The sequence below is a fragment of the Diceros bicornis genome, chromosome 7, assembly GCF_020826845.1.
Source record: "Diceros bicornis minor isolate mBicDic1 chromosome 7, mDicBic1.mat.cur, whole genome shotgun sequence".
NCBI lineage: Eukaryota > Metazoa > Chordata > Mammalia > Perissodactyla > Rhinocerotidae > Diceros > Diceros bicornis.
The window spans coordinates 29,308,553-29,447,120 of record NC_080746.1 but is presented as its reverse complement, the minus strand read 5'-3'; the positions used below and the strand labels follow the sequence as shown (position 1 = coordinate 29,447,120).

Genomic DNA, 138,568 nt, shown 5'->3' with positions numbered 1-138,568 from the left:
TGTCACTGCTGTCAAGATTCTCATCTTGAAGCCTAGATCCCATCTTGTCACCCTCTTCCTCGAGAACCTCTACCTCTCATCCGTCTTCCTTTTGTTCTTTTTCATACCAATATCTCTTTACAGCTTCTGAATCTTTACAAGGTAATTTTCACTTTGTTTTCTTACCACTAACTAAGCTCTTTACCCCCACGTATACATTTATCTGGGATTTTATACACGTGGGGATTTTTGTCTCTTTGTATTGTTTGCTTAGGGGAGAAGGTGGGGGGACTATGTGTTTTTAGGCTGTGCTACATTTTAATGAGTGGGTTCCAATCTCTTTGGCAGGAAGGTGGGTTATAGTATCTTGGACAAGCATTGAAAGTTGTTGAGAAGAGTAGATAAGACAGTAGAGTCGGCCTGACAAGAAAAAAAGCTCAGGAACTTTACAGGAGGAGGGTTTTAAGTGAGAAATGGTGAAGGAACGGCAGGCAGAATTAGAGATCTGGTGAGTAGCAGGCTGGAGCTGGTTAGACAATTAAGTGTCACGATCATAGCAACACAAGGATCTATAGTAGAGGCTGTGTAAAAAGTGGGTTTGGGCCATTTCTCTAAGCATAATTAAATCAGCTTGGTTAGGAAAAGCAGTACAAAATACTCTACAATCCTTGGTTTAATTAGAAATTTAGTCAGACGGATATGTTAGCCATTAATATGCAAGTTTAAAATCATATGCATTTATTGATTCTTTCTTGTTATTATTCCTATGGAGCAGTTGGGTGTGATGGAGATATCACTAGATATTGATTAAAAGAGATCTGAGTTTGTGGAATAATTATATTTTCCAATGGTGGCCACATCATTATCTCCCATCTCTCATTCCCTTTCACAGTGTGACCTTGCCAGTCCCCCGTTAAGAGAAGGAGTCTATTTCTCCTCCTTCTTGAATCTGGGCAGGTCCTGTGACTACCTTGACAAAAAAGCAAAAGCAAAAGAAACAAAAAAAATCCCAATAACAACAACAACAACAACAAGGAAACCAGAAGTGATGCTATGCCTGTTCCGTAGTCCTTAAATAGGACTTCCGTTTAAGTCCTTCCATCCTTAAATCCTCCCAGAGAATTTAAGTCCTTCCATAGGACTTAAATAGTCCTTAACTGGCTTGGCAGCTTCCATTTCTTCCTCTTCCAAGGCAGCCACCGTATGAGAAGTGTGACTACCCTGATACTACCAACCTCATGAGAAATCCACACGTCGTGGAGAGGTCCTGGAGGATGAAATGTGATGTGGAGCTGGAAAGACTCCAGGAAGCACTGAGGCAGCAGGCATGTGGGTGAAGAAACCATCTTGTAAGTTGAAGCCTCACCATCTGCCCCAGCTAATGCTTCATGGATCAGAAACAAACCCAAAGGCCAAACACTTCTGGAATTCCTGATCCACAAGGAGGGATACAATGGTGGTTCTAAACCACAAATTTCAGGGTGTTTTGTTACACAGCAATAACAACCAAAATAGGGTTCTTGTTCCATTTGTGTCATTGAGTAATCCAGTGACTGTAGAAGATCTTTATCCACTTCTATGGGAGGTGAACACTGATCCTTGCCTATCTACCTCGTGTACTTGCTGTGATGTTCAAAGAAGATAAATACGTGAAAGTATTGTGGAGGCAGGACATTATTATTGCTCCTTGAAAAATATCCATGTGTCTATAATACTGATTTGTGTGTGCCCGTGTATGTATGTTTTCATTACTTCATGGTAGTTCTTTCTAATTATAATCATAGATATTTGAGATTAGGTCACTGTATTCCATTTGCAGCCTTTATGGTAGCTTTCAATTTAGGTGGATTGTCTTTTATTAAACACACAAATTACCCTATTATGTTATTTTAATAATAACCTTTTAAGTAATTACTAGCATTTTTCCTTCCAAATATATTTTACATTATTGTCCAATATGATTAGAAAGCATCCCTACATTTTTTAAATTACCAAAGTGATTTTCTAATCCTTTGTACAAATCACAAAGCCTTAAAGGAATTCTATGGTTCATTGTTTCTTGACTAAGGTAATTTGAAAGAGGAAATAAAAATCAATTGTACTTCCCTAAATAATAGAAAAGCAAAGGAGAAATCAAAAAAGCAGTAAAATCGTATTGGCTGTTTGTGTTTATTTTTATAGAGCAAGCATATTTTTAATTTACAGTCGGCTGAGAGACTCTTAATCTGCAGAATTGGTTGATAATGTAGTTCAATAATTCTCCAAATTTGAGGCCTTCTAGTTTATGAAGAAAGGGCTTACTTTTCAATGATAATTCCCATGGATAATAACCATATAATGTTGAACAAAGGGTAAATTTCTTCTAGTGATACAATGAAAACATTGACTAAATAAAGTTTCAAAACTGTGCTACTGATTATGGTTTCCTGGAATTGAGCGTTTTAGTCAATTTAATAATTTGGTTAATAAAAATTTTCATAGAGAGGCAGTGTGGTTTCAAGAAAATAGTTCTAGTTTCTATCCTAAGCTCATCTTACTAGTTGTGTGTCTTCAGGCAAAATATACAAGTATCTAAGCCTCAGTTTACTCATCTCTGAACTCATAAAATGGAGATTACGATATCTGTGTGATTAGGGTTGTTATGGTTAATAAGAAATGTACACAAAGTATCTATCATTATGCTTTATGTCTCAGAACTTTAATTGGAATTTGTTGCTTCGATATCTGTCTTGGAAGCAGGACTGGCCATTTTGCTGCTGTGTTGCTGATATCAGCCTTGTCATTTCTATAATCACTGTTATCAGCCTGACTCCCACTAATGTTATTACTCCTTCTGGGCCAGAGGCAGACCCTCTTTTCACCAGAGACTCCTGAAAGGATAACTTCATATTTTAACTTTTTTTATAGTCTCCTTTTTCTAGATAAGCTTTCCTTGAGCTTGGTTAGTGGAAACTTGAATTCTGTGCCAATCCATCCCACACCTGCCCACAATCAGAGTGCCAGAGAGCTCCCAGAGGTTAGGGCAGCCATTGCGGCTTCTTTCTACCCCACCCAACAAACACTCAACACACTTCTTTGAGGCTCTTAATTCTAGCGTCTCTTGTTTGACAGTTCTAAAGTCTATCGGTGCTTGTGAACAGGACTCCTACTGACCTACTTCTCCTCGTGGTGGACTTTCCAGTAGGTGCAATCTCTCTCCTAAAGCCTTCGGGACATCGCGTCTAAAGATTCCACATTGCTTGTGGATGATTTTCTATGTGGCACTTCCTCTTTTAGCACCTGCTGGTCTCTCACTATGAAGTCACCTACTGTATCAAGTCAGAGGTCAGATCTGGGGTAAGGCTGGCCTTGAGAGTATCATATTCCTGTGAAGACTCAGCCTAGGTTTAAGATGTTTCTTCTTTGATTTGCATTTGTAACATGGTTAAAGGAACTAGGACAAGAAGGGGAAAGAAAGAAGAGTGCCCTGAATTTTATTGCATTTAACAAAAAGCATTTCAGCAAGTAGGCCACACATATTTGCATCTTTAGAAAATTAAATCAATACAGTAATCAAACAAAAATCCATGAAGCTATGAAATAGCAGAGCTACAAATCTATGTTGTCTTTAATGAATGCATTTAGTCATCTAGAGATAAAATGTTCATAGGAAAGGCTAAATGAGTTCTTGGTTTTAAGTAGATTTAACCTTAGAAATACCATTTGTATATGCAGCCTCTACTGCTAAAAAGATATGATGGTCAAAAATACAATTTACTTTACCAAAAGATATCAGAACAAAACATTAAGTACCATTTATCAAGAATGCTTAAATATTACCACTAAATGTTTGCTAAGCGTCCTCAAGATGAACTGTATTCTGTTAGGTACCTTGAGACCACTGTAATTTTAGTTAGAGCAGTTCTTGCCCTCAGAAAGCTTAGAAGGAAATAAGGAAGGAAGCAGTATTCATTAGGTATAATGTAAATGTATTGGTTTATTTAATATTAAGTACAAAATTTATTTCTTAGATCATTGAGCAAACTATTTAAAAATTGTGTTACTTCACACTATTTTCTTTATCTTTAAATATGCATCCTAAGTTAAAACGTCATAGACTTATATTTGAAAAGAAATATATGACTTAAAATTTCAAAATTAGAAAGAGGATCAATAATAAAAACTAACCTTTATATGGTGCTCTTAGGGGCCTGACACTATTCAAAGGGTTCGATATTTGTTAACATACTGAATTCTCACAACAATCTTATGAGGAATACACTACTATTATTCCCTTTTTTCAGAGAAAGAAACTGAGTCACTAAGATGTTAAATAGCTTAGTAATAGAGCCTTCTGGCTCCCTACACCACATTTCTAGTGAAGGAAATTAAGAGTGAAAGAGGAATGACTTGTTCAAATGAAACTAATTTCACATTGCAAAATTGATTTTTAAATCTCTCAAATATTCACAACTACAGGACAACTGAAAGTGTAAGAAAACACTAGTTTAAGAAAACTATGAGTTTTGAAATTAAAATTTTTGTTATAGGCATTTTCCTGATGAAGTACCTACTTTAAGTTGTTATGGACTAATATATTAGCAGGAATTAGTTTATGTAGCAGATTTCTTTAGAAATGGGATATAGGTAAGAAAGATAAGAAAAGGAGGGAAGTCTTTCATAGGAGAAAAGGGTAATTAACCTTTCTTGACAATTTGGCCTGGATCTGGCCTTAAATAACATGTGATTTACCTTCAGAAGATAATTTCATGACCTGGAATAGTTAATGTTGGCTATCAAACTGCTCTATGATGTATTTAAATTGATTTTGGCATTAGTTCTGATATTGATATAGATAAAATGTGTAGGTTTCTAAAACCTCATTTATTTATTCGCCACATATTTATTAGGCACCTATGATGTACCAGGTACTACGTACTTGAGATATACCAGTGAAACCAAGTAGATAAAGATCCCCGCCTTAATAGAACTTAAAGCCTGGCAGAGGGAGACATAAAACATAACTATATAGTATGTTAAATGATGAGCAATGCCATAGGGTAAATAAAGGAAGAGCCGAGTGTGAGGGATTCGGGGTTTTAGGGGTAGGGGGATAGTTGCAGGTTTGAGGAGAGCATTAGGGCAAATGCCATTAAGAAGGTGACATTTGAGCTGAGCTTTGAAGATGGGAGGGATTTAGCCATGCAGATAGCTGGGGGAAGAAGATTCCAAGCAAAGAAAGCAGCCAGTGTAAAAGCCCTTAGCAGGAACTGCCTGTGCTAAGAGAGTAAATGGGAGAGTAGTAAGAGAGGAGATCAGAGAGATGAGAGGGAATGGGTCCACTGCAAGGGCTTTGGTTTTCTTAGATAGGTTTAAAGCCATAGAAAGCTTTTGAGCAGAAGAGTGAAATGATCTGACCTACATGTATGTTAATGGTATCACTCTGGCTGTTGTGTTGAGAACAGACTGTAGGGGTGTAAGTGGAAGCAGAGAGACTAGTCAAGAGACTGTTACACTAATCCATATAAGAGATGATGGTGGCCCAGGTGGAGGTGGAGGTAGTGGTGATTCTGGTTATTTTCCAAAGAGGGATCCTATAGGAATTCCTGATGGATTGGACATAGGGTATGAGCAAGAAAAGTTGAAGATGTGTACAAAACCTTTGGGCCAAGGAACTGGAAGGATAGAGATACCATTACTGAGTGTCTGGGTTATAAGTGGGTATATTAGTTTAGCTTTGGAAATCTTAATTTTTTTTATGTCTATTAGATATCAAACAGGAGATAATATGTAGGAATTTTGATATATGAACTTCAGAAGAGGTGTGAATTAGAACTGTACATTTGGGAATCATCAGCAAATGGATGGTATTTAAGCCCTTGACTTTGGATGAGATCACCCAGGGAGTCAGTGTAGATGGAGAAGATTTTAAGAGCTGATCCCTGGGACGCTAACATTAGGAGCTCAGGGAGAAGAGAAGGAACAAGCATAGGAGACTGAGATGGAGTGAGGCAGAAGGAAAACCAGAAGCAAGTGAAGTTCTAGAAGCCCATGAGGAAAGTATATCAAAGAGGAGGGAGTGATGAACTGGGTAAAAAGCTGCTGATAGGTCAGGTAAAAGAAGTATCAAGAGGTGGTGGTGGTCTTGACAAAAGCCATTTTGGTGAAATGATTGCTAAAAGCCTGAGAGAAGACAGATAAGAAATGGATGCATGCAGAGAAATGAGGCAGTTTCTGGAAGGTACGTGGAATCAACATTTGTATGCTGTTGGGAATGGTCCATAAAGATGGGGCAACGGATGCTGAAGGAGAAAGCATGAAGAACTGCTGAAGCAAGAGGGAATGTGATCTACTCACAGGTGGGCATGGACACAAGAATAGTTCATCTATTGTGAAAAGGGAGAAGGCAGAATATATAGATAAAGATGCTGGTAGGTGGGTAGTTTGGTTGCTGGTGGGAATTTTTAGAAGTTCTCCTCAGATCACTTCTGTTTTGATTTTGCAAAGTAAGTATAACAAAGCAAAAGAGGGGCAAAGGATTTGAGCATGTAAGCATGGGAGTGATCATAAAGTTTAACAATGGAATTTAAGCAGTTTTTACCTTACAACTTAATTTTACCTTGCAGCGGTAAGGGAGAGAGAGAGGATATAGAGGGAGAGGTTTGAGGTGATATGGCTGCCAAACAAGGATAGTGCATAGAATGCAAGATAGAAAGTAAAGAGAGACAAGGCTGAAAAGAGGCCAGATTCTGATGTGAGTACTTACTTCCTAGAGAGAACTCATAGTTGAATTTGATATGGTGGTAATTTGTTAAAAATGGCACTCAATGAATTTCTGTTTCTGTACCCTTTACAATGTGACTTTGCTATTTGCTATGGAGTCTATTTCCCACCCTTGAATCCGTGCTGTTTTGTGAATTGCATTGACCAATAGAGTGTAGAAGTGGTGTCTGGGACTTCCAAGGCCAGGTCTTGAGGCCTTGTGGCTCTGCTGTCAGTCAGAGAGAAGCCAGGCACCATGGACAGAAGTCCAGGCTATCCTGCCAGAGAGAGGCCACATGGAGAGAAAGGCCCTAGAGCAGTGCTTTCCAACAGAAATTTCTGCTATGGTGGAAATACTCCACATTGTACAATGTGGCAGCCACTAGCCATGTGTGACTATTGAGTACTTGAAATGTGACTTGTGACTGAGAGGTGAAATTTTTAATTTTTAAAAATTTTGATTAATATAATTTTTGATGTCAATAGTCACATGTGGATAGTGCTTACCCTATTGGACAGTGAGGTCCTAGAGGAAAGAGGCCACATAGAAAAGAATTGAGGCACCTCACTGACTGCCAGCACCAAGGCGCCAGATGGGTGAGGCTCCAGCCCTAGTTGAATCTCTCCAGCCAACAACCTGTGGAATGAAGACAAGCTGTCCCTGCTGAGCCCTGCCCAAATTCCTGACCTACAAAATCAGGAGCAATAAGATTGTTTTAAGCCATTAAATTTGAGGTAATTTATTATGTAGCAATAACTGATATAGACATGGTGGCAACAAGGTCCTGCCATTCTATGAGGACCTGTCTGGGGTAGCCAGCTGGCTTTTCCCAGGTGATACTTTAAACTATGATACTGTTATTCTATAGAAATGTTGACTGCATCTGGGCCCCAACTTAAGAAATTAAGGTGCTCGAAGTAGAATGTGCAAGAGGAAACTATTTTCATTTACTAAGCATCAGGGTCTTCATGTGCAGGCTTCTTAGCCCTGCTCAGAGAGATCACTATGATACAATGGAAGATTATAACAGGGAAGTCTGGGCCGCAGCCTCTGGATTTGACTGTCTCTTCTTTGGACTCAATAGAACCTGTAAATCTGGATCCCTCCTACTTCCCAGAAGATACCGTCCCGTCTTTTTTTTTTTTTTCTTAAAGACATAGATTGTCATAACTCCTGGCCATAGCTAAGTGTAGCCCACTTAAGGCCGGAGATGTTGGCTGAGCAGAGAGGGCTCAGGAATGACAGTTAACAGCAGTTGCTGACCTAACTTCTCTTGCAGAATGACTGGTTTCTATCCTTCAGCCCTCCCCTCTCTACTGAGTTCCTGACTCTGCGTTGTATAGAGTCCCTTGATATTCCCGGTCACATGGAATTTATACTACCTGCCTCTGCTTTCTTTTACTCCCCTGATGCTGCGTTAATTACATTTGCAGGATTGAGGAGGGCTCTTAAATTGTTAATGAGGGGGATCATTATACGTAAGTGGAATTTTTCATGACTGACCACCCTCATTTTGTATTTCCAAATATCAATAAACTGACCTCTGCATATTTTGTTAAGTCTGTGTTATTTTAATGAGGATGTATGCCTGGGGAATAGATGAGAAATGGTAATCTCGCTCAATTTACCGGGTGAAAATATATTAAAGTAGTACTCTGCATGATATATAAGAGTTTGCCAACATGACACCTTATACAGGGCTGGATACATATACCAGGGTAGGAGATTATTAAGAAAAAAATTTTTGAATTTTGTTCATTCCAAGGTTTACCCATTCTTCTGCATTGCAGTTTGTGAAAATAAAATATTCAATAGATTTGAAATTCCTTGTATACTGCTAAGAGCTCTCTCCCATTTTATGATCATTCTAGAGTTCTGTGATCTGGTGGTCTGAGCTCTCTGCTCTGGGTGAGCAGGAGGTCTGGCTTCATTCTCTCTCTGGCTTCAGCCACAGGAGCCACGGTTGAAGCTGAGAGCTGTGAGTCAAGAAGCAAAAGAGAATTCTCATCTGAGCAGGGCAGATGTGGAAGCCAAGGAATTTATTAAGGCCTAAGGCCTTAGTAAGAGTGAGTGGAAAACAAAAATGGGGCCAAATCAAAAGTGTTAGCAATAGAGATCAGGCAAAATCAAATCTGGAGAGACTCACAGAAGCAGCAGGATACTCAGTGAGTTCAAGGAGAACAGGGAATATCTGATTTTCTTGCTATTATACCCTCAAGCCTAGTATAGCAATGACACACATTAGAAGCTCAAGAAATGGTTGTTGAATGAATAAATTGATAGATTAGAAACTTAAGGTTGAGCCTAAGAGGGAATGTTTAGGGCCAAGTCAAAACTAAACTGTGCACAGGCAAAGTTTTACTTTGTCCCATCAATTCCCCTTGCCAAGGTAGAATTGGATACTTTTCGAATTTAAAATTTTATCTCTAATTGTAGAATGAAAGACTGTGGTAGCATTTTGGAGAGTTAGGAGAAGATGGCTTCCGCTGAAATCAAAGAAGAAAAAAGAGAGGAAGGAGACAGAAACATTTATTGAACATTTCCCATCGCCACGTACTGTGCCAAGGATGTCACGTGGATTATTTCATTTGATTCTCACAACAACATTTTGTGGTAGGTACAACTATTATCCCAATTTTGCCAATAAAGAAACTGGGCACAGAATGTTTAAGTAACTTGCTCAAGCTTATAAACCACACTCTATGGTGGAATTGAGATTCAAACCCAAGCCTGTGTGACTTCAGAGCTGGGTTCTCAACCTCTACCCCAGTATGTTCCCTGACTTCCTCACAGATAAGAATTATTTATTTGCAGGGCTTTTTAAAAATATGAGTTCCCATGACTCGAAGCTAGAACTTACAAAATCAAAATCTCCAAGAATGGGGTCCAGAATTTGATATTTCTAATGGGGATCCCAGATGATTTGTTTTTTTGAAGCAAGTTTGAGGAACACTGTCTGACACTGTACATTCCTGGTAGATATACCCTTACAGCAATTACTGGTTAGAGCATCAATATTTCACTTATCAATGGAAGAAATTTAGATACTTTATTTTAAACTATTGAATACTTTTCTTTGTAAAAATTCTTAGAAACAAGAGTGTATATTAATTTGTGCTTGTAAGAGAAGTGTGAACTGTAGTTTAAATGGAAGAATACTGTGGTGATATTTTTACTCCTTCTGGAATAGATCCAAGGTGAATACTATTTGTAAAAGAAACAAAAAATTTACTGATTTGTTAAAAGGTTGTTCAAAAAAGAGCTATAAATAGTTTGAATTCCAATTAATGTTTCATAACATAAAAGCGTGGTTAATCTCTAAAAGGAAAATATTAAGGCTAATTGGGTTTTTAAATCTGAAAAGCCCACAGGGAAAGGCTTTTCTTGATTAAAAAATTTCAACTCATTTTCCAGCACACATTTTGGTCAGGGTTAGGGAAGGGTAATTAACTTCCTGTGGAAGACTCACTAATTACCACTAGAGCAAAATCAGGTTAAATAAGCCCTGAACTTGGAAGAAATGCAAACATATTTATCAGGTGCAGTAGAATCTAACGCTATCAATACTAGGATGATATGTTTAATATTTATGCCTAAATTCTATTTTAAGATAGCACTCAAAAATTTCTTAAGTTTTCCATGATTATTAAGTTTGCTATCTTAGGTTTAGTCTCATTAAGCTTTATGGAAGGCTTTAAAATTGCAATTTTTTTTTTTTTTTTGAGGAAGATCAGCCCTAAGCTAACATCTATTGCCAATCTTCCTAATTTTTTTTTCCCCCTTTTTCTCTGCAAAGCCCCAGTAGATAGTTGTATGTCATAGTTGCACATCCTTCTAGTTGCTGTATGTGGGACGCCGCCTCAGCATGGCCGGACAAGCGGTGCGTCGGTACACGCCTGGGATCCGAACCCGGGATGCCAGTAGCGGAGTGCACGAACTTAACTGCTAAGCCACGGGGCCGGCCCCTAAAATTGCAAAATTTAATAAGTGCAAAGAAACTTTATGTTGGAAACATGGGTTATATAAAAGTTATATAAAAAAGTTATATAAAAAGACTATATTTAAAAATATAGTCTGTAGTTTTAATTAATGTTCATTAGGTAGATTAGTCTAGTGCCACATTGCCTAAAAATTCAATATTTTGTAGTTTCAAAAACCTCAAAACATTTTATTAACATTATCTTATAAACATTATATTCCTAGTGGAAAGTGTATCATTTTTTTAGGATTATTTTCTCTGGAAAATATACATATAATTCAATTAAATTCTGTATGCTGGCTAAATTGCTACAAATAGTTTTTGACAAAACATATTTTGTAACATTGTAAATGCATGAGTCTCTCTCAAAATATTAAGGAGCTCTTAGTGATTGGAAGGGGGACAAACTGCTAGTTTAAATGCTCTTTGCAATTTACTTCTTGTAAATATGGAGATTAAATTTTGTCATTGAGGGGCTTCTCTCTTTTTTTTCTCCTGTAGTGAGGGGAAAGGGGCAAATTCAGAATTTAGGGAAAGAACTTCAAATGCCAATGCGTCAGACTGAGGTGGTTAACCATTCCGTTTAAGGACTTAAGAGGAGAGCGTCACTGGGGGCCTGTGAGTATTAAAATGTTGACGGAGGAAGGAGACCTTCAATTTCGGGGAGCATCACCAAAAACCTGGTGGCAGGCCAATTCTAACAATATCCTTTTAATAAACTTTGTTAAAAGCGTCTGTCTAGGGGGATTAAAGAGAAGGGGATGAGTCAATGTTTGAGGGCAAAGAGAACTGCAGAAAGCTGGAGGCACCTGGAGAATTGGAGGTAATAAGAGAAGAAGTCTGGAGCAATAAATTTGGACCAAAGATTAACGGGTGAGCACCAGTGCTCCTCAGAAATTCAGAGGGGGTAACTGGCCTTATGCACTCGTGTGGGATAGGGGCAGAGTTGACTTTTCCACGGTTGGGTTTCCAAGGAGGAACTCTGTTTCAACCCAGGCAGTAGTCTAGAAGAGGGACTTGGGAGCCAAGGTCATTTAGTAAATCACAGCTTATCACATAGGAAAAGCAGAAACGTGATAGCAAATAGGCCAGTCCAGAAAGAGGAAAAATGACAGGAACTGGAATTAACCAAGTATCTGTCCAATGTAAACACTTAAAGTCTTTTCATGGTACCATTATTCTCTGACATCACTAGCTCCACCCCACGAGCATTTGGGTGTATGAGGTAGGAAGGTTTATACCCTAGCAGCTGGCTGGTCCTTATAGGCTTGGTGTCCAGTGAGATAGGTTGGCCAGTGTCTGCCCTGTACATTCAGCTAGCTTCTGCTGTCATTTGTGGCTGGTGGACATTTGATCTGTTCTTTCTTAGCTCAGTCAGGGCCTAGAGGTCTCGCCTCACCTATGACTCATCTGAAGACTAGCTGGTATTCTATTATTTCAGACCAGGATGTCCACTTTGAAGTTTATATTTCAGGACATGTCATCACAGCTATAGAAGTCCCTTCTGACAATCCCCCCACCTCCACCACCACACTCTCAGTAGTTCTGAGATTCATCAGAGCCACTCGGGGCATTAGGAAAGGAGGCAAGAAAATGAGAGCCTTAGCATCCACTTTTATCTACCTCTTTTATTTCTAATAACAGTGAATACAGACAGAATATGTATTCTTTTCTGAGATACATTTTTATAAATTAATAATTATTTTATAGAATTGAAATGTTTTACTATATGTTAATATGGTTAATATGGTTAATACGGACCCGCAAAAATGCTGATTTTATTTCTCATAGCATATGGCAAAAGCCCACATTCCACTAATAGGGAAATGAAGTACCTTACTTGTATATGCAATGCAAATAGCTTTGAGCACTACAGGGAAAAAAGGTCACTAAAGCTATTATGCTCTCGTAGGAGAAATGGGGGTTGCATATCTACTAACGAAACTTGCAGTCATTGTCTTATCCATTATTGCCTTTGAAAGGAAACACAGAATTAGATAGTATAATTAAAATTCACTGAGAACAAATTATTCCTAAGCACTAAAAAATTCAGTGGATAAATGACTTTGAATCTATAATTTCACTTCCAAGAACCAACTATACATATACTATACAATTATACAATCAACTATACATATTCTCCAAAGACGGGCAGTGCACTGTATAATGCAATTTCACTCTCAAATAAAAAATGCTTCATCATTAACTCTTCCATATGCTAACAAAAGCTGAAGTTACATAAAGTAGCTAAAACAATTTTCTCAGAGACTTTGAAAATGAGAAAGATATCAAATATTACAAAAAGAATTAATACATATATTGTTAACTAAGGTACAATGTGGTAGCATTTTAAAATGTTAAATTGTAATATCAATCAAAATAATTTCCTTTGTACAGGAAAATAAGTTGCAAAATGTACAGTTATATCAAACCCATTCAGTAACCATATAAGTATAATAAATATATTTTGCTTCACATATTGGCTCAATAGAATATCAGTTTATTGGATGCCTTATAATATGCAGGCACTGTGCTAATTGCTAGGTCCAGAAATGATGAAGATATGTCCTTATTCCTAAGAGCTTCCAATTACATGAGGAAGACAGACCTGTAAAGGAATATTTACACCACAATGTGATACTCAGAGAACTGCACTCTTAGTTATTCCAGCAACCTTGTTACCCTTGGAACCAATAGCATAATTTGTTGAGCTAGTTAGACAGTTGGGAATGTTTTCAAAGTTAATGAAATGAATAAAGCTACTTGACTCATAGAGCTATTTGATAATGGCCTTGTTTTATAAAATATCATGCTTTATCCAACTGGACTAACAGCACAGATGAATCTCCACATTTACATTGTTATTACCATAAGGCTGGTCTGTATTGATTTGTGAGCAAATTGTCTTCACATTAACCACCAAGGATGTGACTGCTTTGGTTTCTATTTTTTGCATACTTTCTGGGGTCTTTTTTAGAAGTGTTTTCAAAATCCTGAAAACCATATGCAATGACAAATGATTGAAAAATTTATTAAAATTTGGCTTTAAATTCCTCTTCCAGAAAATATGAGTTTGTGATTATATTGATGGGGGTAGAAGGAGAGAGACACAGCAAGGCTGTAGCCCAAATTGGATTTATAAGAGCTAGAGAGCTGATTAAGGGAGCGAGATGCCTGAATTATCCAGTACACTGGAATCATCAGCGAGGCAAGACCCATGTGTGAAATTGAGATTCTGCAATGCCGGTCCGGCTCAGACCACCAAAAAGGCAGCAGAGCTAGGATAGATTCTCTGAGGCAACTGTAAAGGACAAGGAATGTAACCCCTATTGTGGCAGGTTTTAAAATGCTGAGCATTTGAATAAGAAGGAAAATAAAGCCTTGATTTTAGAGGAATGAGACACATACTACTGTTTCAAACACTTGTGGGGACAACTTAAGATCAAAGGCTGGAAGTTATTCCAGGGAGGCAGAGTTGCTTTCAATGTTAGGAAGAAATTTCTAATAGAACTGTTCAAAAATGGAGGCAGTGAGCTCTTTACCCCTGAAAGCACTGAATTAGAAAGTGAAAAAAAAAATCATCTGTCAAGGGTGTTTTAGAATTTATAGGGGTTTTCTATACCAGGTTGGAAGCTATATTCGATTCTAAGGTTATTTTCAAGTTTGAATATGAGTTTATGATTTAGAAGAGTTATCTTTTGATAAGTATGTAATAGTATCATCCTGTGATTAAATTTCCTATTTAGATATTAAATTTGATTAAGCATCATAGTGTCATCAAATATAATTTATTTATAAACATCTAAGTTATTAAGATTCTGTATAAAGATATTCTTTCAAATCACATAATCTTTAACTAGAATCACTACATTTAGCCATATAGCAAAATCAACAATTCAGGGAAATCAACAATTCAGGAAAAAATTTTAGGTACTGCTCTTTCAGTTTCTATTTACTATAAAACAAATGTGCACCTATGGTAGACAGAAGAAAAAAATCTCTATTAGTAGCTCACTATAAATGCCAGCACCATTTACAGACTTTTTCCTGAGTAATTAAAAAAAAAAACAAAACAAATTTTCTTCAATAAGAATGCTCCTAAAAATGATGTAGTTTTAAAACTCTAGTCCTATTGAAATCTTGAGTATACAGAATCATTGAAATCAAGTTACCCAGAATGCCTAAAATGCTAAATAAATTGGAGAAGGAAGCAATTAGTCCTATGTCAGAAAACAATTAAAATGCAAATGTGTAAACACAATGTAGAAATCTTTGGTTGTCCACTCCTGTGTAGGAATTTATTGGGCTAATCATATGCTACACTGCGCAGTCTTTGATAACTAGCCTTATTCTCAAGTATGGCTTTATAACTTGGAGTAAAGTTGTTTCTTATGTTGAACAGAAATCTGCTTCCCTACAAATTCCAGCTTTTGTTTTTAGGTTACCCTCCAGAGCTGTCCATTGGAAGACATTTTTGAGTCTTACACATTCAATTCTAAATATAAGAGGAGAAGAGTTTCCAAACATTGGACCCAATTGAACTGAGAATGATGATCTAAAAGTAACACTATGTATTCAACAATGTATTTAATCATTACATTATAATCACTGCTTCCAATTCTCAAAATGTAAACAGATGTTTCCCTTTATAGTTGACTGATTTTCAAATCATGTACCTTGAGCCAGGTACACTGAACACATATGCAATTGCTCTTCTTAGTATCTGGGAAAAATGGAATCATGTTGCAGCATGTAGTTGCTCTCAAATAATATTCTAGCTTCCAAGGGTAGTATGTAACTAATACTGCTATGATAGAGACCTCTTTCCCTCCCCATACCAGAGTTGAGTGTTATGGGAATGTAGTTAATTTTGATTAGGCAAATATTCTTCATACTGCTTAGTTGCATAGGCAATAGATGAACAAAAGTGCTCCACGTTTTAAATCAAGTTTGAAGATCACTCTAGAATGCCCACTAACTGGAATTGATCTCATATAAATGTTGAATTTAATCTTTTTTATATTTAATAGTGCTATATACTTATCAATTTCAAAAGACATTAAATATAATTTTTTTGCGTGAATAATCCAAATGTAGTGGAGCAAGACAAATGATAAAGGATTTAGAAATGTTAAAAAGAATTTTCCACATGAATGACAGCAATCTGGATAATGAGTAGAAATATTTTATCTCTTACACTGCAGTATTAGCTGAATGGATGATAATGAAAGGAAAGTAGACTTTTAAAGAAAAAAAAAGACTAAGAGAAGAGGCCCTAGATAAAGGGATGTTATTTCCTCCCCTAATCTTACAGACAGGGAAAATAGCTCCTTTGGGGGGTAGTGAGAATAAACTTGAGAGATCACTGAGATTTGCATGTCAGAGATCCAGAACGGAGGGTGAGGCCAGAATGATATACATGGTTCTTGGACGGTGAAGCCACAGTGATCGGAGCAATCAGAACGATATAAACAGTTTAGTCATTGACCATGTGCGTATGTGGCTGGGTTCCTTGAAGACACATACCATTTGAACACACGTACCATTTTTTGATAAGGCAGACACATCAAATGAAAGTGCTAACTTTACAAGATGCAAAATGAAAGAGAACAAGATCAATTATTAATGAAGCCAAGCCCAGCACAGATTGCTACAGTGCCCAGGAAAGAGAACACATAAAGGAAGAGTTTGGGGCTTTATGATTAGACAGAGTACTTTTCTTGCAGTTGTAATTGATGAAGAGCACTCAGGTGCAGATGTAAAGAGATGGCAATAAGTGAAAATGATTAACAAGTAACCTGCAGCAATTGTAGAAACTAAGGCAGAAAACCTTGTGCATTAGAAAGCGTCTTGAATCAAATGCAAACCTAGGCCTTGATAACAAGGATATTTCTAGAAACATAAATCAATGGCCAATGACAAGAATGGTGGAAATAAAGATGATTTGATAATGAAACAAGATCAGGAAGGGATTCCATTTTGTTTTAGTTTCTTCTTTCTAGAAGAGATTAACAATTCCTAGAGTTAGTGATTAAAACAGTACTTATTTTAAACATACTTTAATTATTTATATATGCTTAAATTAACCGTTCAGTAAATCCACATATAGGTCACCCACTGTGTTATGGTCTTTCTCAAATAATTTGTTTTCAAAGCCACACACACACACAAAAGCCTCTATTGAATTTTCTTTTTTTCTTACACACACACACACACACACACACACACATACAGAGGAAAAGGCAGAGGCAACTAAAGTAGGTAGGGAGGAAGGCCACCAGGTCTACAGAATACTTTTTATGTAACTGTCATCTGATTAGGGACAGTCCCTGATTTTGGAATTGCATGATAATGTAGTCTATTATCCTATTGTATTTTGAAAAATATATTTGAAACATATGATTGCATAAATTTATATGGTAAAATAAAAGGACCTTCATTTAAGTATATTTCCATACTTACAGGAACACACTTCTAAAAAATATGTACAGTTACAACAGATTAATATTTGCAGAGTGTGGGAAACTACATTTGATTCTAGAGAAATCCAATCTATACATTACCTGAGATGTAAAGCAGGGGTCTTAAAACCTAAAATGCTTATATCTTTTAAACCAATTAAAGAAACATACCCTCTTGCAAGGCAGAATCATCCTGAGAACAAGGATAATTGATACTCTTCCACTGTTTGGGTTAAAGATGATTAAACATTTAAACAAATGCAGGTTGTGAATACTACTATGTATACCAAAAGCCCAAGCATTTTTTTGAATTTAGAAAATAATTCACTATGAATAATTTACTGAAGTAGTAAACCAACACACAGTGCTTTACAGTTGGTATATATCATCACAGAAAACTGACATGGTACTAATTTAAACCCTGAAATTTCTTATTGTAACTCAAATTTGGACATTTAAGAGGTTAGGAAATGCAACAATAATGATCTACTTATCTAGAGGTCAGATTTTCTACATCCTCAATTATGTTGAAACCTGGCAATGATAACAGAAAAAGGATTTTAGGACTATCATCACAGAATCCAAGAACATCATTCAATGGGTTTCATGTTAAGATAAACTTAGATCAGGTGTTAACATAGAACTACTAATTTAATCAAGAATGTTAATTTACTGAGCTTGAGTTAGAAAATAAAAATATGATACTGCTAGAAATTCAAACCAACCAACACTGAGAACTAATGGAATCAGCAATTTCAGAAGCATTTCAGTAACTGCTGATGGCATTATGGCATTATAACATGGTACATTATGTTCTTAATGAAGAGTAAAAATAGTTAAGCCATGTTTACTGTACAATTTAAAAGGCTGGGGTAATACATTGCATTTTAGAAAAACTTCTGACCAAAAAAACAGTGAAAGAAAAAGAAGGCTTAAAAGAAGCTAACCAATGATCAGAAAGAATAGAAGTTCAACAACACTTATACCTGTAGTAACAAGGTAGGATTCTCACCTTTTTCTAATTTACTTTTCACTTCATATAATATAGTGTAAATAATTCATTTTTATTACCTAAAGAGATCTCTCCCATCTAAATAGTATAAATCTGTGAACTTTGTTTTCATTAGCCTTTCATGGATATAGTACTTTAAAAATCAAAACATCAAAGCCTATGGGTTTTATTTACATATGAAATACTAAATATTCTGGATCTCTAAGATTAAATTATATTCAATATAATTTTTGGTAAAACGTATTTTGTATTTTAAGTTTCTGGGAACTGCTAATTCATATACGGTGTACATTCATAGTAATTCTCTAATAGAAGGAACGTTTTATTTTATTAAGATGTGAAGACCTTTTTATCAACTATTAAGGTTGACATATTTCCTGTAGGTTTCTAGAACTGGAATAGCGTTAGAATGTCTAAGCACCCACTAGTTTTAGAAATGATTAGAAAACCATGGGTCCCTGTATTTGTTAAACTGAATCACCTGGCAGTAAAATTCAGTTAAGGCTCTTGGCATGGGTGCAACTTCTTCCCACTCAGACCTGCTGCTGTGGTAGACCTGCACTTCATCTGTGATTTCATCTGGTGCATAATCACCACCTAATATATAAATTTTATCTTCAATTCCAACTGCACCTGCATTAAAGCCTGCACATTCAAAAGATCCTTCACCCTTCCAAACACAAGTATCTGGACAAAAACTATAAACCTTATAGGTGGAAAGGTCACATATATACAGTGTGCAGTTTACTGGGACAGCTTTAATTAGCGTTGCATGAAAAAACTGCCCAAACTCTGCTACTAGTTCAGACCACTGATCAGTCGTAGCATTGTATTTAAAAAAGCAATCAAGTGATGGGTTAAAGGCATCTGTAATCTCTACTTCTGATCCAAGGACATAAATTACGTTTTGGCATGCACTTGCTTCAGGATAGTATATGCCTCTGGGTAATGGGCTAACAGATATCCATTCTTTGGAAAGAGGGTTGTAAGATTCAACATCTAAGAGACTTCTAATGTCCTGAGATCCTCTAGTCTTTCCACCTATGACAAATAATCTATTGAGAGCCATAACTGATGTATGCATGGTTCTTGGTGTTTTCATAGTCGATACCAAGAAGAAATCATTTTTGACTGGACAGTAGCACCAGGTTTGATCAGTGGCATCATGATAGGACTCTGCGATATGGAGCCTAACGGTTCTACAACATGTCCCTTTGCAACCACCTGTCAAGAATATTTTCTCTCCATAACTAGACAGACTAGATCCTGGCAAGTCAATCAGGTGTGATTGTGACAGTACCTTCCATGAATCAGTTTTAATATTATAGCAAAATGTATATTGACTTTCTCCATTTTCCTCAGTTTTGTGAACAAATATATATTTTTCAGTTGTGGATGGTCGAGCATCAGGGAAAAGTCCACCAGAACCTTGCACACGCTTAACTGCATCCATGATTATGTCAAAACAGTCTGTGCTTTTGAGTAAACACTCTTCACTGAGCAGACAGTCTTGAAGTGTCTCCTCAGATAATTGATGTAATCTTACTTTTTTAATCAAATGAGGCAGATGCTTTTGCCTTGATTCTAAGTTATGTTTAGTCCAACTAAGGACAACTTTCAGCACGGTTTCTTCTTCAGGAACATTTAATTCATCTGATTCCAGACATTTTTGCAGTACTCCAAAGTTCATCTCTAAGAAATCACTGGATTTAAATACTAAATAAAAGTGATGTTGTACAAAGTATAATGCATGATTAAACAAACGAGTAGAGCCATAGCTATCTGATATAGATAATAACTGTAAACAATTGACAAGATTAATACTTTTTATTAAAAAGTCACTGCAGGCCTTGGATAGGAAGGAAACTTGGAGAAACGATGCCAACTGGAAGAACATTTCCACATTATCATCTGTTATCTTTGTTTTTCCAGTATAGGCATAATCAAGAAACGCTTTAACTGCTTTGGAGGACAAATTAGTAATGGTAACACTTCCACCATCTCTTTCTTTCATGTTCACTTCAAACATAGCCCTGCAAAAATAAAGAACACAGAACAACAAGTAAACAGGAATAGTTTATTCCATAACAATTTCAATATTATCTTAAAGAAGTTTCCTTATCTTATTCCTTCCTATATTTACGAAATATATTTTTAAAGTATCCTAATAAATTATTTTAATATCTAGAATAGTTATACACGATACTATTTATCTGTTAAACATATGTATTACATAACTCCCATGTTGCAAAATATATACATTATAGTTAAGCTACATTAACTAATCCAAAGAAGACTATAAAAAGATTCAAATTTTATATACTGATTTCATGTTTTTATATATTATTCACAAAATTAGGGTAAAATCTCTCTAATGGCAGAATTTCTTTATTTATGGGTTTCTTAATATTAACTGTGCAGGTACTAACTAAAATTACTTAAAATATATAATGCTTTTGGGTTTAGGATTTAAAAGTCTCTTTCAAACTAATTTTCATTTTGGCAGTAGTGAAACATGAAAGATGGAATACAGTGAGATATCAGATATATCCAATGAATCTGCCTGTGTGGGGAAATCCACCAAATAACATAAACTTAAATACACATCTAAAAAGACACATTTCATACAGTACTTGAGGAAAAAGGGAATGATTTCATAAAACTAAACAACAACAGTGTACCACACCAAGCTAAAGGCTAAAAATAAGTTTTCATAGAAATAGCCACTGAGAGATGAAGATGGGTCCCCAGATTTGAATAATTAGACCAGCTTGAAAGTTCTTCATAAGTTCTAATTTATCCCTACATGGTAAAGTTGATAGAATCTAAGGAATTGAGAACTTTTTTGGCTTAGTTTCAGCAAAAATATAAATTATTTGGAAATGCTTGGGCAGGAGACTAAGATGTATTTTACTACTGGTTTTGGTCAGAACAATATTGCTATCCATTCTTATATTAACTTCATATCCAGAGTCATTCATTTTTACGCTTTAAACAAACCCATTATGGTAGTCGTCAATGGAACAGCAAATGGAGATTAAGATTAAAGTAGAAAGAGCTACAATAAAGAACCAAGGAATGCCAGTTGAGCATTCACTAAGACTGAAGATCAACTGGTTTTGGATCTGGTTTAATACTGCTTTGTATTTGTGCAGTACGGTCCAGGATGCCTTTGTGAGCAGTGCCCCTAGGTGCCCAAGTACTCCAGGCGGAAAGCAATTTAATTAGAGTCTACTCTAGAAGATAACTAAAGCTGTTTAAGGAGCAAGGGAACTGTTTAGGAGCGAACTGAATTATATAAGGGCCCTCCAAATACAGACTACCCCTTAGGAAAAGGAAGGATGACATAGTACCTTCCCACTAGGCTACTCAATACTTCTTAATACAAAAACAAATACAGATAGTTACAAAATTATATATATGTCACACATTATGCAGGGTGTTTCAATAATGTATATCAACTTAGAAATATTAACCTGTACTAATAATTATATTAGGTTATTAAGACACCTATAGTCAGTTTAGGGTAATATTAAGAGCATGGCCTCTAGAACCCACTGCCTGTGTGGGTAACTAGCCTCTGCCACTTATTAGCTGTGTGACTTTGGGGAGGTGACTTTATTGTGCTTTAAATTCTTCATCTGCAAACAGGGATATTGGTAGTACCTATTTCACTGAGTTGTGAGAGGAACAAATGAGTTAATTGATGCAAAGCATTAACTGTTATTGTTATTATTTTAAGAAAACAAATGTTTTCTATCAGATTTTATGTGTTTTTAATTTACCATCAGCTTCCACATTATGTTTGAGAAGATACGTGTAAGATCATATTTCTATACTTCATCCTACTCATCTTTAAAGTACCCATTAACATCCCTCTCAGATTTACCATGTTATCATAAAGTGGTTACACAATATGTGTGATTCCTTTTCAATCTTCTCTCCAATAATTTTACATCTCAATAACAATTTTCATTTTCCAAAAGCATTGTGAAGGGCATTTATCATACATTGTGTACTTTTCTGCTATTTTTATTTTATACTTTTCCTCCCAATACTCCAGTCAGTTTGATCATAGCACTTATATGAATTAGTGGCCTTATCATACAAAAGTGTAAATTATAGAATTTCCATCTACATTTATACATATTTTTATGTGAACTGTGTACTCAGTAAAATACAACATATTATATAGGATCTAGGTCATTATGAAACTGTCATTTGTGTTACTTCAAAACAGGTGGAAACTTTTAAAAATATACTGTTCTAACAGTTATTTAAAAAATTTAAAGCCGATCCATAGAAAGCTAGGAGTAAGCTGAACAAAATACTATGGACAAAAATATGTGCAGATACATTTAATTAATAAATAACTTCAATATGAAGAGTAGAAGACTGCCAATTCAAATGCTTACATGAACGTCTTATTTTTTTAACATGAAAACATTACAGGGAAATCAGGCTGTGTGTTCATACCAGATTATGTCCATTTTGATTAGATTTGGAAATAATAATAATAGTAATTAACAAAATTAATTGAATGAAGTAGGCACAGTCCTAGCCATTACATATACGTTATTTCATTTAACCGTCATAATGACTCTATGAGTTAGGTTCTATTTTTATCATCTTAATTTTTTACAAATAAGGAAACTGAGGCCTGAAGAGGTTAAGTAACTTGCCTAAGGTCACATGTCTAATAAGTGGTGGAGCTGGGACTTAGATTTAGGGCACATGTATTAAGATGCCAAGAACTTAACCATTATACTATACAGCTTCCTGCGATGAAGAGGTGACATGAAGGATAAGGGAGCAGAAAAGAGTCACTTGGAAGAAAAGCTGGAGTAGAAGAGAGGTGGGAAGAAACTGGTGTAACCTGATTCTGGCAGAGCATAAGAAGAGTTAGGGCCCCAGTGGAGTTGGAAGAAGAAGAACTTAGGTGACCTGAGAGAAGAAGTGAAAAGAATGGATGAAGACATACAGTCTAGTTAGGCCAACAGCTAGTTCAAGACTGTTGTCACCTCCCTGTCCCCAGTAAACCATGATGCAACACTGAGCCATTGTTCCCAAATTCAAAGCAAGAACCTTACAGGAACAGTGTTTAGCAAGTAGTAAATATCAATAAAGTTTTGCTGAATGAAGTACAGTCTATAAGATTTACTCTAGAAGGCATTAAGAGTAAGGTCTCATTAGACGTTGGTAGTAAAACAGGAGTTAAACTTAGGATTAAAACCAGTATAAGTCAACTTGAACCTAGGTGTTTCTATGTCTTAAATCTTACTTTATCATTTATTTATTGGAGATTGAAACCCTTTTTACTTCAGATAAAAATTGCTTCCAAAATTGAACATAATGCAAAATACTGCAATTAGGATTTAAGTTTATTGCAGTATGACTAAGAGGGCTGAAGACCAGGATGTCACCAAGACAGGCCTGTGTGTCTGTAGACCAAGAGGCCTCACAGGATGATATGACCTTGATAACAGTTACTACAGTACTAAGGTCAGGCATCTGATGTGTAACCCTGCAGAATCAGAAACCCACTGTCATCGCATAGATTCTTACTGTGTCATGACTAGGACATTCCCTGCAGGATGATCTAAATGGGGAACCAAATTATATTCGGATGGTTGTTTGGAATCAGAACAAGTTTGGTGCTCTCCAGAAAGGCTTCTGGAGATATTTCCCTACTACAGGAATATCTTTGCCAAAGAGAGGAGAAATCTTGAAATGTCTGGGTTAGAGTCCCTCTCCCCCAGATAATCCATGGATACAATACATGACTGAAATTTATTTTCCTCTCAGATTCTTCATTTTCTTTGAACTTTGCTTCCATTTTTGATCAACCTGTCCTTTTCTCTTTTCTAAATGATACAGTAAAGGGATCCCCCAAACAGAACTGACCCCAGATCAAAACAATTTTTTTTTTTACCAGAAAATTTCAAGGGACTAATGTTCCATAGGACTCTGGGAAATGCTGTCCTGGGAAGACCTGAGCTTTAAAAAAGGTAGTCTTAAATTTTCATACTCAAAATCATTAGTTACTCTTAGCTTCTTATTAGCTTTTTTTAAGAACTAAAAATTAGTGCTGCATGCTCCTGTGGGGGAAAAATTGAGTATAGTTATAGAAAAATAACATAATTATCCGTATCATAAAATATGAGGCATAGATAGACAAGGAAAAGTACCTGAAAAAGTCACTGCATGCTGCTAACACACAACGATGACATGGGATTATTTCATCTTTCATGATTATTTTGAAATCATAAAAGACATTTTGTTCTCTAAAATTCTGCAGTACACTTAAGACTTTCTGTCCATGATCTTCTGACACAAGGAAGTTGTTTTTCTTCTCAGATGGAATTCCATTACATGAGTTTCGTCGATTGAAATCATATGAATTATCCATAGCCAATTCCACCTGTTCTTAGAACTGGAATGAAAAAAAAATCACTGATGCAGTAGAGTCCTAATGAAATTTTCAGACTCAAACATTTGCCCTCTTATTGTCAATTACACAAAAATGCTCACAAAGAACAATTATAAGATAGTAAACTTTGTTCTAAACATTTGTTTTCATATTTAATAATAAATTCCTTTTAATTTTCATAAGTGTTGAGCTCACTGGGATAAAAAGTATATTATTAAGGGATAATATTCAAGGCTATATAATTGTGTTAGATAGCAAAATTTATAAGTTGTATAAATAGCTTATTTAGGATCTCAGTACATGACCAGTCTTATTGTTACACATAAGAGGTAATATTTATACAGTAGTTATCATTTGGGTATATACCCAACACATCCCTCTCCCCTCTCATCCATTTTCTTCTGGTAGCAAAGCAGATGTTAAAATACTGATTTTGAAGCATAGGTATATGCCTTCTGAGGTTAGCCTTTACAAGAGAATTGATTGAAAAAGATCAGAGCGCTAGACTGTATTAACTACTGTAGTTACAGCCTTTAGTAAGGAAGAAAATGGTAAGCATTGATTCAAACTGGTCTATTTGAAAGCAGGAAGGAAAACAGCAGGAAGGAAAAAAGCAGGAAGAAAGGCGTTTTAAACATGAAGTCAGAAATCAAAGATATTTTAAGGTCAGACAATTGTGACTTTCCCAAACTGCAAATTTGGCTCCAAGCATAAAAGTTTGTACCACCAAAAGCAAGGAAGTGGGCAACAGAAAGTAAAAGGAGACTGGGAACTAGAGGAGCCAGAGAAAGAGGGAATCTTGATTCCTTAGCATATTTCTGTTCTGGTTATCTACTGCTTTGCAAATCACGTCAAAACTCAGTGGCTTCAGACAACAATTTATTATTATCTCTCATGGTTCTGTGGGTTTAGCTGGAGCTTCTCACTTGGGGCCTTTCCCACGGCTAGAGTCAGATGGCAGCTGTAGCTGAAATCTCAAGACCTGACTGGGTTAGAGGTCCAATATGGTTTCTTCATTCACATTTCTGATACTTCAAATGGAATGGCTGAACAGATGATGCCCTGTCTCTCTTCATGTTGGCTAGCTTATACTTCCTCATAGCATGGCAGTTTCAGGATAGTTAGACTTTTTGGCTTGGTTCTCCAAAAAGGGATCTTCTAAGATGACCAGGTAGAAATCAGACACCAGAGAAGTAGTCTGAATGGTCCTACAGCATCAATCAAAGCTCCCTTCTAGGACTGAGACAATCTACTGCTGTGTTGTCCAATACAGTAACCATGAACCATGTTTAGTTATTTAAATTTAAATTACTTAAAATTAAATAAAATTAAAAATTTAGTTCTTTGGTTGCTCTAGCCATATTCCAAGAGGTCAGTAGCCATAGGCAGTGTGATGGTTAATTTTATGTATCAACTAGACTGGGCCATGGGGTACCCAGATTGGCTAAACATTATTTCTTGGTGTGTCTGTGAGAGTGGTTCTGGATGAGATCAGCATTTGAATTGGTGGACTGGGTAAAGCAGATTGCCCTCTGTAATGTGAGCGGGACTCATCCAACCCGCTGAAGGTCTGAATAGAATAAAAGGCTGAGTAAGAAAGAATTCTTCGTCTCTGCCTGACTGTCTTTGAGTTGGGACATTGGTCTTCTCCTGCCTTTGGACTAGGAGTGGAACTATATTATCCACTCTCCCGGGTTTCCAGCTTGCTGACTGCAGATCGTGAGACTTCTCAGCTTCCATAATCACATAAACCAACTCCTTATAGTAAATCAACCAATCAATCAATCAATCAATCAATCTCTCTCTCTTTTTCTCCAGTTGGTTCTGTTTCTCTGGAGAACCCAGACAATACGTGTGCCTGGTAGCTATCGTATTGTACAGCACAAATATAGAGCATTTCATCATAACATAAAGTTCCATTAGATAGCTGATGTACTGTGTGAAGAACAGTGTGCATGTCCGTGTATGTGTGTGTCTGCATGTGCAGGGAGGAGTAATAGGATGTAATTGGCAGTATTACTGGAAAAATAAGTTACTTGCAGTAGTTTTGTGAGCAGTGTTCTGAGTAGCTGTTAGCAGGGAGATATGTTAAGAATGAGAGCAGATGTCATGCAGGATGAGAAATAATGACAGGCTTAGGGCCAGTTCTGACGAAAAGGCAGAAAACAATTGTATTAGAGTTCTCTAGAGAAATAGAACCATTGGACCAATAAGGTATATATGTATACTTAGATATTTAGGATATATTATATAGATGGGAAGTCTATATATTATATAAAGAGATTTATTATAAAGAATTGGCTTATACAATTATGGAGGTCTCAAAATCTGCAGTTGCTGAGTTGGATACCAAGAAGAGGCGATGGTGTAGTTCCAGTCTGAAGCCAAAGGCCCGAGAACCAGGACAGCTGATGGTATAAGTTCCAGTCTGAAAGCCAGCAGGCCTGAAACTCAGGAAGAGCTAATTTTTCAATTCAAGTCTGAAAGCAGGAAAGGACTGATGTCTCAGCTCAAACAGTCAGGCACTAGGAGTTCCCTCTTACTCAGCCTTTTTGTTCAATTCAGGTATACAATTGATTAGATGAGGCACACCCACATTGGGGAGGGAAATCTGCTTTACTCAGTCTACCTCCTCAAATGTTAATCTCATCCAGAAACACCCTCACAGACACACACAGAATAATGTTTGACAAATGTCTGGGCACCCTGTGGCCCAGTCAGGTTGACATATTAAATTAATCACCACAACAGTGCAAATCTTTACTTCAGAATGTTCATGACATATTACCTAGGATGGAAAAAGAATATTCCAAGTTAGAGTGGGGTGTAAAGATAATTATATATGGCCAATGTCTCAGCAGTAATTCTTCACCTCACAAGGCATACTTCTCTTAACTCTCTTGTAAGATTGTTTTTAAAATTATGCATGTTCTTTCCTCCTTTTCTAAAAACTATAAAATATATAGATTTGAAATATTGGCTTGTTTAAAAAATCATATATCTTCACAAGGGTATGATGTAATGTGAAATGGAAGAAAGAGCAGGGCTTTAGAATCAGATAGATTTGAGTTTCAATGGTGGTTCAGTAATTTGCTTGGGATATATCTGAGGCATGTAACTTCTAATCTCTGATTGTCTTTTTCAGCATCTGTAAAATGGGGATAAACTATACCTATCTAGTTGTGTTGTTGAGAATATTAAAAAGAATACATAATTTAGCATATAAAATGTGCTAAGTGAAAGTTAGTACTTATTTTCTATTAGAAATTTAATAAAAAGGGCAAGGAAATCACTTAAATGACATTAATCAAAAAGTTTATAATTATCAGGAGGTGGGGGAGAGGCAGAAGCAGCAGCTGTCTAATAATTCCTAGTGCTTAAGAGAAAAGTTGAATACCAGAGCTATCATTGTAAAGCAGTTATATCTGGAGTGTCAGGATCAATGGAAAGAAGAGGGAGAATTGGTGGAGACTTGAGCCAGCCTCTCTTATTGATTCCATGATGATGGAAAGGAATATTTAAAGGGACTAGCCAGAGGTTATTTATACTACACATAAAGGGACACAGATCAGGTAAACAGGCATCTACATTACACAGACAGGCATGAGTTACTGCTGTGCATTTGAGTACTGTTCTGATTTATTGGTTTAAAGGTCCAAAAAGATTTGCTTTGTGATATGGATGTAGGTGCTGAATTTAGATTGTTGTAACCATTACCAAAATTTCCCTCCATACCTTCCCTTTCTCCTCATTGTATAGGCATGCTTAAGTTTTTCCCATCTAAAACAAAAAAAGTTTCCTGGAATCAACATGCTCCTCTAGTCCCAATCTCACTGAACTTTATCTTTATTTTTATTTTTTTTATAATTATATTTATTTATTTATTTTTCCCTCAAAGCCCCAGTAGATAGTTGTATGTCATAGTTGCACGTCCTTCTAGTTGCTGTATGTGGGACGCGGCCTCAGCATGGCTGGAGAAGCAGTGCGTCGGTGCGCGCCCGGGATCCAAACCCGGGCCGCCAGCAGCGGAGCGCGCGTTCTTAACCGCTAAGCCATGAGGCCGGCCCCTGAACTTTAAAATAAATAAATAAATAAATAATACAAATTGTGTCTATTATTCCTTTTTTTTTTTTTGGTGAAGAAGATTAGCCCTGAGATAACATTTGTTGCCATTCCTCCTCTTTTTGCTGAGGAAGATTGGCTCTGGGCTAACATCAATGCCCATGTTCCTCTACTTTATATGGGATGCCACCAAAGCATGGCTTGACAAGCAGTGTGATGGTCTGCACCCAGGATCTGAACCCGAGAACCCTGGCCCCCAAAGTGGAATGAACTTAACCACTATGCCACCGGGCCAGCCCCCATTATTCCCTCTTAAAACCACTGTAATCTGACCTCTCCCTACCTCACCCCTGAATCATCAATGACTTCAGTCCTTACCTTACCTAACTTCTCCTCAGTTTTTGATGATATAGGTAACTACTTCCTACCTAAAATTCTCTTCCCTTGGTTTCCACCACCTCTCCTAATTTTCAACCATTTCTCTCACTGTTCTTTGTGAGTTTTTCCTCAGCTATAGAACTTCCTCACCTTGTGTGTTCCACAAATTGTATTTTCCACTATATTTTCAATTCATCTACAACCAGCACCTGGTATGTAGCAGGTGCTGCATAAAGAATTCTTCAACTAAACTGCTTATCACTTTAGGTTAGTTATCCTTGGTGTTCTATCCTTGGCCCTTTTCTCTACTAATTCTTCTTATTTTCTCTGATTGATTTTTATCAATTTCAATGGCTCTAGTTATCATGTGGATTGAGTCCCCATTTCATACATTTTCCAGCACCCTTTATCTTTGATAGCACTTGTAATTGTTATGATTAACTAAAGTCTATGAATAGAATTTTACTCAAACCAAGTTAAGAAAATAGAAAATTTCAACTTCTCTGCTAAGCCATTCTATATAAGAGTAAACATGGCAGGCTTTAACTTTTAACCACTTTACAAAAATGAATACCTGTGCATAAAGCTATTGTATTCATTTGATACTTGAAAATTTCTAATTAAGTTGTTTCACTTAAATTACTATTTATACAAATAAAAATTACTATATACACATATCATTGGATTCACTTCTTATCCATGAACTATGGGCTTCAATAATTGACTTAATTCATCACAAGTTCCACATTATTTATATATATATATTATGCATAAATAATTACGTGTAAATTGTATATATATACACATGTAGTGATATTAATTTAAAAGGTTTGGATTTTTTTAATTGATAGTATGAACATGCATATCTGCCCCATTAGATAAGCTCCATGAGAATAGGAGCCAAATCTTTGTTACTCACTGTTGCATTCCTAGCAGAGTGATCTTTCTAAAATGTAAATCCAATGATATGATGCCTCTCCTACCTAAAATCCTTCTAAATATGCCTCATTAACTCTAGAATGAAACCCAAGCCACCCTGCATGGTATGCAAGACTTTGCATGTGCCAGTCCCTATTCATCACTTCAGCTTTACCCACCTTATCCCCAGTCCTCAACCACCTTTTAGGAATGAAGGGGAAATCAAACATTCTGAGATGAGGGGGAAATGAGAATTTGTCACAAGCAGACTTATTCTAAAAAAGTAGATAAGGAAGTTCTCTTACCAGAAATTTAATAATAAAAGAAGCAATCTTGGACTATTAAGAAGGAAGAAAGAACACACATACAGTTACGCATCGCTTAACGACCAGGACACATTCTGAGCAGTGTGTCCTTAGGTGATTTTGTCGTTGTGCAAACATCATAGAGTATACTAAAGGGAACAAAATTCGCCACATCAAAATGTGTCTCTTTAACATGAGGATTATTTTAGGCTGATTATTTTTAAGAAACAAAAGCTTCAGAAAGTTTTCTTGTTTTTTCCCCTTTAACTGCCTAAAAGATTTCAAATTAAAAAACCTGTCTCAGGAAGCCAGCTATCACCTTTAGCATAAAATGAACTAGATGGTAGTCAGGCAGGAGCCTAGAAAAGGTGTTTGTTGGGCTCCCCTCTGTGTTCTTCTGTTTCTGTGTGGCCAAACTTGTTTTCCAAACGTTTTCTCCTTTTCACCTAACTGTGAATTGCTTGCCTTCCTTGTGAAGTCCCTGACTCTCCCCACCCCCAACCTCTTCTTTTGTCTTTAGCTGAGGATGGTATTTAAGGTGAGGGCTTCAGCTATTTTGGCGAGTTACTCAGTTTTCCTCTATTTGTCCCACGTGTACATGTTATTAAACTTTTATTTGTTTTTCTCCTGTTAATCTGTCTCATGTCAACTTAATTCTTAGACCAGCCAGAAGAACCTAGAAGGGCAGAGGAAAATTTCTTCCTCCCCTAGAGTAGTTAGACAAACCTAGATGGTGTGGCCTACTACACACTTAGGCTATATGATATTAATCTTATGGGATCACTGTCATACATGCAGTCCGTTGTTGACCAAAATGTCGTTATGTGGCACATGACAGTAAATGGAAAGATATTCCATGCTCACTGGAAGAATTAATATTGTCAAAATGTCTATACTATCTAAAGCAAGCTACAGAGTCAATGCAATCCCTATTGAAATTTCAATGGCATTTTCCAAAGAACTAGAACAAATAATCCTAAAATTTCTATGGAACCACCAAAGATCCCGAATAGCCAAATCAATGTTGAGAAAGAAGAACCAAGTTGGAGGTAACATGCTCCCTGATTTCAAACAATGCTACAAAGCTACAGTAATCAAAACAGTATGGTATTGGCACAAAAGCAAACACCCGTCAATGGAATAGAACTGAGAGGCCAGAAATAAACCCACACATATATGGACAATTAATTTATGACAAAGGAGCCAAGAACATACAATGGGGAAAGGACAGTCTCATCAATAAAGGTGCTGGGAAACTGGACAGCCACCTGCAAAAGAATGAAACTAGACCACTACCTTACACCATACACAAAAATAAACTCGAAATGGATTCAAGACTTGAATGTAAGACCTGAAATCATAAAATTCCTAGTAGAAAACACAGGCAGTAAGCTCCTTGACATTGGTCTGAGCCATGTTTTTGTAGATCTGACTCCAAAGGGAAGGGACAGAAAACCGAAATTAAACAAATGGGACTACATCAAACTAAAAAGCTTCTGCACAGCAAAGGAAACCATCGTCAAAACGAAAAGACAACCTACCAAATGAAGAACATATTTGCAAATCATATATCCTACAAGGGGTTACTTAATATCCAAAATATATAAAGAACTCATACAACTCGACAAAAAAAAAAAATCTGATTTAAAAAGGGGCAGAAGATCTGAACAGATATTTTTTCAAGAAGACATAGAGATGGCCAACAGGCACATGAAAAGATGTTCAACATCACTAATTTTTAGGGAAATGGAAATCAAAACCACAATGAGATATCACCTCAAACTTGTTAGACTGGCTATTATCAAAAAGAAAAGAAATACCAAGCGTTGGAGAGGATGTAGAGAAAAAGAAACCCTCATTCGCTATTGGTGGGAATGTAAATTGGTACAGACATTAATGAAAACAGTATGGAGATTCCTCAAAAACTTTAGTATAAAACTACCATATGATCCAACTATTCTACCTCTGGATATTTACCCGAATAATACAAAAACACTAATTAAAAAAGATATATGCACCTCTATGTTCACTGCAGCATTATTAACAATGGTCAAGAAATGGAAACAACCTAAAGTGTCCATCGATGGATGAATTGATAAAGAAGATGTGATATGTATATGTATATGTATATGTGTGTGTATATATATACATATATATATACACACACACACACAATAGAACACTACTCAGCCATAAAAACGAATGAAATCTTGCCATTTGTGACATAGATGGACCCTGAGAGTATTATGCTAAGTGAAATAAGTCAGACAAAGAGAGAGAAATATCATATGATTTCATTCATATGTAGACTCTAAAAAAACAAAACAAATGAACAAACAAAACCAAACCAAACTCATAGATAAAGAGAACAGATTGGTGGTTACCAGAAGGGAAGGGGGACAGGGGGAGAGTGAAATGGGTGAAGGGGATCAATTTTATGGTAATGGATGGTAACTAGACTTTTGGTGGTGATCACTTTGTAGTGTATACAGTTGTTGAATTACAATATTGTATACCTGAAACTTACATAATAATATACACTAATTTTACGTCAATTAAAAAAGAAATCAAAACATCAATAATATTTTGTGATGTGAAAATTATGTGAAATTCAAATGGTAATGTCCATAAATAAAGTTTTATTGGGATGCAGTCACAAAAAAAAGAAAAGAAAGAAAAAATAGAGAAAGAGCAATAATATGGTTAAATACAATAGACTTTCTGTCTCTTCTTGCTTTTTCTAAATTATATTTGATAGTTGAAGAAAAAATTATAACACTGCCTAACGTGGCTCTCAATGTATGTAAAGGAATTATTTAAAACAACTATATTATGAGGATATGAGGGAGAGTAAAGGAAGTAAAAGCATAAAGTTTCTACACTTTACTCAAACTGGTAAAATGTTTACACTAGTACTGTCATAAAATATATATATTTTGTGTGTGTATATATATATACATATATTTTATATATATGTATCAATAATGTGACGGTTCGAACAACCACTAAAAAAATCTACACTAAGAGAAACACTCATAGTTACTATAGCTGAATCAAAACGGAATTCTAAAAAAGGTTCAAGTAACCCACAGGAAGACAAAAAAAGAAGAGAGAAATTACAACAGAGAGAATAAACAGAAAAAAAAACAAAAAAAGACTTAAGTACTAATATATCAACAACTGCACTAAATGTAAATGGTCTATATACATCAATTAAAAGACAGATTAGCAGAGTAGATTAAAACAAATGACTCAACTTTATGCTTTCTACAAGTAACTCACTTCAACTACAATGATATAAGTAGCTTGAAAGTCAAAGGATAGAAAACGATATACTATACAAGCATTAACTTAAAAATAAAGTGTGGCTATCTTAATTTTTGACAAAGTAGACTTAAGCACGGAAAATTATCAGGAACAGAGAGGAACATTACAAATGTCAATCCACCAAGAAGGCATAGCAAACCTAAACGTGTATGCGCCAACAATAGAGCTGCAAAATATGTGAAGCAAAAACTGACAGAACTGAAAAGAAAAATAGACAAATGCACTAATATAGCTGGCGACTTTAACACCCTTCTCTCTAAAATTAATAGAACAAGAAGACAGTAAATCAGCGATGATACAGAAGAGCTCAACAACACCATCAACCAACAGAATCTAATCAACATTTATGGAAAACTTCACCTAACAACAGAATACACTATTTTCAAGAGCCCATGAAACATATACCCAGAGTGACCATATCCTGACCCACAAAATAAACATCAAGTGATTTAAAAAAGAATTGAGATCACAGAGGATGTTCTCTGACCACAGTGAAATCAAACTGAAAATCATTAAGAAAAAGATAACATGAAAATCTCCACACACTTGCAAACTAAATAACACGCTTTTAAGTAATCCGTGAACCAACCAGAAAGTCTCAAGGGAAATTAAAAAAACACACTGACTGAACAAAAAAGAAAATACAACATATCAAAATGTATGGGAGTAGCTAAAACAATGCTGAGAGGAAAATTCACAGAACTAGGTGCTTATACAGGCATACCTTGTTTTATTGTGCTTTGCTTTATTGCACTTCACAGATACTGCATTTTTTTTTAAGACCTTCCATCAGCAAAAAGATTATGCTCACTGAAGACTCAGATGATGGTTAGCACTTTTTAGCAATAAAGGTTTTTTGTTTTTTGTTTTTTTGCTGAGGAAGATTCCCCCTGAGCTAACATCTGTGCCAATCATCCTCCATTTTGTACACAGGTTGCCGCTGCAGCATGGCTGCCAGTGAGTGGTGTAGGTCCGTGCCTGGGAATGGAACCTAGGCCACCAAAGCGGAGTGTGCTGAACTTAACCACTAGGCCACGGGGCCGGACCAGCAATAAAGTATTTTTCAATTAAGGTATGTACATTTTTTTTCAGACATAATGCTATCGCACACTTAATAGACTACAGTATTTATAAACATAACTTTCATATGCACTGGGAAACCAAAAGATTTGTGTGACTCACTTATTGTGATATTTGCTTTATTTTGGCAGTCTGGAACCGACCCTGCAATATCTCCAAGGAATGCCTGTATTAGAAAAGAATAGAGGTGTCAAATCAATAATCTAAACCCCCATCTCAAGAAACTAGAAAAAGAAGAGCAAAATAAACTCAATGTAGGCAGAAAAAAGGAAATACTAAAGAGCAGAAAGCTATGAAATTGAAAACAGAAACTGCAGAGAAAATCAATGAAACCAAGAGTGTATTCTTTGAACAGTTCAATAAAATAGAAAAATCTCTAGCAAGACTGACAAAGAATAAAAGACAGAGGACACAAATTACTAATATCAACAACGAAACAGCAGGGTCCTGCCCAGTCGCGTGGTCGTTAAGTTCTCATGCTCCACTTCGGCAGCCCAAGGTTCCCAGGTTTGGATCCCGGGCACAGACCTACACACCACTTATGAAGCCATGCTGTGGCAGGTGTCCCACACATAAAACAGAGGAAGACTGGCACAGATGTTAGCCCAGGGCCAATCTTCCTCAGCAAAAAGAGGAAGACTGCCAACAGACGTTAGCTCAGGGCTAATCGTCCTCACCAAAAAAAAAAAAAAAAAAGAATGAAACAGCAGAATCATTACAGATTTCGAAGACATTAAAAGGATAAGGGAATACTATAAACAACTCTACACATAACAATTTGTTAGTGCAGGTGAATGGACCAATTCCTCAAAAAACGCACATTACCAAAACTCACTCAAGATGAAATACAAAATCTGAACAGCCCTGTAACTGTTAAGGAAATTAAATTTACCAAAAGCATAAAGAAGAATTAATACCAAATCTATACAATTTCTTCCAGAATATAGAAGAGGAAGGAACACTTCTCAACTAATTTTATGAAGTCAGCATTACTGTGGTACCCCAGACAAAGACAGTACAAAAAAAAAAATCCCAAAGCTACAGATCAATATCTCTCACAAATATAAATGTAAAAATTATTTTAAAAGATTAGCAAAAATAATTCAGGAATTTATAAAAGAAATTATACACTATGACCAAGTAGGTTTATTCAAGACTGTAAGGGTGGTTCAATATTCGACTATCAATCAATGCAATCCATCATTTTAGCAAGCTAAAAATGAAAAATTACATGATCATATCAACTGACACAGTAAAAGCATTTGAAAATCCAACATCTATTCATGAGAAAAACTCTCAGCAAACAAGGAATAGAGAAGAACATCTTCAGCTAGATAAAGAACATCTATAAAAAACCTATAGCTAACATAATAAATGGTAAGAGACAGAATGCTTTTGCTCTAAGATGAGGCAAATGGTAAAGATGTCCACTCTTACTACCACTGCTATTTATCATAGTACTGGAAGCTCTAGCCAGCACACTGAGGCAAAAAAATTCAATGAAAGGCATATATATTGGAAAGGTAGAAACAAACTGTCTCTATTTAGAGATGACAAGATTGTCTATGTAGATAATCCCAAGTAATCTACAAAAAATTCATAAAAGTTATAAGTGAGTTCAGCAATGCCATAGGATATAAGATCAACACACAAAAATCCATTGTTTTTCTATAAACTAGCAACAAACACATAGAACCCAAAATATGAAATATAATATGATTTACAATAGCTCAAAAAAAAGAGAGAGAGAAATACTTAGGTATAAATCTAACAAACCATGTACAGGACTTGTTACAAAATGCTGACAAAAGAAATAAAACAACCTGAATAAATGGAGAGATATGCCACGTTCATGAACTGGAAAAATCAACACAGTAAAGATGTTAATTCTCCCCATATTGATATACAGGTTTAACACAATCCCTATCAAAATCCCAGCCACATTTTTTTGTATATATAGATTAGATTATTCTAAAACTTATATGGGATGACAAGGAAACTAGAATAGCAAACACAATTTTGAAAAATAATAATGTAGGAAGAATCAGTCTACCTGATTTAAGACTTATCATATAGCCACAGTAATCAGGACAGTTTGATACTGGTAAAAAGATTGACACATAGATCAGTGGAACAGAATATATAACTAAGAAATAGCTCCACTGATGTAAAGTCAACTGATTTTTGAGCAAAGTTCAAAAGCAATTCAATGGAGTACAGATAATCTTTTAACAAATAACATTGAAGGAAATGGATATCCACAGGCAAAAAAACCCCACAAAAACTTGACCTAAACATCACACTTCATACAACAATTAACTCAAAATGGATCTTATATTTAAAAAATGTAAAACTATAAGACTTTTAGAAGAAAATATAGGAGAAAATCTTTGAGACCTGGGGTTAGTCAATGAGTTCTTTTGTTGTCAGTGCTGTGAAATTGAGTCCAACTCCTAGTGACCCTGTATACAGCAGGGTGGAACCCAGCCTGGTCTTTATGTGCTATCTTCTCACCTTCTGGCACTATACTAGACAATGCTCCGCTGCTATTCACAGGGTTTTCATGGATAATTTTTTGGGAAGTGGGTGTCCGTGTCCTTCTCCCTAGTCTGTCTTAGTCTGGAAGTTCCGATGTAACCTGTCCACCATGGGTGACCCTGCTGGTATTTGAACTGTTGGCATAGCTTTCAGCATCACAGCAACATGCAGCCACCACAGTATGACAACTGACAGATGGCTGGTGTGGTTCCCTGACTGGGAAACAAACCTGGGTCATGGTGGTGAGAGTGCCAAATCTTAAGCACGAGACAACCAGGGCTGGTTAATGAGTTCTGAGTTATAACATTAAAAGCACAATCCATAAAATAGAAGGAAAAAGTTGTTAGATTGAATTTCATCAAAATTAAAAAAATTTCCTGTGAAAGACCCTGTTAAAAGGATGGAAAGACAAGCTACAGACTAGGAGAAAATATTTGCAAATAAAACCTGATAAAAGATTCATATCTAGAATATATAAAGAACACTCAAAACTTACCAGTAAAAAACCAAACAATCCAATTAAAAAATGGACAAAAGACAATGAAATATTTCACCAAAAAAGAATATACATATGGCAAATAAACACATGAAGAGATGTTCAATATCATTAGTAATTACCAAAATGCAAAATTAAGACCACAATGAAATATCACTACCCATATATTAGAATGGCTAATATACAGTGATAACACCAAATGCTTGAGAGGATGCAGAGACACTGGATCACTCATACACTGTTAGCAGAAATTACTTGGCAGACTCTTAAAAAGCTAAATATAAGATGGTGACTCCATCTGGCCAGGGAACTTGGTGGGCAGTTCTGCCTGATTCAAGACCCCAAATAATGAGACCTGCTGATCCTGGACCCTGTTTTGCCACCTCACTCGGGCAAGGAAACTAATTCTGAGCCCTGTCTATTGCTGAGTGCAACCCCTAGTCTTGCTGGCCAGAAAACCCAGGAGACTAAGTAGCCCAGCAGTACTTGAGTGGAGTGCCTAGCCAGAGACTCTGCTTATCTGAAGAGCCCAGGTGATGACCCCATCTAGTCAGGGAGCTTGGTGCACAGTTTTTCCAGATTTGGGTTCCTGGCCAGCAAGCCATAGTGGCTGTGGAGCCTGTTACACAGCCCTACCCAGGCTGGGAAGCAAATTTGAAGCCCTGACTCGGGCTGAATATATCCTCCAGCCCTGCCCAACCACGAAGCCTAACCAAAACACCTGGGAAGCTGCATAACCCAACCTACATCCCTGCTGACTACAGCACTCAAGCAGAGGGCCAAGCCAGTGGCTCTGTCCATCTGTAGAGCAAAGCCAGTGATAGAGTCTGAGCTGGGAACTTGGTGGGCAGCTCTGCTGGATTCAGGTCCCCAGTAATCAAGCCCTAACAACCTGTGGAGCCCATTCTATGGTCCCACTCAGGCAAGGAAGCAAATTCTCAGGCCTGCCTAACTGCTGAGTACAGCACCAGTCCCATCTGACCAGGAATCTTGACGAAAGAATCTGAGCAACTGCAGAGCCCATCCTACAGTTGCTCTTGGGCAGGGAACCAAGGCAGTAGTTTTTTCCAACTGTTCCCGGCCAGTGGCACCTACCCTGATCTCAGAGCTCAGGAAGTGGCCTCACCCAAAGAGAAACCCCAATAGCAAGCCCCACTTGCCAAAGGATGCTACCAGCTGATCTATCCAGAACCCCAAGCTGAGCTGACTGGTGACAGACTGTCTCTGTAGAAGTGAATCTCTAAAGCATGGAAGAAGATACCACTTACTCAAATGCGCAGACATCAATGCAAGGAATCAAGGATCAGAAAGAATCAGGTAAACATGACACCACCAAAGGAAAGTAATAAAGATCTAATAACTGAACCTAAAGAAATGGAGATGTATGAACTGTCTGCAAAGAATTCAGAATAATGCTCTTGAAGTATGGTAAATTACAAGAAAATACAGACAACTAAAAAATTAGGAAAACATGCATGAACAAAATGAGAATTTCAGCAAAGAAATAGAAACCATCATAGAAAAAAACAACAGAAATCCTAGAGTTGAAGAATACAGTGACTGACCAGACGAATTCAATGGATAGCTTCAATACCAGACAATACCAGACATGATCAGGCAGATGGAAGAATCATGAACTAGAAGATAGGGCACTTGAAATTATTCAGTTAGAGGAACAAAAAGAAAAAAGAATGAAAAAGAGTGAAGACTACAGGACTCATGGGACACCATCAAAAGAACAATATATGCATTATGGGAATCTCAGAAGAAGAAGAGAAAGAGAAAGGAACAGAAAGTATTTTTAAAGCAATAATGGTTGAAAACTTCCAAACCTGGGGAGAGAAATGGATATCCAGAGCCATGAGGCCCGAAGGACCCCAAATAAGTGGAAACCAAAATGGGCTACACAGAGACACATTATAATTAAATTGTCAAAAGTCAAAGACAAAGAAAGAATTTGGAAAGCAACAAGAGAAGAACAACACATGTACAAGGGACCTCCCTCTCTCCCTCCATTAAGACTATGGGTAGATTTCCCAACAGAATTTTTTCAGGCCAGGAGAGGATGGAGTGATATATTCAATATACAAAAAGAAAAAAGCTGTCAACTAAGAATACTATACTTGTCAAAGCTGTCCTTTACAAATGAATAAGAGTTAAAGACTGTCCTGAACAAACAAAACCTAAGGGAGTTCATTATTACTATGATTGCCTTACAAGAAATACTAAAGGAAGTTCTGCAAGCAGAAATAAAAGGATGCCAATTAACACAGTAAAAACATATGAATGTAAGTGTAAAAGTAACTGGTAATGGTAAATATACAAAATCAGATTCTCTAATATTGTAAAGATGGTATGTATTTCAGTTACAACTCTAGTTTAAAACTTGAAAAAAAAATGTATTAAAAATAACCACAACTACACTAACTTGTTATTCGATACATAATATAAAATACATGTAAACTGAAACATCAATAACCTAAAATGTGAGAGAGGAGAGGTAAAAATGTAAAGTTTATGTATGCTCTTGAAATTAAGTTGTTATCAGCTTAAAATAGGATGTTATAAATATAAGATATTTTATGTAAGCCCTATGGTAACCACAAAGGAAAAACCTGTAGTAGTTACACAAAAGATTATGAAAAAGGAGTCAAAGAATACTGCTACAAAAAGTCATCAAATAACAAGACAGCAAGGTAAGAAGGAATAAAAGATCTACAAAACTGTCAAAACACACTTACCAAAATGGCAAGAGTAAGTCCTTACAAATTAATAATTACTTTAAACATAAATGGATTAAATTCTCCAATTAAAAGACATAGAATGGCTGAATGAATTAAAAAACAAGATCCAATGATGTGCTGCCTACAGGAGACTCACTTTAGCTTTAAAGACACACATAGACTGAGAGTGAAAAAAATGGCAAAAGATATTTCAAGCAAAGGGTACTGAAAAGAAAGCAAGGGTAACTATACTTATATTGGACAAAATAGACTTTAAGCTAAAAATGGTCAAAAGAGACAAAGTAGGTCATTATATAATGATAATGGGGTTGATCAATCAAGAAAATATAACAATTGAAAATATTTATGCACTCAACGTCAGAGCACCTAAATATATAAAGCAAGTACTAACAGAATTAGTAATAAACAGCAATATGATAATAATTGAGGACTTTAATACTCCACTCTCAACAATGGATAGATCAGACAGAGAATCAATAAGGAAGCATCAGATTTGAACATTATAGACCAAATGGACCTAACAGACAGATACAGAACATTCTATTCAACAAGAGCAGAACACTCATTCTTCTCAAGTGCACACAGAACATTTTCTAAGATAAAGTATATATTAGGCCACAAAACAAGTCTTAGCATAAGAAGACTGAAATCACACCAACTATGTTTTCTGGCCACAATCTTAAATAACAGAAATCAATAACAGGAGAAAAATTGGAAAATAGGCAAATATATGAAAATTATACAACACACTTCTGAACAACCAATATATTAGAAAAGAAATGAAAAAGGAAATAAAAAAGTATCTTAAGACAAACAAAAATGGAAATACAACATACCAAAACTTATGGGATGCACCAAAAGCAGTTCTTAGAGGGAAATTAATAGGAATAAACACATACATCAAGAAAAAAGAAAGACCTTAAATAAACAACCTAACTTTACATCTCAAGGAACTAGAAAAAGAAGAACAAAATAAGCCCAAGTTAGCAGAAGTAAGAAAATAATAAAGATTAGAGCAGGAATAAATGAAACAGAAAACAGGAAAACAATAGAAAGAGTGACAAAACTAAGAGTTGGTTCTTTGAAAAGATAAACAAAATTGACAATCTTTTACCTATACTAACCAAGAAAAGAGAGGACACAAATAAATAAAACTAAAAATGAAAGAGGAGACATTACAACTGACACTACAGATACAAAAGGTCATATAAAACTACTATGAACAATTATACACCAACTGGACAAACTAGAAGAAATGGATAAACTCCTAGAAATATACAACCTATTAAGTATGAATAATGAAGAAATAGAAAATCTGAACAGACCAATTACTATAAGATTGAATCACTAATCAAAAACCTCCTGATGAAGAAAAGTTCAGGACCAGATGGATTCATGGGTGAATTTTACCACACATTTAAAGAAGAATTAAGGCCAGTACTTCTCAAATTCTTACAAAAAACTGAAGAGGAGGGACCACTCCCAAACGCATTTTACAAGGTCAGCATTACTGTCATACCAAAGCTAGATAGGGCCATTACAAAAAAAGAAAACTAGAGGCCAATATCCCTGATGAATATAGCTACAAAATTGTCAATAAAATACTAGCAAAATGAATTCAACAGCACATTAAAAGGATGATACACCATGATCAAGTGGGATTCATTCCTGGGATGCAAGGAGGGTTCAGTATATGCAAATCAAGAAATGTTATTTAACACATTAATAGAAAAATAAAAATCATATGATCATCTCAATAGATGCAGAAAAAGCATTTGACAAAATTTCACATACATACATGAAAAAAACTCTCAAATTGGGCATAGAAGGAAAGTAACTAAACATAATAAAGGCCATGTATGACAAGCCCACCATCAAACTCAATGGTTAAAGGTTGAAAGCTTCTCCTCTAATATCAGGACAAAAATAACAGTGTCCAATCTCACCATTATTCAACATAGTACTGGAAGTGCTAGCCAGAGCAATCAGGCAAGAACAACAAATAAAAAGGCATCAGAATTGGAAAGGAAAAAGTAAAATTGTCTGTGTTTGCAGATGATATGATTTTATAAATAGAAAATCCTAAAGACTCGACCAGAAAAATGTTATAACTAATAAATTAATTGAGTAAAGTTGCAAGATACAAAATCAACTTACAAAAATCAGTAGTGTTTCTATACACTAACAACAAATTATCTAAAAAAGAAATAAAGAAAACAATCCCATTTACAATAGCATCCAAAAGAATAAAATACTTAGGACTAAATCTAACCAAGTAGGTGAAAGACCTACACTGAAAACTATATGACACTGATGAAAGAAACTGAAGACACAAATAAATGGAAAGACATCCTATGTTCATGGATTGGAAGAATTAATATTGTTAAAATGTCCATACTACCCAAAGACATCTGTAGAGTCAATGGAATTCCTATCAACATCCCCAAGGCATTTTTCACAGAAATAGAAAAAATAATCCTAAAATTTGTATGGAACTACCATAGACCCTGAGCCAAAGCAATCCTGAGAAGAACAAAGCTAGACGTACCACATTTCCTGATCTTAAACTATATTACATACATTTGATAGTAATCAAAACAGTATGATACCGGCATAAAATCAGACACGTAGACTAATGGAAGAGAATTGAGAGCCCAGAAGTAAACTCACACATATACAATCAACTAACATTTGACAAGGAAGCCACGGATACTCAATGGAGAAAAGACAGTTTCTCCAATAAATGGTGCTGGGAAAACTGGATATTCACATGCAAAAGAATGAAACTAGATCCCTATCTCACATCACTCACAAAGAATTAACTTGAAATCAATTCAAGACTTAAACGTAAGACCTGAAACCACAAAAATCTTAGAAGAAAAAACAGGGAATGATCTCTTTGACATTGATATTAGCAATAATTTTTTGCATATGACACCTAAAGCACAAGCAGTAAAACAAAAAATAAACAAGTGTGACTATATCAAACTAAAAATTTTCCACACAGTAAAAGAAATGATTAACAAAATGAAAAGTCAACCTACGAAATAGGAGAAAATATTCTCACACCACACATCTGATAAACCGTTAATATCCAATATATAGAAGGAGCTCATACAACTCAATAGCAAAAAACTCCAAATAATCAAATTGAAAAATGGGGAAAAGGGGATGGCCTGGTGGCACAGTGGTTAAGTTTGCACACTTCGCTTTGGCGGTCCAGGGCTCACGTGTTCACACCCCGGGTGCAGACCTACACACCACTCATCAAGCCATGCTGTGGCGGCATCCCACATACAAAATAGCGGAAGACTGGCACAGATGTTAGCTCAGGGACAATCTTTCTCAAGCAAAAAGAGAAAGACTGGCAACAGATGTTAGCTCAGAGCCAATCTTCCTCAAAAAAAAACAAGGGAGGGGGCAAAAAACACGAATAGACATTTTTCCAAAGAAGATATTCAAATGGCCAACGGTAGGTGAAAAGGTGCTCAACATCACTAATCATCAGGGAAATGTTAATCAAAACCATGAGAGATCACCTCGCAACTGTCAGTACGGCTACTGTCAAAAAGATAAGAACTTTTTGGTGAAAAGGGAACACTTGTACATTTTTGGTATGAATGTAAATTGGTACAGCCAATACAGAAAACAGTATCAAGGTTCCTCAAATAATTAAAAATAGAACTACCATATGATCCAGCAATTCAGCTGCTGGGTATATATCCAAATGAAACTAAACCACTATCCTAAAGAGATTATCTGCACCTCCACATTCATTACAGCATTATTTACAATAGCCAAAACATCGAAACAACTCAAATGCCCATGGATGGATGAATGGATAAAAAAATGTAATAAATACATATGATATATTTTATATATGTATATGTATGTGTGTGTACACACACTATTATGATTATTATTATATGTCTATAATAATAATATGACTATTATTCAGCCATAAAAAAATGAATCCATTTTTTGTTACCATTTGTGACAACATGAATGGATCTTGAGGGCGTGATGCTAAATGAGATAAGTTAGATAGAGAAAGACAAATACTGTATGATCTCACTGACATGTGGAATCTAAAAAAAATCCAAATTCATACAAACAAAGAAAAAATTGCTGTTTGCCAGAGGTGGGGGGCTGGTGGGTGGGGGAACTGAGTAAAGGTGATAAAAAAGGTACAAACTTCCAGTTATAAGATAAGTAAGTTCTGGAGATGTAACGTATGGCATGATTACTATAGTTAACAATACTGTATTGTATATTTGAAAGTTGCTAAGACAGTAGATCTTAGAAGTTTTCATCAGAAAAAAAAGAATTGTAACCATGGGAGGTAATGGATGTTAACCGAACTTACCGTGGTAATCATTTGGCAATATATACATATATCAAATCATTATGTTGTACACCTAAAACTAACACAATGTTATGTCAATAATATCTCAATAAAACTGGGGGAAAAAACTAAACACACACCATATTATCCAATAATTATGCATTTACCCTAGAGAAATAAAAACATGTGCATGCAAAAACCTGTACGTGATTTTTCATAGCAGCCTTATTTGTATAGTCAAAAACCAAAATGTTGATCAATAGATGAGTGAGTACAAACTGTAGTATATCCATACTATGGAATAATACTCACTATTAAAAAGGAACAAACTACTGATATACATAACAACTTAGATGGATTTCAAGGACATTACGATGAGTGAAAAAAGCCAATCTCAAAAGGTTACATATATACAATTCCATTTCTATAACATTCTTGAAGTGACAAATTATAGATATGGAAAACAGATTAATGGTTTCTAGAGATTGAGGACTGTGGCATGGGAGGGTGGTGGTGGAGAGAGGTGGGTATGCAAAAAAAAGACCTTTGTAGTGATTTATAGGAATCTGTAACTTGACTGTGGTGGTAGTTACAGGAATCTACACATGTGATAAAATGACACAGAACTATACACACACAATGTACCAATGCCAAATTCCTGGTTTTGATTTTGGACAATAATTATGTAAGGTGTAACCACCGGGGAAACTGGGTGAAGGATACATGCAAACTCTCTATACTATCTTTGTAACTTCCTGTAATTACTTCAAAATAAAAATTAAAAGAAAAAGACAGTAAAATATAAATTCAATTCAGAAACTATTTTGATATTCCAGTTTTGTTCTTGTTCATTTCATTTTTGGTAGCTCCTCAGTTTTTTAAAATAAGTTGAATGCAAAACAAAATAGCTAAAAGGTATGCAAATCTGAGACTTTCAAAAGGATAAAAACTGTATTTCTGGGCTGGCCCGGTGGCGTAGTGGTTTGGCGCACGCACTTCGCTGCGGCGGCCTGGGGTTCGGATCCCGGGCATGCACCAACTTGTCAAGCCATGCTGCGGCAGCATCCCACATAAAGTAGAGGAACATGGGCATGGATACTAGCCCAGGGTCAGTCATCCTCAGCAAAAAGAGGAGGATTGGTGACAGATGTTAGCTCAGTGCTGATCTTCCCCCCCCCCCCCAAAAAAAAACTATATTTCTGCATAGTGGCATAGGTCTTGAAGCCCCAACCACAAACATTTTTTAACTTCATTGTCATTAAAAACATGTATGCAGTTTGGATCTTGTGTTGGATTAAGTCAATTATTGAGGCTCATTGTTCATGAATAAGAATTGAACCGTACTGAACCATTATGTTGTACACCTGAAACTAATATATCGATAATATCTCAATAAAACAAGAACTAAACCCAACGATATAAGCATAAAGTAATTCTTATCTCTATAAATAGCAAGAAAAAGCAAACTTTACTAGAAATTTTCACATATTCTCAAATAAGTAATCTCAAACACATTAGGTTCATACAAAGCTATTCACTTTATAAAGTTGTTAAAAGATAAAGCCTGCCATGTATATTCTACACAGAATGACAAATCCAAGAAGCTAAAATTTTCCATTTCTTAAAGTTGGTTTGAGTAAATCTTTACTTATATTAGCGTATTTTGCAAATAACAAAGAACTTGGGACTTGGAGTTGAAGAAACAGAGTCATAAATGGTCCATCACTTACTAGTGACTCCTACTGAGGCTCTCTGAGGCTTTGGCTTTTGCATCTGCAAAGTGGAACACAACTATTACATTGTAATGTTGTGATGTTTAAATGATACCATGAATATTAAACTAATATTGTCAAGTGGTATATATAAATATTAAGGGTTAAAATCAATAAAAACATATACTTAGCCAGTAACATTATAAATTGTTAAACAATTCTTAATTCTTGGTAAAAGGTCTGTAAGGCAATTATTTTTTTCCAAGTATTTTGCAAATTCAATATCATATTTCACTAATTTTAAGACAATGTTTTCTCACACTTTACATATCTGAAATTGATACGTCTCTTATCATTGCTTTTGGTCAGGATGCAGTCATGACATATTTGTCATTAAATGTGTTTGTGCATCAAAATGGGAAGAATGGGCATCAGCATCTTAGAAGAAAACCCCGGAGATAACAATGGACAATCATTTAAGAAATGACACATCACTAATGCTCTTAGTAACAGAGAATGATATTACCTGGAAAAACATGGACATCAAGACTCTGAGTTGAAAGTGAATTAGAACAGTCAGATTCTGAATGTGAAGAAGTTTTAAGATAACCTCAGCTAATTAATTTTGCTTATATTTTTCTTTTTACTTGTGTACAAAAGTGATACGATTTTTTTTAAAAAAGGGCTTTCCATAAGTATGAAAAATTCCAAGTGATAAGAGTTTTATCATAGTTAAAATGGCATTTTTTCTTTCTTAGTAACACATAAAACAACAGTGTATTTTATAAGAGTGTATCTCAGCTTCAATGAAACACCTCCCCACTCAAAACATTGAATCGATTTTCAAAATTATTCTCTTGTTCTTTCTTTGAATGTCTTCCATTAAAATTTGATTTAAATAATTGAATCAATAAAGGTACAAGAATCAAGCCGAAGAACCAAGTCTTTGATATAAAGTAACGACAAAAATCATATGCCACTTTATAGAAACGGAATATTAACCTAAAGCTGTGCTCTGACTGATCGGGGCTTTGATTTCATCAGGTCCTCCAGTGATATTAGTTTGGTCACTGATGTTTCAATATAGGGTATCATTTCTGGTCTATTCTACTCAGTAGTTATTATAGAGTGCTAATTCTATGCCAGGTACTGAATTAGGCACTAGAGATAGCATAAAGAATAAAGACAGACATGATCCCTGCTGTCTTGGTGTTTAGTACTTAGTGAGAAAAACTAACAAATTATAAGGTATTATAAATACTGTGAAGAAACAACTGGGAAATGGAAATAAAAATAAAGAGTAGGGGGCACTCAACTTCAGATAATAACAATGGTAACAGTGAATACTTATACAGTGCTTACGGTGTGCCAGGCTATATTCCATGCTTTACATACTCTTTTTATCTTCAGAACAACTGTATACAATAGATACTATTATTGTCTCCATTTTATCACCAGGGAAAATGAGGCTTTGAGAATTTAAGTAATTTGCCCAAAGTCACATAGCAAGTAAGCAGGGAGCTGGGATGTAAACCCAGACAGTCTGCCTTCAGAGCCCTTGCTCTCGTCCACTACAAGATTAGGGGCCTTTCTGAGATGTCATTTAAGTTGACACCTGAGTGATGAGAAGGTAAAGGGTTGGTGGGAGAAATCATGTATAAAGCCCTAAAGTGGGAAAGGGTCCTTCAGTTTTAGGAAGTGAAAGAAAGCCAGCATCACTGGAGTATAGTTAATGAGAGCAAGAGTGTCAGGAGATCCGGCTGCAGAAGGCCAGCACTACCTCATGCAGGATCCTCTAGGCCATAGAAGCTCAAATTTTATTCTAAGTGTAATGGGAACCACTGAAGGTTTCAAATTGGACAGTGACACGATCTGATTTATTTTTTTAAATATCTTTCTGGCTGAGATGTGAAGAATGAATTGAAAGAAGGTAAGAGAAATAAAGTCTAAGTCATTCATTTATTCAACAAATAAAGTTTATGGAGTAGCGGCACTATTCTAGATACTAGGCATTAAGCCAAAAACAATATATATAGACAAGGTCCCCCACTCTGGAGTACATTTTAGAGTGGCCAACACACACACGCAAAACTACCCTCTTTCCTACATCAAAAATTTCTCCCACTCTACTAGACATTTTCCATCAGCGTACAAATTTTATTATCTCCTGTATTTAAACAAACATCAAATAAACAAAAATCTATCCTTTGACCTTTTATTCCCCTCTACCTACCACCCCATTTTTCTACCCCCTAACCTAGAAAAACTTCTTTAAAGAACAGTCTATAGTAGCTTCACCTCCCAGTTATCATCTCAACCCACTTCAATCACCTTCCTCTCCTTTACCCTCCTAAAACCGCTCATGTCAATGTCACCACACTACCTAGTCTTGCAGTCAAATGCTAACTTCTCTCTCCTCATCTTATTTAACCTCTCAGAGTAATTCACACTATTAACTAGCTCCTCCTTCTTTTCTGTGCCACAATACTCTTCAGGTTTCCTATTTTGCTGGCCTCTCCTTCTCAGTCTAATTAGGAGGCCATATAGCACATGATTAAGGGCATGGATTTCTAGACTTAGCTCTGAAGACAGGTTGGTTCACAATGCTTATGGCATGGAGGACAGACATAGGAAGAGAATGTTTCCTTTCTTGTGCAGTCTAGAAAACTAATCAGTATTTCAGGTGAGACATGATGGTGGTTTAGACTAGAGTGTTAACAGGGGAAGTAGAAATAGATGGATTTTTCACTCTATTTTAGAAGTATAACCAACAGAACTTTGGGAAAGACTGGATATAAGAATTGAGAGAAAAAGGGAATCAAGATTTCTTCCTTGAGTAACTGGTAGAATTATGGAGTTATTTAGCAAAGACTTGGAAAGGAAATTTTGCAATGAAATAAAGTTTAAGTTGTGACCTAATAAAAAGCTTATGAACATTATCTAAAAAAAATCACTGAACCTTAGAGATGATCTCATTTGGTGCCTTTCCATTGAAACTGATACTGAGGAGAGGTTATGTGGTTTATCCAAAATCACACAGATAATTGGAGGTAGAATTGGAAATAGAACGCAGGTCTCTCAGAATCCTAAGAAGCCACACAACAGGATCTGGCAAGAAGATGATTACTCACAAACTTGCTGAGCATCTATCACTTTAGTCCTCTTTTTCCCCTGACCAGTGCAATAAAAAATACCATAACAGAATTTTGGGTTTATTGAATATAGTTAGGCAAGTTATTAACTGCATACTTCATATTTCCCTAAGAAAAAAGGGGGAAAGTAAAGGCAGACAGAATAAAAATATCAGTGTTAGCTTGTTAAGAGTAAAATCTATTGTAAAAGTTCATCAAAAACATTTACTAATGTATAATAATTGTAAAAGGTAAGGTATACATGAAATTCCCCCTCAAGTAAATGCCTAATGAATTACACAAAAATTTTTTTTTTTAAATACTCTGGTATAGTCCTTAAGAAAAGGTAAGGTTTGAGCTAAGCCTTGAAGGGCAAATAAAAATTTTAAAAATAGATAGGGAAGGGGATTAAATTCAACAAACCTATAAAGAGTGTCCACTAGGGCACCTTGCTCGGGAGTGGGGGTAGGGAGTAGGAAATGTGCGCTTTTTAGATTGGTTGTGCAGAGACATTCTCTTTGGCATGACATTTGAGCTGAGACCTGAATGATACAGAGGAACAAGGAATGTGATGATGGGAGGGGAAGAGAACATTCTAGGCAGAGAGAAGAAGTACAAGTAACCGCTACATTACTTGACTGTATGTTAGGCTATATAGATTGAATACACAGAGCCTAGTTCAACTGTAAAAGAATGGACTATTAATTCCTAAACCTGAATTGAAATAATTCCACAAATTCTGTTTCTGATCTCAGTTTCTCCATCAGTAATAATAATTACTACACAGAAGAACATGGGAGCTAATATACTTAGAAGTTTTTTAGAAACCAAAAAGTAATATATTGAAATCATAAAAATCAGTTCAAAAAGACAAGAATAGAAAACTTAACGATGCTTAGATATATAAAGTTAAAAGTGGAGAACTGAGTTCTGATCATTATACCTTACTCATCTTTATATTTTCTCTTGTAGCTTTTTGCACGTTTTATCTGCTTTGCCAGATTGTAAGCTCTCTGCAGGTTGTAAGCAGATCTTAAAAATAGCACCTGACACAGGGTTTTACTAAGTATTTGCTAAGCTGATATATCAAGCCAGTAATTCATTTTACAGCCCTTTGAGGATTTGTGTATGTGTGTTCAAAATCCCATCTACTTGCAAAGGACTGGAGGAGGCTCATGATAATCATGAAAAGCTAACGGAAACAAGTATAGATAAAAGCAGAATAGAACCCATTTTAAAGAGGATGGAAATAATCCTCAGGTAATGGTGTTAATTACTACTACTGGCCGTTAGCTGACATTCGCTGACAGCCAAAGGAAGAAGGGAATCGGCTGAATCCAACATTATGGCATTTAATCTACCACAAAGTTAGGCATTTACATTCATCTGCAGAGACTAACTTTTGCCTGGGCCAACACACGCAGTGGACTTTGATCACGAGGGCTTTCACAAGAAGAGTCACCTACATGGAACAACTGTGGAAACAGAGACTCAGGATGGCCCTTCATAAAGTCTGAGAAGATAAATGAGCAAAGGCACAGAGTAACTCTGAAGGGCTGCTGAAGTTATTTACTTGGTTCTGCTGCTTTTACAGCAAGGACCTCCTGATAGGATGGAACTACAACAACAGAATCCTCAGTTTTCTTCCTAAGGCTCCGCAATAGGCTTGGTAATAGCAACACAGCACCTGGGTCACTTGACGTCCGCAGTAAAGGATCAGCATTAGCCCAGCTGCTGGCTGACAGCCTCGGATTCAGGGGGGGCCCGCGCCCCGCACTGAGGGTAGTGTCTTAGCCAGGACTTCGAAGGTGGGTTTCAGGGTGGGCAGCTGCTAGGGGTTGGGAAAGTCCTGGGTGAGAGGGGGCCTTTGGCCAAAGGAGCTGGGGGTGGCGGGGAGAGGAAGGCAACTCAGGGCTGCCGTGCAGCACAACTCCAGGGAGCATCATGCAGTCCCCTCCCAGCCGCGGAAACCTCTCCCGCCCGGGAACACGAAGCAGCGGCAGGGACAGCTGAAGCCAAGAGAATTCTCTCCTTTGTGGGTCATGGGGACCCACCGTGGTCCCCAGGAATAAGGCTCTAGCATCCCACTCCTCCCTCAGACCCCAGAGCTCACCCACCTGCAACTGCAGTCTCCGAATCTCCACCCCAGTCTCCGGCCTCCAGAGGACTGACTGCGATTGGCCTGCAGCGCTGTCCCGTTAGCTCTTCTCCAAGTGTGACTGGCGCAACTCTCCGGCTCTCGGCCTTGGTCCCTCCCTTTGGTCCCTCCGAAGCCCCGCCCCACGTGACGACTCACGCTGCCGCAGAGCGCAGAGGCGTGTCTCGGTCTCCGCCCCCAGCCGCGTTCTCCTGGAGAGCGCAACCGGGTTGGAGCGGAAAGTGAGGGTTGTGGGAGGGCAGAGCGCCCGCTGTCGTAGCGCGATGCCCCGCCCCCTGCGCGCAGACGTCGGGAAGAAAGGGGTGGGGCCACGTAAGCGTCCGCGCCATCAGGCCCGAGGAGGCGGAGAGGTCTGTGTTCGGTGTATGGTTTTGCCTGCCAAGCGGTTCTGCTTGGTGCCAGCAATGGAGGGCGTGCGCTGGGCCTTTTCCTGCGGCACTTGGCTGCCGAGCCGAGCCGAATGGCTGCTGGCGGTGCGATCGATCCAGCCGGAGGAGAAGGAGCGCATCGGCCAGTTCGTCTTTGCCCGGGACGCTAAGGCAGCCATGGTACTACAGGTCTTTGGTATTCAGAGCCGAGAAAGCGAATGCTGGGGGAGGTGGGCCGGGCTCTGGAGACCCCCCCTTCCGCCCTAGCGTCGACGCCCGCGTTCCAGACCACTTGTGGCCGGCCTGGGCCCTGGGCCTGAGTGGTCGGCGCCGCCGCGTCTCCCTCGTATGTGCACGGCCTGGTCTCGACGGTCTTTGTAGTCGCCTCGGCCTCCTCGATCGCTGTACAAATGAGCCCCTCCTCCGCTGTAATTGTAAATAGAGACCCTGCTAAACCATAAAATAGGTGTAAGGGAGGCCTACGAAGTAATTGTGTTTTTCCGTAATGAAAGTTTTTGTATTTTTAATTGTTATCACATTTATCTTCCCTCTGCATGGGCCCATAGCACATGCTTAGACTGCCTATTGAATATCCCACCCCTCTCCAAGGGCCCCCTGCACGTGGTAGGCCCTAAAAAATATTGATAGTATGGCTTAGTTTAGCCTTATACACCATGGAACTAGAAGAGGCTAGACCAGTTTCCTTTTACCAGTGAAACTGAAGGCCAGGGAGGATGCAGCCCCAGGCATACCTTCCTAACTAGATAGCTTGGGAAACAGTGTTTTAAATAGAATTATCTATTTTAGGTATGTTATTTTTTGGCAACAGATGGAAAATTGGATTTCAAAACTAACTCTACTATATAGTGCAGTTTGAAACAGCCTCTGATTACCATCACTTCAAAGACAGTCATTTCTTGAAAATGTCCCTTTGTTGAAACACATTTTCCTTTGAAATGTGGGCTAATTGATAATTTCTTGAAGGCATATTAGTGAATATTTTTTATACTTTTATAATTTATAAGAAATTGTGAAATTCAAAGTCTTGCAGTTTTAAAAGTCATTGTTAGATTTGAGGGAAAAAACACTTGAAAGATATTTTACAAAATGTTATATACTTTGTTATCTTATATGCTTGGGTATTTGTGTGACTTTAGTAATTTCTTTTTTAATAATTAATGGAGGTGGGAGAGAGTGGATGGGGTATATGTGAAAAAAGATCATTCAGTGCTGATTGTTAAAGCTGAGTGGTGGGTATATAGGAACTAGAAACACTTGCACATGTGCACAAAGATATAGGTACAACAGGGTTGCTCGCTGGGGAATTTTTTATAATAGTAAACTAGAGCCAGCCTAAAATGTCCAGTAATAGGAGAATAGTCAATCAAGTTGTGGTACCTTGATACTGTGAAATATTATGCTAGTGAAAAGTGCACAGCCCAGACTGTTATATACAGACATGAAATAATCCCCAACACTTACAAGTTTAAAAGCTTATATATGGTAGAATACTACATATAGTAGGATCTCATATATGTAGATAGATAGCAAAAGCATGTGCAAATGAACATCTATTTAGATACTTGGAGAAAAGACTGGAAGGATGCCTGCTTGTTACCATTAGTTAGCTGTTGAGGGGACGGAATTGCTAAGGAAGGGCTTGTTAAAGTTTCTTCTGTCTTAAGCATTGCTTAAATCTTAATGCAGTGTATTTAATACTTAGATGCTTTTAAAAACTTTTAAAAATGAATATTTTAGAAACCACAAAAATAGACTTTGTATCTTAGAGGCCGTGTACCTAAATCTTTAGTAGACATAAGTACACACTAAATGTTTTGTTTATTTAACAGGCTGGTCGACTGATGATAAGGAAATTAGTTGCAGAGAAATTAAATATCCCTTGGAATAATATTCGTTTGCAAAGAACTGCAAAAGGAAAACCAGTTCTTGCAAAAGACTCGTTGAATCCTTATCCCAATTTCAACTTTAACATCTCTCATCAAGGGGACTATGCTGTACTTGCTGCTGAACCTGAGCTACAAGTTGGAATTGATATAATGAAAACTAGTTTTCCAGGTAATGTTGCATTTTTGTAGTACAAGAGTTATTAAGTATGTTGTCTCAGTTCTTATGTATTGAGTAATCTCAGGCCAAGAGATGTATTGTAGATATTTTAAGTTTAGGGAAAATGTGCTCAATACTCAAACGTAGTACGTATCTGAAAAGAGTATCTTTCCTTGAATATTAACAAACTTCTACATAAAGGATAGATTCTGCATTACCGGGGATTCATATAATGCTTTGGTTAGAGGCAAAGTGAAAATATAAAGATTTTCTTTTTGAATTATACCTCAGCTTGTTAAGTAAGACTAAATTTGAAACTGTTTTTGAAGATTGTCAAATTTTGTAAAGAGTGGTTTTTCAATACCTCAGTTTGTCTTTTAGTTAAATAATAGTTGTTAAATCCAGTTGAACTCAATGAAGAGTCCATTTTAAATAGGATTCTATTCAAAAAACATAGTAATAATATTGTAAGAACTGTTTCACTTAAGTATTTCCCAGAATTCATCAGTAAGTTGTTGGTTTGTTTAAAAAAATAATCTCAATGGTAAGGTATATTGTAGTCCTTAGGTAGAGATAACATGTGTTTGTGCTGTATCTAAATACACCTCTTTGTAGCACTTTTATGTAAGTAAAAAATGAAGAGCAAGCAATTATTAAAATATTTAAGTTGCTCATATTTTGCCTTAGAAATTTATAATTGGTGACTGTAGGAACTGCTAACATTTATTGCGGCCATGAGTAGGCAATTTTACTAGAACACAGGTTAGCTTAACTACTCAGTAGCTTGCATCATCAGTAACACTTAGTGAGTACTTACTGTATGCCAAGGCTTTACATATATTCTCCAATTTAATTGTCCCAACCACCCTGTGATGAGTATGCTATTATTTTTATCAGAAGATAAGTAACAGGCTAAGAAGAAAGCTGTTAGCAAGAGAACCAACATCTTCCTAATTTCATAGTGCAACTTCCTAATCTCCGCACTGCCTCCACCACAGGATCTTTGCATATGTTTCCCTGTCTGGAGGTTTTGTATTAACTTTATCCCCCACCCCCATTTCTGCATAGATAACTTATTTACTGGTTTGCTTTCACTTCAATCTTACTTTAGCCTTTGTGAACCTTGAATCTAAGCTAGGTTCTTTTGTTATAGGCTCTCATAAAGTATATTTCCTTCATTCCCATTCCAGTAACATCTCAATTTCTAATTATTTATCAGGATGATTGATTGTCTTTCCCCTGGTCCTTAACAAGCCACATGAGAGCCGGATCTATGTTAGCTACATCTGAGTTTGGTCACTATCACGTCTCTTAGCACTCTATCTAGTTCATAATAACGCCCAGTAAATATATGTCGAATGTGCTGCTATAATAAGGCTTCACAGTATGGCTGTGAATGTCATCTTTCACTCTTGCTGTCGGTGTCTTTACCTTGCATTTGCCCACCAGCTGATTTTTCTTTGACCTGCTCATAAACCTTTCTGTTACAACTCTATTCTTAACTTTGCTCTGAAGGAGGCTCTGCTAGGATAACCGAAGTTCTTGACCTAAAGTTATTGGATAAGCCTCAAAGCACTTTTTTTGTAACCTCCTGAAATTGCTCCATTTTGTATGCACATGTGCATTTTTCTCAGGAGAGGATCTGGTTTTCAGCAGGGTCATAGAAGGTTTATTCTGAAAGAACCACTGCTGTAGAAGATTCAGAGTGAGCATGGGAACGAGCCCATAAGCTTTCATAGCTTTCTAGTGTCCTTATATGAGTTTTTCCTAAAATTGGAAATTCTTGGAGAAGCCATTGCTCCTTAGAATGCAGTTAGCACAGTTACCCGGTAATGAATGATTAGCTTATCAGGTTGATATCTGCCTGGAAATCATGCTTGTGAGAGACAGATTTCATTACCAGTTGGCTTGATGGATGATGTTGGCTTATGATGAGTACTGGCTAAACAAGTAGTTACTAATTGAAACTTTTAATAAATGATAGGAAGGTAATTGAGCAAAAATTGAAGATTCAGTTTCCTCTTACTCCCCCACCCCCAACTTTTTTGATTGATCTTATTTGACTAATCATAATATTCAGTCCTTTTCCTATTCTTTGACTGTTTCATTGCCCAAAAGCTACTGATAAATCCAGTAACACATAGGGGAAGAACTGTTTTCCAGTTCTCACTAATATTGTTATTGTGTCACTAATTTCTAAGTATGAATGGACACAGCATCATTTCTCAATGAGGGTGGGAAGTAGACACTGGTTTACTTCACTGGAGAGTCATGTGAATTCCTCTGCTTATCGGAATAAGTGAGGAAATTGAGCAAGGGAAGTTCCCAAGAGTTGCTAAATGATGGAGGGTAAACCTTAGGACTGCAGTAAGGGAAGTATTTTTCTTTGTACTGGACATTATTATTAGATTGTCAACTCTCAAGATGGTGTCAGCCCTTGGGGGGGCATCATTAGTATACTGAGAAAGACTCAGTTCCATTACTCTCATTTTATCTGCAGGTAAGCATCATGTAGGAATTTGTGGGGTCTTTCCTTCTTTTCACATTAGCCATTTCTACTAGGAGCAGGTCATTTACCTCCCTCTCCCAGTTTTCCCATTGCTGCTATGGCATGGCAGGAGAGAATATATTGATGAGTCTTGGAAGCTTTGGGTTTCTTCCTTCTACCGGATGCCCATAATTAAGGAGAATATTGCAACCACCACTTTATTCTCTGCTTAATGGAGAAAGGAACCTTATAAAAAGTAACTGATGTATAGTTGGCACTCAATAATAAATACTTTTTTAACGAATGTCCAGTGAAGAGGGATTATAAGATATTGGGGACCCTGCCAAACTGCCAGTGCAGTATATTCCTAACCACCTGGGAAAGGTGTTTTATAGGTAATCATTATAATTTGCTGCACCCAGTTGGGAAGTTTTGTTTGGTTTTTCCTTCATTTTCTAATTTTTGTCTACTGTTAAAGGCTTTTGCAGTTACACATAAAAGGAAGGGTAGTTTTGTGAATTGTTCAGTTTTGTTTCCATATTTACAAAATAAGGCAAGATAAGATACATACAGCATAAAATTGATTTAAATTTGCGAAAAGACCAAAATATTTTTTTCCCGTGGTTTTACATTTCCAAGTTTACATTTTTATTATAAATTTTGCTGGATATTAATTGGCAGGACAAAGTGACTCAATATTTTGAGATTTAATACTAATTTAATAGCTTTGAAATGACTATCATAGAATTGTCTTTAGAATAGTTGTTATATAAATTAAGTGCTACAGTAAGTATAAAATAAGTGGTGGTATTATAGGGTAGGTAGGAAGGTGGTAGAGCCTATTGTCTCCTTCTACTATACCATCTCCTGCAGTATTTTAATAGCTTCCTAATTGGTTCCCGCTTTTCACTTTTTTCCTCACCGAGTCAGTACTTAGTGAAGTGGTCTTTAAAAATACCTACAGCTGTTTTCTTAAAACTCTTAGGTTGGTTCTTGATAAAATCCAATCCCCTTAACATGACCTCATCATCTTATTCTCATCTACCTCTCCATTGCCATTTCTAGCTGCTCGCTTTGCTCACTGTTTCTGTCCACACTCATCCTTCATTACCTTGAACGTAGCAGACTTTTTCCTGTTCAGAGTCATTGCAAAAAAGTTGATCCCTCTACCTGTTCATCTCCCCATTCTTTTCTTGAGTACCTGAGACCTGAATGATGAGGAGTAGCCGGTACCTCCTTAGAAAGGGCCTTTCTGACCACCTGATCTTCTTTTCCTTCGTGGGCCTTCTCATTTGTAATTATAACTTAGTTATTTGATTATTATATGTTCTCCCTTATTAGATGAGTTCAGGAACCATGCTTGTTTTGTTTTTGCCACAGAATACCTACTATTTAGCAGAGTGTCTAGCACATAGTAAGTGCTTGATGAATATTATTGCATGTACAGATGATTGGAGTTCTCAGTTTCTCTTAAAATATTCCTTAAGTTTGTTGAAAAATGAAAAAATGGGTACAAAAACACAGTGAAAAACAGTATTCATATCAGATTATAGTTGGAATTTAAACTGTTCTCATTAGTGAGTTATGATTAAAAATAGTTCTTCCTTTGAGTTTTCTTCCTCGCCCTACATTTATCTTTTTAGCTTCTTCTCTCCTCCATTTTCATCCCTCCTCATATTCAGTTTTCCACTTGGTTGCTGCTGCAGTCTATTCCACTATCATTTCTATCTAGGTTGATCTACATTCTTTTAGATCTGGATTTTGCAGAATGTGCTTGGTTAAAGCATTTTTTTTTAAGCTTGGAGATTTGAGCTTGCAAGAAGCTTAAATAAGTCATACGTCCTTTGTACCCTGAACTTCTTTCTGGAAAACCAGTTCTTTACTGGCAAGGAGGTTTCCCCTTTCCCAGTTACAGGATGGCTCTTTTTCACTGTCCAGAGGATTTGAGTGGGGTCACAGTGTAGAACTAGTATTTATTGAGCAACTCCTATGCATGCCACGGGCACTGTGTTAACTGCCTTATATGCTTTATCCTGTTTCATACTCTTAAGCCTAGGAGGTAAGTACTGTTGTTATTATGATGATTATTTTATAGATTAGATTAAGATACTTGCTCAGGGTGACTTACCTAAAAAGTAGAAGAGCTTGGATCTGAACCCACACTATAAAGCCCATCTGTTTAGGCACTGCACTCTACAATATATGGTTTCTCAGTACTAGATTTTATTGACATCCGTTTAAGGATTTGCAAGTACAAAATCTATGAGAAATTCTGTGGAGCCAGCTCAAATGAATTTAAAGTTTTTGTGGAGGAACTGATGTCTAACAAGGGCATGAAAATATAGTGAGAGGGAACTTACCTTAACATCTCTTAAAACTTATATTAAGCATTGTAAACAAAAGAGTATGGTGTTAGCAGAAGAATAGACAAAAAATAGGAGAATTAAGAGTTAGAGCCCAGTATTTATACATGATATTTCAATTCAGTGGGTAAAAATTACTTTTTTTTATTAAATGGTGTATTACCCTAATCACTAGGGTAATAGCTTATTGGCTACTTGAATTTGTTCTTCTATAAACTGCTTATTAATATTTTCTAATCAGTGTATAAAAGTTATTTGTGTATTATGGATATTGACACTTTATCGACCAAATCTGTTACAAGTATTTTTCCCATTTTATTATTTATTTGTCTTTTGAATTTGGTTATATTTTTTGCCCTATGAATTTTATTTTTATTTAATTAAATATAGCTATCATTTCCTTGATAAATTCTGAATTCTATCTTGTTTGAAAAAATAATTAAATTGGTAAAAGATTTACTCCAGCCATAGGTTATTGAGTCTTTTAAATTTTGTTCTAAAATTGTAATTTGTTTTTACATTTGAATCTTTAATTTTTTTTAGAATTTGTGTGTATAGTGTGTTTTATTTTATTTTATTTTGTGAGGAAGATCAGCCCTGAGCTAACATCCATGCTAATCCTCCTCTTTTTGCTGAGGAAGACCGGCTCTGAGCTAACATCTATTGCCAATCCTCCTGCTTTTTTTTCCCCAAAGGCCCAGTAGGTAGTTGTATGTCATAGTTGCGCATCCTTCTAGTTGCTGTATGTGGGACGCGGCCTCAGCATGGCCGGAGAAGCGGTGCGTTGGTGCGTGCCTGGGATCCGAACCCGGGCCGCCAGTAGTGGAGCGCGCGCACTTAACCACTAAGCTACGGGGCCGGCCCGATATAGTGTGTTTTATATCCTGATGGTTAAACAGCTTTACCACCGGAGTTGGGTAGATTGGAGAATAAACATGTGAAGTGCCTGGAATTATTAAGTACTTAATAAATGTTAGCTGTAAGGTTGTTGTGGTAGTTATTGTTATATGTATAGAATGGTGTTTCTAAAATGGTGGTCAGGATATTAAAGTCACCCAGAATGCTTATTAAAAATGCAGATTCCTTGGGGCCAGCCTGGCAGCAAAGTGGTTAAGTTCGCGTGCTCCACTTCAGCAGCCTGGGGTTTGTAGGTTTAGATCCCGGGCATGGACCTATGCACCACTTATCAAGCCATGCTGTGGCAGGCATCCCACATATAAAATGGAGGAATATGGGCACAGATGTTAGCCCAGGGCCAGTCTTCCTCAGCAAAAAGGAGGATTGGCAACAGCTGTTAGCTCAGCGCTAATCTTCCTCACCAAAAAAAAAAAAATAAGTAAAATGCAGATTCCTTGAAACCACTCCAGACCTACTGAACCACAATTTCTGAGAGTACTACCAGGGATTCTAGATTTAAACAGTTTTCCCAAGTGATTGTTAGACATATTAATCTTTGGGAAACACTGTATTAAATGTAATTTACAGAGCCTACAAAGAGAAAGGTTGTAACCCATCCACTTTTCTTCTGAGTGAAATCATCAGAAAGCCATTAGATCCTTGTCTCACACTATACAACAAAATTAATTAGAGTTAGAGTTTAATAACAGTTAGTAGAACACAGTAGAATTCTATGTTTGGTCAGATTTCTGAAAGAAGAACCACAAAGTCAGCAGTTGTGATTTCGTGTTAAATCTCTCTCTCACAAACCAGGGAATGTATTTGTGGCCAATGTGACAGACAAAGGTTAATATTGTTAATATATAAAATGCTTGTAAGTATTGATAGGAAAACCAGTTAAGATTTAGTTGATGAATGGACAAAGGACTTGATAAAACAATTCACAAAAGAGGATATTCATGTAACAGTAACAACTACCACAACAACCTTAAATGTCTTAAGTACTTAATAGTTCCAGGCACTTTACATGATTATTCCTTAATTGACTCAACTCTTTGTCCCTATTTTATAGTTTAAGAAACAGCTATAGAAATGTTAAATAAATAACAGTAAAGAAGTAAGGGAGCCAGTATGTGAATATTTGACTCCCGGGGCATAACACTAAAGCTCTTAAGAGTGTGTGAGTGTGTCTGTATAATACAAGTTAAATTGTATGCATGGGTGTTTTAGTTTCCTAGGTTTCCTGACAAAATACCACAAACTCGGTGTCTTAAAACAAAGGAAATTCATTCTGGGACAGTTCTGAAGGATGGAAGTCAATCAAGGTGTTGACAGGGCCATACTTCCTCTGCAGGTTCCAGGGAAGAATCCTTTGCCTCTTCCTAGTTTCCTGGCAATCCTTGGCATTCCTTAGATTGTAGCTGCATCAGTTCCATTTCTACCTTCGTCTTCATACGGCCTTTTTTCCTATATTCTTTCTGTCTAAATGTTTCTCCTTGTAAGGACATCAGTCATTGGATGTAGGTCCCCCCCAATCCAGTATAACCTCATCTTGATTACATCTGCAAAGACTTTTTCCAGTTAAAGTCACATTCTGAGGTTCTGAGTGGGCATGAATTTTGGGAGACACTATTCAACCCAGTACAGTCCATCCTGCAGCCCCGCAAAATTTACGTGCATGCCACGTACAAAATAAATTCATCCTATCCCAGCATCCCCAAGTCTTAACCTATTCCAGTATTAACTCCAAATCCAAAATCTCATCTAAATATCATTAACTCAAAAAGTTAAAAATCTCATCATCTGAATCTTGTAAATCAGATGTGAGTGAGACTGAGTATGATCCATCTGGGGCAAAATTCTTCTCCCATCAGTGAACCTGTGATACTAGAAAACAAATCATCTGCTTCTAAAATACAATGGTGTGACAGGCATAGCACAGACAAGGAAAAAAGGGTTCATGCGTCCCAAGCAGATTCAAAACCTAGCAGGGCAAATTACATTTGGTTTAAAGGCCTGAGAATAATCCTCTGTGACTCCATGCTCTGTCCTCTGTGCCCTCAGAGTGGCCACACCCTTTTGCCGCTCTCCCCTGCCTTCGGAGTTCTTCCCTTTTCTTGAAGGATAACATTTGCAGCCAAGTAGCCCTAGCTCTATAGGCCCTTTGCTTGTGTGTGTTGATACATAGGTACGTTAGTAAATGCTCATTAACATTAACACATTAAGAGCACCTGAAGTTCAGGAATGCCTAAGCGGAGAGATTCCAGCCGAGGTTGTCGTCTTTCCATCTAGTGCTTTTTCTGCTATACGCCACTTGTACTGATGGTTTACCTTTCTCAGTAACACGAAGCTTTGTGCACGTAGTTTGTGAAACCTGTGTCAGCAGCTCAGACATTTTTGTTTTATTCTGGGTTTGTATCTGGATAAATTCCCAGATAAGTGAGCTGATAGGTCAAGCCTTATTGTGTACATATTAACTAAAATTTTAGAAGACTGTCCCCTCCCATGGAAGCAAGACTATATATAATCCAGTACTTAGAAAAGGAAACTACTAGAATTTCTAATATGACTTATTATCCAAAACTAAATTTTTTTACTTTGAAGCACGCAAATGGACATTGCTGAACTCCTCCCTAAAATAACTGGCCCCTTTTCTTTAAGAAGAGTGGTGAACTTTAACTGAGATGCTTTTTTATATATATATATATACATACATACATACACACATCAGTGACCTTATTTTGAAGAGAGCTTGATATAGATGGGCTTTGAGGTTATGGTACTGGTAGGATTTTTTTTTCCTAGGCTTGGAATAGCAGCTAAAGGTATAGACTATCAATTATTTTGTTGTATATTTTTGTTTAATAAACTTTCTACTTGGTGTGTGGTCTTGATTAGTTGATCTTTGCAGAACACTTAATATTTAACACTGCTGTCCCTAAAGGTTATAAGATGGGGGATTTGGTTTTTCTAAGCTAGATTAGTGGTTCTGTATAAATTTTTTGGTCCTTTTATCTTGCTTATATAGATACTTAAGTTCTTACATGTGCAATAGGATCATTAAATCAAAGATTGTAGTAAACATGAATATGTGATGGTATTGTTAGGATGATTTGCCAACTTATATATGTAATAATTGTGCTGTCTTCACATTGAGGGACAGATGTGCTTCATTTGTGCAATTTCATAGATAAACTATATATTTAACAGTCTTCACCAACTGTGAATTTCCACCATAATACCACAGTGTGGTGCTGTTGTGCTTTGGCTGAATGGCTACAAAATCATCTTTTTCTGTTGTTGTCAAATCTCTTATTTTGTGAAATAGATAAGATGCTCTCAAAAGTATATGAAAATGCACTCATATGGGATACTTTTTTTAGCTATACATAATCAGTTATGTGATTGCTTTACAGTGATTGTGCAAGATTGCTTTTTATGTTAATCAGTTCGTTTTTATTAGCATGCATATTTAAACCTTTTTTCCTTGATTGCCCCATCGTGTTTAGTTAAAAATCAGAGGGCTTCTTGAAGGTTATGACATTATAATTTGAAGAAACCAACAAACAAAATGACGTTATAGATGACAGCAGGCGTATCTCTTTAAATTTTAGCCTTTTTAGGTAGTATTCCATTAAAACTACAGTTCCACGGGAAATATATAATGCTGTCTTCCAAATCCAAGGTAGCTATTCTTCCCAGTGTTATTTATGCTGTTTGTACCAACATGTATTCAAGAGGAAACAGTTTATGATTTGTGTAGATATAGTACTCCTGGTATTATGTATTATTTGTCAAGCCAGTACTATGTACTAGTAATGCTTGCATTTTAACAAGATAGTTTTTATTAAGGGGCTTAAGGAAAGTGTTGAGGAATAAGCACCAGACTATCAAGGGATCCATGGCCCAAAAAGGGTAAGAATCCCCTGCCCTGGGACTCTTAAGATCACAATTTAATATTTGCAGTGCTGTTACAACTTTTAGGAAATAATGGTCTTTTAATGTTAATATGACCAGATACAAACAATAGACATTAATTGAATTCATAAAATGGATTGAAATTGTTATTCCTCTTGAGCAGAATAGAGGGTTAAGGAAGAGATAAATGAGTTAAATGAGTCTGATGAACTTGGAAATAAATGAGGATGTTTGTCCTCATTTAAAGGACCGCATACCATTCATTGTAGGATCATCAGAAATATTTTCTGGCTAAACAAGAAGAGACTGTTTTGAAGTGGGGATGGTGAGGAAATCATAAACAGTTTTGTGGGAGAATTGACTTTTAGTATTTTCTGCCCTTGAGATAACTATGGGAAAGGTACTTGGTTACTGAAGGAGAAATTGTAAATTCCCTGTGAAGATAAGAACCATGTCTGTTTTGCTCATCCTGATATTCCTGGTATCTAGCACTTGGGTGTTTTTAGAGTGAATGATCATAATAGAAGTTCTAATTGTTGAATTCTCATGGGGTGAGTTGGTGATTAAATGCCAGTAAAGTATTAAGTAGGGGGATTTGACATCTTTTTTTTCCAGATATACTTCTCACCATAAGAACTTCCCATAGAGATTATGGTGGCAGCTGTCACTTTAAGAGTTGTAGTCAACTAGTTGGGAATGTCAGATTTTGGAGTTGGGTATTTTAGAAATGGGAGTTGGAGTTAGAGTAGACAAGCTATGTTAACAGAATCTGCAGAGGGACTACCTTCAAGAGGTTTTCTGGAAAATAACATAATCATGAACTAAGGATGTAGGGCAGTAGAGCATTAAGGAAGTAAGTTACCCAAATAATAGTTAACATTCATTTATTCATATAGTAAATGTTTGTGGTTCACCTACCTTAAGCCAGGCTCTCTGACAGGCCACTTAGGCGGTTAGTGTGTGAGGGCAAGAACCATGACTGATTTATTTTTCACCGTTAGTTCAATACGTATTTGGGTAATGTTTGTACATATTCTATATATTTGTAGAATAAATAAATGAGTGTTGATAGAAGGTTCCTGCCTAGTAGTAAAGATAGACAAACCAATAGATATAATATTTTGAAAAAATATGAAAGGCATACCATGTATTTTTAATTTAATTCTTAATTCTGAGAATCAGGTCCTTTGAGGGTATCTTTTGTCATTTATTTTTAGAATGCTATATAATATTTTGTCGTCTGTGGAACAGTGGAGCTAGGGATATATTTTTAATTTTTTAAAAATGAGCTTATTTCACAGCAGCATCCCCAAAAGAATAGAAATTAAAATCTACTTTTAGGAACCGGCCAGGTGGTGCAGCGGTTAAATGTGTGCGCTCTGCTTTGGTGGCCCGGGGTTCACGGGTTCGAATCCCGGGCGCGCACTGACGCACCGCTTGTCAAGCCATGCTTTGTCGGTGTCCCATATAAAGTAGAGGAAGACGGGCATGGATGTTAGCTCAGGGCTGATCTTCCTTGCAAAAAAAAAATCTACTTTTATTTAGAGAAGTCATATTAGAAAACATGTTGAAAAATGATTATTTGGAAGGAAGTAGGCCTTGTTAATTTTTGAATCACAGTGATAATTGAGAATAAAAGAACAATCCTCAGCTTTCTACCAATTCTCAAAAAATCGTAATAAAGAAATTGTTCTCTTCTTTCCTGTTATATAGCAAACTAAAATTTTAAACCCTAGAATAGTATGGTTCTATTTTAAGAATGTTTGTTGTGGATTTCTGATATTCTGTCATATGTAGAAATTTCCTCTTAGTTATTTAGGATTTATAACAGATGTGGCTGCTCAATTTTATCAAATTTTTAGGAGGCAGCTATTGATATAACCAAATTGTTTTTCTCCTTAATTATTTAATAATTCACTGAATTTCACTATTCCTGTTAAACTACTCTTCTGTTTCTGAGCTAACCCCTGCTTGTTGTTGTGTGTTATTCTTTTAATTCTCAACTGGCTTTGATTTGCTGATGTTTTGTTTAGGATTATTGTGACTGTGTTCAAAAGTGAGGTTAGCCTATAGTTTTCTTTTTTGTTACTCTTTACGAGTTTTGTTAATAGCTATTTTTAATTTGGTATTTCCTTACTTGACAGGTCGTGGTTCAATTCCAGAATTCTTTCATATTATGAAAAGAAAGTTTACCAACAAAGAATGGGAAACAATCAGAAGCTTTAAGGATGAATGGACTCAGCTGGATATGTTTTATAGGAATTGGGTATAATTTCTTTCTAATTTTGAAAGTAAAAGCCTATGATGATTCCATTATCTTTGCTAAGAATAGGAGCAAAAGTCCTAGGTTACCCAGTAGTTCATATGGTGCTTGAAGTAAATGGGTCATTACTTGGGAACGTCATGATTCTTGTGCATACATTATTACTTTACAATGACATTTAAGAAAATTTAACATTTATTTATTGCTCAATTAGAAGGTGCCTACTCTTAAAGCTAAAACAAGCATTTATCGCCGTTTGTAAATAATGTTTGTTGTTTTCTGTCTCAAAGGAACTCATACACATGAGGGCTTATTTAACAAACACTAATATATGCCAGTAGACATTACTTTAAGCCCTTCGTAAGTTAGTTAATTTAATTATCATAACAGCTCTATGAGGAAGATACTATTATTATTGCATGTTACATATGAGGGAATGGAGGCACTGGGAGCTTAAATGATTTTCCTTAAGATCACACGACTGGTTTGTCTCCATGCAGTATACTATAAGGGTAAAAAAATAGCTTGTAGCCATAATGTAATACAGACTTAAAAATCCAGATGTGTTGGACCTGTAGACTTTATGAAAAATTTTATCTACTAAGTGCTCTAAGAGAAAATGTCTCTGTATCTTAGGCACTGAAAGAAAGCTTCATAAAGGCCATTGGTGTTGGACTAGGATTTGAATTGCAACGGCTTGAATTTGAAATATCCCCATTAAACCTGGATATAGGCCAAGTTTATAAAGAAACTCGTTTGTTCCTGGATGGGGAAGAGGAAAAAGAATGGGCATTTGAGGTAAGAAATTTATCAGAATTGCTAAAACTATAAGAATTTCCTTATTTTGTGCATGTTTGTGCATGAGACTAATTTGGGGAGGCTAGTCATTGAAACTAGACACAACTGAAATCCAGTCTTAGTGCTCTGAAGGTGAAGTCAGGGATACTATGAGAGCATATAACATTTAAGCTGATACTTTAAAGTTAAGTCATAGTGAGTTAAGTAAAATGGGAAGGGAAAAGAGGCCCTGGTATAGAAAGAAGCTTTGTATGTATGAACAGCCAGGGAACCCACTTTGTACCATGATGAGGGGATTTGGCAGAGATTCCAGGTTAGGCTACTAGTAAGATCATGCATGGCATTATTGGTCGGGTTAAAGATTTTGGTCTTTTTCTATATTTGGTTTCTGTTACTAGCAATTCTTGGTTGCTAGTGTGAGAAACCCAACAAAAACTCATTTAAACCAAAAAGACATTATTGTAAGCTACTAGAGTGATTTGTATAACTTGGCCTTAGAATTAGGTACCGGAAAACTCAGAACTCTTTTTCTCTTTTACTTTTGCCTTTCTGTATGTCCTGGCTTCAGTTTTCTCCCACCCTTGCTTTCTTAGCTTCTCTGGTCTATGTGGCAGGAAACTTGGCTGCCTACCACTCTTGCATATAACGGTTTATAGTTTAAAAAGCCACCGAGATTGGTGAATTCCCTTTCTGTTCCAATTTTAAAAGTCCCGGAGAAGGGCCTTCCTGGCCTAGTTTGGGTCAGGTGCTTATTTACTGACCAATCATTCTAGCCAAAGAAGTGGTCTACTGTAATTAGTCCAGCTTGCGTCAGGTGTCCAGAGCCCAGCAAATGGGTTGTGTTATAATGTTGTTCTTGCCTGAATCACCTTAATGGTGTGCAGAGAATGTCAGTACCCAAAATAAGGAATTAGTGATGAGTGGATAAAACAGGAAGCATTCACTAATTTTCTCAAGAGAATTTAACAAATATTAAGTAGGGAATGATAAGATCAGATTTGTATTTTAAGACCAAGTCCTATTTATGATGATATGTGGAGGTTAAGAAAGTGAGGTGTCAAAGATGTCATGAGCAGTTTTTTGACTTAATAGGACTGTCTGTTGAGATACTGCATGCTAGAGAACAAGTGGGATGGTACGTTTGAGATGCCATAGAAACACCCAAGTGAAGATGTCAAGTAGGTGAATAGAATGGTGGGCTGGGCTAGAGGAAAAAGTCATAATCATTAATGTGTGAATGGCAGTTGAAGCCGTGGGATTTAAAGTTGCAGCTATGAGATTTCCTAAGTTAAAAAAGAGAACTGCCTAGGATGGAGAGAGTCCTGAGAATACAAATATTTAAAAGTGGATTGGAAGGGACTAAGAAAGAATGTCCAAAATGGTAAGAAGTAAAATAAGAGAGTAGTATCAGGGGATCTAACGGCAGCAAGTATTTTGAGAAAGAGAGCTGTATCAAAACTGCTAATATATCAAGTAAAGTAGAGATTAAAGAGTAAATTGTATTCAGGATACTATATTTTAAAAGAAAGTACAATTTTAAAACTATAACCAAAATTATTAACAAATGTTTTCATACTTAAAGGGGCAAGCCTCAGCCATTCACTGATGTGGAATCCTTTGTTCTTAATGATGTCAGATAAAAAGTTTTTACTATACATTTTAACATTTACCTTTCTCTTTTGCATTCAATGGAAATTAAGTTTTATGTTCATAGCCTCAGTATTTATAATTAGAAAAAAATCAGAAACCACCTAATTAGAAAACGAAAGCAAACTATGGTTAGCCTTTTACTGCAGCCTTACTGGTGATGCTTAATAATAATTTGTATCAACATAGGAAAGGCTGCTTATGATATACACCTCCTCTAAGACGCCTGCCCTGGTCCCCCAGGCTCTCTTGTTTTTTTTTTCCCACATCCCGTCTGCCCCCGGTGCTTAATTCTTCTGTTTGCACTTACAGTCCTTTTTTTTTTTTTTTGAGGAAGATTGGCCCTGCACCAACATCTGTTGCCAATCTTCCTCTTTTTCTTTTTTTTCTCCCCAATGCCCCAGTACATAGTTGTCTATCATAGTTGTAGAGTTATAGCTCTTCTATATGGGATGCCACCTCAGCATGGCTTGATGAGCAGTGAGTAGGTCTGTGCCTAGGATCTGAAGCGGCGAACCCCGGACCACCAAAGTGGAACATGCGAGCTTAACCACTACACCACTGGGCCGGCCCCCATAATTCAGTTCTTTACTGAATGTACCTGAGTGTACCTGAGTGTTTTGCCCATTTGATGCACCAGTTAGAAAATATGAAAAAAATTATATATGTTAGATGCATATATGTAAGTGTGGATTGTTATTACACTATAAACAGGCCTAGAAAGATTGAGTGACCGTAACAGAATGAATCTGGTGGTGTAGACAGCAAGAAACAGGGGTTGATAGGAGAGAGATGAGCATAGAGCCCAGGGGGCCTTCCCTGGAAACAAGGCATGCAGGTGGGATGTTCCTGTCAGGGCATCTCCAAAGTACCCCACCAGTTAAAGAACCAGCCTTTGGGCGTGCAGCCCTGGTGGTCTAGTGGTTAAGATTCGGCACTCTCACTGCCACGGTCCTGGTTTGTTTTCGGTCAGGGAACCACACCATCCGTCTGTTGGTTGTCATGTTGTGGTAGCTGCGTGTTGCTGTGATGCTGAAAGCTGTGCCACCAGGATTTCAAATACCACCAGGGCCACCCATGGTGGACAGGTTTTAGTGGAGCTTCCAGACTAAGACAGACTAGGAAGAAAGACCTGGCCACCCACTTCTGAAAAAATTGGCCATGAAAACCCTGTGAATAGCAGTGGAGCATTGTCTGATGTAGCACTGGAAGGTGAGAGGATGGCGCAGAAAGACCAGGCAGGGTTCCACTCTGCTGTGCACAGCGTTACTAAGCATTGGACTTGACAGCACTAACAACAAGAAGTAGAGGCAGCACAGTAAACAGGGAGAATCTGGAGTTGGGGAGAGAGGAAATAATCCTTTTCTGTAGGCTTCTAACCCTGAATTAGGTTTGAACTAGGGTAGGTGGAAGAAAGAAGCTCTGTTTGAGATGAGAATAAAACTTGAGTCAAACAGGACAAAGCACCTTGATTCAGAAAAAATTTGGTACTTGAGAGTGACCAGAAATATCATAACCAGAGATTTGTTCAAAATTTCATCCAGGAAAAGAGAAGAATGAGTTGTTAGAACTAGTTTAAAGGGAAATGGTGACCGATAATAAGTTGCCTTCTATTCCCACACTGTGGAGTCTGGCTCCTTTAGGAACTGGAAACAGGTACAAAGAAGGTTCAGCCCTTCCCCACAGTTTATGCGTACTCCAAATGAAAGATTTTCATAGGACAACTTAGCAGCAATCTGCTCCCCATCTCCTTTCCCTACCGTGTAGATACTGTTTCCTGAAACAGCCAGAGTCATAGCCATACACTGTTAGCCCATGGGTAGGTTTTTTTCCATATATATTTGGAGACTCAATATAAGTACACAGGGCATTCTAGAAAGTACTGTTGTGTAGGTTGGAGATAGGACAAATCTCTAGTAAGCAGTACACAAAAGAAACTGTAGTTTTTATTAATTAATGTATGTAGCCAATCAATAACTGCAAACTACTTCAAACTCATACATTCTCTTCTTCATAGTGTGAGAACTCACTAGCTAAGCTGGAAAAAAAAAAGTCTCATTTCTACAGGCAGTATTAAAAGAATGCCTGCAGGACACCAGAAGTAGGGTTGAGGCTACATATAACGACCTTACCTCCATGTGTGGATCTGCAAGGTATCAACTGGTGCCCAGGTAAATGGTGCAGAAGGCTAAGGATACTGTCCTCATTCAGGCAGAGCTAAGGGACAGTGCCGTCATAGGACATGTGGTGAAATTCTGTATCCCAAGAAAAAAAGGAGCGTTTATTTCCTTGAAGACTCCTAGAAGAACAATATGAAATGAAAATTATATAGAAAATGAAGAATATTTTTAAAAATATCTGCTTATTCTCTTTGATAACATGCAAGAACAGAGCGTATCTTTGAAATGGAACCTGAGAGCCTTAAGCAGAGAGAGAACTGTAAGTGGAAGACAGTCTGAAACCATCTGGAATAGTGTATAGAAAAGAGGACGAAAGACTAAACTCTGAAACTCTTATATTTGAAAAGTGCACTTCATTGCCACCCTGTAAATGTCGACCTTTTCCCGAGCATCTGTCCCTTTCCTCTCAGGCATCGACTCACAGTTGGCAGTCTCAAGCACTCCACCTTTCTGTATGACTACTAAGTCTTTAATTCCGTTTCTTCTACTCTTCAGATTTCTGTGTCTCACTACTACACGTTTCTGTCTGAAGACTACACAAACACCTCAAATTCTGCAGATAGGTCAAAATCATAATTGCTCTTCAAGTTATTTTTTGTTTTCTAACTTTGCTTTTTTGATGGTGCCGTCATCCAGTCATCCAGGATAAAAATTTATGCCCAGTTCCTCCTCCTCCTCCTCCTGCTCCTCTTGTCTTGTCTAGTCGGTCTAGTTAATAGACATGCTCATCTCTGAAAACTCTTCTGGCTTCTGCCACTTCCCTGGTGTGGGCCCTCTGCATCTGACTTAGACTAATGCAGTAGCCTCCTAACTGGAGTCCCATTCCATTATTTTGCTTCAGCCCTCTTTAGTCTTGAACCATCATTTCTGTATATATACTCCACATTACAGCAAAATCACAACCTGCTATCTGCTGTTACTTGAATATCCTCAGCCATCTTATATTTATGTTTGTTCTATTTCGTCTATGACCTCTCCCCACTCCCCCACCTCCAGTCTCCTGTATTTCCTGCCTGCTTTTGTTTCCTTTAAGACCACGCTTTTTGTCTTTCTTATGGCATATCACATTTTCCCTCATAATCTCTGTATTTGTGTACTTGTTTTACTTCCCCAGTACTCTGAGTTCAGGGGCATTATCTTCTTTAGTATTATGTAGACCTAAAACGCTAGCTTGGACATAATCAGGAGTCCATTATTTATTGCAGCAAATCCAAAGGATTTTCTGCTTACTTGAATATTATATCTCATTCTTGAAAAAATAATTCTCTAGAAAAAATATGAAATCTTATGCCATGAGGAATCTCATATTTTCATAAGATCTCAATTTTCATAATCAGTTTCTATTAGGAAAGTTACCACCAAAAAGTTTCAAATGATGAGATTAGGTGAAATAGAAATTCTTTGCTTTGCATTGAAAGGAAGTGCTTAAAAAGTAGAAGTGTTGGGGCCGGTCCGGTGGCATAGCATTAAGTGCGCGCGCTCCACTTCTGCAGCCTAGGGTTCACAGGTTTGAACCATGTCGCGCACCGACACACCACTTGTGAAGCCATGCTGTGGGGGCATCCCATATAAAGTAGACAAAGATGGGCATAGATGTTAGCCTAGAGCCAATGTTCCTCAGCAAAAAGAGGAGAATTGACAAGGGATGTTAGCTCAGGGCTAATCTTCCTCACACACACACAAAAAATAGTAGAAATGTTAACATTTATGACAGATATATTTTTCAATACTTAATTACATTGGGAAAAAAATTGTAAAATTTTAATGTAAGTTAAAGTTTAAGCTTTTATTTTGCTTTGTAAGGTGGAACATAACTAAGAAAATGATGCGATTTTACTGAAGCAGATTAATCCTTGTAATTTAATGCTAAACTATCTCCTAAAAAGATAAAATATTTTTGCTCCCTTTGAGTTTGTTGGAGATAATAGGGAAGTTTTGGTATTCACAATAACTTTACAGATAAAAAATTATAAGCTTAGGAAAATCTTGAAAATTTAGAAAGGCTTGAAAATTCAACTTAAGTTCAGTAGCATGAAATGAACTAGCTCAACTAGCTAGCTTGCTGCTTTCATTTCTTTTTTTAACTCAGATTTATTATAGGTATTCTAAGCAGAAAGGATTTAGGGCAAAATGCCTCACCTCATAAAGCTTTCATTCTAGTTGGACGTTGAATATTAATGTGTAATATCTGAGTCATTGTAAAATAGCTCCTCTAGTTTTGCTATGGCAAATTTCATATTTGCATGACGCTGATAAGTTCTGAGTAGATATGATGCAGCTTTACTTTGAAATCAGTCTCATTGAATTTTGACTTATATCAAAGCCAAAAACTTATAAAAAATTTATAAGTGGATAAATTGAGCAGGGCATCTTGGCATTTTAGCAGACAGGCTGAACGAAAACTGGTTATTGCCCACAGTTATCTCTGATACTCGCCTTAGATATACTACAGAACTGATGATGTAAGTGGTTTTCCAAAAGTAATTATACCCAAAACATATCTGTATGTTATAATGTTCATATTATCAATATATTCAGTGTAAGGAATGGGAGGAAGACGGTGTATCAAAAAGAGTATTTTTGTTTATAATATAGTGAGCTTGTTTTTAAAGAGAAAATAACTTTGACCTGTTAAATCTTCTGATACTTAGTTACGTATTTTTATTCTTTAAACATATTTTCTTAAGTTTATCCTTACTGAATTTTATTTTTTGCTAATTTGGATATCTTAAGGTGTGAGGATATGAAAAAGAGGATAAAAGATGAAAAGTCCCTAAGTAATACTATTTCTGATCGTACTTTCCTATTCAACTGATGTCTTATGGAGGAATACCTTAGTAAAGTGGCTTTTCAGTGAAATTTTTAATAGTTCATAATTGAGGTAACTACCTCAATATCAATTATATTTTAAACCCCCCTCCTCTTTTGTCTCATACATAAGGGACAATAGAAAACTACATATTCTTTAAGTCTTACCTATAAATTTCCTCTGTGATTTTCCATAAGCTATACTGTTTAGTTAACTAAATGCTTACAAACCAGTGTGGCAATCTGATTTTTTAAAATGTACACTTCAAGCATTTATAAAATTAACATCATCAGTGAGAGCAGATGGCTGTCTAGATGCGCCTCTAGATAGGATACTTCATCATGTCGTATTCTCGTTGAGAATGCGTAATCAAATTCTAATCATTAAGAAACATCAGACAAACTGAAAATGAGCAATGTTCTGTTAATAAAAGGGGGAGAGTGGGTTTTATGTTTTAAAATATTATCGTCATAAAAGATAAAAGAAAGGCTACCAAGGCGTGACAACTGAATGCAATACTTGACCCTAGACTGGCTACTGTACTGGAGAGGGGAAATGCTATAAAGGACATTATTGGATTAATTCATGAAATTTGGAATACAGATAGTAAAATATTATTTCAATGTTAAATTTACTGATGTTATTAACTACTGTGGTTATATAAGAGAATATCCGTATTAGGAAATACATATTGGAATATTTTAAGAGTAAAGGGCCAAAATGTATGTGACTTCTTAAATGGCTAAAGAGAGGTGGGGGAATGTGTGTGTGTGTGTAGAGAGAGAGCGAGTGAGATTTTAAAAATGTAAACAAAAGTATATCTAAGTTTACATATTTAGTAATCTGTATTTACTTACCTTTCATTTTTCAGGAAAGCAAAATAGATGAGCACCATTTTGTTGCAGTGGCTCTTAGGAAACCAGATGGATCGAGACATCAGGTTGTAAGATTTTAAGATTTCTCTAAGTTTTTTCTAAACTGCGTGAATCAATGTTGAATTTGTTCTTTATTGATGGAAACAATCATGGTTTATATTAGGTTACAGGGTTTTTTTTTTAAGATTATAGATTTAGAAGTATTTTTTTATTATCAAATCCTTGAGATCATCTGCGATTTCAGAGATTTTTGAAAAGCTTGTTAGCTGCTTCTTCACATTCAAATACATTTAAATATTTCAAAGAAAAAATTTTGGTAGTACTATCCTAGTACATATATTTTCAAAAGAAATTCAAGATAATCACTGTCTTAGTCGTCTTAACAGTGATTTATTCCTCAGTGAATTGGGGCTGTGTTGAATATAAGGATACCAAGTTGAAGGGTGGTGAGTAGTGGAATTATCTGGCAAATTGAACCCCTCCCACTTTTATAGTTATATCCTAAATTATTCCCAAAGTTACAGTGTCAAACGTGAGAGACCTTGTGTCATATGGTGGCATAAAATTGATTTCAGTTCTTCAAATCACAATTTGTTTTTACTTTCTTCTGCTATTAATTGGTAAGTGAAGAAAAAAAACACCTTTGGGTCAAGGACCCTCAGCCTACATGTAGTCGTGATTCTGCAGAAATTTTTATTTAAGGGATACCAATAGTGTTATAATAATTGAAACTATATGCGTATGATTTTTAGGGAATCCATGTGAAAGAATGTGGCATAATCAATATCTATGTACATCATTACCTCTAGAAAAATAGCTCAGTGCACAGACCATGCCTTTAATAGAATAAGAAAGGATTAAAATTCTTCATAGATTATCTTCTGTAAAAAGATGGCATATTAATATTGACCTGTTTTCTGAAGATGTTCTGACCCAAATTACCTGTCCTTGTTTGCTCAAGTCTCAGCTTTACACTCTCTGCAAATACCCTATGTTTCCATAGAGCTTTTATATTTTTTGTAACATTTGCACATGCAATACTTCCTTTTTGTTTCACTGGAGAAGCCTATTTAGGCAGCATTGACATAGTTGCAAAAGGACAAGAGTACTATTCAGAAGACCTGTGTTCCAGGCCCAGCTCTACCATCTAACCTGCATTGTGAGCTTGAGCAAATTGGTTGCTCTTCCTGAGCCTCAGTTTCCCCATCTATAAAATTGAGATAACAACCATATCAGCATAGTTGTGAGACATAAATCACATAAAATAGGTACTGGACCTTGTTTAAAGCATTATATAAACAAGTACTATCTTTACTAGTACCCAAGTACTATCTTTACTAGAGTGCCTAGGATGTTAAAGAAGGTCTGCACTGGGTTGGGTTGTGAACAAAGACTCTATCTTAGAGTATATATGATATAGTTTAAATTTAGTATTGAATGAATCATTTCCTAAAGAAGTGTTGCATCTTTGTTTGGTTATGGGAATTTTATCAGATCCACCCTCTAGAATATTTCTCAGAACTTTACCTTGTGGCCCTCCTCTATCAGAATAACCCACCTGCTTGTTAAAAGTTACATATCTTCGGCTTCCGTTTAATCCGTCTACTGAGTCAGAATTTTTGAATGTGTGGCTCAGTAAATCCGCATTTTAAACAGATACCGCAGGTTATTGTACGTATACAAAGTTTTGAGAATCCGGTTCATATTTTTCTTAATTTGTTATATCAGCAACATTAACATGAGGAATAAAAACAGTTATCTAGAAATCCTGCTATGTTGTAATTTAATATTACTGAAGTGTAATTTGGTCTTATTTATTATTTTCCTAGTTAGAAAATTAATTATGAGATTAACATGCAGTGTAACAATGAGGTAATCTATTTTTTTCCCTTTTAGGTTCCATCCCAGGATGATTCTAAACCAACCCAGAAGCAGTTTACTGTTCTCACCTTTAGTGATTTAATGTCATCTGCTGTTCCTATGACCCCCGAAGATCCTTCATTTTGGGACTGTTTTTGCTTCACAGAAGAAATTCCAATACGAAATGGTACAAAGTCATGATATGATTCCCTAAGTAACGAATGTAAATGAAAACTGTTTGTAGTCTTTATCCACTAAAAAATAAATGCCTGATAGCATCAAATTTTATTTCACAAAACAGTTTTAAAAAAACTTTTTCTATTAAAAAAGCTGACTCCCAGTTCAAGATAGCTCACTAGAATATGTGTTTACCTCTTCTTCTTCCCCAAATTGCATTGAATTGACAGAAGGAATAGAAAAAGGTGGCAGATTGTTAAAGTGATACATGGTCGTTGTAGAAAAATGTAGAAAGTACAAATATACAAAAAGGAAACATTTAAATTCCTGTCTTTGAGAAATAGTGCTTCTAAAACCTGGAGTATCTTTTCAGACCTTTTTCTTTGCAAATGAATGCATATTAATATGCGTGGGTTTTTTTGAAAAATGTGAACAATGCTATTTTGTAATTTTTTTTGTCTTAACTGCACATCTGTTGTTCATAAATATACTTCTGTGGCATAACTTTTAGTGGCACTAAATTATTCTATTGTATGGCTAATACCAGTTAGGATGCTTTTGACCAGAGGTAACAACGTCCAAATGTAATTGACTTAAGTAACCAAGGACGTTTATTATCTCACACAACACACAGTTCAGAGGTGTCATTAAAGACACTTTTTTGCCTCGGTCTCAATTTATTGGTTTTGTTTTAGGCTTGTCTCCCTGGTGGGCATAAGAGCTGCTGCTATAACTTGGAGCTTCACATCTTCATAAAATTGCATCTACAAGGCAGGAAAGGCTATTTTCTCCTCTCACATCTCAGTTTTATCCTTGAAGAAGACTTTTTCCCAAGAGCCCCCAGAAGATTTTCCCTCAGTTTTCCTTGACTCAGATCAGGTCACTGAGAAAGCCAATATCTGACATTATTAGCCTCTGTGGAAAGTAGACTCTTGGTAAGGAAAAAGCTGAGGCAGGGTTGACGGAATGGCGTTGAGGGAAGCCCACTGCCTGCCGTCAGGAAAATGTGCCACAGTTTACTCTCTCTCCTCTCTGTTAGACATTTGATTGTCTGCAGTTTTTACTATAAGCAGTGGTGCAATGAATATCCTTGTAACCACATTTTGAGGTACATGCATAACTATGTCCTTAAGAAAGTTTGTAGAAGTAGAATGATTGGTTCAAAGGGATTAAACATTTTTTAAAGCTTTGATAAGTATTGCCAAATTACTCTCCAAAAAGGCTGTACAGTTTATTCTTCCAGTTAGTGTTATATGTGTGATGACCCCTCACCCCCTTACATACTCCCTGGTCAACTGTAAATATCTTTTTTAATTTACTCTTTGCTGATGTAAGTGAAAAATGGTACCTTGTTTTTTAAATTTGTATTTCTTTTGTTACAAATGAGCTCGGTGTGTCAGTGTTGTTATTGCTGTTTGTATTCCTTTTCTTTGAACCGCCTGTTCATTGTCTTTGCCTATTTTTACTTGAGTAAATAGGACTTAATTTAAAGTGGGAACGTAATATATAAAATGCCAAGACCATCATATTGATGACGGAATCTCTTATGTGGTTGTAGTGCATGTCTTGGGAGTTCAAGTCTTGTTACTGTTAAATATCAAAAAGTGAAATAATTTCGTTGCTTCTATTACTAAAATTAAAAGTTGTGTGTAAATTGTATAAAATTAGATACTTTGCTTAGTAAACAAATTTGGAATGTTTTATAATCTTTTTAATTTTATTAAGCATGCCCAAATATTCCAAGCATAGTAGATAACGTGTTTTAAAAAGATCGAGTAGCATTTGTAATAGAGCATTGTTATCCCTAGCATGAATGTAATGGTGATATGAAAAACTGTCATCTGTCTTGTCATTATAATAATAAAATGATTAACATTATTGAATATTTATGAGCCAGGCATGGTGCTAGATTTTGTGTTTTTCTATTTTTTTAAGTCCAAGTTACATGTATACATAAAGAGTCAAATAGATCTACAAAATTTTTTTTTCTAAATGAAAAATACCACTACCTTGACCTCCTCCCATTTCCTATCTCCAAAGCAAGCACTTTCAACTCTTTTAGCTGATTTTTTAATTTATTACCATATACTCAACACGCTTATATTGCTTTTACTTGATTATTCAATTTTAGGCCTTTCTTTACTTCCTAATATAAAGCTTCGCTCTTCTGCTTCCCAACTATTAGACATTCTTTTCCTGTTATCCTTTTCCCAACATAATTACATATAATTCAGTGTTTATGTTACTGACTGGGATTAAGAATGTGTTTATGGGGCTGGTCCGGTGGCATAATGGTTAAGTTCGTGCGCTCCACTTCGGCGGCCCAGGGTTCATGGGTTCAGATCCTGGGTGTGGACCTATACACCACTTATCAAGCCATGCTGTGGCAGACATCCCACATGTAAGATGGAGAAGGATGGGCACAGATGCTAGCTCAGGGCCAATCTTCCTCAGGAAAAAGAGAATTGGCAATGGAGGTTAGCTCAGGTCTAATCTTCCTTACCAAAAAAAAACAAAAAATATGTTTACATTATTAAAGTGATGTAATGCTCTGCACAGCTGAGTGATGTGTTATTCTTACCCTATATTGCATTTTTATCTCCTTGAGTTAATAGTTGACTTTGTTTGCATAGGTTTCTGTGCTAATTCAACCCAAAACTACCAGATGTATGAGTATCTTCTCCATATGTTCAGACATCACTTTGAACCATCTTCTTGAAGAAAGAGCTCCTGGAGCAATCTGTTTGTCCAGCAGTACCTTTGCCTTCTGTGGCTTGTGCACAGCTGTCATCCTGGAATCTCCTTTTACCATTGTCCTGGGGATTGCTGCCTCTCCCCTATGTTGGATTCCATGATTTCCCATTTCCTGTATCTCATGTCTTAGATTTACTCCTTCATTTGTGTGGATCGTATCCTCAGGTAGCTTCCTGAGAATAAAGGGAGCATGGGAGATGTATTTTTGAGGCTTTATATGAGAAAGGGGTAATCCCCTTATGTAGAGTGGTAGAGGAGGTCTAGCTGTTTCTTAAACATTATACCCTTCCACCATCAAAGCCCAGTATTTGGTGCTGCCAGTTGTTGAGCCCTGTGCTGCGTGACCACAGTGCTGCTTCATAGCCATGTTTTGCTGAATCCAAAACCATTCTTTGCATTGTACCATACTGCCCAGTGTATATAGTATTGGTTTCTTTTAATAGTTGCCTGCATAGGAACTCTCATGGATAGATTTAAAATACAGATGTGTGTATGTATGTGTGCATGTTCCCAAATTTCACATACTCTTTGCTATGCAAACTCAAGAATCCAATAGACTTGGGTAAATTTTCAGTTGAATTTTTCACTCTTCTTACTACTCAGTATCTAAAGCTCAGAAACCAGTTAGATTTGGGTAACTCAGTAGCCCCTCACTGGCTGAACTTTGCCATCTGAACTTGAGAACTAAATAGATTTATACATACATGTATGTACATATATCTTTGATCAAAAATATGCCTGAAACAATTCCATTTACCAGTAGTCTTAAAGGGGATGTGAAGAGAGCTAATGATTGATTTTATTTTATGGGCGAAATAAATATGCTATCACAGTGTTTGTGAATTTGGGATTGGCAAACGTCTTTGGACATATCTCCAGTTGATATCAGGTGACTGCTTTGTCTATTTTACGGTATTTACATTTATAGTAAAATAGCTATCTTCTTTTTTAAGTGCTTCAAATGTATCAAGCTATTCATTCCTCATAATCTTATAGAGTAGGTTCTATTATCATCCCCATTTTACTGATGGGGAAAATAAGGTAGAGATGTTAAGCAACTTGTTAAAGATCATACATCCATTGAAGAGTGGAGCTCAATATTTGAACCTAGACAGCATAGAGCCGGAGCCTGAGCTCCACTCTACTAAACTTGGTGGTATGCCGGTAAGTGTTTTAACAACGAGCAATCCTGGGGCAGGGATGATGGGGTTTGGGAGCCCTTATGTGTAGTGTTTGCTGATTCGTGAGATGCCACATGTGTAACCAACACCTAGGTTTAACACATATTGTGCTTTTGCCATATTTGCTTCAGATCTCCACCCCCGCTTATTTCAGGAATAACAGATGCAGCTAAAGACCTCCCCCCTCGGTCACTATCCCCTCCTTCCCTCTCCAAGGATCACCTCTGTCATTTGTGGTTTTATACACTTAACTACTTGTGTACGCATCCATAATCGATGCATACAGTTATGTATTTATATCCTATTATTTTCCTACTAGGATTGAAACATCAAGTGGGATCTCTGGGTGTTACTTAAAAGTGGCAACAGTATCAGAATAATGACCTCACTTAAGCCCAAGCTTTTCCAAGGAGAGTATACATACCCTTAAGGGTAGGCAAGTGCTGTGTTACTCATCACAAGATAACAATTGAACACCTAGAGACATGCGTTTTATCTAAATTTTTGGAAAGGATCTTTTTATAATAAAAGCAATAGAGATGTAATAAGTAGAATGCAAATTTACTCATGTTTTAAGACAAAAGGCAGGAGTTTCAGAGGAATTTTCCTGCAAGGAGTATACAGTCACTGTTCTTTTAGGGTCATTTTTCAGCTGAAAAATTGGAAAGGATCCAACGTTGGAAGGAAGAGAAGCAACATTTATTGAGTACTTAAGCAGAAGTAGAGAGAGCCTAATGCTTGGCATAACGCACCCCTTTGCAAGTCACCTTCAGAAGAGTGCCTGTGAGCTAGGTGTAAGGCCACTCCTCTGCTGGCCCAGACCTTCAGCAGTAGGCAAGTGGAAGCCCAGAACTTTGATGGTCCTGACAGTACCCTATTTTTTCTGTTGATACTTATCACCCTTTAGAGCACTTGCTATGCTCTTTCCAGTATTTCATGAGTGGGAAGCCTGTTAAACTGGCTATTCTTTCCCCTTTAAATCCACTCCACCCTTCTCACTGCTTAATAATAGGAAGCTGACTTCTGTGCACTAGGTTAAGCAGAATCCCTTTTCCTTGGTTGCATTTTACAAATGGGAGAGGCCATTAGGAGAAGACCGGGTAGGAAAGGGAAAAGGTCAAGGTGTTTATTCTCTTGCCTTTCTCCCTGCCATGCAGTGGTTTGGCAATAGCTGTGTTCCTCTGCATCACGGTTCCTGACATAGGTCTCTCCTCAGGTTCTGGAACCACTTTTCCTTGCCTTTTCTGCTTAGGAGTAGAAATATTTGCTCTTGCTTAGCCTAGGCTGCTTCCCCATCTCTTGTAGGTTTCTCTTATCCTTGCCTACACTCTTCACTCACTCCTTTTGGGTATGCCATCTGTTTCCTGCTGTAATCTTGAATAATGTAGTAATTTGTACCAGGAGTAGCCCCAAGAAACAGCCTGAAAGTGGGATTCTGGGATTGGCTTGCTTAATAGTTGATTACACAAATAACTTCCTTGTCGGGGAAATGGATGCTTATAATTGGTGGCAAGTGGTGATTTCACATTTACTTAAATTATCCCTAGTGGTGGTGTGGGGTGATGGAGGAAAGCGAGTTGGATGTCCAGGATATACACACAGGAAAAGGGATAAATTGAAAGCAAGGGTGAAACATAAGGAAACTTACGGCAGCGTTAGGGGAATATCTTGTCCTTTGTAGCTGACAGAAGCAACCCTTCCTCTCTGAGGGAAACAGTCTTACCCCACCCCCACACCCCCAAGGAAAAAAATTTCAATGACTTCTCCTAAGATAATTCTCATAAGGGCATATCAGTTATCCTCAGGATCTGCATCTACCGTCCATCTTTACTTCCTGGAAAATAATAAATTAGATGTTAGCATACCCCAAATGAAAGTACAAGAGCAGATCCAGGAGAAGGTGCCTAGGCAGAAGATTTGTAGGCTATTATCATTTTGCATTGGTAGGAGTCTGGGGAACAAGTTTGGGAGTGGCTTATAAGAGTATTAGACAAAAAGGATGACATAAGATAGACCAGACATATTGACACAAGTGTACTCACACAGGAAATGATTTAATGTGTTGGCTTGAAAACCTGGAAGGTGATGACAGTGATTCAGTGGCATGGTGGCCTACAGTCAACAAGGTTGAAATGTCAGAACTTTCCTGGCATGCTATAAAGGGAAGAGTCCAAAATCCTAGGGAGATGGGGTTGTGGGTCTGTTCTATGCAAACCTGCTCATTCATCCTCTGAGAGATGGGCTTAGGACAGTCACTTCACTAAGGTATTTTAAAAAATCCATTAGTGATTGAGTACCAACATTCTTGAAAAGCCTTGTGGTGTCATCTTTTTAGGCCAGAAATGACTGGGAGATGCTGCAGTGGATTTGGGTTCCTTATTTTCAATGGGAATAATAGGATCCCAGAATGATTGAGACCATGAGATGTTGCCTACAGAGAAGTATTCAGAGGGTTTTGTGCCACAAGGATTTCTGGTGGTGGTTAATTGATCACAGGATCCCTAGGAGTGGAATAGATGGGCAGCCTGCTAAGATCTGTTTGACACTAGAAAAATTCTAGGTTTAGTGGGCAGATACCTGACTGAAATCACTGGATTCATAATTCACTGCTTTTTTCAGACCTAAGCCATCTCATAGACTTAGGATCCCTAATTGAGGGGGTACCTGAGTGGCTTTGACAAAGAATCCTGCTTTGTGGCCACAAGTCTATAAGAAAAATCTTCCCCCAGAACTTTCCTGGGGCACCCATGTCCATTTACCATGGTGATTGTTCACCGGGGAAAGAGAAATACCGAGAACTTCTGGGGCCTATTAGATACGGATTCTGAGTTGATGCTAATATCCGGAGACCAAACTGCCATTGTGTTCCTTTGTCGCAGTGGAAGCTATGGAGGTCAGGGATGGATGGGGTCTTGGCTGGAGTCCATCTCATAATGTGGTTATTTCCCCAGTTTCAAAATGTACAGTGAAGTAAATACACTTACCAACCTTCAGATGCCCCACATTGGTTCCTTGCCCTGTGAAGTGAAAGTTATGATAGTAAGGACCAAGTGGAACCCCCTAAAACTGCTCACCCTGCCTCTAGCTAAGGTAGTAAACCAAAAGCAATACTGCTTCTCTAAAGAAATTGCAGAGATCAGTGCCATGGTCAGAGACGTGAAAGATGCAGAGAGAGGGATTTCTGCCACATCCGCATTCAACTTGCCTGTTTGCTAAGGCAAGAAATTAATCTTGGGAAATATCCGTAGATTGTTGCAATTTAATGAGATGGTGATGCCAATTTTGAGTGTTATTTACTGAAGTGAGTCTGCACAGTCTGTGGCACCTTAAATGAAACTGTTCACCTAGCAAACGCTTTCTTTTGCTATCAGCAAAGAAAATTAGAAGCAGTACATCTTCATATGGCAAAGAGATCAGTACACCTTTGCTGTCTTACAGCTCTCCCGCTCTGTCAAAATACCGTCAAGAGGGGCCTTGATCCATTATACTGATGGCATTATGTTTTCTGGTGTCCTTCATGGTAAGACACATGCATGCCAGAGGATAGAAGATAAACACCGTAAAAGTTCAGAAGCTTGCCAAGTTGGTGAACTTTCTAGGTCCAGTGGCTTGGGAATAAAGGAGTAGCCCCTCTAATGTGAGAGACCAAAATGAAGAGTTTAATATAGGGAATAGAGTTTATGTGAATGTGAGAGGAGCAACTTTCTAATTTGCTGAAAGTTAGCGGTAGTCCAATCTCACTTCAACTCTCCAGCCCTTGGCTGTGGTTTTATTTACACGTAAATTACCTGTATTAATATCCTTTCTGGAAAATTCCACTTCTGGGAAGATGGAGTAGACTTACTTTTCCCTATTCTTCCTGTTAAGTACCACCAAAACCCCTGACATTTGTACTAGTTTCCTGTGGTTGATATAACAAATTACCACAAACTTAATGGCTTTCAAGAACAGAAATGTATTCTCTCACAGTTCTGGATGTCAGAAATCAGAAATCAGTTGCCCTGGGCTGAGATCAAGGTGTCAGCAGGATAGTACTCTCTCTGGAGGCTCTAGGGCTCTAGGGGAAAATCTGTTCCTTGCCTCTTCTAACCTCTGGTGGCTACTAACATCTCGACTTGTGTCCACATCTCTCCAATCTTTGCCTCCATGGACACATTGCCTCCTCTTTTGTAGGTGTCAAATCTCCCTCTGCCTCTCTCTTATAAAGATGCTTGTGATTGCATTTAGGGAAAACTGAGATAATCCAGGATTTAATATTCTTAACTACATCACATCTGCAGTCTCTTTGGCCATATGAGCTAACAATCACAGGTTCCAGGGATTAGGTCTTGATGTCTTTGGGGGCCATGATTCAGCTTACTACAGTATGTCCTTCAATAGGGAAATAGTTAAACAAACTGTGGTACATCCACACCATGGATAACTTGGCAATATAAAGGAATGAACTACAGATACACATTTCAACCTGGATGAATCCCCAGAGAATCATGCTAAGTGAAAAAAAAGCCAATTCCAAAAGGTTATGTACTGTATGATTCTATTTATATATAACATTTTTAAAATGACAAAATTATAGAAATGGAGAGAAGATTAGTGATTGCCCGGGGTTAAAGAGGCTTTGGGTGCAGGGGGGAGATGGGTGTGGCTATAGGAGGATGTGAGGGATCCTTGTGGAGACGTTAATGTTATGTATCTTGATTGTAATCAATATCAAAATCCTGATTGTGATATTGTTCTATAATTTTGCAAGATGTTGCCATCGGGGAAAATTTGCAAAGGGTACACAGGGTATCTCTGTAGTATTATATAGCTATAGGTGAATCTACAGCTATCTGAAAATAAAAAGCTTAATTAGAAAATTCCTATCTTCTTGAAGTAAGAGTGGTTTCTGTTTTCCTGACTGAACCCAGACTGACATAACTCCCTCTGCCACTCCATCACATTAATAATCTCCCCCACTATTTGCCCATGTCAGTCATCACAAGCCCACATCCTCAGGTCATCCCTCACTTTCTAGCTGCTATCCCCATACGTGTTTCCATCTCCCACCCCTCACCGTAGACTGAAACCCATTTATAGTGCCCTCAGGAATGCAAGGTCAAGCATTAGCTAAATATTCTTTATCCTCAACCTTTCCTCTGACATTCTCTCCACCTACATCCATGCTCTAATTGAAACCTGGCTCTCCTCTGAACACACCTTCCCCTCCAGTCCTCTCAAATGTGGCTGTTTTTACTCCCACCTAATACCACTGGGCCTGGATGAGACACAAGTGGTCTTCTTGTTCCTTAATGACACCTTCAGACTATTCCCCTCCTTTCTCCTGTTACTCATGTTATCAGTCTGTACCACCCACCATCTCCTCTTATTGCAGTGGTCATCTACGGACATGGAGCACTATTCCTTAGCTCAATATCTCTCCATCACTCAGATTCTTGGTGAGTCTAATGAAGATGTAGATGATCAGTTCAATATTCTAGACTGTTGGGTCCTGGGCATACTCTCCTCCAAAATCCTACTCTTCATCTTGCCTCAGCTACTCTCTTCCGTGAGCAATCCCTGGACTTTGTTATTACCAACAACTGTAACTTCTCTATAATCCCATTGTCAGACATCCTGCTTTCCAACCACCATTTTCTATCTTTCTAGCTCATGTCCTCTGCTAAATGAACTCCAGTAATCTTTGAATCTCACAGGGTTTTTCGACTCATTGATCCTGCCACAGTTTCACTATCTTCTATCCCCTTCCTGTCCTTACTTTCTTTCCTGTTCACTTTGAATTCTTTGCTCAAACATTAAAACAATTTCGTTGCCTATACCCTCAACGCCCTTGCCCTTCTTTTGTTAAACATTTGGGTAAACCACAACTCTGGTTAAACCCAGTATCTGCCTATTATGTGTCTGCATTCACATAACTGAACCTGGCTGGAGAAAATTATGTAGCTTGGTCTCACTTTAAATTCATGAAAATTGGGCTGGCCCAGTGGTGTAGAGGTTAAGTTCATGTGCTCAGCTTTGGTGGCCCTGGGTTTGCAGGTTCAGATCCTGGTGTGTGGACCAACCATGCTGTGGCAGCTTCCGGCATACAAAATAGAGGAAGACTGGCAACAGGTGGTAGCTCAGGGACACTCTTCCTCACCAAAAAAAAAAAAAAAAAATTTCGTGATAATTGACCACAAGCAGGCCATCAATACAACCCAGTCATCACACTATATAAGTCATCTAGTCTTCTACTCTTCTAAATATCTATTTCATACCATCTCCTCTCAAACCCCGACACTGGCACTAAATTACTCTTAGCTGACAGCATTACTTTTTGTTTCACTGAACAAAAATTGAAGCCATCGGGGGGGAACTTCCACAACCTCTCAGCAACATCTCATCTGCCCACCTTCCTACATCTGTTTCTACAACTCTGGCTTCTCTTCTGTTATCAGTGTTTCTAGCTAAGGCACTGGTGAACCATCTCCCATCGCTTCTCACTAATCAAAAACATGGCTCCAGCAGTTCTTCCCTGTCTCTTCTGTATCACTATTTCTTTTTTCTGAACTGGATCATTCTCTTCAGCATACAGTAGTCCCCTCTTATCCATGGTTTCGCTCTCTGAGGTTTCCATTACTACAGTCAACCATGGTCTGAAAATATTAAATGGAAAATTCCAGAAATAAACAATTCATGAGTTTTAAATTGTATGTCATACTGAGTAGCATGACAAAATCTCATGTCATCCCGCTCCACCCCACCCAGGACATGAGTCATCCCTTTGTCCAGCGTGTGAACTAATCTGTTAGTCACTTAGTAGCCCTCTCGTTTATCAGATCAACTGTCATGGTATCATAGTGCTTGTGTTCAAGTAACCCTTATTTTAGCTAATAATGGCCCCAAAGTGCAAGAGTAGTGATGCTGGCAATTCGGATATGCCAGAGAGAAGTGGTAAAGTGCTTCCTTTAAGTGAAAAGGTGCAAGTTCTAGACCTAATAACGAAAGAAAAAAAAAAATTGTATGCTGAGGTTGCTATGATGTTTGGTAACTTTCATTAAAGTATATTGTTATAATTGTTCTATTTTATTATTAGTTATTGTTGTTAATATCTTACTGTGCCTAATTTATAAGTTAAACTTTATCATAGGTGTGTATGTATAGGAAAAAACACAGTACATATAAAGTTCCATACTATTGGCGGTTTCAGGCATCCGCTGGGAAGGTTGGAACGTATTCCCCGTGGATACGAGGGGACTACTGTACCAACTTGCAGTTGTTTCTCCCCTCTTAAAGTACATAATTAAGTAATCCCCATCTGCAACCACCCTATTTCTCTTTTGACATTATGGCATCGTATGTACTCAATGACTACAAGCTCTTTCCTCTCCTCTGTTAAATCGAATTCTGAGTAGGTTTTCACTCCCACTTGTCCACAGAAATGGTTCTTATCTCATTCACGAATGACATTCACATTACTCAAGCTAATGATCAAGTCTCAATCCCAATTTATTAACTAATTGGCACCATTTTACAGACACAGTTAGTTAGTCTCTCTTTCTTTAAATACTTTTCTTTTCACCTGGTTTCAAGGGCATGGTAGGTTCCTTGTTTTCTCCTCCCACCCCTCTGACCACTGTTTACCAGTGTCTATGCTGGTTGTTCCTCGTCTTCCTAAACTGTAGAGCAGCCCAAATCTTGAATATGTCACGCACTCTCCTGCTTCATGTCTCTGAACTTGCTTTTCCTGTCTGGAATGTTCTTCTCCCACATAGCCACATGACTTACTCTCTCATTTCCATCAGATCTTCACTCTGATGTCACGTCCTCAGTGGGGACCTTGCTGGTACTCTATCTAAAATAAAAAACTCCTTCTTTTCTCATCCCCAATGCTTCTGATCTTCCTTCTCTACTTTATTTTTTTTCCTGGCATTTGCCATCATCTATTTTCCTTTCTTGATTATTGTGTCTTCCCTGCTCCAGGCCCTGCCAGACTGTAAGCTCCGGGGAAACAAGGACACAAACTAGTTTTCTTTGCTGCTGTTTCCTCAAGGTCTTAGAACAATGTCTAACTTGTATAAAGGCTCGAAAACTATTTATTGAATGAATGAATGAATGTCGGGATTTTGTATTAGTATGCTAGGGCTGTCATAACCAAATTCCACACGCTGGGTGGCCAAACAACTGAAATTAATTTTCTCACAGCTCTGGAGGCTGAAGTCAGAGATCAAGGCATTAGAGGTTTCTTCTGAGGTTCTTCTGGTTTCTTCTGAGGCCTTTCTCCTTGGCTTATAGATGGCCCCCTTCTCATTGTGTCTTTACATGGTCTTCCCTCTGTGTGTGTTGGTGTCCTAATCTCCTCTTCTTATGAGGACACCAGTTATACAGGATTAGGACCCACCCTAATGAACTCATTTAACCTTAATTACATCTTTAAAGACCCAGTATCCAAATGCATTCACATTGGGTGTTAGAACTTCAACACACGAATTTTGGAGGGCCCAATTCATTCTCGTGCAAGTTTCCTATCTGTATTACCCTTTTACTCACTTTCTCAGATGGGTTACTTCCAGCCCCCTTTCCCCTCATTATTTGCTCACACAGTGCTAATATCTTTTCTCCTTTGCCCTTATCCCAATTTGTAACTATATTTCTATATATTTATTTATATCGTGTCTGTCTCTTCTTTCTACCTCTAGACTCTTAAGTTCATGGCACTGTGTTACTTGAATTATAGTCTTAACTTGAACAAGATAACTTCCCTACAAGGTAAGTGTGATTACTCTCATTTCAAGAATATACAATCTGAGGCTCAAAAGAGATTAGATAATTTTTCTGAGGTCACAGTACTAGTAAATAGTGTCACTCTAACTCTAATTTAGTTCTGAGGGACACAAAAACCCATTTTCTTTCTTCTACCACACTGTCATCAATAGCAAAAAACCATACTTCTGCCTTATACATTGTAAACCAGGCTGCCTTTGAAGCAGGTCTCACATTTCAGGAGACAGGATTAAGTTGAGAATCTAAATAATTATACCCACAGGTTCAATTTGCATCTCATATCTATATGTTTTTTCACCTTTGCAATTTCTGTTGTCCTTGATGATCATCTAAATTTATCCTTCCCTTTGCAAAATTTAGCAACTAAGAATGTTAAGAATGTTTCTTTCCTTATTAAAGTGTCAGAATTATACAATGAATTCATAATGTCAAGGCAATGACTATTATTTTATTCTAAAATGCAGAGGAAAAGGTCATTGCTTTTGTTATAATAGTTTAACATATGTTCTTGATGACATGCCAGAGCTCTATTGGTGAAAAACCATAGTAGGCTTTGAAAGCCAGTTATTTATAGTTAGGAGAGTCCTATTCTCTCTTTGGGTGTAGCTGATTGTTTAAAATAGAAATTAAAATTTTCACCATAAATTTTATACTTTAGAATGTTCTTTGTTTTAAAATATGTTTCATGTTTGCATTGAAAAATTTAGTTCCACTGGATACAAGTTATACAATCATTAAATTGACGGGAAAATAGCCATCAGTACTTTTCATTTAGATATGTAGATAGAAATACTATAGGTCGCAGCGTGAGTACTTGTAACTATCGAACTCTAGTTTCCATTTGGCATTTCCAAACCACTGCTCTGAGTTTATTGATGTTGATCAAGTGGCCATTTAGTGGTCATTTTTAAATTGACATCAGGGGTACAGATGACTCTTAAACTGTGTATGAGGAAGCTGTTGATTGATTTTCTATTTCTGTGTATGTATAGCTCCTAAAATAGAGGACTAGATCATTTTATCTAAATAAATTTAATTTTATTTAAAGCAAATGTACATTGTGAATGAGCTAAAGACTTAGATAATAAACAATACATTTGAAATCAGATATTAATTTAGAGATTTGGAATTGGTCTAGAATAGACCTGTAGACAATGAAATACTTGCAATGAATGGTAATTAAAACAAAGGTAGAGCCTGACTCTTCAAGCATAAATTCCTATTTTTTCGCTAGGAACCCCTCGTATATAAATGAGTACAGTTGACCAAGTTGACTGAAAGCACTAATCTTTTAGTAACTTGGAAGAGATAAGCATATCATCTAGTACAATTTGGTTTGTATCATGGTTGAAGACCTATTGTCTTTAATGATCAAAGAATTAATTTGAGGTCTATCTCTTTTATTTGGATGGCCAGGATTAAGCTAAGTAATCTTGAAGCAAATGAATTAAAACCATTTTAGAACTTAGCTAGACTAGGAAAACCAGATCCTGGAGTCCTGAGAAAGGTAGTTTGAACATTCCTTTTCATCAATAAAAAAAAATTTTAATTCTTGGATGACAATCACCGTGTGGAAGAGGGTTTACAAGGTTCCAAAAAAATGACATGTGAGTTGGGTTAAGAGTATAGCCTTATTGCGTCTGCTTTCACAGAAATCATGGTTCAAATATCAAATACAGTGTCTGCTGGAATTGCCTTTTGCAAAACTGACATCCTTTTAACTTTGGGCATGATTCATTTACTAAAGAGAAAAAATGTTTACCTCTCCCTGGATCTTAATCACATTTGTATTTAGAATTATCATTAAAAATAGTATTGCTCAAAATAGTTGATAAATTATAAGTCAAGATAAATTTGCTTGTAAAGTTATCAAATAGAAAAGTGTTCCTAAAGCAGTTATTTCACATTTTACAGGAAAATGAGTATTTTAAGTCCTTAATTCATTTATGTTATATCCCAACTATTTGTGTTTTATACTATTTTTAGTGTGTATGTATGTGTGAAAATGTGCAGTATTTGATCATTTAAAAGCTTAACTAATTTAGAAAGAGTCAGCCAGAAACAAATGCAATACATTACATCCAAAGTAATCATGCAGGTTTTCCATCAAAGAAATAGTTGATTTATTTCAAATGGATTTTCTTTCCTCTTTCCTTTTCTTTTTAACAAGCCAAGTCACAGGAGAATATCTTCTTCCTGTTAACCCTGAGTCAGGGCAAGAGCAGATTTGTCTCAGAGCTCATGGCCCATATTCATGAAGTACCTAAGAAAATTAAGAAAGCCACTTAGATAAAAAGTTTAGTGGGAACTCATGATGGCTTCAGATTTTTCAACAACATTCTGTTAAGAAATCTTTTATTTACCAGTTTAGTTTTACAGAGTGAACTATATTTTCTGGTTATAAGAAGGAGTTTTAAGTACCACAACATCCGTATATTCACTAATAAACTTTTAGCCCATCATGTTCATACCTACGGAATTGACTCTCTGGCCAAATTAAATCGTGCCATTACCGTGCTTGAAAAGCAGGATTCCTTCCTTTTTATCTTCTAGGTTCAAATATAAAATCCTTAATACGGTTTACAACACTTAAGTCACAGACCCCTCCAGATCTTCATTTCTTTTTTTTGTGAGGAAGATCAGCCCTGAGCTAACATCCATGCTAATCCTCCTCTTTTTGCTGAGGAAGACCGGCCCTGAGCTAACATCTATTGCCAATCCTCCTCCTTTTTTTCCCCCAAAGCCCCAGTAGATAGTTGTCATAGTTGCACATTCCAGTTGCTGTATGTGGGACGCGGCCTCAGCATGGCCGGACAAGCGGTGCATCTGTGCGCGCCCGGGATCCGAACCCAGGCCGCCAGTAGCAAAGCGCGCACACTTAACCGCTAAGCCACGGGGCCGGCCTCAGATCTTCATTTCTGTGCTTGATTCCACTTCACTACTTTTTAGCTATACCGGCTCCTCATAGTTCTCCAAACCCTCAAAACGTTCACTCTTTGCCTGTTCTGTCCCTGCCTTTTCCAGCTGATTGGTCTTATTTAAATTCATACCGCTAATATTAGATTGGTTATAGTGCTGACCTGCAATCATACTACATTTCTCTGGTCCATTCACCCAGATTGACTATTCCATACCTTTCCTTCTCCCCTCCAACCTCTAATATATCATTCTCGATCCTTACTCTCAGCTGATTACCTTGTTCCGTATTCCACTGAAAGAGCAGAATCACTCAGAGGACACCTTCCCCAAACTCCCTCTGTCACATCCACCCACCTCGCTGCATCTGTTTCCCTTCATTCTGCCTTCCCTCCTGCTAGTAGAAAAGAATGTCCTTGCTTCTGCCTAAGTCCAGCCCTTCTGTCTGTATATTAGATTCAATTTCTTCTCCCTTACTTAGAATGTTACTTTGGCAATTCTCACCTCTTTGGCAAGTCAGTCTCCCCATCTTGACTGCATCATTCCCCAAAACATAAAAACATGTTATTACTTTTCCCATTAAAGAAAAATCCTCTCTTGATTTCATCCCTCACCCTTGGATACTGTCCCTGTCCCATGTTTCTGTTCTCCTTTTCTGCAAAAGTATGGGATACATTCATTGTCTCTAAGTTCTCTCATGCTTTAACTCTAGAACCCACTCAAATCAGGCTTTTGTCCACTCTACCACTGAAGTTTCTTTGTTTCAAGGTCACCAGAGACTTCCATATTGTTGAGTCCTTTGGGCAGTACTAGTCTTCGTTCTTCATTCTCAGTCTTCATCTTGCTTGACCTATCAGCAATATTTAACTCAATGCAAACGCTCTCTGTTAGGGACTGAATGTTTGTGTCCTTTCCGAACTCGTATGTTGAAACTCTACCCCTCCAGTATGATGATATTAGGAGGTGGGGCATTTGGGAGGTGATTAGGATTAGATGAGGTCATGAGGGTGATATCCTTATGGATGGGATTAATGCCCTTATAAGAGTCATGAGAGAGCTTGCTTCACTTCTCTGCTTCTGCCATGTGAGGATAACATGATAAATCTGCAACCCAGAAGAGGGCTCTCACCAGAACCTGATCATGTTAGCACCCTGATCTCAGACTTCTAGCCTCTAGAACTGTGAGAAATAAATTTGTGTTATTTATAAGCCTATGGTATTCTGTCATAGTGGCCAGAACTGACTAAAACTCTCCCAAGTTTCTTCACTTGGCTTCCAGGATACCATATCAATCAAGTTTTCCTCCTCTTCCTCATCAACTAGTTTTTCTCAGTCTCCTTTGCTGATTCCTTTTATCTCCCCAAACCCTAAATGTTGGAGGCTCCCAGGTCTCAGTTCTCAGATCTCTTCTCTTTCTATTATCACTCTCTTAAAATACAGTGATGATTCCCAAATCTAAATCTCCAGCCCAGACCTTTCCCGTGAACTTCAGGCTCATATTTCTCTACTTGACATCTTCACTCGGATGTCTAACAAACATCTCCAACACATTGTGTTCAAAACCAAAATATTGATCTCCTTAAAACCTTCTCATTCCATAGTCATCTCTCCATAGTAAACATAAATTTTATTTTTTTAGATGTTTGGGTTAAAAATCTTGGAGTTCCCTTGACTCCTCACCTTCTCTTATACCTTACCCTCATATCCAGTCTGTCAGCAAGTACTGTTGGCCTTACATTTAAAATATATCTAAATTCGATGACTTTTCATCATCTCCAAATTTACCACCCTGGTCTAAGCTACCGTCATTCTTCATCTAGAATATTGCAGCAGCCTTCTCATTGGTATCCTTGTTTCTGCCTCTTTAACTTTCTTCTGTAGTACAGCATTCTACTAGAGAGATTTTCCTCTCTTATGAGAGCAGCTTCTAGTGGCTTTTACTAAAATGATAATAATCACTAACACTTATTTGTGCTTACTCTGATTTAAATGCTTTACTTATATTAATTATAAGTAGTATAGCAACTCCATGAAGTAGGAGCTATTGTAACATCTATTTTACAGATGACACAGAGTTGACACAGAAAATTTAAAATTACACAGGTAGTAAGTGGCGGAGCCAAGACATTTCAAACCTAGGGAATATGGCTCTAAAGTTCATGCTTTCAACCATAGTGCTATGCTTCTTAGAGATAGAAATTCATTGTTAAGCAGGTCTGCAGGAAAGGTGAATAGAGACTTTCCTTTGACTTATGGAAGTCATGCCCTTTTAGTGTGGGAGTCAGTGTTCTTGACAAAGATTGGATAAATTTGCATAAAGGAGTATGTGGACATTTTGGGAAGGAGAAACCGAACTATGATTTGATAGTATTCTCGTGGGCTAGGATGATGGAGAAAGGTGACAATTCTTATTGTCACAGTAAAAGACTGGACCAGAAATAGCTTTGAGCTGTGGCAAGGAGCAAGGAGAGAGATTCTGTTTCCATGATGCAGCAAACCCTGAAACTGGTCCTGACCCAGTCAATTTGCTCTCCAGGAAGCAACTGAGCAGGTGAACTGAAAAACTGGCTCGAGAAAGCCTCGAAAACTTTGGGCCCATTAGGGCAGGAAGTCATCTCAACTGAATACTATGCAGCCCTCAAAAAGCCTTTGGAGAGTTTCCTCTGCAGAAGTGCTGCCCCCTACAGTCATCTCTTCTGTTCTTGCCGGTATTCCTACAAAGCTTCACCTCACAGCTGGAATTCCATAGTCACTAGTCCCTGAGGAGACAGGAACTGTGCAACCTGACTTGACCTCCCCACTCTGAGGCAGCCTTATGCCTTGTGAATATGCATAGGTGAAGGAATGACAGGGCATTGGTCCTCAGGGCCCTGGCCTATTATCTGATCATAATGCTTGGGAGTGGGTTCTTCCACCCTCAGAGAATCTTTACAGCTACGATAAGATGTTGTCTTACTCCCTGTGGTAACAACTGAGCCTCAGTTACCATGCTTCCAAAACAGCCTACTGAAGCGGATTTTAAAAGTCCAATTGCCATGAACTAGTTAATAAATTGGGTTAGGGCAAAACTGAAATCCCCTCCTACTTTGAAGAATAAAAGAGGAGAAGATATGACAGCTATAGAATGAGTCTGAACTTCCTGTTACACCTCATGGATGGTAACTCCAAAAATAGCACTGACAGGGACCCATTAATTGTACTCAAACCTTAAGGAGAGGCGACCAGCATACTTCAAAAATCCATTACAAATCCTATCTTATTGATTTCCTCTAGGCTACATTTTATTTATTTATTAATTTTTCTGTGAGGAAGATCAGCCCTGAGCTAACATCCATGCTAATCCTCCTCTTTTTGCTGAGGAAGACTGGCTCTGAGCTAACATCTATTGCCAATCCTCCTCCTTTTTTTTTTCCCCAAAGCCCCAGTAGATAGTTGTATGTCATAGTTGCACATCCTTCTAGTTGCTGTATGTGGGACGCGGCCTCAGCATGGATGGAGAAGCGGTGCGTCAGTGCACGCCCGGGATCCAAACCTGGGCCGCCAGCAGCAGAGCGCACGCACTTAACTGTTAAGCCACGGGGCCGGCCCTAGGCTAAATTTTAAACCACTGTTTTAGTATACCCTTACCTTGATCATAATTGTATGTTGTTATTTATTGATTGATACCTCTGTCTCTCCCCACTAGATAGTAAAATCCTCAAGGGCAGAAGCCATTTCTTGTTGATCTACATGTCCTTAGACTTAGCTGTGCCTGATATGATAGGACCCTCAATATATGCTTGATAGTTGAATGAACGAATGAATAAGTACATGGATGGACAAAGAATAATTTCTGTTTAAGTATATGGATAGAAAAAGAATAATTTCTCTTTTTCAGATTATAATGTTATTGCTATGGTTATGCGTTTTGTTTTAACAAACACTTTATCAAAAATGGTGTCATATTGAAGGAAGGATTTGTAGCAGGTGTTTTGGGACAATCATTCTTTAAAAACATTAGATTTAAAATAAATGTTTCCTTTATACAAAGTAGGCATCTTATACATATATGTTAAATCAATTCACTTGAATTGATGGAACAGTAAAAAGCATAATTAGTAGAAACAGTAGACCTAGTTATAGTCCCATTTGCCACTGACCTTGAACGAGGAGATTGACTTCTAAAGTCCCTTCTGGCTTTTATGTTCTACAGTTTTATGAATTTATAGGTGGAAATAAACTATACATCTATTCCCCAATGAAATTTGTGAAAAGGCAACACAAAAACACCTAGCCCCCTCAAAGCACAGCCCATTTCTCTAACAATAAAAGAATATGCAGAATTCTGTCAGACTCCACTGGAAACTAATTATTTTGCAATCCTGGCACTAATCTCAGAAAAAGCTACTGCTTGAGCATTTGACTCATGATAGATATAAATAAAAACCCATATAGATTCTATTGTTCAAACAGATCTAATTCTAACACCTTCAGAAAACTTCATCCACAGTCTGAAGAGTTATATGAGACCAACAATAGACTTGTAACGTAACCTATTGTCTGATCCAGAGGGCTTTAGGGCTCCATTTAGGGCTAAAAGAATAAAATAATGTCTTGGTAAATTGCATATATATGAGGACCATTAAGTCCTTCTACATTGATATAAATTTGCTGAAAATACCATAATAATATTACTTTGATTGATAGGAAAAATTCTACAAGTTATTTCCCACAGGTACTGCATATAGCTTACCACCACAAAATCCTATATTGATTGACTTACTGACATTAATTACCCCACAATGACATATATGTATATATTCTGAAACTCTATTGTTATGATTGATCAGACTCAAGTGCATAGACCTACGCCCTGCAGCAAACTGGATGCTACTAGAGTAGAGAGTAGAGCACAGGTGTGATGTAATCAATAGAGCTTGGAGTCTTAACCAGATAAGCCAGTGAATGTTTGGATTATCTGTCACTTTGAAGTGATTTTCAAAGCAAACCTCAAAACATATGCTTTGCAATAACAAGATTGGGAATTCAGAAAGTCATGTATGATTGGGATGTTAGGTTTGCATCAGAGAATAAAAGCTCCAGCTCTAAGAACTGTCAGGAAAGAGGGAAAAACAATCCCACCCCCAGCAGTACCAGGAACTCCTAGGTTAAACTGTTGTCTATCGATATCCACCAGCTGTGGAGAAGCAATTGTCGAACTTGGGGAAACATCCAGGAGATTGCAAAAGTTGCAACTGCTCGGTTCTCACCCTCAGAGATTCAGATCCAGCAGGGCTGGGATGGGGTTTAGGAATCCACATTTTTAACAAGTGTCCCATCAAATAGAAAATTCCTTAAAAATAAAGAGCTATTTACCTGGTAAAACGAATCAGTTGTTTGTAAGTTGGTTTTCCCAAGAGAATAAGCAGATCTTTCTTGTGTTCATCACCCCAGATGTTAAGAGCATCACATACGTTTGCGTAGTGACCTCAGGATATATTTTAGACCTCTTGTTCCCAACAGAAAGAATGCTTGTTTTTTAAGAATATCCCTCGTTGTCTGCTCAAATAGATTTTTTTTTTTTTTGTGAGGAGAATCAGCCCTGAGCTAACATCCAATGCCAATCCTCCCCTTTTTGCTGAGGAAGACTGGCCTTGGGCTAACATCCGTGCCCGTCTTCCTCTACTTTATATGGGACTCCGCCACAGCATGGCTTGACAAGCGGTGCACCCAGGATCTGAACTTGCGAACCCTGGGCCACTGAAGCAGAGAGCGCGCACCTAACTGCTGCGCCACCGGGCCACCCCTCAAATAGAATTTTTAAAGGATGCTTGAGAAGTTTGAGCTAAATTGCCCAGCTCAACTTTCCTTCCAGTTTGAATTTTAGTAGTGAAGTGAGGTGTATTTATTCATGTGTTCGTTTATTGATTTCTCATTTATAATCTAACTATGCTAAGCTGTACTTTACTTACTAAGGGTATAAAGATGAATAAAATAGTCTCTCTCCTCAACAAGCTTATAATCTGTTAGTGAGTGATAAATGTATAAAAATAAATAAATGTAATAAAATGTTATTCGTGTTATTATAAGAACATATGCAGAGTATTGTTGGAAAAAAAGGGCTGAGTCAACTCTCACTGGGTGGGAAAAGAGTCCCAAGGAGGTTGGCTAAAGGACTTGATGTTTGAAGTGATTTTTTCCAGCTTGAATGAAGTATAATTGACAAATAACATTGTGTAAATTTAAGGAACACAACATGGTGATTTGGTACACGAATATATTGTGAGATGATTACCACAATAAGGTTAGTTAACACATCCAACACCTCACATAGTCATCTTTTGTGTGTGTGGTGAGAATATTTAAGATTTACTCTCTTAGCAACTTTCAAGTATACAATATACTACTGTTAACTATTGTCATCATGCTGTACATTAGATCCCCAGAACTTATTCATCTTATAATTGAAAGTTTGTGCCCTTTGACCAACATCTCCCCATTTTCCTCATCCCCTAGCCCCTGGCAAACACAAATTTATTTTCTGTTTCTGTGAGTGAGTTTGACTTTTTTAGATTCCACATATAAGTGATATCATACAATATTTGTCTTTCTCTGTCTGACATTTCACTGAGCATAATGCTCTCAAGTTTAATCTATGTTGTCACAAATGGCAAGATTTTCTTCTTTTTATGGCTTAATAATATTCCATTGTGTATATATATATATAATACATATATATATAACATATATATATATACATTATACATATTCATATATATATGAACATGGGGGCACAGATATCATTTTGAGATAGTGATTTTGTTTCCTTTGGATATATACCCAGAATGGGATTGCTGGATCATATGGTAGTTCTATTTTTAATATTTCAAAGAACCTCCACATTGTTTTCCATAATGGCTATATTAATTTACATTCCTACCAACAGTACACAAAATTTCCATTTTCTCTACATTCTCGCCAACACTTGTTATCTCTTGTCTTTTTGATAATAGGCATCCTAACAAGTGTGAAGTGAAATCTCATTGTGGTTTTGATTTTCATTTTCCTGATAATTAGTGATGTTGAATACCTTTACTTGTATCTGTAGGCCTTTTTTACGTCTTCTTTGGAAAAATGTCTATTCAGGTCTTTTGCCCATTTTTATTTATTTTTTATTTATTTATTTTATTTTTTTTCTGTGGGGAAGATCAGCTCTGAGCTAACATCTGCCAATCCTCCTCTTTTTTTGCCGAGGAAGACTGGCCCTGGGCTAACATCCGTGCCCATCTTCCTCCACTTTATATGGGACACAGCCGCAACAAGGCTTGACAAGCGGTGCATCGGTGCACCCCCGGGATCCGAACCGGCGAACCCCGGGCCGCTGCAGCAGAGCACACGCACTTAACCTCTTGCGCCACCGGGCCGGCCCTTTTGCCCATTTTTAAGGTGGATTATTGGGGCCAGGCCGGTGGTGCAGCGGTAAAGTGTGCGCGCTCTGCTACCGCAGCCTGGGTTCGGGGGTTCGGATCCCAGGCATGCACCAGTGCACCGCTTGTCAAGCCATGCTGTGGTGGCATCCTATATAACGTAGAGAAAGATGGGCATGGATGTTAGCCCAGGGCCAATCTTCCTCAGTAAAAGGGAGGGATTGGCATCGGATGTTAGCTCAGGGCTGATCTTCCTCACACACACAAAAATAAATAAATAAATAAAATAAAATGTCTTCATTGATGTATAATTGAAGTTGAATAAAGTACACATATTTAAAGTGTGCTATAAAAAAATAAAGTGGATTATTTAGGTTTTTTTACTATTGAGTTGTATGAGTTCTTTATACATTTTGGGTATTAAGTCCTTATCAGGTATATAATTTGCAAATATTTTCTCCCATTCGGTAGATTGCCTTTTCATTTTGTTGATTGTTTAATGTAGTCCCACTTGTTTATTTTTTGTTGTTGTTGCTTGTGATTTTGGTGTCATAACCAAAAAATATTGCCAAGACCAATGTCAAGGAATATTTCCCCTATGTTTTCTTCTAGGAGTTTTATAGTTTCATGTCTTACATGTAAGTCTTTAATCTATTTTGAGTTAACTTTTGTGAGTGGTGTAAGATAGGAGTTCAATTTCATTCTTCTGCATGTGGTTATCCAGTTTTTCCCGCACCATTTATTGAAGACTATCCTTTCCCTGTTGAGTATTCTTGCTCTCTTGTCAAATATTAATTGACCATATATACATGAGTTTATTTCTGGACTGTCTGTTCTGTTCCATTCATCGATGTGTCTATTTTTATGCCAGTACCACACTGTTTGGATTACTATAGCTTTATAATATACTTTGAAATTAAGAAGTGTGATGCCTCCAGCTTTGTTCTTCTTTCTCAGGGTTACTTTGGCCATTTGGGATCTTTTGTGTTTCCATACAAATTTTAGAATTTTTTTTTCTATTTCTGTGAAAAATGCCATTGGAATCTTGATAGAGACTGCATTGAATCTATAGATGGTTTTGGGTAATTTGGATATTTTAACAATATTAATTCTTCTGATCCATGAAGACAGGATATCTTCCCATTTTGTTTTTGTCATCTTCAATTTCTTTCATCAAAGTTTTGTAATTTTTCAGCATACAGATCTTTTACCTCCTTGGTTAAATTTGTTGAAAGATGTCTTTGAATGCCCCAAGTGATCTGACTCCCAGCCTAGGGGACTTAATAAATCAGTGGTTTAGATCATGGGGTTCTTGGTGGAAAAAATTGTTACTTATTTTGGAAATTGTTATCTAATCTGTGTTTCCTCTTGAATGTACCTACATTGTTGTTATGGTGTCTGCCTCCTCTCCAACCAGATAGCCACCAAACGAGCCACCTCCATGCTGGTAAAGCCCCTTGCTGACCGCTCAGGGCATATTGTGGAAGTGGGGGGGTGTAAGATTGTAACAGCTGGTCATGAGGGGTGAAGTGTTGGAAGAGGTCTTCGAGAGGACGTGACCACTGGTTGACCCATGAGCTGGACCCAAGGCAATCAGAGGCTCTTCACCCCCGCCCCTGTCCTCGGAATGTACGTTCCACCTACTATTCCCTAACTAGCAGTCATTTCGAGGATGTAGCCTTGAGAGAGTAAGGTGTGGTTGAGACCATCTGGATGGTATATGTGACTGAACCCATTTAGGGCATCTAAGTAAATTTTTAAGATTCTGATGGGTGGATGCGGAGATCTACTTGTCTTGCAGTCGCCCAAGGCAAGCCTTGTATGTAATTCCCCTTGCTTATTAAACTTGCCACCTACCCAGCTGAAGTGATCTGCCTCTTTCTTCAGTTTCTCTTTGCCCTTTGTGTACTGGGGCCAATTTGTAAACCAGTTTTAGAAATAAAACCAAGTTTATTCCTAAGTACTTTGTTGTCTTTGAAGGTATTGTGAATGAGATTGTTTTCTTTATTTCTCTTTCCAGCAGTTCATTATTGTTAGAGTATAGAAACACAATTTATTTTTGTATGTTGATTTTGTTTCCTGCAACTTTACTTATTTCGTTGATTAGTTCTAACAGTTTTTTGGTGGAGTCATTAGGGTTTTCTATATATAAGACATTTCATCTTCAAACAGATAATTTTACTTCTTCCTTTCTGATTTGGATGCCTTTTTTCTTGCCTGAAGGCTCTGGTAGGACTTCCAGTGCTATGTTGAATAGAAGTGGTAAGAGTGGGCACCCTTGTCTTGCTCTTAATCTTAGAGCAAAAGCTTTCAGCTTTTATTGTTGAGTATAGTGTTAGCTGTGGGCTTGTCATACATGGCCTTTATTATGTTGAAGTAAATTCCTTCCATACCCAATTTGTTGAGGGTTTTTATCATGAAAGGATGTTAAATTTTGTTAAATGTTTTTTTTTTGCATCTATTGAGATGATCATATGATTTTTATCCTTCATTCTGTTATTGTGGTGTATCACATTTATTGATTTGTGTATGTTGATTCATCTTTGCATCCCAAGGATAAATCCCCACTTGGTTATGGTGTAAAATCCTTTTAATGTGTCATTGAAATTAGTTTTCTGGTAATTTGTTCAGCAGTTTTGCATTTATGTTCATCAGGGATATTGGCCTATAATTTTCTTTTCTTGTAGTGGCCTTGTCTGGCTTTGGTATGAGAGTAATGCTGGTCTCGTAAAATGGGTTTGAGAGTATTCCCTGCTCTTCGATTTTTTTGGAAGAGTTAGAGAAGGATTGGTATTAATTCTTTAAATATTTGATAGAACTCACCAGTGAAGCTGTCTGGTCCTGAGCTTTTCTTTGTTAGGAGGTTTTTTAATCTCCTTACTCATTATTGGTCTGTTCAGATTTTCTATTTCTTCATAATTGGTAGGTTGTATGTTTCTAGGAATTTATCCATTTCTTCTAGGTTATCCAACTGGCCTCATTCTTGAAAGTGCTTGTTTTTTGTCAGGTAATAGAAGGGAGAAATCAGTGTAAAACTGTAGCAAAGGTACAGAGATAAGAAACAGCTTGGATTATGGGCTCCCTGTGTTGGGTGTGGTTGGATTAGGTGGAAGAATAATTACCTTCCTAGGTTCACAAATTGGCTGCAAGGAGGATTACAATGAGATGTGAGTGGTAGGTAGGGTGGTGGTCATCAACATTTTATCAGGCTGAGGGATTTGAATTTTATTCTATAGATAATTGGAAGGATTTTAAGAAGTGAATTACATTGATGGTTAATAAAGAGCTGTATTCTTACTTAAAAGTCTTCCCTCAAGCTTTGCCTGAATCTCCTATGAGTCAAAAAGGGAAATTTAACTGAACGGTTTTAAATCAGATGCTTCATTCTTCTGATGTATTTGTTTGCCATCCATAGTTAAGTAAGCTAAAAAATAGCTGATGTATAAAAAAAGGAGATGAGCTTATTCATTGATAAACCAACGCTTTTATTGTCAGGCTACATGGAAGTGACCACGTTACCTGTTTATTGTTTTCCCCAAACCTGGACTGAATGTTTCATGCGGCACCTCTGTGGCTCAATAAAAACCTTTAGAAGTTTTTATAAAGCTCATAAATCTTAATGAGGCTGACTTTGGAGATAAGAAAAATCCAAATAAAATGTATGAAAATAAAAAGCCATCTGCCTGCCCAATGATTAATTCTAACCCAGACAATGCATCCAGCTCAGCTTTATTCACTCTCTACTTATAGCAGCAAAGAATATAGAAAGACAGTGGTTACACACTAGTGCTCAAACTTTAGGACTTTTTATTTTTATTTATTTATTTTGTCTTGAGCACTGAAAACCCAATACGAACTATTAACAGTGTAAAATTAGATACAGCCGAGTGTATTGTTATTTCATCTGATTTGTATTATACTCATTTAATTGGTTTATTTTTATACAACATTTTTGTAAAGCTAGTCTAGCATTTATCATCTCTATATGCAGGAACGCTGTGCGAAATAATTCAAAAGGCATTTCTGCTATGCTGGATTCTTTTCTTACAATGCCAAGCATAGCTGAAACTACTTAACAAACTGTATACTTCAAAAAGAAATTCTGTATATGCAATGCAAAGCCTGAGGGTATAGATAAAGATCAACTGAGCTGTCTAAGAGATGGTTTTCAGACTAAGTGCTGTGCCAAGAAGACACACGCTGAGAGTGCTCCTGAGGCTGAGCCTGGAGTCCCTTCTATGGCTGGGGAAGGGAGGATTTAAGTAGTAAAAGTACAGTTCGGGTTTTAGGGTGGTAAGAATAGTAATAGACAAAGCTCTTATTGAATAAAGTATTTGTTTGATAATCCAAAGACACCCTGGGCATGAAGCAGCAACTCTTTGGCTGGTGGCAACGCTAATGTATTATCTAACATAAAACTTTGCTCAAATGTTTGACTAATGATTAAATGAGTAAGTAAGTGACCTAAAATGGAAGAACAAGTGTAACGTAACTACCTGTAAAGTTCAAGTTCATTAGCTTAATGACAGTTGACACTTCAGATGAGATACTAGCAATACCAGGATAGAGAGGAAACTCAAAATCTAAACTATACACTCTTAACTATAAAGTTGATCATTAGAAATTATATGTGTTTTTGAGTAAACATCTGAGTGTTTGCTTAGAGGACATACTTGAGAAATATGCTTTTGTTAAGCTTTCTATGCTTTGTTCCATTAAACAAAATGCTCTGCATGTATATGAGAGACATGATTAATAAGTCACATGTTTTGCATAAAAAGTTAGATTTGTTGGTGTGCAGAGACTCTTCTGTGCCTTCCTAATATTCACCAGAGCAAACTCAACCAATTGGCAGATGCATTAATTAACACTCTTTCAGTTGCAGGTGTCAGAAACCTAACTCTATCTAGTTTATGCAAAGAAAAAAATTAGCTCATATATCTGGGAAGATGACGGGAGCTATCATCTGCTTTGTACCTAACATGTGTCAGGCAAGAGCCTATACTGTAGAATCAGATGGCCTGGGTTCCAATCTTGGCTTTGTTACTTCCTAGCTTTATGATTTGGGGCAAGTTACTTTCTCTTTGTGCCTCAGTTTCCTTATTTATGAAAGGAAGATAAGAACAGTACATACTTCATAAGGTTATTGTAAGGATTCAGTAAAGTAATATTGTAAAATGCTTAAAACAATGTTATCATTTCATTAATACTGACAACATCCTCAGTGAGGAAGGTGTCATTTTATGAAGGAATGAACAGACTCAGAAAACGTGAGTGATTTGCCGATAGTCGCATAGCTAGTTGAGATGGGGCTGTCTTTCTACTTCTCTGTGTTGGCTTCCTATCAGTGATAACATGCTTTGAGAAGATTAGTCTGGTGAAGATTTGTAAAATGTGTTAGAAAGGAGAGAGATACTGGGGGAAAGCAGCCCACTAGGAAACCCTAGCAATGTTCCACCTAAGAAAACGTGGAGGTCTGAGTATGAATAGTGGAAGCTGAAATAAATAGGACAGGATAAATTTGAAAGATATTATGAAGATAGAGTTGTTAGAACTTCGCAATAGGTTGTATGATAAAGAAAAAAGGAATTGAAGGTGACTGTGGCAAGAATGTGTACTCAGCAACTGGTGCAGTGCCCAGTGCCTGAAGTATAACAGATGCTCAATTAGTATTTTTTTTTCAGTGAATGAGTGAATAACAATTAGACCTTGACTATGAGTGTTTGGGAGCATTACGTTGCAGGGAAATTAGGAGAAAGAACAGATTTGGGAGGGATGCTGGTGAGTTTCATTTTGAGTGCACTCATTTGGAGAAGCCAGCAAAATATAAGGCAATTCCTAAACTGTTGGGAATTTGAGCCTGGAGTTTAGGTGAGATTTCAGAACTGGAGATAGAGATTTAGGAGTCTTCTGGGTGAACATGAATGTTGAAGCCATGAATTGAGATTTCCAATGGAGAAAATACGCAGAGGAGAAGAGAGGCAAAGGCGGATCAATTGGGCAAGATTAAGGATGAGGAAGAGCTTGAGGTGTGGGCTGCAGAGAAACAACTAGAGAGGCTGGAGGGGAGCCAGATACAACTCAGAGGGCAAACAAGCAAGAGTGCCCAGCAGCCACTGCGGAGAGCCAGGCAGCTTGAGGTAGAGAGAGTTCACAGGAATTGAAGATGAGAAGCCCATTTTCTCAGAGCTATTTCAATAAAGTATTGGGAATAGAAGCTGATTACATTGGATAAAGGCATGAATAGATGAGATTTCCCAGCTGTTGAGTTTCTCTCCTTCCAACTGTGCCAGTTGTTAAGAATGGCCAGCCTTTGTCAGACTGCCTTCACTCAGAGATAAGACAAAGTCCTGTGCCAGCCAAATAACGCACTTTGTTTTTGAGGAGAGCTTGAATTATTTTTTCTCTTTCACTCTAATGAACTGGCTAGGGCTTGAACTGGCCCCAGTTGGTCTCCTGGGCCCATTCTGACCCTTCTCAAACTCCAGAGGTAAAAGTTCCTCCCAAATAATCACCTTATGCTTCATCTTACTATCTGGAAGGAACCACAGAGAAAAGAGAGAGGTCTACAAGACAGGCAGGGAGATGTTTATAATCTCTTCGCTTTTCTCATCAAAGCTCATTTTGCTATGTCATTGACCAAATGCAGAAAGACCAAATAAAGAAAGACACCCTGAGTCTACCAGAGAAGCAGTATTAAAGAATGTTTGTTAGCAGGAGGGAGATTTTAACATAGCCATAAATTGTGTGGAAGAACCAAGTAGAAAAGATGGCAAGTTCGAGTGGACCATGAGGATTTTGAGTTTCTGAAAGACACCCATGTGTGTTAAGTCCATTAGAGTGTTGAAATGAGAGTGTGTTTCAGGAGAGAGTAGGCAATCATACCCGTTTGATTGCCAGTCCTGTTGTCTCTCCCTCCATAATCAGTGCCTGCTGACCACATCCCCATCTCCCTTTGCCTTTGCCATGACCCCATTCCATGCCCTGGTTGCTCGCCCTGAGACTAATACAGGACACGTGCCCTCCCTCCCAGGCTCTCCCTTCCCCTTTATCTTTTACCCACTGCTCTGATATTAACGTCTGGAAACTCAGCTCCAATCATATCACTCCGCATATCAGTGGCTCTGGAGCAGAGGTATAAGTTTTAGAAAAGCCCAAACACCCCATAAAAAAACATTTTTCTCATTTCCTGTTTTTTCCTCCTTATGACCTGCTAAACCTTTATATAATGATAAAGGCCTACTTGCCATCTTCCCCCATCCAATCCTGAAATCCATAAGAGTTGAAGCAGCACGGGAGGCAAGGAAGCATCTCTTTTCCCTTTAGTTCTAGTGGAATCCATTTTTTTTTCTTTACATATAAAAAATTCATTGCTACAAAGGTGAACATTTTACTCCATAGAATGTTATTGAAGTTGTACATCATATATATTCCCTTTTGTGGAGATGTATACATTTACTTCTACGCATCACAGTTCAATGTAACAGCATCAGAAATAAAGGAAGAACAACCCACCATCCTTAATGCTATTTTAACAGAATGTTTTAAATTATGTTTCTTCCAGTTAATGGTTTAGAAAGAAAAATGGAGAAAGTGCATGCATTTTACTAGAATGAGCCATCAGAGATCTAAATAAATGGACCAAATGAGTTTGTTTGAATGTTCCCATTCACATAGGATTACACATTCAAATAAAACTGTGTACATTTATTTGAATATGTAATCAAGGAGCTGAACATAGTGGCACTTATTTCCAAGCGTAGCATCCTTGGTTTACACGTGTGGGTGCCTCAATGTGTTGTAAAAAAGCAGAAAATAGTTCTTTCTATATGCATTTTATGCAAATTTCACAGCTATTGCTATTGTTCATCAGTTTCATTGCTTCTCATGCACAAGACACCTGCACGTATTAGCTATAATGCTGCCACCAGAAGGAAGGCTAGATTCAAGGTTCTCAAGTTGTGTGAGCCTTCGGGAAAGTTCAAGTTCATTCATTCCATCGTTTTTCTTTCAACAAATATTTGCCACTCGCTGTGCTAGGTACTGCGTTACAAAGGTATTTGATTGAATCATCTAGGCATTTTAAAGTGCCTTTCCCTACTGGCTCAGTTCCGTTTGTTGGGATAAACCTGTTGAGATAAACCTGTCCTGGTCTGTAACCCAAATCCTTTTAGGCCCCTGACCTTTAGGCCACCACTTGGTTCTTAAGGAATGGAGATAGAGGATGCTACAGGCAAATGCTCATGCTGTCATGTGCATGATGTGGCACGAGAGTACAAATGGGGACCCATGTGTGTAAATATTTAAAAAGTTATTAACCAAACTAGCAAAGTGTTAACAAAGTACCTTCTATCCTCCTATGTTGTTCGTATCTTCACAATGGCTGGAAGACCAAGTGTGAATTGCGAATTCTTGGGTTCCTCAAAGTTCTATGCTGGAATGTGGCAGCATGTGGGAGTTAGCCCCTAGACTCTGGCCCGGGCCTGCAGCCTGCTCCATTCTTTGTATATGCTTGGCTCTGTCATGCACTACAAGGGGCTTTACATTCTCATAGGTGGACACTGTGACCCACACATCCAAGTTCTGTCTATGCTGCATAAATAGTTGTTCTGGACCTAGTGAAGAGACTTGAGCAGATCCTGGAAGCAGTTTTTGGCCACTTGTGAAGGGAATTTCGGGATCCCACACACCTGGAAGGTGGTCTAGAAGAGGGAATGTTGAGCTCTGGTCTTGCTGATGGAGGAGGGTGAGCACTCTTTCCCTATACCACTAAGGGGATCTCCAGACTGGAAGCACTCAGCTGGACAACTTGTGAGCATCATGCACTTCTCTTGCTTCTTAATCACATGGGTATTCATGCCTTTCCTATGGGTGACTCTCTGGTCCTGTTTGGCCTTTTTTGCACAGCCATAACTTCAAGTGGAAGCAAGAGAGAAGAGGAAACTGTATATGCAAAAATGATTCTAACCTTCCTTCCTCCTTCTATCCAACTCCACCCCCATTATGGTGACACAGACCTAGAATGAGTGAACTGCGTTTGGAGGGAAGGGATTGTGTTGGCTGGAGTGCTGTCAGTGTGTTTGTGCACTAGAACACAGCTCTTTCAGCAACCCAGGGATTTTGATAACTGCTGCCTAAATTGCTTAAAAATAATCTGAATTATCAAGAAAGAAAAACAGTTGACTAAGACATTGATATTAAATAACTGAATGATAGTAAGAAATGTATATACCAAGCAATGCAAAGCTATGCAAATATGTCTACATGACAAAAATTTGTGTGAGTAGATAACATGAATTAGCAAGATGATGATGATGATTATGGTGATGACGAGGGTGATGGTGATGATGATGGTTAATATCTATTGGATGCTTTGTGTCAGGCACTGTTGTAAGGGCATGACATATATCAACTCATTTAATCTTTACAAACTCCTCAAGGCAGATGCAATTAGTGACCCCATTTTGCAAATGAAAAAGAAGGCACAGACTGTCCAGTAATTTAGACAAGTAATACAGGTGGTAAATGGCAGAGCCAGGATCTGACTCCAGAGCCTGCACTTCTAACCACTACACATAGAGACTCAAGTGTCCTCATCACTGAATTAGGCTAGAAGGTCCTCTTTTTGTTTTGTTTTGGTCTATTTTTATTTTTTCCTGTTACATAAATAAAAGAATGGTGACATGCTTATCAATAAACAGTTGATTTCCTTTCCTAGCATAACTCTAATAGTAAATTTTCTTCTCTGGGAAGTTTGGGGACACCATGGTCCATGTCTTCCTCATCCATTCCTCTCCCATCTCTCTGACCCCATGTGATGCTAATTTTGTCCCCACTGGGTATCTTTGATGTCTCCATTTTGTCCTTGACCCCTGTTAGATCTTGGGCTGGGTTGAGTGACCGAGACTCTCTAGCTCTTCCTAGTGGTTATAGTATATGATCAGACTAATTACTGGAAAAAACAGTTTAATTAAAAACAATGTCTATTTGAGAGGAGATTAACATCTAGGACTGAAATATTGACACAATGGAAAGAAAAGGAATTGGCTAATAAGAAAACATGACATTTTTTATTTGGTACAACATATGAAGTAACTGCCTGACAAAGACAGTTGTGATATTTCTTCCTCATTGAAGCAGATGACAACAGTTTTGAGGGTCTAGTCTTTCCTCTCATCCAGATTAATCTTCCTGAAATAAAGTTTTTGTGTGTCATTCTCTAGCTCAAAGTACTTCAATAGGTCACTATTGCTTATGGAATTAGTTCCAAGCATTTGTAACTTTCATTAAAACTCTCAAACTCCCTTTACCATGGGAGTTTTACTACCTTTCTCTGTTACTTTTATATCTCAACCAAATGAAACTCATTTATTCCAATTCATTATGATCCCATTCCTCACCTTGAAATACCTCCCTTACTCTTATAATTACATGTCTAAACCTTACTCACCTTCAAGGTCCAGCTCAAGTGGGGATATTTTCATGAAAATGTTCCTAATTCCCCGGATGGAAATAACTTCTTCCATCTCTGAATTCCCAGGACATGTGTTTATTCCTCTTATTACAAATGTCATTGTCAACCCTGCTTGATAGTTAGGTCATTGTCATCTCCATACTGATCTCTTGATACAGGACATACATCTAAATCATCTTCCTATTTTTTATAGTACTCAGCATAGCACCTGGTGCTTACTAGGTACGGAAGTATGTGCCACATTGAAGTGAATGGATGACTGAACAAATGTTCTCAGATCATATTTGAAACAGATTTAAGTCCTTTTGATACCTCCTTAATAATAAACACATCACAGTGGAGGCTCCAGTGACACCAGAGACCCGTGTAGAACCAAGGCATTCCTTCCTCCAATTGGGAGTGTTAGCTCACAGTGATGGCTCACAGCTGAGCCCCTTTCCAGAAGCAACTTCACTCAAGGTTATGGCCTTTACCTGGAAACAACTGGCATCCAATGACTAGTTGAGTTGGGATTCAAAGACTCTGCACCCTTGCCTCAATTTGAGACATCTCTGAAGGGCCATCCTTGCTTCAAAGCTCCCCATGGAATCAACTGAGGCCTCTTGCATCTGAATCACAGTTCAACTTCTCTCTCTGACCGTACTCATGAGTGTGGTTCCTGAGAGAATTCTTTAATAAATTTCTTCTATGCACATCTCCAACTTCCAACTCAAAGTCTGTTTTCTGGAGAACCAAGTCTAAAACACGTATTTCTTCACTATCTTATTTTCTAGACCTCTTGAACTTAGGCATCATATGTATCTGGTTTTAGACCAGGTTTGAATCCTGGCTTTATCACTTACTAGGTCTGTGAACTTGGAATGTTAGTTATGTTCTCGTATCAGTTAAGGTCAGATTCAGCTGTGTATAATGAAAACCCCAAATCAATGCTAAATCAATGGCTAAATTATCATAAAAAAATCTTTCTCTCTCATACAGGAGAAGATAAGAGGTACGGCATAGAATCCTCATGACCTCTTTGCGCCTCCATTCTAAAGTGTGATCCTTGTCTTCATAATCCAAAGTGGCTACTGGAGTTCCAGCCATCACATGCAATCACAGAATAGAGGAAGCAAAGAATTGTATGACCCCTCCCTTTTAAGGAGACGTCCCAGAAGTTTCATACAACACTTTGGTGTATATATCAGTGGCTATAACATACTCTCATGGCCATACCTAGAACTGAAAATGTATCTGAAAAACGTAATCTTTCAACCATATGCAGGAAAAAGTTTTGTTCTCTATAGAATGCTTTGCTCTAAGAGTTAAAAATAACATATATGAATTTTCTAGACAGATGGTGGTCAATAAATGGTCCCAAATCCTTCTTTTATATCATAGCTATTATTTTTTATGCACACTTAACATTTAATAAGGTGGAATTATAGATAAATCAGGAGTACTAGAAGCCAAATATTAGTGAGTACTGATTGTTAAAACCTAAGGAAGTTGAGTGACTTTCAGATCTTTCAGCCTTCCCTTCTTGCGATGTTGTCATAATGAGACTGTGATATGATTGATGGAAAGATGCTGATACGTATGGTAAAGAAAACAAGGTCCTTTAATGTAGGCAAAGGACATAACTAAGAACATGCAGATGCTACTTAGAGCAGGAGAGACAGCAGCAATTAGGACGGGAGAAACAACTGTCACTTGTCTTCAGGTCCCTACCAAAGTGTTGCCAATGATACCATCACTTGGGGACATAGGAATCTTGACTGGTCCCTGGAGTAGCACCCACTGCCTTTCTCTCAGCTTTTTGTTTGTTTTCAGAATCCTGCTTCTCTTGACTATTCTGTAGATTCCCAGCTACTTTCCTGCTTGCCAAGAAGATGCAACCACTAACAACCTCAGCATATTCCCAAGTGCTTATTCAGAGGGCAAATCAAAGGTCAGTTTCCCAGGACCAATTTTCCAGTGCACCTGTGCCCAGCATTTCCTTTCTCTAGCACCCTAGACCACCTCTGCCAGTTTTGGCAAGCTGAGCTCGGAAGATTATCTACAATGAGAGTTCCTGGCAGTCTGCTACAGATTTTCACGCTGATGTGCCAACCTTGGCTGCCATCTACCCCCATTTAATATCAACTAGGAAAATCATATCACCTGCTCTTCTGCCCTAGGCAGAGGTTTAAGTTCATAATAATTGCTAAGTGGTGATCAACACACAGTTGCTCTTCTGTCAATCGCAGTGAATTTTATAGCTTTTTACGAGCAGTATGTTCGTCTTCCTCTCACTTTGTCTGAAATCAGTGTACTACATCTCAGCATGCTCTTGATCACACCGGATTTGTGGATCTTTTTATCTGCAGAATCCAGATTGGCTTTACCACACTCAGGCCCGTTGGGAATCAGATTCAGCGTTTTCTCTGTTGCCTTTTTAATTCGTCTTTGGGTGAGGCTTATTTGCATCTTGGGGCTGTTTTCAATTCTTTCAAGACAAAATATAAAGACAAAGATTGAAGATAATCATGAGCACTGACCCTGTACTCAGGGCAAAATGACTTCACAACAGAGGAGCTGCAAGTCTTGACGGAAACCAATAAAGTTAGGTTGGTTCCTGTACAAGAATCAGTGTCGAATTTGGAAACACCATTTGGCTTGTCATTGGGCAGCCCCGAGTCTGAATCTATCCTTTGCTATCTTTTGGCTTTATGTTCTTAGGCAAATAAATTAATCTGTCTAAGTGTACTCCTTAGCATTTACAGTATTTCTGTAAGGATTTAATGAGATTTATAAAGCTCATTGCATAGTGTCTGACATAGTAATCACGCACTAAAGATTAACTTTTATAATAGTATTATTTATTACTTATAAAAGAGGATTTTCTTCTATTTATAGCCTGCTCTTTTTAAAAATAAAATTATAAACACATGTTAAATCTGATCAAATCTTTTTGGGCATCAGCTGAGATAATGATTTTTCCCCTTTAGTCTATTGACAAGAGGAGTTACTCTAATATTTTTGAGGTGAATCATCCTTACATTCCTTGGATAAACCCTTTGCAGCTCAATATTATTATTTTTTTGAAGGCACTTTTAGATTTAATTAAGCTAATATATTATTTAAGAATCTTTTCATCTATGTATATAATGAAATGGACCTACACTTTTCTATTCTTTTTCTTTTTTTTGTGAGGATGATTGGCCCTGAGCTAACATCTGTTGCCAATCCTCCTCTCTTTTTTGCTGAGGAAGATTAGCCCTGAGCTAACATCTGTGCCCACCTTCCTCTATTTCGTATGTGGGATGCTGCTACAGCATGGCTTGATGAGTGGTGCATCGGCCTCTTTCCGGGATTCAAACTTTTGAACCCCAGGCCAGTGAAGTGGATCGCACAAACTTAACCACTACGCCACTGGGCAGGCCTCTACAGTTTTTTTTTCTTGAACTGTCCTTATCTGACATTGGAATCAAGATTACACTAACCTAATAAAAAAGAGCTAGGCATCTTTTTCTATTTTCTAAAATAATTTATGTAAGATGGTAAAGAATTATTCCTTGAAAATTTGGTAGAATTCTCCTGTAAAGCCAAGATAGCCTGAGTTTGTGGGGAGGAACAGTCTTTGATTACCATTTCAATTCCTTTAATATTTACTGCTCTACTGAAGTTCTCTCTCTTGCACCAATTTTTGTATTTTTATACATTCCTAGGAATGTTTCCATTTCATCTCTGTTTTCGAATTTGTTAGCTTATACTTGTTCTTAACAGTTTTTCACTATTTTCAAATACCTGCTATCTTCTTAGTTTCCCTTTTCAATATTAAATCTGATTTATATGCATCTTTCTCCCTTTTTCTTTTGCTTAATCTTACTATGGGTATGTTTGTCTTATTATATTAATCTTTTCAAAGACCAGCATTTGGTTCTGCTAATCTTCTTCTCTTACCTTTATTATTTCCTTCCTCCTTGTTTTTTTTGCTGGGGGTGCACCTGGGGCGATATGCTCTATTGTTTTAAGTCCAAATTCACGAGTTGACTGCACATCATTAAAAAAACTTTTGTTACAGAAACTTTCATATAACATATATTATAATATATAACATATACCATATTATAACAACATTATAATATATAACATAATATATTATATAATTTATATTATACAAAATAGTATATAATATAAAATATGTTATATAATATATAAAAATATACAAAATATTATATATAAATGTGTATATATATATAAAGCACAGAGAATGGAATCACGAAACTCCATATACCTGCACACAGCTTTAGCAATTACAGTCTGGATAATCTAGTCGCCTCTCTACCTTGCCCACTGCTCTCTTTCCCCAGATTAATTTGCAGCAAACCCCATACCCCATATCATTTAATCTACAAATATTTACACATATATAGTCCACATAACGTTAACACTTTGGCTTTTACTGGTGATTCCTTTTTTTCTTAACATATGGTCTAGTTTTGTAAGTTTTCTGTGAGTGCCTCACTTTGTTGGGTATAGATTTCCTTCTCTTTCTATGTGTGTATGCGTGTGTGTGTGTTAGCACCAGCATATTCATAACATTGTTCAAATCCTGGATGTTTCTTTATTTTTTGTCTCTTTCCTCTATCAGTTTCTGAGACGGGTGTGTTAAAATATCTGGTTACTATTATTCATTTATGTATTTCTTTCTGTACTTACGTCAGTTGCTGCTTGAAATATTTTCAAGCACCATTCTTACATGCAAGGATGTTAATACGTGTATATCATCTTATTCTATTTTGCCTTTACCAGTATAGAATATTTCTTTGTGCCATTTTTTGCCTGCTTTATGTTTTGTCAGATATTATATTGCTTTCTTTTGTTTAATAATTTTAAAAATCCTTTTCATATACAACCCTGAAAATTTTTCTAAGTTGTTTTATCTCAAGGGAGTTTCTTGTACACAATGTATTACTTTCTTTTTTGCCCAATTTGAGACCTTTGTCTGTTAATTGATAAATTACACTCATTTATATTTATTGTTATCACTAATGTAGTAGCATATATATATAGTATAAATTATTTTTGCCACCTAATTTTATATTTTACACTTACTGTACTTTCTTTTTATTTCCTTTTTCTTCTCTCCTGTTTTCTATTAAACACATTAAGTTTCTGCTACTGATATAAAACTTCTTATTTCTATTTTGTTGTTGTCATTAATTGCATACAATCTATTCTCAATATAGAAACAAAAAGAATCCTCTCAAAGCTTCTGTAAAATCATGTCAGTTCTCTGCTCCAAAACCTCCAATGCCTTTACCATTCACCCAGATAAAAACCAGTCATTCATTTGGTTGGTGGTACAATTATTGTACAATTAATTTGGTTGATGGTGCAGTAGTGTAGTACTCTACCAGGAACTACACAATCTGGTCCCTTATTACTTCTGTGGTCTCATGTCCTACACCTCTCCCTCTTGCCCAGTAGACTCCTGCCACTGTACTATGCGTCCTTTCTTCAAATGTGTTAGGCATCTTCTAGCATCAAGATCTTTGCACTTGCTGTTATCTCTGCTTGGACTGTTTCACTCTTATATATCACATGGCATGCTCCTGACGTCTTCCAGGTCTTTGCTCAAATACCATCTTTTTATTTTTATTTTTTTTTGTGAGGAAGATCAGCCCTGAGCTAACATCCATGCTAATCCTCTTCTTTGTGCTGAGGAAGACCGGCTCTGAGCTAACATCTATTGCCAATCCTCCTCCTTTTTTTCTTTTACCCCAAAGCCCCAGTAGTTAGTTGTACTTTGTAGTTGCACATCCTTCTAGTTGCTGTATGTGGGATGTGGCCTCAGCGTGGCCGGAGAAGTGGTGCGTCGGTGCACACCCGGGATCGCAACACCAGCCGCCAGCAGCGGAGGATGCGCACTTAACTGCTAAGCCACGGGGCCAGCCCTCAAATACCGTCTTTTCAGTGGGGTTTCTCTAATCATTTTGTTTACTATTGCAACTTCTCCCACATGGCTTACATTATCCTTTTTCCCCCTGCAGTTTTTTTTATTCCAATGCATTTTTAACCATTGGATATTCTATCGATTTATTGCATCTCTTCTCCCACTAGAAAATAAATCTCCATGCATGCAGGGATTTTGTTTTGTTTACTGTGGCCTTTCCAGAGACTAGAACAGTGCCTGGAACATTTAAGGCACTCAGTAAATATGCGTTGAACAAATAAATGAATGGATTCAGAATCTTCAGTGCCAGACTCTTCAGGTCTTTAGGGTCTGTAGCAGGGAAGACTGAGGAATGGAGGAACTGACAAGTAGTACAAAATCTGGGTCGAGAGCCAGATGTAGGAGTAAATGTGAGTTTGGATGCCAATCATGCCCTGTGAGCTATAGTCTGTAGTATTGTAGTATCCATGATCTGATATAGCAAGATGTGTTGTACTTTTTTTTTTCTTGGTGTGGCAGAATTTTGAAAACTCAGTTTTCTGGAAATATTTTTTATAGAAAATTATAATTACTCTAGAAAGTTGTTCTTGGTAGCAAGAGAGGAACAAGATCAATGTAGAGAGAAAATCAAATCAATTTGCAGTCCACTTTTTTCATAGTTAATTAGGACATGAGTTAAGTAGATCCATTTTAAATGGGAGGGGAAGTCTTGTTAAGCCAAGTTATAAAAGCATCAAGTTGGGGTTGGTTTTGAAAGTATGGAAGCATTGACTGGATTCTTGTAGCTCTTTTAAAAAGCATCAAAACTGGCATCTGGTAAAACGCTTTATAGATATTTATAAGTTAGAGAGGCATATGTAGTGGAAAGAATATGAGCTTTGAAATTAGATCTGAGTCCCAATCTTAGCAACACCACTTATTCTTTATCACTGGACAATGAGTTTGAATTTCCCGCATGTCAATTTTCTTATCTATATAATAGGGTAACCCCCACAATGGGTGATATGAAGATCAAAGTGAACGTATCCAAAAGCACTTAGCATGGTCCTTGACACGTAGTATTTAATGACAGCAGTTAATATTTATGAGGACTTATGTCATATGTTTACTTGTTTATTACTCTTGTTGACCCAAGAGGATGAGTAGTCCTATCATCACTTCATTCCACAGGTAAGGAAATTGAAGCAAAGTTAAGTAATTTACTCAAGGTCACAGAGCTAGTAACTGGTAATGCTGGGATTTGAACCCAGAATGACCTGGATCCAGAGCCCATATTCTTAACTACTATACAATACTGCTTCTTGCTAGGGATACATGCTAGTTGCCTTCCCTTCTCTCTCTTTCACTACCTACGAACTATGAAATTCATAAAAGAAGATTAAAGACCATGTCTTATCTCCTTTTACACTGTTGTAATGCCTGGCATAGTGCTTGTTTGTTAACTAACACATACCAATAGACTAAGGAGAGAAGATAAGAAGGCAGGGCGAGAGTGAGGTTAGGTAAGAGGCAGGATCCACAAGTCTCCTTTGTCTTTCTTGTTGTGGACACAGGGTCTAGGATCTAAATTTCCTTTCTGATAGTCACTATCATTAAATATGTATGACTTGGCTAACATGATATCTTGCTACATTTTTAAATAGTGAAGGAATAGCTTCCTTTTATTAATATGGAATTGGATGAAGAGGGCTTTAGTATCTGCCCCCCAATAGTACCATGTGTTCATTTAGTGGCTATATGGACTGGCTAGTTTTTAATTAGTTTTCATTGGTTGGTGAGCTGTAAAGCAAAGTAGGAAATGTTGCTTATTCTCCCTTGAGCCTTTGACAGCTTTCTTTTTGGATTGAATCTTGAACTTGTTGGAAATACTAGATCCAATGTTTTTTTTTTTTTGCCATTTTCATTTCCAGAGCACATTTTCTAATTTCTTTCAGAATGATTGTTTTCATTTTAAAATGTTTTGAGTCAGTTTCATAAGAACCTAAGCTAAATTGTACTTGTACGTGAGCCTTGGAGCTTTAACTTGATGGAGCAATGGGTCAATTTACAATAAAATGTTAGGCCTTTCATAGAGCCCACAACCTTTGGTGACTTTAGCCCTTTGGACAGATTAGATGTCCCCAACTGATACATTTGTGCTTGGCATTGGGGAAGTGAATGTGTTCGAAGCGAATCTTTTCTTATGTTTGTTGCCTAGTTATTTCTTCATTGCCTTGCAGGCTTAGATCTGATTTTACTGATATTATATAAGATCCCCTGAAGGGCAAAATAAATAATGAAAATTTTATTTAGTTGGTTATTACTCAGATGATCATGGTTTGGAAGATTTAGATTAGGATAGAGACAGATTCTAAAATATTGATTTTGGTAATTCATTACTACCAACAATTAAATTTTCTGAGATTTCTGGCACTTTGGTTTATTATACAAGACTTCCAGGTGAAAAGACAAGAGGAAATGAGGGCCCTCAGATCATGCATTCAATCCGTTCAACTAATATTACTGTGAACAAAATAGATAAGAGATAGTGAAAAAACAAAGACATTGGCTATTCTGAGCAAAGAATTGCTACTAGTTTCTGCTCTTGAATCCCAAGGATTAAATGGCATTAATATTGTTCATTATGTAAGTGTCTATATGTTTGCATTGTGTTTAGAAAATCCTTGAATTTTCACAACTTGTTTGCCCATAGGACAAGCTATGAACTGGCTTGATAGCGGATGGAAAAAAAAAAAACGTGTGTGCAGAGATTTCAGGAGATCACAAGACACTGGTGGATGTTATGAGACTCAGAAAAGCCGTCTTTCCCCTATTTGTTCAGGCAATGAGCAGAAGTCATGGGTGCAATAAAGACAGAGGCAGGTGTAATAGAAGTAGATGGGCAGCTATTTATAAATGTTTTCCATTTATAAATTAGCTGGACATCAGAAATATGACTTAATAAATAAAGACATAGTGTCTTTCATGGGAAATAAATAAAATCATCTCAAAATCAAATGAAAAATATGTGATGCATATTAATTTATCAATTTTTTAATCAAAATGCATAAATAGAAGTTAAAATGCTAGTTTTAGACACTAAATTAATAACAATATGTAGCTACAATGTTATAAGAAAAAGACAATGTAAGATATTAGAAAGGATATGAGATTTAAAGTTTGTTCATCTGGGTCCAGCCCAAATTCTTTCTCTTGTTATCTCTGTAATCTTTGGAGAAGGTCTTGAGCATATCTGAGTCTATTTTTTCTCATATTAAAAATGTTAATATAATAATACACATGTAATAATAATAATAATACCTATCTTACAGAGTTATTTAGATATATATTAGATGAGTTAATATATAAGAAAACTGTCATATTAACAATCTTTAATAAATTTCAGTTCTCTTTTTCTTTCTCCTTCCCAATAGTTAGAATGCATGGCATTAGGCAGTGGGTAGACTCATTTTGTAATGAAAATGGTATATTGATAAGGGTAGAATCTCAATCATGATCTTGACTACACTATAATTAGAAATCACAACTGAGAAAAAACAATAAATTATGATGAATCATCTTGGTGCTATCACTGGTTTTAGTGTAATTGCTCATTAAGCCTTGAAAATTATTAGACCTCATTAATTAAAAAGCCTTCCTGAAGTGCAATGAGGATGCTTATTCATGTCAAATGATTTACAGTGAGATCCTTTCTAATTACAGATGTTATAGCTTCATTTGCATAGTTGGGGTAGTTAGCTACAATATGCAGCCAGTGCTCGCTGTATCATGAAGTGGCTCAAACACATGACTGTAGATTAAAATGTGCTTTTGGAATCAATATTAGGACTGGTAAAGAGAACAAGGTTGGGCTAGTCTTGTATTAAATCTTGGCCACAAACCAGATTAGTGTTGGAAGAGAGGAACACAGGTATCAGAATCAAACATGTTTGATGTTGCTACTGGAAGTATTATGATATCTTCTCGCCCAGAGAGAGGAGAGGGTGAATAAGAGAACCAATGTTTAGTTAAGGCAGATGCTGTGCTAAGAACTATGTGAAATAGTTTTCTATTTTTTAGTTTAAAAACCATAACAGCTGATCTCTTAGCAATTTATCTGATTCTATTATTCAATGATGCTTTTAAGCGACTTTATATCCTCATTTATAATTTTTAATGAAAACTTCCATGGTAAATGAGGCAGTACATACATAGACTATTGAGAACCTCTCATCTATTAAGGGCTGAATCACAGGAGGCAAGAAATCAAACTTGGATCAAATAAAAATATAAAGCCATATTTTTTTGTTTTATATAAGAAAAATATAAAAAGCAAAAATCACTTTGTAATACAATAAATGGTAATAAAATGCTATTTCTCATACTACATAAAATGTTATTTTCAGGGTAATGTTTTATGTAGAAATATATAAACGTTTATTTCTTCTATTCAATATGTATCTGTCTAGAAAATGTATATATGTATATTTTCTCTATTGTAAAAATAGAAATGAGTAGATACCAGAAAAATGCTAACCATTTTAGAAAAAATGATAGATTTTATCAGGAAAAAAGATCTGACTTGAACCTGAGGCCATGAATAATTTCAATGAAAAGAATCCAAATATATATTACAAAATAATGAGTCAGTTCATAATATGCCTTCTGACATACGTGCTGAGAGATCACAGAATCATTTTGTAGTTTTCCTGACAAAAGTGCATAATCTGAATTTAGTAATGGGGAAATGATTAGACAAATCAAATTGTATAAAAACAACTGGGCTGTACTCTTCAAAAATGAAAAACAGGGAAAGACTGAAGAATTATTCCAGATTAGAAAAAGATATGACAGATTCCATTTCTGTCAATGAGGGAGTAAAGGACTGGATTTAATTTCCTATCTTAAACAATTAGAAAAGTTGACAAAATACATGAAACAACTGTTACCAGACATTAAACAATAGGAATCATAGGGCCATGATCCCTGAGAGAAGGGAAACAAACGAGTTGAACCTGATGACTACACTGGCTTTTTGCCTAGAGGTACATTCTTGAACATGTAGCAGAGAGGGACATTCCACATGTATCATAGTGGTCTTCCGTGTTGAGGTGGAGATCAGTGTTCAGGGAGTTTGCAGCAGCTGAAAGTTTCAGAGTAGAGTTCTGGAGAGGAGGAAATTACACAGGAAAAGAGCTCCATAAATCTGCAGGTGGGTTTCTATGAATTTTGCTGAATATGAAGAAAGCATGCATTGCATGAAACTCTATGGAGTTGGAAAATAGAACGATGGGAAATTTTGAGCTGAATGGTCCCCAGAACTTATGCAGGAATGGAAATCATTTGATTTTTCCATCAACTGGAGGGAAAAGTCCTTGCTGATTATTTGCAGGCATTTAGTAAAGACTGGAAGATCTTTGCTCCAGTGGTGGGGATAATCTACACCTAAAGTAAAGGATACTCTAAAACCACGTTAACAAAGCTTAAGAAAATCTTTGAACACATCATACTAAACTGCAAATAACTTTATTGCTTATCAGAAAAGCAATAATTTTTAAAATAAAAACAACACAATCCATGCACTAGTAACATAAAATTTATGATGTCCAGCATCTAGTAAAAATATCACTAGACATACTAAGAAGCAGAGGAAAATTACTGTAATTAGGAGAAAAATCACTTATTAGGAGCAGACTCAGAAACAATACTGACAATGAAATTAGCAGATCAGTATGCTAAAACAGAAATTATAAACATTTTCAATAATTTAAAGGAAAATATGAATATAGTGAGGATAGTAAAAGTACACACACACACATCAAATAAAATGAAAAATTAACAGCAGATTAGACACTACAGAACAAAACATCAGTGAACTTGAAGACATAGCAATAGAAAATTTCCAAAATTAAACACACAGAGAGAAAGAGACCAAAAGAGATGAACAGAATATCAGTAACCTCTGACATAAGCAGTCTAAAATATATGTAGTTGGACTCAATAAATGATATAAGAGAGGAAGGAACTTGAAAAATATTTGAAGAAATAATAAAAACACTTTGCCAAATTTGAAGAAAACTATAAACTCACAGATCTGAGAAGCTCAACAAACTTCAAGCAAGAAAAACACAAATAAAACCACAGCTAGATAGATTTCCGAAAACCATTGATAGGGAGAACATCTTAAACCTAGCCAGAAGCAAAAAGATGTTATTACATACAAAGGGCCAAAGACAAGGATTACAACAGACATCATATAGGAAAGCATGCAAATCATAAGACAATGGAACATTTTTAAAGTACTGAAAGAAATAATCTAGAACTATTAACCCAGTAAAAATGTCTTTCAAAAATAATAGCAAAATATTTTTTATGAGCTGAGAGAATTAATTTCCAGCAAAATTACACTAAAAATTGTTAAAGAAAGTTTTTTTAAGTGCAAAAAATTTTTATAACAGATGAAACTTGGACAAAAGAATGAAAAGAACCAGAAATAGTAGATCTATTGGTAAATATATTTTTCCCTACTTTTTATATTTAAAATAAATATAATATCAATGCATTGTTAGCTTCATAACACATGTAGAAGTAAATGTTATGATAGCAAAAACACAAAGAATGGAGAGGAGAAATGAAAGTATGTGGTTTAATGTTGATATGTTATATGTGAAGTGGCATAATACTATTTGATTGCAGATTATGAAAACTTAAAAATGCATGTTGTAAATCTAATGGTAACCACAAAAATTAAAACAAAGAGTTAATGCTAATAACTCACGTTGGATATAAGATAAAATCATACAAATACTCATCCAATAAAATGCAGGAAAAAAGGAAAATAGGAATAAAAAACAAGCAGATAAACAAGAAAATAAAAAACAAATAGCATAATGGTAAATTTCAACATATTTTAATATTAAATGTAAATGTCTATATATTCCAATTAAAAGGCAGAGAGTGTTAGATTGCATAAAAAAGAAAGCCCAGCTTAAATATAAGACACAGATAAGTTAAAAATAAAAGGTTTGAAAAAGATATACTAGCAAATACTAAGCATAAAACAGTAGAGTGGCTACATTAATATCAGACAATGTAGACTTCACATTAAGGCATATTGCCAAAGATAAAGAAAGATAGTTTATAATGATAAAAGGTTCAATTCATTAAAAAATATACAATGCTAAATGGTATGAACTGAATTACAGATTTCACAATATATGAAGAAAAATTGATAAAATGGAAAGAAAAAAAAGACAAATTCATGATTGTAGTTGAAGACTTCAAAAAGCATTTTTAATAATTGATAGAACAAGTGGACAGACAACCAATAGGAATATAGAAGACCTGAACAACACAACAACCAAGTTGACAATTACATAGAACACTATAACCAACAACTGTGTACTGCATATAATTTTCAATCCACGTGGAACATTCACCAAGCTAGACCATATACTAACTGATAAAACAAATCTCATTAAATTTAAAAAGATTGAAATCATACAGATTATATTCTCTGATCACAATAAAACAAATTACTAAACAACAGAAAAATACTTGCAAAACACTAAATATTTGGGAATTAAAGAATACATAGGTAAATAACCCACGGATGGCAAAAGAAATCCCAAGAGACATTAGAAAATATTTTATCTTGAATGAAAATGAAAACACAACATATCAAAATTTCTGGAATGCAGCTAAAATTGTGCAGTATGAAAATTCGTGTCTTTAAATATTTATGTTAGAAAGAAAAGCCAAAATCCATGATCTAAACTTTTACCATAGGGTATTAGGAAAAGAATTCAATTAGTGTAATCCATCATATTAACCATCTAAAGAAAAATCACATGATCATATCAATTGATGAGGGAATATAATTAGACAAAATTCAACATTGCTTCATGATATTAACTCTCAGCCTACTAGGAAGAGAAAGAAACTTCCTTAGCCTGATAAAGAATATCTAACAAAAAACCTATACTAACATCACACTTAATGGTAGTAGACTCAATGCTTTCCCCCTAAGACTAGAAATAAAGCAGGGATGTCCACTCTCACCATTCTTTTTCAACATCATAGTAGAAGTCCTATCTAGCAAAGTAAGGCAAAACAAAGAAACAGACAGACAAAAAAGTAATCCAGATTGGAAACTAAATACAACTGTACCTATTCACAGACAACATCGTTGTTTATGTAGAATATCTCAAAGAATCTGCAAAAATACTCCTAGAACTAAGTAAGTTTAGTAATATTGCAGGATATAAGGTCTATACCTAAAAACCAGTTACATTTCTTTAAGAAAAAGCAATGAAAATCTTGAAACCAACATTTAGAAACAATACTATTTATGATTGATACTAAAAAAGATGAAGGATCTATATGCTGAAAACTACAAAACACTGGTGAAAGAAATAGAAGATCTAAATAATTGAAGAGACATACCATATTAAGGGGATTGGAAGTTTCAATGTATTTAAGATGTCATATCTCCCCAAATTGATCTTTTATTATTAGAACCATCCTGTAGATATGGATGAGTTGATTCCAACATTTATATGAAAAAGAAATGGAACTAGAATAGCCAAATCTGTATTTATAAAGAAAGGTAAAATTGGAGAAATCACAGTACTCCATATTAAGTCTTAATATAAAGCTACAGTAAACAAGACAGAGTGATATTGACAAAGGGACAGACACATAGATCAATGGAATACATAAGAGTCCAGAAATAGACCCACACAAATACGACTCTTTTTTTTTTTTGACAACGGTGCAAAGACAATTCAATGGAAAAGGAACAGTTTTTTCAACAAATGATATTGGAGCAATTGGATATTCATAAACAAAAGAAATAAAAAGACCTTTGACCTAAACCTCAGATATTATACAAAAATTAACTTAAAATGGACTTTAGATCTAAACATAAAATGTAAAACTATAATGGTTTTGAAAACAAATATAGGAGAAAAATCTTTGTGACCTGGGTCTGGGCAAAGAATTCTTAGACATGAGCCCAAAAGCATGAACATAGGAGAAAAAATTTATTAAACTGAATTGTGTCAAAATTAAAAACTTTTGCTCTAGGAAAGACACTGTTATGAAGATGAACAAACAAGCTACACACTGGGAGAAAATATTGTGAATCACATATCTGACAAGGGACTTATATCTAGATTATATAAAAAATGCTCAAAACTCAATAATAAGATAGTAAACAAACAAACAAAGAAAATACGTAAAAGACTTGAAAAGACACTTCACTGAAGAGGATGATAAATAAGCATAGAAAAATATGCTCAACTTCGCGGGTCAGGGAAATGCAAACCCCAAATTTGGCACCTAGAACTGGGATGCAGCTATAACAAATAAAATATGTGGAATTGACTTTGGGATCAGGCAGTGGGCAGCAAGGAAATTCATTGGAAGCTCAAAAGATGGTAGCCCGTATTCTTCCATGGAAAAATTTTTGATGAAACTGTTGCTTGTGATAACATCGAAGCAGATAATGTGCCTGATGTACTTGTGGTTTTAGGTGAAGAGGTTAGGAAACAGAACGTTACTCACACGCCTTGGTTCTTATTAACTTCATTTGTCTGAGGTTCTACTGGAAACAAAGGAGCTTAGAAAAGAACTAGGAACCTTGCAAGTAGGGATGGAAGAGAACAGAAGGAATCCAGAAATTCTGGGACTTGAATGGTTGAAAGGTGCAATTGTATTTTATCTCCAACTGGTTAAAAAAGAGGAAAAACTGAGAAATACTTTAAGCACTAAAGGCAGATTAGGATTCAGCCTTGGGACAAACACCAAATCAAGGATGTGCTATATTGTCCATTGTTAAAACCATTATATGGATTAAGTGGCGGGGGTGGGGATGGGATGCGGGGGCAGTACATTATTCAAATTTTATAAAATCAGCTCAGGGACAAAGACTAAGGGATTGGTCTCATAGAACTCTGATAAGCTAAAAGCACTTGTTATTATCATAGAAAGATGTATATCACAAAAATAACAGTGGGTGTGATTACTGGCACATAAAGCTGATTATAATCTAGTAAGTAAAAAATTTTTAAGAGATTCTTGCTGTCAAAAGAGGTTTTAGCCTGGATTAAACGTGATTGTGACCCCCCAAAGCTTTTTCTGGCAGTATGTAGACTGAGAAAGCTGCCCAGCCCCAAAGGGCTGCATGTTCTCCATTGCCTTCTTCATATATGGCCAAGGAGGATATCGGAAAAGGGAGCACCTTCTAGAAGGTGGAACCAAGGGCTATGGGGAACCATGGATTGTGGAGCTAATCCCAAATAGCAGAACCTGACCCTAAACAAGGAATATTCCTAACCCCCAAGGGAGGGGTTTATTGAAACATTTGCCCAATGAGGTTTCAGCATTGCTATTCACTAACGACTGCTGTGCCTCCCGTTTATCTCTTTGTTAAATGGGAATGTTTATCATTATTATCCTGCCCCTGATTCACCACTGTGTGTTGGATGTGTGTAGGGATGATAACTTGTTTTTGTTTTGTTTTGCTGTTGCCCATAGGTGTCTGAATCAGGAGGGCTTAAATCTGTTGTAGAGACAACAAGATGTTGGATTTCCATCCTGGTGTTGTGGTTGGGTAAGACTTTTAAAGTCTCACTTATTTTGTGTGAACAAAAGAGGTAAGCAAATATTTGTGACTAAAAGGGTGGATTGTGCTAGACTGAATTGTTTAGACCAAGAAAATATGCGTTGCCTTCTTTTAAGACTTTGGGCTTGGCCATGTGCTTGCTTTGGTCAACAATGTATGAGCCAATGTTACGTATGCCAATACTTGTTTCCTGCACCTTTCTTGTTCTTTCTCTCTGCTCTAAGAGTATCATGTCCCAAATAGACTCTCCTTCTTCAGGTTGGGTCCTGGAATGAGAAGGCTTTGGAGCAGAGCTGCGGCTGACCTGTAGCCAATGACATGTAATGTAAGCAAGGAATAAATTGTTGTTCCTATAAGACATTGAGACTTTGAGGTTGTTTGTTACCACAGTCTAACCTAGTGAAAACTGACTAACATCCTGTCTTAATCAACAATACCATCATATACCAGATCTCCCAAGCCAGAAACCTTATTTCACTTGACTTTTTACTCTTTTACAGTTCTCTTACCTATGCTTCTAATCCACTCAATTCAGTCTTAATTTCTCCTAAAGTTTAGAGTCAAACTCATTCTCTATTCTCCATATTAGTGATAGCAATATTTATTCAGGTAAAAATATAAAAAGGTGACCTTTTGCCCTCAGAATTAAGTGTAACTCTCCTAGATTGGCTTATGAGGCTTCTTTCTCTGTTCTCCTTAGCTCTCCGATCTAAACGCTTACCATTTTCCTCTTCCTCTTTGTCTGCTAAATTCTGCCATATTTTGTCAAACGCATCCTTCTTTTATTTCTTTTTGCCCTCTGCTTTGAACATCTTCCCATGTTTCCAAATATCATTCCATCCCACTCACATGTGGTCAACTTGTCTGCTCACTCTGTCCTCTCTGTAGGTCATTAGATGTCACCTTTTCTGGGACTCCTTCTTTGCCCTACTAAAGCTTGGCTTCCTTCTCTCCTTTGATGTGGAAGTAATTCTCTATGCATACTTCATCTCACGGTAACACTCATATGAATGTACTGTAATTTTGAGTTTTCTGCCTGTCTTTACTCTTGACTGTAAACTCCTTGATCTCAAGGACTTTTGTTTGCCAACACCTAGTGCTGACTTGGCTTCATAAATATTTGTAGAAGGGACAAGTTACCAGGCAGAATTCTACTAGAGAAAGATATGTCTGAATCAGGACGAATCAAACCTTTGCCTTCTGTTGATACATTGGAATTTTAATCTCATGATCCATGCATGAATTATTCACTTTGTGAATCCTCTGCAGCAAAAATTTAAATCTCGGCTAATTTTTCATCATCGCCCAGGATGCATGGGTTCCATCTTCTCCCACTATCATTGTGCATGCAGGTATCATAGAGATAAGACAGCCCTTGGAGGGACCACTGAATATAATATTCTCATTTTTCAGATGAGGAAATTGCTAACACAGCTAGTTAGTGGCTAAAATGAGACAAAAATGTTTGCACTATATTATAATGTCTTTAAAATATCACATTGTCAAATGCAAAATTACTTTGTATCAGGTGAATTCCAAAATCATGCTTTAATTAAATTTGTATTACATGAACCATATCTCTTTCTATTCTTGCAGATAACTAATAATAATGAGGTCTCCTTAGACATATAGAATTTACAATTTATGGGGGAATTTCATGTGTTTTAGCACACACAATGACCATTTGCAATAGGCAAGAATTGTTACAGATGAAAAAATTTAGTCTCAAAGAGAAAGAATGACTCATCCAAAATAGAATGTTAGTAAATGATGATGTGGGAAAAATATCTTGGGTTGTTTTATACTTAGTTCCAGGTTCCTTTCACTATATCCCTAAGCACTTCTATCATCAAGAGTAGACTCCTTGACAAAAGCTGTATAAAAATGCACATCAGAGTCCACTGCTTAAATGATTCATAATATAAGTTGTGAGATCCCTGTTAACAGTGTAGTTTATTAAGATATTGAGTTAGAAGTTCTAATGTGTTCAACAGTTTCCAAACCAACCATGTTGTGCCCATTTAGGGACTCACGTTTGCCTTACTTATGTAGGGTGAAATGCAAGACTTTTTAATGAATAAGATCACTAGATCAGATAAATTATTCAATACCACTGTTTTCTGCTTTACATTTTTAAGATATTATGGAAATACCCATTCTCTATTTAAACTTCTATCCTAAATAGTTATTCATATGGAATAAAAGGTGATCTGAATGCTCCTAACACCTTTGCCAATGTTGATCATGTATGTGATATGCTGTTGGACACTCAGTATTTTACTCTAGGTTTGAGTGGCCCTTGAAGCTCTTTAGAGACAACTCAGTAAACATTGCATCAACACACACACACACACACACACAAGTTTAGTGATCATACTGGCTTCCTTTTAGTGAGGGGCTAAGAGAGTAAGACTGTGTCATAAGCTCTGTAAGGGAAGGAATAGTGTCTGTTTTGTTCCCTGTTGTATTCCCAGCACCTTAATAAATAGCTATAGTAATCAATGCAAATATGTAAAATTAGAGTTATTCCCTATTGTCAGTATAGATCCTATAAGGCTTTCCTAGGGAAGAGAGGAATAAAATACAACAGACCTCCTGAATGAGTTTGAATGTTATAAGAATTCAAGAGTGATGTATGTAAAATGCTTAACATAGTGTCTTCGTGTAAGCAGGCTGGCTGGATTTAACAAAGAAAAATACAGGATGCCCAGTTAAATTTGAATTTCAGATTGTTTATCTGAAATTGAACATACTTATACTAAAAAATATTCATTACTTATTTGAAATGGAACATATACTAAAAATTATTTATTATTTACCTGAAATTCAAATTTAAATGAGCATTCAGTATTTCATCTGGCAACACTAGGCATACTTTACACGCTCAATGATGTTAGACACAATGTTACCACTGCTGCGACCTGAATTTTGCAACCTGAATCATCTTGCAACCCACATTTTATTCCCAACACGCTGCAAAACTAAAGTGGTTTGCAGACCTTTTGAAGCAATTATCCTTGACCTACCTTGGGCCTTTGATGTTATGGACCACTCTCACTTGAAGTTCTCCTCGCTGTCCTTTTGTGATGGCACATGGTTTTGATTCTCTTTTGATTTTCTTCCAATTTCTACAATACTTAGGCTTCCTCTGTGTCATTGTTTTTTCTCTTTCTTCCATCAACTGCTAACTGTAGGCATTGCCTAAGGCTCAATCTTTGTTCTTGCCTTATTTCCTTTCATTCCTTTCTCTTTGAAGATTGCAGCTTTTCTCACAATTTTAGTCGTCCCTTTCATGTTGATCTCTGTATCACCTAAGCTCCAGTCTTGACCTCTTCCTTCTGCCCTGAGCCTGAATGCCCAGCTCGCTACTGAAAATGTCTGTGTGGTCAACACAAAGGATTTCAGATCCAATGTACAGAAAACGAAACAGGGCATCATGCTTCCCAATTGCTTCTCCTTCTGATTTTTTGAGTTTTGAGTAAAATTATTTTTGACTTCTCTTTCTTCTTTAACATTCCTAAGTAATTGGTCTCAATCTGTATTGTTTCTTTGAGTAGGTGGATGAAAAACTGCAATGTAAAGTCAAAAATAACTGTAGCTACTTCTGCCTTCTAGGTTTATGTGTGAATTTGGGGAGGAACTGTGGGAGAGTTGGCACTGTCTATTTCAAGGGGAATGTAAATATCTATACTGTGACTTTTTATTTACAGAGGCTTTAGGGCATGGAGGGAAAGAGACAATTGAAACTTTAGTCTCTGATAGTTTATCTACGTTACAGAAGGGTAAGACCCAGGATGGACAGACCTTAATTTTAACGCACCATATTAATGAATGTTTGGTTATGCAAATACAGGTCCAGGGTTGAAGAGCAGGTGGAAAGTTGACATTTTCTGTAAACTAAAGTGAGGGAATTGAGAGGTAATAGAGACTCAAGGGAGAAAGAAATCCAAGCAATATAGTGGGAAGCTAGAGTCTCCAGAGAAAGGCTCCTAATGAAGAGTTGCTGCTGTCTGGCTGTCGAAGAACTTGCCAGAGCATGGATGTCTAATATTCAACTTAATGACTTTCTTAGCAGCAGTGTATAACATCATTACTCCAAACCTTCAGCAAAGTTTGCTAAACACAAAAATGCCTACATCTGGGTTGGTATGGAGCAGTTATAGAAAGAAGCCATGGGTTCCAAGGCAGGAAAGATTTCACCCAAAACAGAAATGGAGCCAGAAGTGACCATGAGTATATGGGCAGTGGAAATTTGCAGAAACTGTAGGAATGGTATTGGATTTCCTACATATTGAGGGCTTAAACCAACTTTACGTAAATCTCAAAGGACAAGGTGACTTCAGCTGACATTTGGGTTACATTGTTTTAATAGGATCTTAGAATCTGTCTCTTTCCACTGCCGCCCCCTTAGCAACTCACACTCTGGTGACAACTATTGCCTCCTGATGGAGTCTCTTGGCCTCTATTACTTCCATCCACACATACCCACTCATTCTACACAACTTCTGTCTTGGTTTTGTAGACTCTAAGTCTGAGGCTCTGTTCTGGGTTAGCTGTGTGACTCTGAATTGTGTCTCTTGGTTCTCTTCACTATAATACAGAGAGATTGGCGCAGTCAATTTCTGCTTTTCAATATTATGAATTTCTGTAAATGACGTGAGGCCACAGAACAGCCGCATATGGAAAGCTCTATATTTTGCCTAGTTATAAACATGACTTTACTCTTTATCTCCAGCAGATGGGGCCAAGGAAAGGATTTTGCCGGATTCCAAATGATTATTGAGGTTTCTTTAAGCCAGCTGCTTTATTCTAGGTTCTTATACAATCCTTGCAACAGCCCTGTTCTGTGGGAATTTTCATCCTTGTTTTACAGATAGGAAAATGGAGGCTCGGAGGGTTAAGTAATCTGAGCAAGGCTGCGGAAGCTCCAAGCGGCAGAACCAAGACTAGATCGGAAGTCTTTTTGACTCCAACTGTCGTGCTCTTTCTATACTGTGTTTCTTCCCAGGAAAGAAAAATGCTTATTTCAGCTATGTTCCCTAGACAGAAAAGTACTGACTTTTTTTGGAGACTGCAGGTGAACTGATGATTAAGCAAATTAATCAGGAAAAAATGAAGTGTAAGGATTTTAGCAGAGTTCTCTGAGCAGATCAGTAAAATGCAAAGTAGCAAAAAGCCGAGACTCTGTCCTCGCCTCTCTTAGCTCATGGAATTACTGCAAGAATCAAAAGAGAAAATGGGCGAAAAAACACAATGAGAAGTATAAAGTAGACTCCAAGTACGAGGTTTTATGATTTTAGTTATTATTGTTTTCGAAATTATTCTTTGGGTTCCCATTTGTGCAGTGATTTCTTTCATAATTGATTTTTTTTAAAACGGCCTGCTAGCTTTCCCAGGGGAAGCATTTACTGGCTAACTTCATAAACCTGACAGTTGCAGGCAGGTGCAATGCACAGCAGCCGCAGGTTTGCACAGTTGGAACACCGGGAGGAGGTTCTATGGAGATTGGTGCCATGGAAATACAGGCAGGGAGCATTGGACAAGTTCTAAGTGGAAGGTGCATGCATTTAGGTCTGCATTTTAGGTAGCTTTTTTTTTTTTTTTTAGGTAATGACATTGTATGGTGATAAAAGCAGAAGCAGTTACCACCAAACTCGATGCTTGTCAAAATCCTGCAGTCTATCAGGAATAGGCAGAACATAGATTGGACAGCTTTGGGAATAATTGGATATTGTGCAAATAGAAGCAATTTGAAAGTCTTAACTTTTTCTTTGTAAAAATAATAGACATTTATTTTTAAAAAGCAAGGCAATTCATATCCATCAAGTGAGCGTTCCATTTTTCAATTTCCACTTTTCCCCACAAGCTCTGTATTAAAAATTTGATAGGTATTTTTCTAGCATTTTAATCTATTCTTTCTCTCTCTCCGTATATATTAATATATGTCAATAGATTAAAATGAATAGATTTAAATTCTAGAAAAAGTATATATTTATTATAATTTATGTGTATATATAAACAAAAATTGGACTCATATTATAACTCTGTTCTGATTTCTGTTCCCCTCACTTACTCCACTGGGAACATCTTTCTAAGTTAGTATATTCAGCCCTACCTCATGGTAAAAGCAATTTCAAAAGCTAATTTAGAAATAGTGACAGGGAAAATACAAAGTAATACTTTTCAATTGTTGGGGAAATGAAGAAGGGAAAGAAAACGAGTGGGAGAAATGGCAATTAATAAACAGAATGAGTTGAACAATTGTTTCTTCCTCTTTATTTCTCTCTGATTCTGTGTTATATGCTCAGATAGTTTTTTATTTACAATGTGAAGGGCCTCAAGGACAAATATTTGAGTATAGTAATTTCTTAGATGTGGTTATTTTATGGTTCAAGAAATCTTCATGTAAGGGGCTTAGAGAACAAGAATTAGAAAGAACGTGTAGGAAAGTGAAAGCCAGCAATCTCTTTTGCTGTATAAGGTGCTTGCTAGAACCAACCAATCTGTACAGATATCACCTTAGAAATGGGATTTATTCACGTTACTGTTATTGTTTGGCTCACAGTTGAATGGAAAAGCATACTGTGAGTTTTGCTCTATAAAAACAAACAACACTGCCAGAAAACAGTTGGCATATAGTGTTTCTGCAAAGGAAAACTTGAAATTATTTTTTTAGAGGGAAGAATAAAGTTCTCAGAGATATTCTCGATGGAGTTGAATTTAGAATTTCTGAAAGGTCTAAGAATTAAGGTAGTGTTAAAATAGTTCTTAAAGGAGATTTCTACATTGGCCAACTGAAACAGTAAATTCAAATGCTTTTTCAAACTTTCTACGCCTGGAAACGACTGAAGATAAGATGAACGAGGTGTTGGAATTAGCAGTGTCGTATAAGTGCCATTGGCCCCTCTAAATATAGCCTCTTTGATTTGAAGTAGAGGGACAACTTTTTCCCACTGTTTGCCTTCCAGAAATTTATTTCCAAGGCACTTCTTTAATACTTAACACAGCTTTCAAATGGAGACAGGGATAATGAAGAAATGCATTCAGCTAAGAGTTTTCAGACACTTAATTGAACTAGTAGGGGGTAGAATGGGAATGGAGTGTGGATTACCACCCAAAAGCTCAGCCAACCAACCGATAGGCAATCAAATCACCCTGCCCAGGGAGTACTTATAATTTAGCTGTAGACAGCAAGCTAGACGAATATTTAAATAGGGAAGTCAAACAACTACTTGAAGATCAGCGGTAAGACTTGGGATTAGAGAGTATTAAATCTTTTTATCTCTTGTGGTGCTGAGTGCGGTGGATGGATTCTAAAGAGGCCTCCAGGATCCCTGCCTGCTGGTATTCAGACGTTGGTGTAGATCCCTCCCCTTGAGTGTGGGAGGAACCTGTGACTTGCTTCTAACTACTAGAATATGGCAAAGGAGATGGGATGTATGGGATTGTGTGTGTGTGATTACGTTACATACGATTATAACTTCTGATTTGTAAGGAGATATTTTCCTCTTTGCTGGCTTTGAAGAAGAAAGCTTCCTTCCATGTTGTGTACTTCCCTATGGAAAGAGCCATGTGGCAAGGAACTGGGGGCAATCTCTGGCTAGCAAGAAACTGAAACCTGCAGTTTGGCAGCTAGCAAGGAACTGGATACTTCCAGTTATCATGTAAGTGGGGAAGTACAGCCTTTCACAGTAGAGCGTCAGATGAGAACACAGTCGTCCTGGCCAACATTTTTGTTGCAGAGCACTCAACTAAGCAATGCCTGGACTCCTGACCCATAGAAACTATGAGATAATCAATGTGTGTTGTTTTAAGATGCTGTTTCTGGTGCTATTGTTACACAGCAATACATAACTAATGCACTGAGCCATAGAACTTACAATTAGTTATCTGGTATCATTTAATTGTATCTTACGATCTTTCACCCACTGTAAAGGCAGGGGAAAATAACTCTAGGGTCTATACTAAACCCCCCCACTGCCAGTTTAACTTATTTCTGTCCTTCTTGTTTAGGGATAACCATCACTTGTTCCCCTTCTGGCATAAGCAGCCCTACCCATAGCACTGAAGGAGAGTTCTATGATGCCACCCATCCAGGTCCAGAGGTGATGTTTGCCAGGCCAGTTAGATTTTCTCTCTAAGCATATAGAGTTGAGGTGTAAAGACAGAGTCTGTAAGATAGGCTAAGAATCTGGAGCTGAAAGGTAGTGTAGAGTTGAGGCCAGAGTTAGTGCCACGCTGATGAAAAGCCACGAGTGAACCTAAATTATGAGAGAACAGGACTAGGAGCCCTTTAGAGGCAGCTGGCCTTCAGAGAGGAGAACGGAGCAAGACGCAAGAGGAAATGGAGGTGAGAGCCTCTCAGGGAGAGAGGGAGGCAGAGTGGGGCTTGATGATTTTCCAGTTTCCACGAAATTTGGTTTTATTTTCTGCAAAAAAGAAAGGAAAAGGGAATGGAGAAATTCCCTCTTTCTTTGCAACAACTCTTTCTTTTCTTAATCTTACAACCAAATTATATATGAGCAAGCTAATCATATGTTTACTTTTTAAATTTATATTTTATTTATATATAGCTTGAATAGGTAATATTCAGTTATTGCTTAAAAATCAAAAGATACAAAAGGATATAAGATAAAAAGTCCCTCTTATAACCCAGTCTTCCATGTATGCAGTCTCTGCTTTCCACTCTGTCGTGAAGATTTTCAGCGTTATCAGCCTGGTGGCTATCCTTCCAGATAGTTATGCATATTCAAGCCAAAATATTTTTCTTTCCTTTCTTTTTCTTAATGTTGTCCTGTAATACACACAGTTCTGCACTTCAATTTTTTTCACTTAACAAAATAGCTTGTTAAGTTAAGGACTTTTCATTTCAGTGCATAAAGTGACAACTCATTCTTTTTTATAGCTGTTGTATTCTTTTATAGGAATGTACTATAATTTATTTAGCTGGTCCCTTATTGACAGATGTTTAGGTTGTTTCTATTCATTTTGCTTTTACAGATAATGTTTCATTGACTGAATTTGTACTTGCTCGATTGTATCTGTGGGCCAAATTTGTAGAAATGGAATTGCTGGGTAAGAATACATTTATTTGTAGTTTTTATGACTACCGACTAATTTGTCATCCAAAGGGATTGTATCAACTTCAACTTCCACAAGCAACGATGAAAGGGACTGTTCCCATGGCCTTGCCAAAAAGAGTGTGGATCTTTTAGATGAACACATAGTGACCACTTTTGGTGAAAAATGATCTTTCAGTGTAACTCTAATTTGTATTTTTCTTATTATACGTAATGTAGAACACCTTGTCATGTGTTTCTCTGTGAATGGTCTTTAGTGGCCTTTGCCAATTTTTCTGTTAGATTTTTAGTTGTATTGGTTTGTAGTATATCTTTTACTTTTTTTTTTATTTATTGTTTTTTTGTGAGGACGATCAGCCCTGAGCTAACATCCATGCCAATCCTCCTCTTTTTGCTGAGGAAGACTGGCCCTGAGCTACCATCCATGCCGATCTTCCTCCACTTTATGTGGGACACTGGCACAGCATGGCCTGACAAGTGGTGTGTCAGTGTGCACCTGGGATCCGAACCCGGGCCGCCAGCAGCGGAGCATGCACACTTAACCTCTACGCCTTGGGGCCGGCCCTTATCTTTTATTTTTTATCATGATTAACCCTTTGTCTGTGATAAGATGTCTTCTTTTTTCTTGGATGTCTTCTTTTTTTGGTGAGGAAGATTGGCCCTGAGCTAACATCTGTGCCAATCTTCCTCTATTTTTTTGTATGTGGGACACCACCACAGCATGGCTTGATGAGCAGTGTGTAGGATCCGAACCCGTGAACCCCAGGCCACCAAAGCGGAGTGCGCAACTTAACCACTATGCCACCGGGCTGGCCTCTCTTGGATGTCTTTTGACTTTATTATGTGTTTGCCAAGTATAAACATTTGACTTTTATGAGTGAATGAATCAAACTTTATAACTTCATGCTTGTTGCATTTAAATCATATTTCAAAGGTCTTCCCCATATTCAGATTAACAAATGTTTTCTCCATAGATTATTCTAGTTTTTACGGTTTTGTTGTACTATTTTATCCACTTGAAATTTATAGTAATATAAGATGTAAAGAATAAATTCAACTTAATTTTTTTCCACATTACTATCCAGCTGTTCCAACACTACTTATTAAACAACTCATCTTTCTCTTTTTTACTTAAATGTCAATTTTGCTTCAAATGGTCAATATTCTCTTTATAAATATATAAATAACTGTCTTTTATATTTACCCATACATTTATTCCCTGTAGTGTCCTTAGTTCCTTCCTGCAGATCTGGACTTCCATCTGGGATCATTTCTCTTCAGCCTGAAAAACTTCCTTTAGTATTTCTTGGACTGTGGTTCTGGTGAGGACAAATTCACTTAACATCTGTTTATCTGAAAATGTCTTTATTTTTGTCTATTTTTGAAGGATATATTTACTACAATTTAAAATTGATAGTTTGTTCATTTCAGTATTGTAAAGATAGCTTCCCTTTTATCATGGCTTCCATTATTTTGATAAGTCAGCTGCAATTCTTCTTCTTTTTTTTTTTACCCTGACTTTAATGTGTCTTTTTTTTCTGATTGCTTATAAGATTTTCTTTTTACCTTTAATTTGCCCTGTGATGTACCTGGGAGTAGATTTCTTCATTTATCCTTCTTAGGGTTTGCTAAGCTTGAATGTGTGGTTAATATCTTTTATCCTTTTAGGAAAAATTATCATTTCTTCGTATTTCTTTTGGATCTATGCATTGCAAGTCTACAAGATCTTTCTCTGTCTTCCAGACAAGTCCCCTTGCCACTATTCACTCAGCAAAAGTTTTGTGGAAGAAAATTGGTGTACAAGAAACACTAGCCCTGAATTTGGGGCTCCTTCGGATTCTGTTCCCACCATGCCAAACAATATATAACAATTAAGAGTTAAGTTTCGGGCCAGCCCGGTGGTATAGTGGTTAAGTTTGCTCGTTCTGCTTCAGTGGCCCAGGGTTTACGGGTTCGGATCCCAGGCACGGACTTACATACTGCTCATCAAGCCGTGATGTGGCGGCGTCCCACATACAAAATAGAAGAAGATTGGCACAGATGTTAGCTCAGCGATAGTCTTCCTCAAGCAAAAAGAGGAAGATTGGCAACAGATGTTAGCTCAGGGCCAATCTTCCTCAACAACAACAACAAAAAAGAGTTAAGTTGATTTCCACTTGTCTCAGCAAAGATCTGCTGCCTGTTGTAGGGCTGCTGCTCCACTTCTCCATGCTGCCAGCCCCATCAAACGCCTCCAAAGTCATAACAGTAACATGGACCTTTGCTCACCTCCAAAAGGCTTGCTCCTTTGTGTAATATAATTTATTTAGACTTCTTTATTTTCACAGATCTATAATGACTTTAGAGAAAGATATATTTTTCTCCATTTCTCTGGTATTGTCCCATTTTTTTCACGGGGATGATAGTCTTTTTCAAGCTTTTGTATCTTAGAAGCAAATTTACTCTCTAATTCTTTTCAAAAATATTTTTCATTTATATTTTATTTTGCTGGATTTTCTCTTTTCTATTCTCTCTGTCTCCTGCTTTGCTTTAATTATTGATATACCTCATTGTGTCTCTCCCAGTTTTCTTTTCATTCCTGTGATGCTTTTATGTTTTTCTTTCATTTTTTTCCCTTCACGTTTTACCTCCTATGGCTTACTTTCTCTTTTCTTTCTCTCTGCTTTTTCCTCCAATTTCTCTTAGCTCTTGAATCTTGGCTTTACTTCTTCTTTATAAGGGGTAATATTTTATTAATTTAAAAATGCATTGTGAAAGATATGGTCAAATTTTCAACTGCTCTATGATGAATTTTTTTCCTGCTTTTTGACCTTTTCCTGGCTTTTGGTTTTTCTCTTATTTCTATCCTCTTTTCTTGTGGTGGGTTAGTGTAGATTCTGTGCTGATTGCTTTTAGATTACCTATTTTTGAAATAGTGAAGTTTTATGAGTTTGCCTGAAACTCATACTGGGGAGGGCCAGAACT

General features: G+C 37.0%; 2 protein-coding genes across 4 annotated transcripts; one reads left to right on the top strand and one right to left on the bottom strand.

Annotated features, from left to right (window-relative positions):
* Window positions 1-16,958: 16,958 nt before the first annotated feature.
* On the bottom strand, window positions 16,959-51,883 carry KBTBD3 (kelch repeat and BTB domain containing 3). Of its 2 annotated transcripts, XM_058545309.1 has the most exons (4): window positions 51,757-51,883; window positions 46,527-46,569; window positions 24,362-24,606; window positions 16,959-20,206 (listed from the first exon to the last, which is right to left on the bottom strand). In XM_058545309.1, exons 3-4 carry the CDS (start codon window positions 24,580-24,582, stop codon window positions 18,604-18,606), a joined length of 1,824 nt encoding a protein of 607 aa, XP_058401292.1. In that variant the 5' UTR covers window positions 24,583-24,606; window positions 46,527-46,569; window positions 51,757-51,883; the 3' UTR covers window positions 16,959-18,603. The 2 variants fall into 2 exon arrangements, with proteins under 2 accessions (XP_058401292.1, XP_058401291.1); XM_058545308.1 differs by lacking the exon at window positions 46,527-46,569.
* A 236-nt stretch (window positions 51,884-52,119) lies between these two features.
* AASDHPPT (aminoadipate-semialdehyde dehydrogenase-phosphopantetheinyl transferase) lies at window positions 52,120-80,111 on the top strand. Of its 2 annotated transcripts, XM_058545306.1 has the most exons (7): window positions 52,120-52,345; window positions 54,016-54,241; window positions 66,040-66,161; window positions 66,795-66,956; window positions 74,464-74,532; window positions 76,364-76,514; window positions 79,138-80,111. In XM_058545306.1, exons 1-7 carry the CDS (start codon window positions 52,163-52,165, stop codon window positions 79,221-79,223), a joined length of 999 nt encoding a protein of 332 aa, XP_058401289.1. In that variant the 5' UTR covers window positions 52,120-52,162; the 3' UTR covers window positions 79,224-80,111. The 2 variants fall into 2 exon arrangements, with proteins under 2 accessions (XP_058401289.1, XP_058401290.1); XM_058545307.1 differs by lacking the exon at window positions 79,138-80,111 and having other exon boundaries at window positions 52,121-52,345; window positions 76,364-78,402.
* Window positions 80,112-138,568: the final 58,457 nt, after the last annotated feature.

Excerpts from the sequence above, each read along its gene's own strand:
- KBTBD3 (XM_058545309.1), bottom strand. The coding sequence starts at position 24,582 with ATGGATAATTCATATGATTTCAATCGACGAAACTCATGTAATGGAATT. Across the intron at positions 20,207-24,361 it reads GCATGCAGTGACTTTTTCAG|GGCTATGTTTGAAGTGAACA; the intron begins GTACTTTTCCTT and ends TTATTTTTGCAG.
- AASDHPPT (XM_058545306.1), top strand. The coding sequence starts at position 52,163 with ATGGTTTTGCCTGCCAAGCGGTTCTGCTTGGTGCCAGCAATGGAGGGC. Across the intron at positions 52,346-54,015 it reads GGGACGCTAAGGCAGCCATG|GCTGGTCGACTGATGATAAG; the intron begins GTACTACAGGTC and ends TTTATTTAACAG. Across the intron at positions 74,533-76,363 it reads CAGATGGATCGAGACATCAG|GTTCCATCCCAGGATGATTC; the intron begins GTTGTAAGATTT and ends TTTCCCTTTTAG.